At 40.7% G+C, this 121,835-nt stretch overlaps 1 protein-coding gene across 8 annotated transcripts; it reads right to left on the reverse strand.

The window, feature by feature from the left end:
* Positions 1–62,219: 62,219 nt before the first annotated feature.
* On the reverse strand, positions 62,220–116,459 carry ZNF93 (zinc finger protein 93). 8 transcript variants are annotated; one of them, XM_070373428.1, is made up of 5 exons: positions 116,256–116,451; positions 115,147–115,234; positions 111,941–112,067; positions 111,109–111,204; positions 91,233–93,341 (listed from the first exon to the last, which is right to left on the reverse strand). In XM_070373428.1, the coding sequence occupies exons 2-5, from the start codon at positions 115,177–115,179 to the stop codon at positions 91,762–91,764; spliced, it is 1,836 nt and encodes a 611-aa protein (XP_070229529.1). In that variant the 5' UTR covers positions 115,180–115,234; positions 116,256–116,451; the 3' UTR covers positions 91,233–91,761. The 8 variants fall into 8 exon arrangements, with proteins under 8 accessions (XP_070229533.1, XP_070229535.1, XP_070229529.1 ...); XM_070373430.1 differs by having other exon boundaries at positions 115,147–115,306; XM_070373427.1 differs by having other exon boundaries at positions 115,147–115,488.
* Positions 116,460–121,835: the final 5,376 nt, after the last annotated feature.

Here is a 121,835-nt window from a genome sequence, read left to right on the forward strand (position 1 = left end):
ATCTAGTGACTTGTAAAGAACACCTGTAGCTGTGGTCCTTCTAAAAGCTACTTTGAAGTTGCAAACAGTCTAGCTTCAAAGAAGGAAACAATGTATCTTCCTTTCCCTTTTGGTTTCTATGGAAGGATTTGTTCCACTATATATATATATATATATATATATATACACTATATATAAATATATATATGTATTTATGAGAGCTATATATATATTTCATGAGAGCTTCCCTGGTGGCTCAGTTATAAAGAACCCTCCTCATGATGTACTCTGCATGTAAGTTAAATAAACAGGGTGACAATATACAGCCTTGACGTACTCCTTTTCCTATTTGGAACCAGTCTGTTCCATGTCCAGTTCTAACTGTTGCTTCCTGACCTGCATATAAATTTCTCAAGAGGCAGGTCAGGTGGTCTGGTATTCCCATTTCTTGAAGAATTTTCCACAGTTTGTTGTGATCCACACAGTCAAGGCTTTGGCATAGTCAATAAAGCAGAAATAGATGTTTTTCTGGAACTCTCTTGCCTTTTCCATGATCCAGTGGATGTTGGCAATTTGATCTCTGGTTCCTCTGCCTTTTCTAAAACCAACTTGAACATCAGGAAGTTCATGGTTCACATATTGCTGAAGCCTGGCTTGAAGAATTTTGAGCATTACTTTACTAGCGTGTGAGATGAGTGCAATTGTGTGGTAGTTTGAGCATTCTTTGGCATTGCCTTTCTTTGGGATTGGAATGAAAACTGACCCTTTCCAGTCCTGTGGCCACTGTGGAGCATTTCAAATTTGCTGGCATATTGAGTGCAGCACTTTCACAGCATTATCTTTTAGGATTTGAAATAGCTTAACTGGAATTCCATCACCCGCACTAACTTTGTTCATAGTGATGCTTCCTACGGCTCACTTGACTTCACATTCCAGGATGCCTGGCTCTAGGGGATCACACCATCATGATTATCTGGGTCGTGAAGATCTTTTTTGTACAGTTCTTCTGTGTATTCTTGCCACCTCTTCTTAATATCTTCTGCTTCTGTTAGGTCCATACCATTTCTGTCCTTTATCGAGCCCATCTTTGCATGAAATGTTCCCTTGCTATCTCTAATTTTCTTGAAGAGATCTCTAGTCTTTCCCATTCTATTGTTTTCCTCTATTTCTTTGCACTGATTGCTGAGGAAGGCTTTCTTATCTCTTCTTGCTATTCTTTGGAACTTGTATTCAGATGCTTATATCTTTCCTTTTCTCCTTTGCTTTTCGCTTCTCTTCTTTTCACAGCTATTTGTAACACCTCCCCAGACAGCCATTTTGCTTTTTTGCATTTCTTTTCCATGGGGATGGTCTTGATCCCTGTCTCCTGTACAATGTCACGAACCTCATTCCATAGTTCATCCGGCACTCTATCTGTAAGATCTAGTCCTTTAAATCTATTTCTCACTTCCACTGTATAATCATAAGGGATTTGATTTAGGTCATACCTGAATGATCTAGTGGTTTTCCCTATTTTCTTCAATTTATGTCTGAATTTGGCAATAAGGAGTTCCTGATCTGAGCCACAGTCAGCTCCCGGTCTTGTTTTTGCTGACTGTATAGAGCTTCTCCATCTTTGGCTGCAAAGAGTATAATCAATCTGATTTTGGTGTTGACCATCTGGTGATGTCCATGTATAGAGACTTCTCTTGTGTTGTTGAAGAGGGTGTTTGCTATGACCAGTGTGTTCTCTTGGCAAAACTCTATTAGCCTTTGTCCTGCTTCATTCTGTATTCCAAGGCCAAATTTGCCTCTTAACCCAGGTGTTTCTTGACTTCCTACTTTTGCATTCCAGTCCCCTATAATGAAAAGGACATCTTTTTTGGGTGTTAGTTCTAAAAGGTCTTGTAGGTCTTCATAGAACCATTCAACTTCAGCTTCTTCAGCATTACTGGTTGGGGCATAGACTTGGATTACTGTGATATTGAATGGTTTGCCTTGGAAACGAATACAGATCATTCTGTCATTTTAGAGATTGCATCCAAGTACTGCATTTCGGACTCTTGTTGACCATGATGGCTACTCTATTTCTTCTAAGGGATTCCTGCCCACAGTAGTAGATATAATGGTCATCTAAGTCAAATTCACCCATTCCAGTCCATTTTAGTTCGCTGATTCCTAGAATGTCGACTTTCACTCTTGCCATCTCCTGTTTGACCACTTCCAATTTGCTTTGATTCATGGACCTGACATTCCAGGTTCCTATGCAATATTGCTCTTTACAACATTGGACCTTGCTTCTATCACCAGTCACATCCACAACTGGGTATTGTTTTTGCTTTGGCTCCATCCCTTCACTCTTTCTGGAGTTATTTCTCCATTGATCTCCAGTAGCATATTGGGCACCTACCGACCTGGGGAGTTCCTCTTTCAGTATCCTATCATTTTGCCTTTTCATACTGTTCATGGGGTTCTTAAGGCAAGAATACTGAAGTGGTTTACCATTCCCTTCTCCAGTGGACCATAATCTGTCAGACCTCTCCACCATGACCCGTCCGTCTTGGGTGGCCCCACAGGGCATGGCTTAGTTTCATTGAGTTAGACAAGGCTGTGGTCCATGTGATTAGATTAACTAGTTTTCTGATTATGGTTTCAGTGTGTCTGCCCTCCGATGCCCTCTTGCAACACCTACCGTCTTACTTGGGTTTCTCTTACCTTGGATATGGGGTATTCATCAAAAACTGATATCAGTGAATAAAGAAATAGAGAAATCCAAAATTATGATTAGGACTCCAACACCCCTCCCCAACAATACCACTAGTCTAAAAGTCAACAAGCTTATAGGGGAACAATGGCACCAATGAATGGGATCCAGGTGACACTCACAGCACTCAGTTGGTATTTGTAGGGCAATCAACCCAACAACAGAATATACATTCTTCTCAAGCACCAATGTGTTATTCACTGAGATAGGCCATATTCTGGGTCATAAAACAAGCTTCAGTACATTTAAAAGAATTGAATCATATAGAGCATGTTCTCTGACTACAGTGGAATCAATCTCCAGTCAATAAAATAAGATATAAATCTCAAAACAATTGCAAGTTAAAGAACACACATATATAATGATCCATGATTCAAACAGGAACTGTCAAGGAATTTAAATCTACATAGAAATCATTAAAAATCAAAATACAATATGTCAAAATTTATGAGATGTAGCCAAAGGAATGCCAAGAGGGAAATTTATAAAACTAAATATGTACATTGTGAAACAGGAAATGTCTCAAATCCACATTAAAATCTCCAGTTCAAGAAATTAGAAGAGCAAAATAAACTCAAAGTAAGCAGAGGGTAGGAAAAACAAAAGAAAAATCATTGACTTTAAACAAATGCATAGAGAAAATAAAAATGATAAAGCAATATGAAATAAGAACTCTGATTAAATAGGGAAATGTTAAATTTATCAGTAATTACTATATTGTAACTTTTACCCAAGCTATTTGATTCAATTCAGTAAAGTTAGAACTATATTTTTTTAAAAGATGGAAAGATTGATTGTCAAATTCACATGAAATAGACATTTTTAAGGAAGAAATAAGAACTTTTTTTTTTTAAAGAACCATGATAGGAAATATGAAAAAGGTGATATGCAGAGACATTATGCAAATTTTGTTACTGAAGGAAAGAGAATAAAAAACAACCAACCAACTGAATGACTAATGCAGAGGGTGCAGGAACACTTCCTTGTATACAAGGGAGCTTACTATGTGATGAAATTAGCATTTCAATAAGTTAGAAAATGATTTAATAAACGACTTAAGGAAAATACACTACAGATTTAATCTACATTAATTCATAATATATTCTAAAAATAAACTTGAAAATTTGAAACACTAAAGGAGTGAGAAGAAAGCATAAAGACACTGTGTATGACCTGTATATTCAACTCAGTACGGATCTTTACAACTGACTGTCAGTTGACTCAAACAAACAAAATACCCGGGGCAGATACAACAAAGAGTGCTTTGACAAGTTCTTAGTTATAAAATACGGTTACTAAGATGGAGGAGAGGCTGAAAAAACAGACGCTGTGCTTACTGCATATTTAATGATGGAAGAAATGGTTGCATTCAATAGCAAAGGCTTTGAGGCGTGCCATTAGTCTAGAACAGAAAGCCTATGAGTGAGTCTTGAGGACTGAGTGTAGTTATATACCGATACTTTTAAAAAGAGAGGGTAGGTTACCCGGTCAACAGAGGTAAAGCAATTTTGGTTATTTTTAAATATCTGAATGAACATATGATATAATAGTAAATTTGACATAATGCATTCAGATATTACAAATCATATATAGTATTTAAATGTTCTATTTTTCAAAATCCTAAAAATGAGATAGAGACTTATGAGATAAAACCTAAGAATGTCTACTTCACTGGGAACTTAAATTCTTTAAAACTTTCAAAGTGATCTTCTCAGGTCTCAGGAGGATAATGTAGCACTCTGGGGCAAAGATGCGGCCCTGGAGCCCAGCACTGGAGGCCAACATGGAGAGGATCTCCACGGCCACCATGACCTTGCCCTTGGTGCGATACAGGGAGGAAGGTGACCCAGACACTGCAGAACACCAGCATCCTGAAGGCCAGGAACTTGGTTTCACTGAAGGTGTCAGGCAGGTTCCTGGCCAGGAAAGCTAGGGAGAAGGTTCCCAGGGCTAAGGAGCCCAAGTATCCCAGGACACAGTAGAAGACAGTGACTGAGCCCTTGTTGCACATGATTATGAGCTCCTTGGGCTCAGAATGAGTGTCCATCTCAAGGAAAGGGGGCGAGGTTCCCAGCCAGACTCCACAGAGAATCACTTGGATCAGAGAGCACAAGGGGATGACATCGTTAGAAGCTCCTGTTACCAGTTACCACCTCATGGTTCTTCCTGGTTTCCTGGTCTTGAATGCCAGGATCACAGTCAGGGTTTTGGCCAAAACACTGGCAACAGCTATGGAGAGCCCAGCTCCAAATTTGATTTGTTGGAGGATGCAGGTGGCTCTGTTGGGATGACCAATGAAGAGTAAGGAGCAGAGGAAACACAGGAGGAGGGAGATGAGCAGGACTTAGCTGAGAGTCCAGTTATTTGCCTTGACTATGGGGGTGTCTTGTTACTTCACAAAGACCCACAAAACCTCAGTTGTGATGGCAGATAAACAGAGAGCCGTGCAGGCCAGAGACACCCCCAAAGGATCATCAAAGCCCAGAGAAGTCAAGTCCTTAGGGAGGCAGCGATTTCTCTCACTATTTGGATGCTCTTGAGCTGGGCACAAACTGGGGAAACCGTGGAGACAGTGTCAGACTTTATTTTTTTGGGCTCCAAAATCACTGCAGATGGTGATTGCAGCTATGAAATTAAAATACACGTACTCCTTGGAAGGAAAGTTATGACCCACCTAGATAGCATATTCAAAAGCAGAGACATTACTTTGCCAACAAAGGTCTGCCTAGTCAAGGCTATGGTTTTTCCAGTGGTCATGTATGGATGTGAGAGTTGGACTGTGAAGAAAGCTGAGCACCGAAGAATTGATGCTTTTGAATTGTGGTGTTGGAGAAGACTCTTGAGAGTCCCTTGGACTTCAAGGAGGTCCAACCAATCCATCCTAAAGGAGATCAGTCCTGGCTGTTCATTGGAAGGACTGATGCCAAAGCTGAAACTCCAATACTTTGGCCACCTCATGCGAAGAGTTGATTCATTGGAAAAGACTCTGATGCTGGGAGGGATTGGGGGCAGGAGAGCAGGGGACGACAGAGGATGAGATGGCTGGATGGCATCATCAACTCGATGGATAAGAGTTTGAGTGAACTCCAGGAGTTGGTGATGGACAGGGTGGCCTGGCGTGCTGCAATTCATGGGGTCACAAAGAGTCAGACACGACTGAGCAACTGAACTGAATTGAACTGAGCTGCGCACTGGATACAGTGCTCTGCATCTAGGGAAAACGCAAAGACTCACCATTTCATTTTCAGAAATTCTCCATATTTGGCCTTTTTTTTTTTTTTTTTAACATGGTCACCTTTCCTCTCATTGTGCATACAAACTGCCTCTGATGTCATACTCAGGAACAAGATTAAGAGTATACATTCATAACCTAGGAAGAACGCTTTCAGTTACAGGTAAGACAAAACACAATCAGTCTGGATCTTCAGCATATTGTGGGACAACGTTGGCTCAGCGATCCCAACAAGGATATGGATTTCATCCCAATTTTTTCTCTACTGTCCCAGTGTCGTCTTCATCCTAAGATTTGTCCTGCCATGAAAGTGAAAGAAAGTGAAGTCACTCAGTGGTGTCCGACTCTTTGCGACCTCATGGACTGTAGCCTATCAGGCTCCTCTGTCCATGGGATTTTCCAGGCAAGAGTGCTGGAGTGGATTGCTGTTTCCTTCTCCAGGGGATCTTCCCCACCCAGGAGTCGAACCCTTGTCTCTTGCATTGCAGGCAGACGCTTTACTGTCTGAGCCACCATGGCTTCTGCAATTTTCCTGGTGAAGTCAAAGTCAAAGCTTTCCTTATTCATACATACACTGAGAAGGAACGTTCACCTAGCCCTCCCGGGGCATCCTCTTGTGTCATTACCCTGATTCCTATGGGCTGCTTTTTGTATATAACTTGATATCTGGTAGAACAAATGTTTCCACATTCTACTCTTTCATTTTTCTATGACCAGTCTTGTACAATTTTTCTACACAAAATTTGAACATAATTTGATTGAATAGAAATAATTTGGTGTCCGAGTGGATTTCTATTGTCTTATATATTTGTGATGGTGATATCTTAATTACTGATGAATTTTAAAAAATTTCCATTCAGGTACACCTCCCTAAATCAGGCTTAATTTTTTTTTTCTTTGTAAAATAGCAGGTAGTAAATAACTTCAGTGTTACACGGCTATGTGGTCTTTGTGGCATTTATTCCCCTCTGCTGTTATGAAACAAGATCAGTCATAAATACATAAATTAATGAACTTGGCTCTGTTTCAATTATATTTATTCAAATAGGCAATAGTCTGCCTGCTTCCGCTGCTAAGTCGCTTCAGTCATGTCCAACTCTGTGCGACCCCACAGATGGCAGCCCACCAGGCTCCCCATCCCTGGGATTCTCCAGGCAAGAACACTGGAGTGGGGTGCCATTGCCTTCTCCTACTCCTCCCCAAAAGTTCCTATTATTTTTATGGCTGACTCTCATGCAGTAGTACAAAGTCCTAACAAAAGCAACATAATTCTCATTCACATTTCTTTCCCCCAGCTACCTGGTCTCGATTCATAGAGCAGACACCTCTCCTGGCCTCTCTCTCTGTCCTTTCAGAGACATGTGTGGCACCCACTAACATATGTCTGTTTAGTCTAGCTCTCTAGTCCCGTGTTCCTCTATATGTCTCTTGTTTTAAACACTTATTTGATGTTACAAATCCTTCAGTAAGTCCATGAACAAGAGAATTATTTTTTTTTGAGAATTATTTTTATAAATATTTTGTTCATACCTGAGAATATTTATTTGACAAGTGATCAAAATGCAATGACTTCTACTCTTAAGGTGACTGGAATTACCCAGTACTGATGGAAGGGCTCAATTCATTACAATAGACTTAATGTTTTAGAAAATTGAAGCGCTGTAATCCTCCTCCACTTAATATGTTATAGTAACGTGTTTTGTTTCAGTACATAAGTTTATAAATCTCTATTTCAAGCAACAGCTACATTTAGGGGCTGTAGGTTGTGATTTAAATTAGAATGATGTCTTTTTCTTTTTTATATTGTAATACTCCAAAGGGTAGAGTCCTGGTCTTAGTTACACACACTTGATAAGTTGTGCAGTATTCAGGTCTTGGTACATAAGGTAATAAAATATTTCTGTTTTAATTTACATGTACATGCTCTGTGCTTATCATCTGGTGTGAAAAGTATTAAGTCTCTAGCTTTCAAGGCACCCACAGGCTGCCTTGTTGATCATATATGTTATATTTTATGGCAGGCTTTAGCATGGTCCCTGATGAAACTTCAGAATGAGATTTTCCCCTGGAAACAGTGCTGCAGTGGAGCCTAATAGGAAGACCACAGGCAGACCTGAGATTACCCATAATTGGGAAACAATAGTGATTAAAACATGGAGCTGTTGCAAGAATGAGTGGAAGCATGAATTGAGAGCAATGGTACATATTGGCCCTGATGCCAGTCCCCTTGGTTTTCTTCTTATTGAAAGTATTCATGGGGAGAAGTTGCCATAAAGTGCAAACTTATTTTATACCTCTCTGATTGGAAATTTCTCTCCCTGTGCATGAAACACAGATGAAGCAGCAGATGGGCTTTCCTTCCTCTGGAATTTTCCTGAATCCTGGAACACAGGTCTGGCTGCACACAGACTGAGGCATCTGAAGGGAAGAGAGAATTATGGTCATAATTTTGCAGAAAATGAGCAGCTTTAAGAAGATGTCTGTGTTTCTGGCCTTGTAATGAGAATTCTGATAGAAGGTAATCACTCTGTACCCCCACCCTTCACTGTTGATTCAATGTAGACATATAATTAAGCATGTCCATGGTTAACTTGGGCTTCCCTCATAGCTCAGTCGGTAAAGAATCTGCCTGCAAGGCAGGAGACCTGGGTTTCATCTGTGGGTCGGGAAGATCCCCTGGAGAAGGAAATGGCAACCCACTCCAGTATTCTTGCCTGAAGAATCCCACGGACAGATGAGCCTGGCAGGCTACATCCACGGGGTCGCAAGAGTCGGACATGACTTAGCAACTAAAGAGAGAGAGATGGTTAACTTTCTTCTTTTTAAAATGCTCACCAAATATCACCAAGCCATCTAATCAGTTTTATTTCATAAATCAATGACAATCTGTCTACTTTATTATGCACTTTATCAAATCTTTCACATGCAGCTTTCTATGTAGTAATGACTTTGAGAACTTGTATGCCTGATGACATTCCTACCATCCTTTCATACTTGGTTAGAAGGAAGAGAATAGTTTCTAGATGGAAGACGCTGATGCTGTGATAATGAGGCACACTACTTGTTGTTCGGTCACTACTCATTGTGTCTGACTCTTTGTGACACCATGGACTGAGGCAAACCAGGATTCCCTGTCCTTCACCATCACCTGGAGCTTGCTCAAACTCATATCCATTGAGTCAGTGATGCCATCTAACCATCTCGTCCTCTGTCATCCCCTTCTCCTGCCTTCAATCTTTCCCAGCTTTGGTGTCTTTTCTAATGAGTCAGCTCTTTGCATCAGATGGCCAAAGGATTGGAGTTTCAGCTTCAGCATCAGTCCTTCCAGTCAATATTCAGAACTGATTTCCTTTAGGATTGACTGGTTTGATCTCCTTGTAGACCAAGGGACTCTCGAGAGTCTTCTCTAACATGGTTCACAAGCATCAGTTTTTCAATGCTTAGCCTTTCTTATGGTCCAACTCTCACATTCATACATGACTACTGGAAAAACCATGGTTTTCACTAGACAGACCTTTGTTGGCAAAGTAATGTCTCTGCTTTTTAATATGCTGTCTAGGTTGGTCATAGCTTTTCTTCCAAGGAACAAGCCTCTTTTAATTTCATGGAGACAGTCACCATCTGCAGTGATTTTGGAGCCCAAAAAAGTCTCTCACTGTTTGCATTGTTTCTCTATCTATTTGCCATGAAGTGATGGCACCAGATGCCATGAACTTAGTTTTTTTGAATGTTGAGTTTTAAGCCAGCTTTTTCAATCTCCTCTTTCACCTTCATCAAGAGGTTCTTTAGTTCCTTTTCCCTTTCTGCCATTAGAGTGGTGTCATCTGCATATCTGAGATTATTGGTATTTCTCCTGTCAATCTTGATACCAGCTTGTGCTTCATCCAGTCAGGCATTTTACACGATGTACTCTGCATAAAATTTAAATAAGCAGGGTGACAATATACAGCCTTGACATACTCCTTACCCAATTTTGAACTAGTCTGTTGTTTGATGTCCATTTCTAACTGTTGCTTCTTGACCTGCATACAGGTTTCACGGGAGGCAGGTAAGGTGGTCTGATATTCCCATCTCTTTAAGAATTTTCCACAGTTTATCATGATTCACACAGTCAAAGTCTTTGGTATAGTCAATAATGCAGAAATAGATGGTTTTCTGGAACTCTCTTGCTTTTTCTATGATCTAGCAGATGTTGGCGATTTGATCTCTGATTCCTCTGCCTTTTCTGAATTCAGCTTGAACATCTGGAAGTTTGTGGTTCACGTACTGTTGAAAACTAGCTTGCAGAATTTTGAGCATTACTTTGCTAGCATTGAGATGAGTGCAATTGTGCAGTAGTTTGAGCATTCTTTGGCATTGCCTTTCTTTGGGATTGGAATGAAAACTGACATTTTCCAGTCCTGTGGCCACTGCTGAGTTTTCCAGATTTGCTGGCATATTGAGTGCAGCACTTTCACAGCATCATCTTTTAGGATTCGAAATAGCTCAACTGGAATTCCATCATCTCCACTAGCTTTGTTCATAGTGATGCTTCCTAAGGCCCTCTTGACTTCACGCTCCAAGATGTCTGGCTCTAGGGGAGTGATCACATCATTGTGGTTATCTGGGTCATTAAGATCTTTTTTGTATAGTTCTGTGTATTTTTGCGACCTCTTCTTAATATCTTCTGCTTCTGTTAGGTCCATATCATTTCTGTCCTTTATTGTGCTCATCTTTGCATGACATATTCCTTTGGTATCTCTAATGTTCTTGAAGAGATCTCTAGTCTCATAGGGTAACTTCTCATAGGATATAGGATGTCTGTGCCCAGGAAATATTCTGGAAGAAAAAGCTCAAGGACCTCATACAGTGTCATTTCAGGTGGTTATTCTCTGCTTTCCTCTCATGGTAGAACATCCACAAACGGACAAAAACCCCCACATCTTTAAAAATGAGTCATTCACTGACTATTAAAAATGATAATGATAATAAAAATCTGTGTCTGCCTCTGCCAAAGTGTGGTTGTGAGACCTTTATAAGTACTTAACTTTTTGGAGCCTCATTGTTTGCTTCTAGAAAGTGAGCTTAATGTTTAGAAGGTGTTAGGATTAAATGAGATACATGTAATGTGTTTGCACATCCTTGTCAGGAGGGGAGCATTCATTTGATTTCCATTAATAATACTATTGACTTTATTTTAGATCAACAAACCCATAAATGCTCTGCTCTGGAAAAACAGCTACTGCATCTGTGTGAAATGCACCACAGAGGACAAATGGTTGATAAAAAATCTAGCCATTTCCTCCATAACTAAGTACCCAGTAAGCACATCCTTGGGGCTTCCCCAGTGGCACAGGGATAAAGAATCTGCCTGTCAAGCAGCAGATCAAACCCAAGTTCGATCCCTCGGTCAGAAAGATTCTCTACAGAAGGGAGTGGCAACCCCCTCCAGTGTTCTTGTCTGGGAAATCCCAGTAACAGAAGAGCATGGCAGACGACAGTCCATGAGGTTGTAAAGAGTTGGACATAACTTAGTGACTAAACAACCACAGCGACAAAGCACATCTCCATTAGTTCGGCCACTCCTCCAATCTGCAAAGGTCGTTTTAGAACTCAAACTTCTCACCACACTTTGCTGTATCTTGTCTGTTTGGTTTCACCAACTGACCCTTAGTGTAAAGGTTTATATTTGGGTAAAATATCGAAGTTATACATGGTTTTCCCACTTGTCTTTGTAACTCCTTAACTTTTACAATGCAACTTTAAAATAAAATGCTAATTCAAATGAGATGAAAAAGTTGTAAATTACCTCTAAACGATGATTTAGCCAATTTTTAATATTTGTTATGTATTTTCCTCATCCTCTTAAATCATGCATTTCCAACATACTGGAAATGGCAACTTTTGAATGACTAAAGTACTTCACTTAGTATAAAGAATTATCTATGTCTGAATTGAGTAACAGAGAAGAAAAATATCGCTGGATTTTGTTAAAATCAGATACAAAGCCAATCTTAATAAAATCATACTTTATATGATCAGATTTTATATTACATTAACAGAAAATTCTCATTTGACTAAGTATCATCTCTTCCTTGAGTGTAACTACAAGAAGAAACAAATGTAACTTCAAATATTAAGTAGACCTTCTGTTTCAATTAGCCTATGGATCTTAGTATAAAAATGAAGACCAATCATGGGAAATTCAAACTGAGGTTTCCCATGAGGCTTGAAGATCAGAGGACATTGCAAGGAGAGGCTGGTAAAGGTGAAATCTGTCAGATGCAAATTTCTCAAGGACCACCTCACTCTCCTTTCCTTCAGCACCAATGTAGCCCTTCCACTCTTTTCTTAAGGTCTTTCTTGGTTCCTCATTCTCTCTGCCTCCCTGACAATCCCAGCTGCCATCAAGGCCAGAGTCAGATTCTCCTCTTTCTTCACAACCTGCATTTGACTCTTGATATCTCCAAAAGTAACCTGTTTCCTGCAGAGGGGCTGTGAGAGACCCAGGCCCATTCCTGTACTCATCTATGACTGCTATGGACACTGCTTGGCTTTATGAGGGCTGGTATGCAGACCCTCACGCACCCTTAGGTTGGTCCAGGGATTCGCCTGAAGTACGTGGTGCAATTGTTGTTAAGGCATTTGTAAAATCCAAAGGACATAGAAGTTCTCCTTCACCTGGAGTCCCTGCAGTCTCTTGTTCTCCAAGGTCTCCTCCCATTGGCTGCCCCTGAACTCGCTGTCAGCCCGAGGTATATTCTAGTCACTGACCTCTGGAATAGGCAGCTGGTCAGTCTCACAGGGTGTCTAGAGCTTATGCTGGTTTTCTGCTTGGCCTGTTTCATGTTCTCACTGTTTCCTCTGTGAAGTTGGGCATCATTTTTGAGCTTTCTTTGTAAAATTAAAATGTGAAATTTGAATAAAATGGAGGCTAAAGACTACCATACGTGGGGAAGGTCTCAACTAATTTGAATATTCTATCCTGGTCTGTCCCTTGAAAAATGTCTCTCAAATTGTAGTCTACAATGACAGAAAGGTGAAGGTCATTATCCAGTGCCAAATCCAGAGCAATCTATGTAATACATTTTCCAAATACTAAACCCTTACCTCCTGAAAGAGTTAAAATCCACCCACCTACTACACTTACACAGATGTCATCTTTTGAGTGACACACAGCAATAAACTAGCAACAGCATCGTAGGAGTCTAAATCCTTTCTTGATAAAATTCATTTGTGATTCTAGTCCCATTGATCCATTTCAGACACAAACACGATCATTTCACCATAACTTTTCACACATATCTAAAAATTTATTATAGGAATTGACTCGCAGGGTTATAAGATAGAGGAGTCCCAGAGATGGCCATCTCCAAGCAGGAGAAGCAGAAAACCTGGTGGCATGAGTCCAAGTCTGAAGTCCTGAGAACCAGAAGTTCTGATGTCCCAGGGCAGGAAGAGATGGATGTCCCAGCTCAGAAAGTGAGGGTGGGTTGACCTTCCTTCACTTTGGGTTCTATTCTGGCCTTCAGGAAACTGGAAAACACGTGCTCACATTGGTGAGGGGGCATTCTTTACTTCATTTACCAGAAGCAAATGCTAGTCTCCGCAGGAAACACCCTCAAGAGTACACCCAGAAACAGTGCTTAGCCACCCACCTGGCAAGCCTTAGCCCAGGCGAGTTGACAAGTAAGAGTAACTGTCATGCATGGACAGTGATTCCTCCAGCTCTTTTCTTTTATCTCAAGACTGTTTTGATGATTCAGTCTCCTTTTTCTTTCAATTTTTCAAAATTATTAATCCTAGTTCTGTGGAAAATGCCATTGGTTTTTTCATGAATAATTTTATTTATCTTCATATGTTCTTTTTTAAAATTATTTTTTACAGAGTATTATTAATTTACAATGTACTTTTAGTTTCAGCTGTACAGCAGATCAGTTATTCACATACATATGTACACTCTTTTTTTAAGATACTTTTCCTGTATAAAGAAAAGAGTCATTAAAGAGTAAAGAGTCCCCTATGCTATAGTGTAGGTTCTTATTAGTTATCTATTTTATAGATAGTAGTTTGTGTCAATCCATCTCCCAATGTATCCCTCTCCTCTTTATCCACTTGGTAATTATGTTACTTTTCTACATCTGTGACTCTATGGAAATACAGCCATGGTATTTTGATAGGGGTTGCCTTGAATCTGTAGATTGCCTTGAGTAGGATGTTCATTTTAACGTACTTAACAATTTAATCAACTGTATTAATTCTTCCAATCCATGAACACAAAATATCTTCCCATCTCTTTGTGTCTTCTTCAATTCCTTTATCAATGTCATACTTTTTTGAGTACAGTTTTTTCCCCTCCTTTGGTAGGATTATTCCCAGGAATTTTACATTGTCTTTTCCTGCCAGTGTTGACTTCTGGACTTCTGGACCCATGGTTCTAGGTCCATGAATGGGAAAGTGAAAGTCGCTCAGTCGTGTCTGACTCCTGGCGACCCCATGGACTATACAGTCCATGGAATTCTCTAGGCCAGAATACTGGAGTGGATAGCCATTCCCTTCTCCAGGGGATCTTCCCAACCCAGGGACCTTCCCAATCCAGGTCTTCCACATTGCAGGCCTGAGGCCTATCATCTCAGACAATCACCAGTTTACACCCTCATTCATGTTACCTGCTAAGTCACTTCAGTTGTGTCCGACTCTGTGTGACCCCATAGATGGCAGCCCACCAGGCTCCTCCGTCCCTGGGATTCTCCAGGCAAGAACACTGGAGTGGGTTGCCATTTCCTTCTCCAATGCATGAAAGTGAAAAGTGAAAGTGAAGCCGCTCAGTTGTGTCCGACTCTTAGTGACCCCATGGACTGCAGCCCACCAGGCTCCTCTGTCCATGGGATTTTCCAGGCAAGAGTACTGGAGTGGGGTGCCATTGCCTTATGTTACCAATGTGTCCTAAAGGAGCAGATGGACCTGAACCCAGAGCTTGTAGTCTTTGGGATGGCTATGTTCTTACCACTGACTTGAGAAGTGTTTTTGTCACGGGGTGTGAAACTTTCAAAGCTTCCTGTTGGGAACTTTAAAAGATGAGGCACAAGATGAGCAGCGTGAAGGGTGCAGAAGGAGATGCCACCAGATTGATAGCGGGTGGACATGCATGCACACAGCCTGACCAGTTAAAATATTGGAATGAGTAGTAAACAGGCACCCCAAAATCCACCCAAGGATTGGAGCTAACGTATTTCCATCTGGCAGTTTGAACATTATTCTCTGGAAACACCTTGTAAAATCAAGTGCAAGATGGAGATCTTGACTCTTCTGAGTCAAATAAATGTTTCACTTTTTGTAATAAGGTCATCAGAATTTTGATATGATTGAATGGAACCTGTAGGTCACTTTGGTTGGTACTGTCATTTAGCAGCATCAATCTTCCAATCCATGACATGGAACATCTTTACATTAATCATGTCTCCTTTAGTTTTTTTTAGCAGTGGTTTGTAATTTTCAGAGTACAAGTTTTTTGCCTCATTGGCTATGTTTATTCCTAAGAATTTTATTCCTCTTTGTACTGTTCGCTGTTATTGTTCAGAAACACAAGTGATTTTTATGCTGCTTTGTATCTTGTAACTTTGCCAAATTCACTTATTATTGTCTCTGAAAGTGAATGTGTGTGTGTTTGTGGTTTTTGTGTGGGTATGTTAACGTGTGTGTGTAATCTTTGGGAATTTCTATGTACAAGTTCATGTCATGTTCGAACAGAGATAACTTTATTTCTTCCTTCCCTGTGTGGATGCCTCGGTATTTCTTTTTCTTGCCTAATTGCTCTGGCTAGAAATTCCTGTCCTATTTGATTAGAAACAGCAAAAGCTAATGTCTCTCTCTTGTTCACAGTCTTATGGAAAATATTTTCAGACTTTATTGAGTGAGATGCCCCCTGTGGCTTTTCCATGGCCTCTGTCATGTTAGAGTTTCCTTGCGTTCCTCCTCTTTCTACTTGGTAGTATTTTGCTGAAGATATTTTTATTAGCCTTCATGAAGACATTCATCTGAGGTTTCTTTTTTGTAATCTCTTTGTCTCCCTTTGGTAAAAGGATACGACAGCCCTCATGGAATGAGTTAGAAAGTGTTCCTTCTGCTTCATTTTTGGGAAGCATTTGTAAATGATTATCCTTAACTAACATTTTATGTTTGGTAGAATTCAACACTGAATTCATCTTTGTTGGTTGATCTTTGTTGGACTTTTTGGGTTGCTGATTCAATCTTCTTACTGGTCTACTTATATTTTCTATTTCTTCATGATTCAGTTTTGGTGGGAGCATCTCCATGAATTATTAATGCTATCTGGGCTATCTAATCTGTTTGTGTGCAGCTGGACATAGTATTTTTATATAATTATTTCTATTTCTGTCTATTCAGGAGTAATGCCCACACATTCATTTCTTATTTTATTTTTTGATCAGGTCACACAGCTTGCAGGCCAGGATTTAACTTGGGCCACCACAGTGAGAGCATTGAATCCCAGCCAGTGATCCATCAGGGATTTCCTCATTTATTATTTTAATAGTTTGAGTCTTCTCTATACTTTCTCAGTCAATGGGATTAAAGGTTTGTCAATGTTGTTGATCTTTTCCAAGAACCAACTTTTATGGCTTTGAATATTGTTTTTCTCTTCTGAATTATTTATCTCTGTTCTAATCTCTAGGGTTGCATTCTGTTTGATAGACTTCAGTTTTCCCTGTGTGTGTGTGTGTGTGTGTATGTGTGTGTGTGCACGCACTCAGTTGCTCAGCCGTGTCTGACTCTTTGGGACCCCATGGACTGTAGCCCACCAGGCTCCACTGTCCATGGCATTTTCCAAGCAAGAATACTGGAGGGGGTTGCCATTTCCTACTCCAGGGGGTCTTCCTGACCCGTGATTCTTGCGTGTCCTGCAAGGCCTAGTTTTCTCTACTTTTCCTAATTCTTTAAGACGTAAAGTTAGGTTCTTGCTAAGATAGATTTGAAATAACTTTTTGAGTTAAAAAAGTGACAAAAATCTTGATTACATATGCCATTATCAATAACTGATGTTTATTTTTTACCTAAGTGCTAAGGCATCATTTGACACTATGCTGAAGAGTCCTAAGATGGTTTGAAACCAGCCTATCCGAACCCTGCCAAGTCTGTGAGAGCAGTGGGGACACAACCACCAGGGGCTCTGGGCAGGGACGTCGATCATGGGCACAGGCTGACAGATTTCTCAATGCCACGATAGGCTTGTCTCCCCCATACCTCCCTTTCTGCCCCCAAGCCCTGAAGTTTGACTAGCTGTTGTGAAATCAAAGAGGCAAGGGGAAGAACATGTCTTTCCTCCTTGGTTTTCACCAGGATGGAGGGGAACAGGTGCAGAGCCCCGGACAAGAGCCTCCCCAGAGGTCCCCCATGGGACTGATCTGAAGCACTGAAAAGAAGGGGAAGCCAGGCTGCTCCTGTCACAGTGACACTGAGAGTGAGGTCTCAGTACAGACTTCCTCATACACACCAACCTTCTGGCTCTAACTGTGCTCTCGTCTGGCACACCAGCCTGGCACCTACCCTGCAGTGCTTCCATGGGCTGAGAGACAGAGTGGTAGTGGGCATATGCGTGCTGTACAGGAGGGGACATTTTCCTCCCTGAGAGCAGAGCAGGGGTCAGATGCTGACGTGTCTTCTCCTGAGCTCAGCCTGGACACAGGACTTGGTCCCTCTGTTGGGCAGCCCCTGCCATGTCATTCTCTCTGATTTATCTTTTCTTGATCTTGCAGCCTTTCTACACTGCATGTGAGCAGGATTTTGATCATTATGCGGATTGCCTGAATCCCAGTGTGTATAGAGATGGGGATGTGGTAGGTGGGGGTTTCCCCCCCTCCATTCCATAAAACTACAAGCAGATGTACTTCGGCTCTCCTTCCTGAGAAGGCCAAAGCAACTGATATCGTATGAGTAAGTCCTTGTTTATATTTCCACGACTGTGCCTTATTTCCCTGCAAATGATCTGAGGTGTACACAGAAGAGGCAGAAATGTAGATCAATGGATTCTTGTTCTTTTAAATCAGTTTATTTGTTTTAATTGGAGGCTAATTACTCTACGACATTGTGGTGGCTTTTGCCGTACATTGGCATGAATCAGCCACGGTGTACATGTGTCCCCCATCCTGATCCCCTCTCCCACCTCCCTCCCCATCCCACCCCTCTTGGTTGTCCCAGGGCACCCACTTTGGGTGCCCTGTTTCATGCATTGAACTGGGACTGGTCATCTGTTTCACATATGCTAATATACATGTTTCATTGTTATTCTGTCAAATCATCCCACCTTTGCCTTCTCACACAGAGTCCAAAAGTCTGTTCTTTATATCTGTGTCTCTTTTGCTGTCTCGCATATTGGGTCATCGTTACCATCTTTCTAAATTCCCTATATATGCATTAATATGCTGTATTGGGGCTTGCCTGGTGGCTCAGATTGTAAAGCGTCTGCCTGCAATGCAGGAGACCCGGGTTCAATCCCTGGGTCAGGAAGATCCCCTGGAGAAGGAAATGGCAACCCACTCCAGTACTCTTGCCTGGAAAATTCCATGGACGGAGGAGCCTGGTAGGCTACAGTCCATGGGGTCGCAAAGAATCAGACATGACTGAGCGACTTCACTTATACTGTATTGGTGTTTTTCTTTCTGACTTACTTCACTCTGTATAATAGGCTCCAGTTTCACCCACCTCATTTAGATCGATGGATTTTGAATATTCTATCCCTTCTTTGTCTCTCTAATATCTACTTTTTTCCCTCCGAGACAGAGGAGAGAATTACGCATCTTTCCTGTTGTATCCACCAGCAGGATACACAAGCTCTGCTCCAGAGGATCTTAGAGTTAATGAGCCTGTTGAACCCCAGCCCCTCCTGCTGCCAAGGTCCTTGACTGAGAAAGACAATCCCTTTGAGACACTGATCCCCTGGCCAAAGGCCACTCTTAGGACGAAGTGGCTCAGCCTGAATGTTCACTGCTGACAAAGATAGTGCTGAAATGTGCCCCCATGGAAAAACTCTAAGGGACATGTATTCTCCATCCTAAAAAAAGAAGTCCCACCGAATATTAATATTATTAATTTGCTCTCATCAAATGTGGGGAGTTCAGCCTAATATTCTGGAAGCAAAGATAGAAAAGCAGATACTATGTCAGAAGACAGTGAAACCCTTCATTTTTATCCTTATCATTAATTTCTCTGGGAAAAGTGATGAATTTTGCCCCCAAATGTGGACTTCATCTACCTGTGTGGTGTGCATGTCTTTGAGTTAGCATGGCAGTGCTTAACTAGGGCTTTGCATCAAGCAGTCTGTGTTCTGTTCATGCTTTGTTGGTTTATAGAATTTCTAAGGGTTTTGCAACATTCATCAACATGCCCATGTCCTCAGAGCAGAAGACGTGTTTAGAATGTGTGCACCTTGTTTGTTTACTAGTCGTATTTAGAATTTTTTTAAACACTAGTTCCGTTGGCAGCTGCTATGCTACTGGAGAGCTGCTAATTTGAGGGGAGAACTTTAATTTTGTTTTCAGTCTTCTGTGTGAGGACTTTTGACAATCTTTGTCCTGTTCAGCTTTCTCATTTCATGTTTTTTCCTCCCCATGGTTTGCTTCTGCATATTTTACCAAAATATGAAATGGAATTTTTTGGTGGAAATTATTTCGGGTGTGTACATTTCCTGGTGTGAAGCTGCTAATGACTGAAGCTGCTAATGATTTGACCTGTATTGGAGTTAGGATGGCAGGAAGTGACTATCGGGAATGGAGGAAACTCTCTGTCTCAGGATTGTGCAGGAAAAGTCAGAGCCTGTTTTGTCTAGGTGGCTAGCACAGGAGAGAGGTGAGTCTTCAGTGATGTCCCAAGGTTGGAGGCTAAACTTTGTACCCTCCCTCCTGTCCTTCAGGGAGAGAAATATGTGGACATCTCCATTTTAGGCAGAGGAGCAGCAGGCATCATTCAACTGAGAAGCTCAGGAATGTTTTTTTAAACTCTCTGATGTGCTATGTGGGTATCCACTATCAGCTTCTCTTGTGAACCACTTCCCATACATAGAAATGTATCATGGACATAATTTAATACGAGGAAATAAACATTCACATTGTGATTTGCTGTCTAGGAATGTTGTTTCATATAGATATGGGATATTATTTAGCCTTTGGAATTAATTTAATGTAACATTAAATAAGTGATAATTAATTTTTCTTAACAGGCTTGGAACATTTCTCTGATTTTGGTAATTGTATATTGTGGGATCAAGAAACATGTGCGTTCAGACAGCCTTTGCTCTATGTAGACAGTCGTCACAGCTGGGAAACCAGCACTTCACAGTGAAGCCAGCAGAGGGCAGGGGTTCCTTTTCCTTGTTGAACTGGAGATACTTTTTGCATCACTTCAAGGAAGGAAATAGGTGGCCCTCATTTTAATGTGCCTTTCTTGGCTAATTAGAGTCTAAATAACATTGTCTGTATTTTTATACCTTGTATGGATTTCTCAAAGAGTGTGTTTGCTCACACTCTTTACCTGTAATGATATTTCTACCGGGGTGCTGGTCTTTTGCTTATTTTCTCATAATATTATTTGCATGTTCAGAGCCCTCAGAAACTTATTCACACCATCTCCATATGACAAGACAGGAAAGCCTCTGAATATAAACCCTGAGTTTAAAGCCCTTCTCTGCCCTTGGCCGGCTTAGGATATAGCCCTGTATAGGATATACATATATACATATATAGGATTTATGATGACCATTTTGTCTGATGCTGTCCCCTCTGTTTAGGTGGTTCCTCAAGAATTATCAATATGTTCTGGCTTTTATCTTTGCCATTGGGGAGATCAACAAGAACTCTCACCTCCTCCCCAACCTGACCTTGGGTTATAATCTCTATGCCTTTGAAAGTGATCACAGCACTCTGGAAAATGCCCTGCTTTGGCTCTCTGGAGGAATCAGACTGTCCCTAACTACAACCACCAGAGACAGAGGAAATCTCTGGCCATAGTTACAGGAACTGTGTCAGCATTTTCAGCCAAGACTGAACCACTTCTGGAGCCGTACAGGTGAGAGAGTCTGATTTTTGGTGAGAGACACTCTGCTCTTCCCCTATGCCTTCCCCTCTCATCCCATCAAAAGACAAGGTGGAAGCTGTGTGTATGCATGGCACAGAGTTGTAAACACATCCTCAGATTGTGAGATTATTCCTTTGGTTGAGAAGTAGGAAGAAAGTGACAGGCATGAGCAGTCAGCACTTTGAAACCCAAGCTCATGCTCAGGGTCAAGGCATGAATCTCACAGTTAAGGGAACATTGAGTGACCATGGCTCACAGCTCTTTACATCATAGGAAATTCCTCAAGCACAGGGAACTCCCTCACCCAAGGACAGGAAGCTCACAGGTAACAGCCAGAAGCCAGTGTCTTGGAGACATGGTGATATGAAGCCTGGTTCCCTCCTCTCAGTTTTGACAATACTGAAGAATCATCCCAGCTCCAGAGGACTGACAGTCCGTTGTAACTGTTTTGTTGTTCAGCTGTTCTGAACCACAGTTCAGAAGGTCAGTTTTCTCTCCCCATTTCTGCCTTGCTACATCCCACTGGCATATAGGGAGGATGCTGCCATAAATTTTCTACATGAGTCTCTCCATCTCAGATCTCTTTCCAAGGACCAATCTGACCAGCGGCAAGCAAGAGACATTATTTATGAACACAACAGCATAATATAGGAGATTTCTATTGTGGAATGTTTTTTCAAGAAAATCTGAGACGATAGGGCATTGTAATCTCCAGAATAACAGGTAATGCTGTGGTAATACATTGAATCCATCATGAAGACATTAATGAGACAAGATTTATTTATTTTCAGCATTTACATGAAACACTGATTGCTAGGTAGAAGGAATTTCTTCTTCACAAGCCACACAGGGCAAGGTTGATGGAGACACTGCAGTCTTCTGGGTACACAATCTGAAAATCATGCTTTCTTCAAATACCATCAAACGAGATTAAAATAGCATAGAGATCCTAACATTGTCTTTTATTTTTTGTAACCTAGTGATAAGAATTGTCAGAAGAAACCACGTGTCCTTTCTAAAAGTGAGGAGTCTAGAAAACAGTCTTCTATGTGCCCAGAATGAAATGAAAACTGTGAAATGGCCACTGAGATCTCTTTCTTTTCTCTCTGTCACAGAGAGAATCAGCTCACTCTCTGCCTAAGAAAGATAGCCCCAAGCCCACGAAACTCAGAATCATGTTTTTCTTTTCTTACTCAGGTGGCATATGGTCCTTTTGATTCTTCACTGAGTGAGAAAGACCAGTTTCCATCTCTTTATCAGCTGGCCAGGGAGGACAGCTATCTTGTCCATGGTATGATTGGGCTGTTGCTTCACTTTGACTGGACATGGGTGACACTATTTTTGTCTGAAGAAGGGGAAAAGGAGCAGTAAGCAGAGATGGTAAAGAATGGTGTATGTGTTTACTAAAAAGCTTCCTAGCACTGGGGAATTGTATATATTAAGTAAGACACATTCAGTGATCATAGCCATAATGTCATCTGCAAATGTGTATATAATACATGATGATGCAGGATGCTTCATTTCTGTGGACAGAATAGTAGTGTACGGATTATGGTAGCAAGAGGAGATTTTCTTTTGAACGAGGCATACCACGTACTGCTATATATATGAGATATATGCTCATAGTAAAATTCATACAGAACATTTTACTATGCTCTCATATTTTACATAAATTAAATGCTCTCATACATATGAGAACATAGTAAAATTTTTTTGCAGATAAAACTTCTGTATCATGAACATATGGATATCTGTACTGACAAGATTTTTGGATTATGTGGTTAAACAAGAGAAACAGAAGGTTCATTGTCAGGAATATATGATATAGAAGCCATGAAATACTTTGGTAAAATTTAGTTTGTGAAGAATGTGAAATGTCATTTAGTATCTCATATTTAGGTTTCTAGAGAATATGACAAGGCTGGGATTGGGGAGGAGACCTGGTGATGTAACAGAAGATGAAATGTCTTTTCTTCTGTGAGAAATATAGATATTCTCTGATAGCAGCTAATCATATGCCAAATTTGACCAAAGATTGTCTATTTTTCCTTCCAGACACCAAAATCTGCGTGTAGCCAGAGATGTATTTCAGGGTTCAGGAAAATTCCACAAGAAGGAAGGCCTACTTGTGCTTTGTGCCCAGAGAGACACATTTCCAACCACACAGGTATAAAAATTTATAATCACCTATGGTCACCCTAGCAGGGCTTCCCTGGTGGCTCAGCTGGTAAAAAATCCACCTGCAATGCAGGAGACCCCGGTTCAATTCCTGGACTGGGAAGATCCTCTGGAGAAGGGGAAGGCTACCCACTCCGGTATTCTTGGGTCTCCCCGGTGGCTCAGAAGGTAAAGGATCTCCCTGCAATGCAGGACACCTGGCTTCATCCCTGGGTTGGGAAGATCACCTGGAGGAGGGCATGGCCACCCACTCTAGTATTCTTGCCTGGAGAACCTCATGGACAGAGGAGCCTGGCGGGCTACATACAGTCCACAGGGTTGCAAGGAGTCAGACATGACTAAGTGACGGAGCACAACATGGTCACCCTGCCCCTCACCTATTTCATGATGAGAAGGAAACTGAGGGCTATGTGAAAGAGGTTATGGCATCTTGTTTCTCAATTCATGTACTTATTTATTTTTTGACCTTTCCATTTTTATTGTGATTAAGTATGCATCATATAAAATTTACCATTTTATCCTTATGAGTACAATTCAGTGACATTAACAAATTTCTATTGCTGTGCAATCTTCTCCACTGTCCCTATACAGAACGATCACCCCTAACTTCATCTCTTTTAACATGAAACTTACTTCCTCTTAGTCTCAACTCCCCTGTGAACCTCATTCCAATTTCTGTGTCTATGAATTTGCCTGTTCTAAGCATTAATACATCTATAAATAAGGGCTTCACAGGTGATGCTAGTGGTAAAGAACCCTCCTGCCAATGTAGGAGATATAAGACATGCAAGTTTGATCCCTGAGACGGAAGATCCCCTGGAGTAGGAAACGGTAACCTACTCCTGTATTCTTACCTGGAGAATCCTATGGACTGAGGAGTTTTGGAGGACTACAGTCCATAGGGTCTCAAAGAGTTGGACATGACTGAAAACACTTAGCCCTTACGCATATCTATAAATAAAACCGTATTTGTCCTTTGGAGTGTGACTTTTTTCAAAAGGATAAGACTTCCAAGATTCATGCATATTGTAGCCTGTGTCAGATAAATTCCTTTCTTTTTAAGTCAGGGTGTTCTTGCATTGTGTATATGTACCTCATTTTGTTTAGCCAATTATCTGTCAATGGACATTTGGGTTGTTTCCATTTTTTGCCTATTGTAAGCAATGCTGGAGAGACATTATTTATTCAAATCATTGCTTCAGATTTGAAGAGAATACACCTAGATCAAAATTGCTCACTGAGGCTATGAATTCTATGTTTGATTTTTAGAAAAACTGTCAGACTTATTTCGGCAGCAGCTGCACCATTCTTCATTCTCAGCAAGAACATACAAAGGTTTCAATCTTTACATCCTCTCCAACACTTCTAAATATTATATCAGAAGGGATCAGTAGGTACAATGACAGGAAATGTCTCTGTTTACCAAATATTGAAATGTGGTACAAATGAAGAAATGCTGAGTCTGATTTCTCCCCACATGCAGAGCTGTGTGTCCAGTGTCCAGACCAAGAGTATACAAACTGGGAAAGAAATCATTGCCACCCAAAAATTGTGACCTTCCTGGCCTTTGAGGATTCCTGGAGGATGTCACTGACCTGCATGGCTCTGTGGTTCTTTGTCATGACAGCTATGGTTTTGTGGGTCTTTGTGAAGCACTGAGACATCCCTGTAGTCAAAGCCAATAGCTGGACTCTCAGCTATGTCCTGCTCATCTCCCTCCTCCTGTGCTTTCTCTGCTCCTTACTCTTCATTGGTCATCCCAACAGAGCCACCTGCATCCTCCAACAAATCACACTTGGAACTGTGTTCACTGTGGCTGCTGCCACTGGTTTGGCCAAAAGCCTGACTGTGATCCTGGCATTCATGGCCAGGAAACTGGGAAGAACCATGAGGCGGTTACTGGAAACAGGAGCTCCTAACGATGTCATCCCCTTGTGCTCAAAGATCCAAGTGATTCTCTGTGGAGTCTGGCGGGGAACCTCGCCCCCTTTCCTTGAAATAGACACTCATTCTGAGCCCAAGGAGCTCATAATCGTGTGCAAGAAAGATTTGGTCACTGATTTCTACTCTGTCCTGGGATACCTGGGTTCCTTAGCTCTAGTTAGGTAGATTAGTTAGGTAGGATTATTCCTCAGAAATTTACACTGTCTTTTACTGTCCCTGGTGACTTCTGGGCCATTGTGGCTTTGAGGTCCATGGTCTCACAATTACCAGTTTACATCCAGGTTCATGTTATTACCGACATGTCCTAAAGGAGCAGCTGGGCCTGACCCCAGGGCTTGTAGCCTCTGGGATGGCTGTGTTCTTTACCACCGCCTCGAGATGTGTTTTGTGATGGTGATGTGTGTGAAAGTTCCCTGTTAGGAGCTTTGATAGATGAAGCTTGTGAAGGGCAGTTTGAGGGGAACAAGAGGAGATGCTTCAAGACTGATGGTAGGTGGACATGCATGGACATAGCGTCACCAATTAAAGTACTGAAATGCCTCCAATCTGAGTGGTAAACAGTCACACCAAGCATCCACCCTATTACTAGCAGATAAGGGGTTTCCATGTTACATCCCTTTTACCCCAGCAAGCACCTCAGCTGGTCCTGGTATCCCTGACTGCCTGGGAGAGTCAAACCATTCTTCCTGAAGAGTCATTAGTAGGTCATTAGTAGTCTTGCCTGTAGGGGTTCTTTGTAGTTCTGCACTGATTTTAATCATGGGATATCTTGATACTAAGAAAGCCCTTAGGAACCTCTTCATTTCCAGACTAAGCCTTCCTCACCTTCACTGCAGAGTCAAGAGTTCAAGATCAAACACTTGACCCAGTATAAAAATTTCTTTCTTCGCTCACTGATTTATAGGCATGATTGGACCAAAGGTTTAGTCTTAGTCTTAAAATCAGTTTATTAAAATCAAAGTTGGGTCTTGTCAAAACCCAACTCCCATAGGGACTAAGACCTCCAGACCAGCAGAGCACAAAGTCCCATTGACATGCAGTCAAAGTTCTGTTAGCAGATCCTTGGTGGTAGCAGGGATCACAGTGGGGTCACTCCTATTTCAACCTTTATTCCATGGACCTTGTGGTCCTAGATATGAGAACATCAATTCCCTATAATTGATGATGATTTAGAACTTATATAACCTCCGAAAGAGCATCTCCCTTGCTTTGCAATATATTGTCCCCTGGGGACATTGGCTCTCAGTCCTCAAAAGCCCATTGCACTGTAGTATCGGGTAAGATGCTTCAGAGTGACTGGGAAAAGGGAAGGATCAGAGAATTCCAGGAGCAGTTGCTCACTGCCACACTTCATTTCCTGTGCAATGCAGTCCTTCTTCAGAAGCAGTGTGTATGGGACACCATGATGATGGATAAGATATTTGTGGGTCCAGGCATGCTAGTTTTGATAGAAGCATTGCTTGAAAGTAAGGGAAATCAGTTTCCAAGATTAATGTCTATCGCAGAAAGAACTAAATGCTGTCTTCTGCTGCTCAGTTCAGTTCAGTTCAGTTGCTCAGTTGTGTACAACTCTTTACGACCCCATGAATCGCAGCATGCCAGGCCTCCCTGTTCATCACCAATATATATTATATATATGTATATATCTGTTGTTCCATGTCCACTTTTAACTGTTGCTTCCTGACCTGCATATAGGTTTCTCAAGAGGCAGGTCAGATGGTCTGGTATTCCCATCTCTTGAAGAATTTTCCACAGTTTATTGTGATCCACACAGTCAAAGGTTTTGGCATATATATATATATAAAATATTATATTACATATATTATATTATATATAATATAATATATAATTATATATATAATGAAAATTATATAATTTATATATGATATGTATAATATATATCATATATATACAACATGTATTTATATATATATAATTATATATTATAGTATATATAATATATTATATATATAAATATATATAGAAAAAATATATAATAAAATATATATAATATAAAATATATAATACTATATATATAAATATATACTATATATATTTTTTCTATATATATTTATATATAATATTTATATTATTTATATTATATAAATATATATAGAAAAATATATATAGTATATATTTATATATAGTATATATACTATATATTATATACTATATATATACTATATACTATATATATAATTTATATATCATATATATACAACATATAATATATATAATATATATATCATTATATATAATAATATATTATACAAATATGAATATATACAGAAAATATATATATACTATATATGATATATATATACTATATACTATATATATAATATATATTACATATATACACAAATATATACTATATATAATATACTATCAGATCAGATCACATCAGATCAGTCGCTCAGTCATGTCCGACTCTTTGCGACCCCAGGAAGTGCAGTACACCAGGCCTCCCTGTCCATCACCAACTCCCGGAGTTCACTGAGACTCACGTCATTCGAGTCAGTGATGCCATCCAGCCATCTCATCCTCTGTCGTCCACTTCTCCTCTTGCCCCCAATCCCTCCCAGCATCAGAGTCTTTTCCAATGAGTCAACTCTTCGCATGAGATGGCCAAAGTACTGGAGTTTCAGCTTTAGCATCATTCCTTCCAAAGAAATCCCAGGGCTGATCTTCAGAATGGACTGGTTGGATGTCTTTGCAGTCCAAGGGACTCTCAAGAGTCTTCTCCAACACCACAGTTCAAAAGCATCAATTCTTCGGCGCTCAGCCTTCTTCACAGTCCAACTCTCACATCCATACATGACCACAGGAAAAACCATAGCCTTGACTAGACGAACCTTTGTTGGCAAAGTAATGTCTCTGTTTTTGAATACGCTATCTAGGTTGGTCATAACTTTCCTTCCAAGGAACAAACGTCTTTTAATTTCATGGCTGCAGTCACCATCTGTAGTGATTTTGGAGCCCAGAAAAATAAAGTCTGACACTGTTTCCACTGTTTCCCCACCTATTTCCCATGAAGTGATGGGACTGGATGCCATGATCTTCATTTTCTGAATGGTGAGCTTTAAGTCAACTTTCTCACTCTCCTCTTTCACTTTCATCAAGAGGCTTTTGAGTTCCTCTTCACTTTCTGCCATAAGGGTGGTGTCATCTGCATATCTGAGGTTACTGATATTTCTCCCAGCAATCTTGATTCCAGCTTGTGCTTCTTCCAGCCCAGCATTTCTCATGATGTACTCTGCATAGAAGTTAAATAAACAGGGTGACAATATACAGCCTTGACATACTCCTTTTCCTATTTGGAACCAGTCTATTGTTCCATGTCCAGTTCTAACTGTTGCTTCCTGACCTGCATACAGATTTCTCAAGAGGCAGGTCAGGTGGTCTGGTATTCCCATCTGTTTCAGAATTTCCCACAGTTTATTGTGATCCACACAGTCAAAGGCTTTGGCATAGTCAGTAAAGCAGAAATAGATGGTTTTCTGGAACTCTCTTGCTTTTTCCATGATCCAGCGGATGTTGGCAACTTGATCTCTGGTTCCTCTGCCTTTTCTAAAACCGGCTTGAACATCAGGAAGTTCACGGTTCACATATTGCTGAAGCCTGGCTTGGAGAATTTTGAGCATTACTTTACTAGCATGTGAGATGAATGCAACTGTGCGGTAGTTTGAGCATTCTTTGGCATTGCCTTTCTTTGGGATTGGAATGAAAACTGACCTTTTCCAGTCCTGTGGCCACTGCTGAGTTTTCCAAATTTGCTGGCATATTGAGTGCAGCACTTTCACAGCATCATCTTTCAGGATTTGGAATAGCTCAACTGGAATTCCATCACCTCCACTAGCTTTGTTCATACTGATGCTTCCTAAGGCCCACTTGACTTCACATTCCAGGATGTCTGTCTCTAGGTCGGTGACCACACCATCGTGATTATCAGGGTCATGAAGATCTTTTTTGTACAGTTCTTCTGTGTATTCTTGCCATCTCTTTTTAATGTCTTCTGCTTCTGTTAGGTCCGTACCATTTCTGTCCTTTATCAAGCCCATCTTTGCATGAAATGTTCCTTTGGTATCTCTGATTTTCTTGAAGAGATCCCTAGTTGCCGGGGTCCAGCCCCGGCTGATCCAGGGTATTCAAAGGAGAGACGGCATAGGCGAGGATCAGGAAACAATTGCTTAATTAAATGTTAATTAAGGATATAAAGAGTAATAGAATGAGGATAGCTCAGGGAGGAAATTCAGTGGAGAAAAGAGGCTAAATAATTCAGCCAGAAGGTAAGAGAAAGAACGACATGGTGAGACCAAGTTTCGGTGAACAAGGCCTGCACTTTATTTTCCAAAGTAGTTTTTATACCTTAAGTTATGCATAGAGGATAATGGGGGAAGGAGTAGAGTCATGCAGCAAGCCAGGCTTTCTTCCTGCAAACTTATCATATGCAAAAGCTTAGGTGATTTGCATCATCTTCTGGCCCGGAGGCCTGTTAACATTTTAAGACCCTTTCTTCAGAAAACTTATTTTTCTCTAAAGGTGATAAGTCAAGCGCCACCCTCCAAAAGCGTTAGATAAAGTTGCATTCCTACAGAGCAAAGGTGTGGTGGGCTATAACAAGAAAAAGAATTAACTCAAGGGTCCCAGGTTACAAACATTAAAGCTACTACTTACACCAATTATATTAATCAATACACTGCCAGGGACACAGCATAAGGGATATGGAAACTTAGCAGCAAACATTGGCCCAACAAGTGAAAATCCTTTCACCAATGCAATTTCTAATCAATCTTTAACTACTCAAAGAATCTGTGTTTAGACAGTTTAGAACATCTCCTGCCTCTCACAGTTGGGAGGCTCTGAACAATCACATGTGGCCGGAAAAACCTATTCAGGCAGGCTAGAGGATTTCCAAAGGAGTTTGTAGGTTAAACACTGTCACACCCAGGAATTATTAACTGGAACTGTAAGCTAACTCTTTTTTCAGAGAGAGGTAGTGGGGGAGAGCCCCCCGTAAAGTCAGAGGTTTAGGTGAAAGCACAAGCAGAAAGTAGGCAGACTCTGGTTTTGGGGGTATATGCTCGAGAATTTCCAGGGGGACTCCTGAAGCTCGATCCCGCCTTTGCGTATGCCGAGCCTCCTTCCTCATGACCTTTGTCATGGGCGGAGTTCCTCACTGGCTCCCAGCAGTGATAGAATTCCAGTTGAGCTATTCCAGATCCTGAAAGATGATGCTGTGGAAAGTGCTGCACTCAATATGCAATATGCAATATGCACTCAATGCGGGAGTGCATGGTCTGAGCCACAGTCAGCTCCTGGTCATGTTTTTGCTGACTGTATAGAGCTTCTCCATCTTTGGCTGAAAAGAATATAATCAATCTGATTTCAGTGTTGACCATCTGATGATGTCTAGATATAGTGTATATATATATATTTCATATATAATATTTACATATTATATACATTTTATACATATTAATACATATATACATGTATATATATGTGTATATATACATATATATATACATATGTATATATATACACACATTTATATACTACCCAGCTGTGGATGTGACTGGCAATAGAAGCAAGGTCTGATGCTGTAAAGAGCAATATTGCATAGGAACCTGGAATGTCAGGTCCATGAATCAAGGCAAATTGGAAGTGGTCAAACAAGAGATGGCAAGAGTGAATGTCGACATTCTAGGAATCAGCGAACTGAAATGGACTGGAATGGGTGAATTTAACTCAGATGACCATTATATCTACTACTGCGGGCAGGAATTCCTCAGAAGAAATGGAGTGGCCATTATGGTCAACAAAAGAGTCCGAAATGCAGTACTTGGATGCAATCTCAAAAACGACAGAATGATCTCTATTCGTTTCCAAGGCAAACCATTCAATATCACAGTAATCCAAGTCTATGCCCCAACCAGTAACGCTGAAGAAGCTGAAGTTGAATGGTTCTATGAAGACCTACAAGACCTTTTAGAACTAACACCCAAAAAAGATGTCCTTTTCATTATAGGGGACTGGAATGCAAAAGTAGGAAGTCAAGAAACACCTGGAATAACAGGCAAATTTGGCCTTGGAATACGGAATGAAGCAGGACAAAGACTAATAGAGTAATGCACTGGTCATAACAAACACCCTCTTCCAACAACACAAGAGAAGACTCTATACATGGACATCACCAGATGGTGTAATAATATTATGTATTATTATAAAGCTTAGTATATATTTTATATATATTAATTATATTATATTAATATAATTATATATCATATTTATTATTATATGTATTAATATAAAATATATTATGTATATGATATATTTATATATATTATACATATAGTATATATAATATATAAAAATTATATATTATATGTATGCAAATTATATTATATATTATATAATATATGTTATATACACTATATATTTATATATATAAAATATTATATAATGTATATAATATATTATTATATATCATTATATATATTATATAATATATTATATACATACTATGTTACTATTATATATTGTATATAATATTAATTATATATAATATACAATTTATATCATACATATTATATATATGATATATATATTATATAGGATATATATTTGATATATATCATATATTTATACATATTATATATTATATACCATATATAATATATGATATATAATATATATTATTTCATATGTTATATATATCATATATGTGATATATATTTATATATAAATATATTATAAATATATATTATATATAATATATAGATAAAATATATATTAAATATAAATATATGTAAATATATATATTTATGCATATAATATATTTAATATATATCATATATATTATATATGTTATTATTATATATATTATATATGTCATATATATTATAATATATAATATAATATTATATAATATTAATATTAAAATATTAAATATATAATATATATAATAATAATGTCATAATATATATTATATATATCTATTATATATAAAAATATATGTATTATATATAATATATTTAATATATATGTATTATATATATCTATTATATATAATAGATATATATAATATATATCATATATAATATATATTATATAATACATATATATGTATTATATATGTATAATATATATAATACATATATATTTAATACATATTTTTATATATGTATTATATTATATATATTATATAAATTTTATATAATATATAAAATTATAGATAAGTTTATATATATACTATAAATATATAAATTATATAGAAAATTATATAAAAATAGATATTTTCAATTTTTAACTCCTTTCACACTCTGTTCAAATGATGTTTTGCAGGAAGACAGATAGGTGCCCAGGATTGCTCCAAGGGTGGCTGGTGCTTACAGGCCATAGCACCAATGCTGGGTCGCCCTGGAGGTGCTCCTAGAGGTGTTGTCTGGAGCAGCACAGGCTCTCACCAAAGAGCCAGACAGGTCCAGTCTGCATCCATCCCTGAAATCTCTTGCATCTCCCTCAGCTACGGGGAATTGGGCTGAAGTAACTAAATTAATGATGGAGAAAACTTGAGAACTAGAACAAATTATTGGTGACCTGAACTTTGAAATCACAGAAGAAAATCTTAGTAAGCACTACCAGCGGTGGGGAGAACTTATCAGACTTATGCAGAGTTAAATCCAGAGCCTGTTGACAGAAGGCATAGCTGCCCACCTCTACTCACTCTCTGTCCTTCTATTTATCAGTCACTCTTTAGTGAAAGTGAAGTTGCTCAGTCGTGTCCAACTCTTTGCAACCCCATGGACTGTAGCCTAATAGGCTCCTTCATCCACGGGATTTTCAGACAATACCAGAGTGGGTTGCCATTTCCTTCTCCAGGAGATCTTCCTAACCCAGGGATTGAACCTGGGTCTCCCGCATTGTAGGCATACGCTTTACCATCTGAGCCACCAGGGAAGTCCTCTTTGGCCCTCTGGAATCAGCCTTCCCTCTTCACTACTGATAAAGCAACTTTATCAAAATTGTTCAAAGATTTCCGAAAATGTCATTATTTTCCTTCCTGATACTGTCCCCCTGGGACTTCTGTAGCATGACACCTTTATTCCACCTTCTATGTGTTCAATGGAAACAATTATGATGTTTATTGAATGAAGTATTTATAAGTAAAATGAATTATTTACTGAAGAAGCAATGATGTGTTTCTTGAAAAATTACAAATTATGATGGGCCCAACACTGTGAAGTGAACAAATTTCAGTGACTTGGACTTACTTTTGGTCAGGGCAGCAAGATTGCTGGCAAGTCATTTTCAGCAGAAAATGTTTCCAAAAAACATGTTCCTTCTTAAGAATCAAAATTCAAATCTAATTTTTAAGGATACCCACGTAGGACTTCCCCGGTGGTCCAGTGGTTAAAAATCTGCCTGCCAACGGAGGGCACGAGGGTTTGATCCCTGATTCCACATGCCCTGGAGCAACGAAGTCCATGTGCTAGAAACAGTGAAACCAAGCACCTAGAGCCCGTGCTCTGCAGCAAGAGGAGGCACCACAGTGAGACGCCTGGGCACGACAACTAGAGACTAGCCCGGCTCTCCACAGCTAGAGAAAGCCGACGGGCAGCAACGGAAGACTCGGCAGCCAAAACCAAAATAAACAAATAAATAACATTTTACAAAATGACATTCTTCAAAAACAATACACACAGGTTTTAGGTAACAGATAAGGATGTAACACATAGCATAAGTGCTAATTGATTTACAGTAAAACGTCTTCTGTCTGATTTAGCATTTGGCACAGGAATGATAAAAAGAAAGGAAGGAACTCATGTTAAAAAGGAGAAGTAAAAGCAAGCTTAAATCAATCTCTTTAGAATAGATGGTTTCTTGCTTAAGTATAAGGAATATAAGAAAATATAATAACTAAAAACACTAAATATTTCCCTAAGCTAGATTGCCTTTGTAGAATTCAATAAAGAAATTCTGGCAAGCAGAAATTGAGGTGTACAAAGATATGCAAAAATCCTTACTCTTGTCACATGAAACCCAATCTCTTATTCACAGAAACATTTATGCCCCTTGTTTTTGTCTACTAAGCACTTAATAGAGTACAAAGTTAATATAACAAAACATCTTAGTTCAGAAACAGGGTTGGGAGTGAAAGAGGCAAATGGAATAGAGGACTGTCCCCACGCCCACTCCCTGTGAACCACTTTCCAGGAACCACTTGGTTTCCACAAGACAATCTTCTTCTATTTTCCCTTTAGTTCTCAAGAACATTCTTTCTGACTCCTGACCCTCTCTCTGTCTCCTTGGCAAGTCTGTCTGGCCTCAAGGCCATAACCCATCTCTCCCTTGCTGTCTTCACTATCTGAGACTGTCGGCAAATATCTATATGTTACTGGCCGTCTGCAGAGGACCTGTGGGAGGAAAAGTCCCAATCCTGGGTCCATCTCTGCCTTGTCTGAAGACTCAGCAGTGATGGGCTCAGGGCTGGTGTGCAGAGCCGGCTGCTGCTGCTGCTAAGTCACTTTAGTCGTGTCCGACTTTGTGCAACCCCATAGATGGAAGCCCACCAGGCTTCCCCGTCCCCGGGATTCTCCAGGCAAGAACACTGGAGTGGGTTGCCATTTCCTTCTCCAATGCATGAAAGGGAAAAGTGAAAGTGAAGTCGCTCAGTCGTGTCTGACTCTAGCGACCCCATGGACTGCAGCCCACCAGGCTCCTCCGTCCATGGGATTCCCCAGGCAGAGCCGGCAATTACCCACAAAACATTTGTGCTGTCCAAGGTCCTGAAAGGCTCTCCTTCAGGCCTGTAAGCCTGGAGCTCCTGCAGCCTCCTGAATGCACAGACTTGCTTCAGCTTCTCCCAGGGTGCCCTCTCATCGACAGTGCCTGACCACATCACCAGGATGGGAGGTTGTCCTTGTGACTGGCTTTTGGAAAGTGCATCTGGTCAGCCTCAGAGAAAGTACAGATCTGTCATGATGTCTCTGCTTGGCCTTGGCTAAAAGCTCTTGTCTTTTCTTCTCCAATTTTTTTTTGGCATCATATTTCTTTTGAGCTTCCCCTTTGAAAACAAAATGAAATGAAAATGTGAACAAAATGGGGGATGAAACCACTGTCAGTCATGGAATGTTCTCAGCACATCTGGATAACCACACTGCACTCTCCCCAGTGAAATGAATCTCAAATTGCTCTGTGCATCAGATTTATTCAATGGATTGACAGAACTCAGACTTCTGGCTCTCAATGCCAATAGTCTGGGGTGGAGACAAGAGATTGCATTTCCAAGCATTCCCATTGGGTGGTGATGTTGCTAGTATAGGCACCACACATTGAGAACTGAATCCTGGGGCATCAAGCAGATATTCAAAAAACAGAAAGTTCCAGGTCATCAGCCAGTACCATTCCAGACTTTCCCCTACTCATCCTCCTTTGAGGATGTTTTCCTTTTCCCATCCCTGTCACTGTCAACCACAAACATGCTGGTCCCCTGAATCCAACATCACCAGGACAAAGAGATCACAGGGTTCTTTGAATATCAAGACATTAAACTTTTTGATATCTCTTCTTTTACTTTCCTTTAAGACACACAATTATCTAATTTTCATCATCCTTTAGTACCTCATCTCCAGTGTGATCATGTACCTCTCAACTCTCAGATACTTTGCTTTCAAACCCAAGTCCCATCTTCCCTCAAATATTCTCCTGCTTATGACATAACTTAGAAAAGTCATATTCTCTTCATTAAGTTCCTTTTCCCCACTGTAAACAGCTATTTCTCTCCCTTCTTCCCCTCCTCGTCCTCCTCTCTTTTATCTCACTTAATGATTCTTGCTTCTTATAAGTCGATCCTGCTTTCACATCTGTTCTACATCTACTCCTTCTTCCAGGCAATCCCATCCATTTCCCTGGCTTCAAATATTCTTAATGAACAAGAAATGCTCAGTTTCCTTGATCTGAGTTCAACTCTAAAAGGCAAATACCCATCTGTCCACCCACCACATCCGTGATAATATTCATGACTCAACTCACAGTGAGCAGGTCACAAGCTGAACCAACCAGTTCCCCGAAATAATTCATCTTTATCTCAATGTCCCCATAAACTCACTTGTTGGAACGAATATCCCATCTAACCCTGAATGGCACTCTGGTCATCCTACCACTCCACACTCTTATGCCAATTAACCAACCATTTGACCTGAATCCACCTGAAGCGTCCCAATTTTTCAATAATTCTTGGACACCTTTCATTTGATCTACAGTAGCATTTCCACAGAATGACCTTTCTTGATGCCATATCAAAATAAATCTTACATTGTCTCTTTGTTAATTTTTTAATTTTATGTGTAATATTATCTACTTATCTTTGATTGCCTTTCTCAATAAGTTCACTACTGAATGAAGACAGAGAAATTTAATATTTTCTTGGATATAATCACATTTCTTTGGCTTTCCAAGGTGCACAAATATCTTTTTTTAGAGAAACTATGCACACTCCAAAAAGCACTTTCCAAGTTTTTCTAACAAATTCACACAACTACAATTATAAAATGAGTTTATCTCCTTTGTGCTAAATTGCAATCAGTTGCCACTAAGATTTCAATCCTTTTTCTCTGAGATCCATTATGAGACCATCACACTAATCTATTTAAATTGTAAACCTCCTGATGAGGCTCCTTTCCTTGAAATCTCACATTTCTGTCTCCTGAAGATATTTTTTAAGGGAAACCATTGACCTCATTTTATTCCTGTTTTCCTGACATTATTATTAGACTAACTCTTGCATTAGTCAAGATATAATGGTATGGGGAGGGAGGTGGGAGGGGGGGTTCAGGATGGGGAACACGTGTACACCCATGGTGGATTCATGTTGATGTGTGGCAAAACCAATACAATATTGTAAAGTAATTAGCCTCCAATTAAAATAAATAAATTTATATTTAAAAAAGATATAATGGAATGTTTGATTGAAAAATGACTTGATCTGCCTATATACCCATCAACCCTTATATGCTGAGTTGTTTACTAAAACCCAAGACTCGAATTTAACTTAACAAATTCAGTGCTCAGATTATTTTCATTTTGGGGAGAGAAAAGGGCCATAAACTAAGAAATGTCTAATAATAGTGTTAAATATAATTAAGTGTTATGATAAACACTAAGATCAACATAGAAACAGAGGGAATAGGAGGGAGATATAGAGAGAAGTAAGGAGGGGGAGTAGGAAAATAAATTATCTACAATGACGGATGACAAGAAATTGGAGAAGGCCTATTTGAAGCACAGAACAGAATTTAAAAAAAAAGAAGAAGAAGAGGGGAAAAAAAAGACCAAACACTCTGTGGGCAAAGAATTGTCCATAGAAGAGAACAATTTAACTACTCTAGGGCCAAAAACTGCTTCCACTACCTAAGGATTTTGGTTAAAAAACAAACACACACATTCCATCAATTATCCCAAGAAAGCTTCATATACAAAATTATGTACAATCTCAAATATTTATTAAGAAATCTTAAAACCTGGGAAATAACTTTCAATAAGAAAGATTGTTGTTTAGTTGCTAAGTGGTGTCCAACACTCTGCAACCCCATGGGATATAGCCTGACAGGCTGCTCCATCCATGGGATTTTCCAGGCAAGAATATTGGATTGGGTTGCCATTTCCTTCTCCAGGGGTCTTCCTGACCCAGGGATAAAACCAGAGTCTCTGTCATCTCCTGTTGGCAGGCAAATTCTTTACCACTGAGCTACCAGATATCTTCTTATTTCAAGAGCTAAATTCTGCTTACTGAGATTTTATGCAAGAAAAAAGCATCCTAATGAATACTCTTGCCAACAATATGGATTCCACACACACCAGAAGAGGTTGGCTTAGAAACCTGGTCAATGCAGGTTCCCCCATCTTCTAAGAGCTTCCAGAGCTTCTCCTGACTCACTGCTGAGAGGCAGCTAGCCTGTGTCTTGCCAGAAAGCACAGTGACTTCTGTCTCTGATTCTGCTTTTACATGGGAAGAGAGTGAACAGCCCAATCAGAGGATAACCCAATCCAGAGGACACACCCTATATCTCAGATCAAAGGGATCAGAGACAGTCTTAAATTTTTATCTACAAATACAGGAATTTGGGGCTATTGGCAATATTAGATACTATTGAATAATATGAAATACTATATGAAAAATTTAATAATTTTTGAGTGGAGATGTTATTTCAAAATTTTGAAATTTCCATTTTTATGGACACTTTCTACAAAAATAGTTATGGACATTTCTATAAGCTAAAATTTCCATACAATTTATGTTTATCAAGAAACAAACTACAGCTTGTTTCAATGTTTAAATAAAAGACTGTTGAACATATTTACTAACAAGTCTATGAAATCTATAATACAGAGTCATTAACAAGAACTGAATATTTTGTACGTCGACATTTCACCTAACTACAGGTAAATCTGAGATGACTTTTTAGCTTCATTTTCTGCCATTAGAGTGGTATCCACCTGCATATCTGAGGTTGTTGATATTTTCCCAATAACCTTGATTCCAATTTGTGATTCATCCAACTCAGTATTTTGCGTGATGTACTCTGCATATAAGATAAATAAACAGATAACAATATACAGCTTGTTTTACTCCTTTCCTGATTTAGAACCAGTCAGCTGTTCCATATAAGGTTCTAACTGTTGTTTCTTGGTCTGCATACAGGTTTGTCAGGAGACAGGTAAGGTAGTCAGGTATTCCCATCACTTCGAGACTTTTCCACAGTTTGTTGCAATCGACACAGTCAAAGGCTTTATTGTAGTCAATAAAGCAGATGTTTTTCCAGAATTCCCTTGCTTTCTCTGATCCAATGAGTGTTGGCAATTTGACATCTGGTTCCTCTGCCTTTTCTAAACCCAGCTTGTACATCTGGAAGTTCCCCATTCATGTACTGCTAAAGTCTAGCTTGAAGTATTTTGAGAATAACCTTACTAGCATGTGAAATGAGCACAATTGTACAATAGTTTGAACATTCTTTGGCATTGTCCAATTCTTTGGGGTTGGAATGAAAACAAACCTTTTTTAGTCCTGTGGCCACTGCTGAGTTTTCCAAATTTAATAGCGTATTGAGTGCAGCACTTTAATAGCATCACCTTTTAGGATTTGAAATAGCTCATCTGGAATTCCCTTACCTCCACTATCTTTATTCATAGTGATGTTTCCTAAGGCTCACTTGACTTCACATACCAAGATGCCTGGCTCTAGGTGAGTGACCACACCATTGAGGTTATCCCAGTCATTAAGACTTTTTTGTGTAGATTTTCTGTGTATTCTTGCCTCCTCTTCTTAATCTCTTCTCCTTCTGTTAGGTCCTTACCATTTCTGTCCTTTATCATGCCATTCCTTGCATGAAATGTTCCCTTGATATCTCAAATTTTCTTTAAGAAATCTCTAATTTTATCCATTCTCTTGTTTGCTTCTATGTCTTAGCATTGTTCTTCTTTGGGTATATCTAATCCATTCTTGTTTGCTTTTTGCTTCTCTTCTTTCCTCAGGTATTTGTAAAGCCTCCTCAGACAACAACATTACCTTCTTGCATTTCTCTTTCTTGGGTTTGGTTTTGGTCACTGATTCCTCTGCAGTGTTATGAACCTCTGTCTATAGTTCTTCAGGCACTCTGCCTATTAGACCTAATCCCTTGAATTTATTCATCACCTCCACTGTGAAATGGATTTGATAGATCCTATCTGAATGGTCCAATGGTTTTCCATACTTTCCTCAATGTAAGCCTGAATTTTGCAATTAGGAGCTCGTGATCTGAGCCACAGTCAGCTCCAGGTCTTGTTTTTGCTGACTGTATAGCACTTCTCTATTATTGGCTGCAAAAAATATAATCAACCTGATTTTGGTATTGACTGCTTGGGGATGTCCATGTGTAAAGTTGTCTCTTGTGTTATTGGAAAAGGTTATTTGCTATGACCAGTGTATTCCCTTGACAAAACTCTGTTAGCCTTTGCCCTGCTTCATTTTGTACTCCAAGGCCAAACTTGCCTATTACTTCAGGTATCTCTTGACTGACTTCCTCCTTTTGCATTCCAGTCCCCTGTAATGAAAAGGATATCTTTTTTTGCTCTTAGTTTAGAAGGTCTTGTGGTCTTCATAGAACCAGTTAGCTTCAGCTTCTTCAGCTTTAGCACTTGGAGCATAGATTTAGATTCCCATGATGTTGAATGGTCTGCCTTGGAAATGAAACTAGATCATTCTGTCATTTTTGAGATTATACCCAAGTACTGCATTTCATACTCTTGTTGACTATGAGGGCTATTCCATTTCTTCTAAGGGATTCTTGCCCTCAGTAGTAGATATAATGGTCATCTGAATTAAATTCAACCATTCCCATCCATTTTAGTTCACTGATTGAAATGTTGATGTTCACTCTTGCCATCTCCTGCTTGACAACATCTTGATTCAAGGACCTAACATTCCAAATTACTGTGTAATGTTGTTCTTTACAGCATCAGGCTTTGCTTTCACCACCAGACACATTCACAACAGAACATCAGCTCTGTTTTGGCCCATCTGCTCTATTCTTTCTGGAGCTATAGATAATTCTCCTCTGCTCTTCCCCAGTAGTATATTGGACATCTTCTGACCAAGGTTGGTGGTGGTGGGGGGGTGCTCATCTTGTGGCCTCATATCTTTTTGCCTTTTCATACTGTTCATGGGGTTCTCTCCACAAGAATACTGTAGTAGCTTGCCATTCCCTCCTCCAGTGGAGTTATGCTTTCTCATAACTCTTCAGTATGATTCATCTGTCTTGGGTGGCCCTGCATGGCATTGTTCATAGCTTCACTGAGGGTTAAAGAGGAAAGTGAAAAAGTTGGCATAAAACTCAATATATAAAATCTAAGATCAAGCCCTCGGATCCCATCATTTTATGACAAATTGAAGGGGGAAAATTGGAAGTAAGTGACAGATTTTCTTTTCTTGGGTTCCAAAATGACTGGAGACAGAGACTGTAGCCATAAAATGAAAATACACTTGCTCCTTGAAAAGAAAGCTATGACAAACCTAAACAGCATATGAAAAAGCAGAGACATCACTTGACCAACAAAGTCTGTATTGTCAAAGCTATTGTTTTTCTGGTAGTCATGTACAGATGTGACAGTTGGTCCATAAGGAAGGCTGAGTGGTGAAGAATTGATACTTTCAAATTGTTGTGCTGGAGAAGACTCTTGAGAGTCCCTTGGACAGCAAGGAGATCACACTAGTCAATCCTAAAGGAAACCAACCCTGAATATTCACTGGAAAGACTGAGGCTGAAGCTGAAGTTCCAGTATTTTGGATATTGATACAAGAGCAGACTAATTGGAATAGGCCTTGATGCTGGAAAAGATTGAAGGTAAAAAAAGAGGTGGTCAGCAGAGGATGAGATGGTTGGATGGTATCACTGATTCAATGGACAGGAATTTGAGCAACTCTGGGAGATAGTGAAGGATAGGGGAGCCTGACGTGGTCCAGTCCACGGAGTGGCAAAGAGTGGGACATGACTGAGTGAGTGAGCAGCAACAATTGGTATTATTTCAATCATCTTACTCCTTCCTGACCCTTTGACCCTTCTCTTTATTTAATTGACAATGATTTAATTCTTTTTTTTTATTCCATTTTTCCTCTATAAACTTGTTAGTTCCAATCATATGCAAAACTTCTGCAGTTACTTTGGTGGTCAAATTCTGAAACCTTTACTTGATATAGAATAATACAATTAATTGCTTTTATCACCTCTCCCAAATGCTAATACCATTTCAATGTTCCTGATTTTTCTATTACTGTGGTCATGCATCTTAATTCTGCATGTATTTTGTTCTCCATGAGATAGTTCTAGAATTTCTTTATAAAGCAAAATATATTTACATTCATTTTATTTTTGAAATTTACACTATTGTATTGGTTTTGCCAAATATCGAAATGAATCCGCCACAGATACACATGTGTTCCCTATCCTGAACCCTCCTCCCTCCTCCCTCCCCATACCATCCCTCTGGGTCGTCCCAGTGCAACAGCCCCAAGCATCCAGTATCGTGCATCGAACCTGGACTGGCGACTCATTCCATATATGATATTATACGTATTTCAATGCCATTCTCCCAAATCATCCCACCCTCTCCCTCTCCCACAGAGTCCAAAAGACTGTTCTATACATCAGTGTCTCTTTTGCTATCTCGTACACAGGGTTATTGTTACCATCTTTCTAAATTCCATATATATGTGTTAGTATACTGTATTGGTGTTTTTCTTTCTGGCTTACTTCACTCTGTATAATAGGCTCCAGTTTCATCCACCTCATTAGAACTGATTCAAATGTATTCTTTTTAATGGCTGAGTAATACTCCATTGTGTATATGTACCACAGCTTTCTTATCCATTCATCTGCTGATGGACATTTATTTTTAAACTATTCTTCCTTTTATCTTCATTTCCTTCTGCATTTCTGGTTTTCAATCTGATATTATTTTCCTTTGTACTTCATAACTCACTCTAGTAGTCTATCTATTCAAGGCTGCTATCAAGGAAATGTTTCACTTCACATTTTTTAAAAACTTCTTTATTGGGGGCAATACTGATGGTGAGTATAGAATTCTGATTTGATATGATTTTGATCACTTTAATAATGGTGCTTTCTTGATCTGTACGTTATTTATGTAATGTTACCAATTAGCATTTTCTTGCTTATTTGACCTTTGTATTCTCTAAAGTCACTTATATTCACTCTGATTATTAGACCATAGTGTACCTCATTATTGTTTCCCATGTATTTTCTTTGACTAAAGACCATTGAGTTAATTCCCTCTGTGTGTTGATGTCTCCCATCCATTTGTAACATGCTTGTATATATTTTCACTGTGATATCAATTCCTCATCAAATTCCCTTCCCTGGTGGCTCAGACAGTAAAGAATCCACCTGCAATGCAGGAGACCTGGGTTCGAACCCTGGGCTGGGAAGATCCATGGAGGAGGGCATAGCAACTCACTCCAGTATTCTTGCCTTGGAGAATCCCATGGACAGAGGATCGTGGCAGGCTGCAGTCCATGGGGTTGCAAAGAGTAGGAAACTACTGAGCAGCTGAGAGGGTAACAGGCAGGAAGGCTAGGGGTCTCCAAATGGAGGAGAGGCTGCAAGTGTCAGACATTTTTAAATCTCTCTCTTAAGCAGCAGGAGGAAACAAACTACAAATGTCAGATTTTTTTTTTCCTTCTGTATATAAATTTAAAAGGAGGTTTCTTTTAAAATTTTGTGTTGCCACGATGACACCTGGTTCCACCTGAACTTTTCTCAAACCTTGAGTTAATCAATGTGTTTTTCTTATGGAAATGTTTTTCCTAAGCTGTGTTAATGAACTGTGTATTTACCCTGGACTCTGTCTTTCTTCTAGTTGGTTCTTAAGACTCAGAACCAATAAGGGCTCAAGAAACCAGTATGTTTTACTCATACATTGTTCTCCTGCTGCTGCTAAGTCGCTTCAGTCTTGTCCAACTCTGTGCGACCCCATAGACGGCAGCCCACCAGGCTCCGCTGTCCCTGGGATTCTCCAGGCAAGAACACTGGAGTGGGTTGCCATTTCCTTCTCCAATGCATGAAAGTGAAAAGTGAAAGTGAAGTCGCTCAGTTGTGCCCGACTCTTAGCGACCCCATGGACTGCAGCCTACCAGGCCCCTCCATCCATGGGATTCTCCAGGCAAGAGTACTGGAGTGGGGTGCCATTGCCTTCTCTGACATTGTTCTCCTACTCTATGTTAATAAAGCTATATATTTACTTGGAAACCTGCCTTTCTTCAAGATTCATGTCAATCGTTTTATGGCCTGGGATAACTCACCTTGTGCCAATGTTATCTCAAAATGCATGTTGTGGGTGGGGGCCTGGTGCCACCCCGAGTTTTGAGACATCTCCTTTCTCTAATTAGCAGCCTGCTGATAGGTATATAACATACTGCTAAAGGCTAGCAGGGGGCACTCTTTCTGCCCTCTTCTGATGTCTGTGTCAGAAGCTTTGTCTATTTCTTTTATACTTTAATAAAACTTTATCACACAAAACTTCTGAGTGATCAAGCCTCGTCACTGAATTCCTCTTCTCTGGGGCCAAGAATCCTGGCGCTGGAATGGCTCAGCAACAACCTTTCACAATTAAACACAACACCTTCATAATCAACGAAATGCTTAATTTCACTTTGGACAAAAGCAAAACACATAGCTTTATTTTATTTATCTTTTATATTTATTTATTTGGCTGCATTGAGTCTTAGTTGCAGCTCTTAGGATCTTCATTTGTTATAGCCAATCACCCCGGGAAACAAACTCACTCAGAAGGACAGCGCAGATAGTGGAGTGCACTTTATTACACCGGCGGTCTGAGGAAGAGTCTCCTCTTTATCCAGGGACCCTGAACAACTTTTGTGAAAACCTTATATACCTTAAGTGTACGTGCTCAAGCCCACACCCCCAAATTCCTTAAACCTAGCCTGGAAAATGTTAAAGAGAGATACAATCAGGTTTCAGTCATGATTCATAATCTAAGAGGTCAGCTGGTTATACATTTTAGTCTATACCAATGGGTGCCATTAAGATTACAAAAGTGATTGACTACATAGGGGATCATTACTTCTTTCTGGCAGCGGGAAATCTAGGCACGGGGTCTGGTGTTTATCAGTTTGGAAGGCCTGTTTAGCCATAAGTATGTTGTCTCCATGGCTGCCAGGTATATAGTTTAAAGTTCGCTGAGAAAACAAGAGAGAGTTTCCTTCTTCTCAAAATGGAGTCAGCTTAGCCTGTTCTTTTCTTCCTTCATTCCCACCTCTTGATGCTCTCAACTCCCAGTGTGAGCATTATTCATTGGGATGAACTGCGCCTTAGGTATTTTGATATATATTTGAGTGAATGAAGATAGTCTCAGTGAAACAAAATTAACAACACATTGGAGAATACAAGGCCCACACAACAAGATTAATAATGTGATTATAACAATGGTTAGGACAGTTTTCCGCCAATCGCCCTTTACCCATGACAGAACAGAAGTCCAAAAGGGAAGATTACCAACAGGCATAGCTTTCACTTGACCTTAATATTATCTAGAGTGGCTGATACATTGCCAGATAAATCAGGAATACATACGCAACATTCAACTTTAATTATAGCACAGATCCCTCCTTGTGTGGCTGTAAGTATATCTAAATGTTGAATTACTGCCATCCAATGTTGAATTCCTGCCTTTCTCACCTGTATTTGTTCCGTATTTAATGCTTGAATTGCCCTCATGCTGTCATTTAGGGCTCTTTGGGTGAAAAGACCCTGTTGTTGGGAAAGATTGAGGGCAGGAGGTGAAGGGGACGACAGAGGATGAGATGGCTGGATGGCACCACCGACTCAATGCACATGAGTTTGGGTGAACTCCAGGAGTTGGTGATGGACAGGGAGGCCTGGTGTACTGCGATTCAAGGGGTCACAAAGAGTCAGACACGACTGAGCGACTGAACTGAACTGAACTGAACTGGGTGAAATTAGCTAGAACTTCAACTCCAATCATTCTATTAGCAACTCCTTGTAGCAGTAGTTGATTGTAGAGCTTCATCTCTTCTTCTTCTTTAAGATGATCTTGGTTTCATGGGGAGCAGCGGGGTCCTTTTGCGTGGTCCACTCAGTGTCCTCTGAGTCTGTGTGGTATGCTCTCTTCACCTTTGTGTGGTGGATCCAGGGAGTGACAGCTATAACTGCCGTAGGTGTGGTTAGAACAACAGTTTATGGGACCCTTCCAATGTGGGGCCAAGGAGTCGTGTTTCCAGTCCTTGACCCACACCTGATCACCAGGCACAAATTTATGAATCTGTTCCCCAAGGGGGAGCAGCACCCTTTCTTGTACAAACTTAGTTATCTGATTTATTACCTTACCCAGTTGTTCCATCTGCTGTGAAATCCCACTCCCCCTTACCTGTGGCAAATTTGCTGACACCTGTCTCACTATGGAAGGGGGCCTCCCATAGATAATTTCATGAGGAGAAAAACCATGGGAACGTGGGGTCACCCTTAATTTGAGTAAGGCTGCCGGAAGCAAGTCCATCCATGAACAGTCAGTCTCTACGATCCATTTTGAGAGTATCTCTGTAAGAGTCCGGTTGGTTCTTTCTACCATTCTGGAACTCTGGGGCCTATATGCCATATGTAGTTTCCACTTGATATTTAGAGCTTTCTGTCCTTTATTGAGCCCATCTTTGCATGAAAATTTCCCTTGGTATCTCTAATTTTCTTGAAGAGATCTCTAGTCTTTCCCATTTTATTGTTTTCCTCTATTTCTTTGCTCTGATCACTGAGGAAGGCATTCTTATCTCTCCTTGCTATTCTTTGGAAATCTGCATTCAAATGGGTGTACGTTTCCTTTTCTCCTTTGCCTTTCACTTCTCTTCTTTTCATAGCTATTTGTAAGGCCTCCTCAGGAAGTCATTTTGCCTTTTTGCATTTCTGTTTCTTGGGGATGGTCTTGATCACTGCCACCTGTACAATGTCACAAACCTCCATCCATAGTTCTTCAGGCACTCTATCAGATCCAATCCCCTGAACCCATTTGTCTCTTCCACTTTACAAACGTAAGGGATTTGATTTAGGTCATACCTGAATGACCAAAAAAAGGAAAAGGGAAGCCCTTTTCATGCAACGATGGGCACAATAAAGGACAGAAATGGTATGGACCTAATAGAAGCAGAAGATATTAAGAAGAGGTGGCAAGAATACACAGAAGAACTATAAAAAAAAAAAAAATCTTCACGATCCAGATAATCACGATGGTGTGATCACTCACCTAGAACCAGACATCCTGGAATGCAAAGTCAAGTGGCCCTTAGAAAGCATCACTATGAACAAAGCTAGTGGAGGTGATGGAATTCCAGTTAAGTTATTTCAAATCCTAAAAGATGATGCTGTGAAAGTGCTGCACTCAATATGCCAGCAAATTTGGAATGCTCCACAGTGGCCACAGGACTTGAAAAGGTTAATTTTCATTCCAATCCCAAAGAAAGGCAATGCCAAAGAATGCTTAAACTACCACACAATTGCACTCATCTCACACACTAGCAACGTAATGCTCAAAATTCTCCAAGCCAGGCTTCAACAGTACATGAACTGTGAACTTCCAGATATCCAAGCTGGATTTAGAAAAGGCAGAAGAACCAGGGATCAAATTGCCAACATCAGTTTGATCGTCAGAAAAGCAAGAGAGTTCCAGAAAAACATCTATTTCTGCTTTATTGACTATGCCAAAGCCTTTGACTGTGTGGATCACAACAAACTGTGGAAAATTCTTCAAGAAATGGGAATACCAGACCATCTGACCTGCCTCCTAAGAAATCTGTATGCAGGTCAAGAAGCAACAGTTAGAACTGGACATGGAACAATAGACTGGCTCCAAATTGGGAAAGGAGTATGTCAAGGCTGTATATTGTCACCCTGCTTATTTAGCTTATATGCAGAGTACATCATATGAAATGCTGGACTGGAAGAAGCACAGGCTGGAATCAAGATTGCTGGGAGAAATATCAATAACCTCAGATATGCAGATGATATCACCCTTATGGCAGAAAGTGAAGAAGAACTAAAGAGCCTCTTGATGAAAGCAAAAGAGGAGAGGGGAAAAGCTGGCTTAAAACTCAACATTCAGAAAACTAAGACCATGGCATCTGGTCCCATCACTTCATGCGTGACAGACTTTATCTGAGCTCCAAAATCACTGCAGATGGCGACTGCAGCCATGAAATTAAAAGACACTTACTCCTTGGAAGAAAAGTTATGACCAAACTAGACGGCATATTAAAAGCAGAGACATTACTTTGCCAACAAAGTTCCATCTCGTCAAGGCTATGGTTTTTCCAGTAGTCATGTATGAATTTGAGAGTTGGACTATAAAAAATCTGGGAGCTGAAGAATTGATGCTTTTGAATTGCGGTGTTGAAGACTCTTGACAGTCCCTTGGACAGCAAGACCCAACCAGTCCATCCTAAAGGAAATCAGTCTTGAATATTCATTGGAAGGACTGATGTTGAAACTGAAACTCCAATACTTGGCCACCTGATGTGAAGAACTGACTCATTTGAAAAACACCGTGATGCTGGGAAAGATTGAAGGCAGGAGGAGAAGGGGATGACAGAGGAGGAGATGGTTAGATGGCATCACTGACTCAATGGACGTGAGTTTGAGTAAACTCCGGTAGTTGGTGATGGACAGGGAGGCCTGGCGTGCTTCAGTCCAAGGAGTCACAAAGAGTCGGACAAGACAGAGACTGAACTGAACTGATTTAGAGCTTTACATATCTGTTGAATTAAGTCAGCTATAAAGTCAGGGCTGTTGTCTCATCCTGTGCTGGTTGGGAGGAGAAGGCAATGGCACCCCACTTCAGTACTCTTGCTTGGAAAATCCCATGGATGCAGGAGCCTGGTAGGCTGCAATCCATGGGGTCGATAAGAGTCGGACACGACTGAGCGACTTCACTTTCACTTTTCACTTTCATGCACTGGAGAAGGAAATGGCAGCCCACTCCAGTGTTCTTGCCTGGAGAATCCCAGGGACAGCAGAGCCTGGTGGGCTTCCGTCTATGGGGTCGCACAGAGTCAGACATGACTGAAGTGACTTAGGATAGCATAGCATAGCATGCTGGTTGGGATCCTGAATCTGGGGATTATTTCTCAAAGAAGACAGCCAGCCATTTCACTAGCTTTTTCAGTTCTGGTAGGGAAGGCCTCCTCCCATCCTGAGAAGGTACATAGACTGGTAAATAATGATAATGTTGGCAGGCTTTCATCTCAGTAAAGTCCACCTCTAAATGTTCAAAGGGCAGAGTGCCTTTTAACTGTATTCCTGGAGGTTTTTATGTCCAGGGGCAGCATTGACCTGTGAGCAGGCAGAACAGTTCTGGGATTCCATTGTACACAAGGAGGAAAATCGTGGAATTAGGAAATATTTTAGAATAAATTCTTCCATTTTGTCATGTCCCAAGTGGGTTGCCTGGTGGACCTGAGACACCAGTGTGGGGGCCAATGACTTGGGTACCAGTAACTTGCCATCTGGCAGTTCCTACCAACCTTTTTCATTTTTGGTGGCCTTTTCTATTTCTGCCAGCTGGTCTTGGGCTAGGGTATACTGCAAGAGAGTTAAAGTTAGTTCAAGCATTGTTGAGAGCACAAATGTTCTGACAAGTCCCCCCCGCCCCACCCAGTGGCTCCAAATTCCTTAGCTGCATGTTTTGCAGCTTTATCTGCTAGTTGGTTTCCCCATGCTTGGGGGGGTGTCTTCTCTTTGGTGACCCTGACAATGCATCACCACTACCTCTTCAGGTTCCCATACAGCATCTAACAGAGTCAAGATTTCTTCCTTGTTTTTACTGTCCTTTCCACTGGCCATTAGAAGACCTCTCCCTTTATATAAAGCCCCAAGTACATGTACAGTACCTAGAGTCAGCGTAAATATTCATCTTCCTGCCTTTTGACAGCTGGAGGGCCCAGATCAGAGCATGTAGGTCAGCCCACTGAGCAGCCCAGTGTGATGGCAGGGAGCCAGCCTCAATAATGGTTTCTCCTGTGACTACTGCATGTCCTGACAATCATTGTCCTTGTTTTACCAGGCTGGTGCCTTTGGTGTACAGGACCCAATCTGGGTCCAGGATTGGCTGGTCTCTCAAGTTGGGTCTCCTGGCATAAACTTCTTCTAGGATTTCCTTGCAATCATGTAAGGGCCCACCTTCTCCCACAGGAAGGAGAGTGGCTGGGTTCAGGGCCTGACAAGGCTCAATAATAACATGGGGGTCCTCACATAACAGTCCCTGGTATTGAGTAATCCAGGATGTTGACAGCCATTTATGGGGTTCTCTCATAGGAGAGTGTTGACCTCAAAAATGTTGACTGTTACGATCAAGTCTTGGCCCAAAGCCAGCTTGGTTACCTCCCGGACCAGTAAGGCAACCACAGCAACTGCCTGTAAGCATCCTGGCCACCCGGTGGCAACGTCGTGCAGCCTTTTCAAGAGATAAGCCGCGGGTCTGCCCCACGTCCCGTAGTCTGGGTCAACAGCCCCATAGCCACCTTGTCCTTTTCAGTCATGTAAAGAGTAAACGGTTTAGCAAGGTCTGGCAGGCCCAAGGCAGATGCTGACATAATTGCCAGCTTTAGTTCCTCGAAGGCCTGTTGCTGTCTCTTAGTCCAATTTAGTGAATTTCCTTTCGGTCCAGTTAGGAGTTCACCTGGACCTTTTGGGAATAGCCTCCAATCCAAATCCTACAAAACCCAGTGGCTCCCAAGAACTCTCGGACCTGTCGTCTAGTTGGTTGTGGGGTTCTCAAAATGACCTCTTTTCTGGACTGGTCTAGCAGCCTCGTGCCTCCTCTCAGAACAAACCCCAAATATCTTGCCTCCTCTTTGCAGATCTCTGCCTTCTTTTTCCAGACTCGGTAGCTGGACTCCATCAACAGCTCTAGTAAAGCCTTGGTTCCTTCCCAGGAGTCTTCTCTGGTCTCAGCAGCCAAAAGCAAGTTGTCCACATATTGTAGCAACCAGCATCTGAACCTCTCTGGCTGGAATGAATCCAGGTCAGAAGCCAAGGCTTCCCCAAAGACAGTTGGGGAATTCTTAAATCCTTGTGGGAAGTGAGTCCCAGCAGGTGAGCTGCTGTTTGGTGGCCCCTTCTGGGTCTTCCCATTCAAAAGCAAAAATAGGTTGAGACACCGGGGTGAGGCATATACAGAAGAAGTTATCCTTGATATCTAAACAAGTATAGATTTTAGCACTCAGTGGGAGGAGGCTAAGTAAAGCATAGGGGTTAGAAACGGTGGGATGTAGAGCCATGGTGGCTTGGTTGACCAGTCTGAGGTCCTGCATAGGTCTATAGTCCTGTCCTCCTTCTTTCTTGACTGGCAGGGTTGGTGTATTCCAGGCCGACTGGCATTCAATCAGGATGCCTGCCTGTTTTAGTCTGTTTATGTATGGCAAAATGCCAATTCGAGCCTCTAGTGGCAGCTGGTACTAATGTTTTCTGACTGGGGCGGCACTGGGTTTGAATTCTATTACCGGGGCTTGATGTATGGCAAGCCCGGGGGCGGGGGCGGGGGGTTATCTTCCACCCAAACCTCAGGGAATTGTTGAGTTAACTCTCTTTCTCTGCCCTTTAGCCCATCTAGTTTTCTTTCTGGGAGGTCATGTAACCGCCATTCATCTTGAGGGGCTACTGAGAGGGAGAGTAAATAGGTGGTTGAGCGCACTGAAAGAGTGGGTCTTTCTCAAGGGGAGAAAGTCACTCGTGCCCCAACTTGGATAACAAGTCTCTTCCCAACAGAGGTACTAGGCATTCAGGAATGTAAAGAATTCATGAGTCACTGGAGGTCCCCAAATCCGGCATTTCCAGGGCAGGCAGAAAGGGTCTAATCAGTTGTTCCCCGGTCACTCCGTCTGTAGCAGTGGCCTTTCTTGAGAGGGGTGCCACGGTCTCGGTTACTACAGATATCTCTGCTCCAGTGTCTATCGTAAAGTCAATAATTTGGTCCCCTACTTTTAGTTCCACCATGGGCTTGTGGGGACCTTGTGTCTTTGAGCCCCAGCAGCCCCATTCAGTCTCCAGTCCAGCCAGCCCTATAACAGCCGATGCCAAATCCTTTTCCTCATTATTCTGGGGGCATTCATTTTCCCAATGGCTGAAGCCCCGGCATCAGGCCCACTGGTTTGGTTGCAGGGTGGCTCTGGGCCTTCTCGTAGGGGGCTTGCCGAGAGATCAGCTCCAACCCAGAGGGAACTTTGGGGAGGACCCAGGAAAGGGCCTTCCTAAAGCCGCGGCCGGAAACGGGATCCTCTGATCTTAGTATCTTCTGTCTTAGTATCTTCTCTCCGCTTTTTCTGTTTCCCATTGTATCTCTCTGTCTCTATTTCTGAATACCTTATCAGTGATCTCAATCATCTGTGAGTTAGTCATGGCCAATACCTCGTCTACCTTTTGAAGTTTGTGTCTGATATTGGGGTAGGCTTGAGACACAAAGCCTGCATAAATCACCATCTGAGATCCAGCGGCCTCTGGATCTATTGGCATGTAGTCTATAGGCCTCACACAGTCTTTCATAGAACTCAGAGGGTGATTCGGTTTCCCTTTGAATCACTTCAGAGGGTTTTGCCATATTCATAGGTTTTCAGGTCCATTCTTGAGGCCTTGTAAAATAACCACCAGATATCTCTCCAGGTGGCCCCTTCCTTCCTCTGAGTTATAATCCCAACTGGGCCTCTTATCAGGGGCATCTAGCTCTGCCCACCGCTGTGGGTTTACGGTACCCTCAGGTGCCATCTCTTTTAGCCATTTTCTAGCCTCAGTTGGGATCCTGTGTGTTTCCTCAGTGCTGAAAAGGGAGACTGGTAGTTGGATTATTTCATCCCCTGTAGGGCTGTGGGTTCGAAAAATAGTCTCCATTAGTCTCATCATAGCTTGTGGCTCCCCTGAGTACGGAGGAGTGTGTCTCTGCCAGTTTAATATATCTGTGGAGGAAAATGGCTGGTAATAATAGGCTGCAGAGGGCCGATGGTAGTGCCCGTCTGTGTCCTGAACTGCGGGCAGTTGTATCTCTCTGAGAGGCATCTGCAGTGGGGTTCTTTCCCCCGGTTCCTTGGCGGAGCACAGTCTCTGTCTAATTTCTGTGTTTCCTTCCCCCTTTTCGTTCCTACTCACCGGGAGGGGTGGGTACAGCCTGGGAGGTCGGGCTGAGGTGGAATGCTGGGGGCGATGTCCGAAGGCTCCTTCCGCTGGGATCGGAGCCTGCCCGAATGGCGGCTCACTGATCTCCGGGGGGGAGCTGGCAGGGGAGCAGAGGCTGTTGCTGGAATTTCAGCCGGCCCTGGATCGGGCATTAAGATAGTCTCTGGTCCCGGTGGAGCACTAGGTGGCAGGCGCATCATCATCCACTATGGTGGAGGGGCTAGGTCATCCCCTCCAAATCCTGTAGAATTTCTTTTTTATCATCAGTCAATTTTTGTGCCATGAATAATTTTCCCTTCCCTTTCTGGGTACAGAACCTCGTCCAAGGAGGAGGGTGTTGGGCTAACCCTAGCCATGAGTCAATTTAGGGAAATTAATCTGAATGTCCAGGATTCCCTGTGACCACGGCATAAACAGCTTTTACTATGTTTAAGTCCATAGTGCCCTCTGGTGGTCATCCAACTCCCATGAAGAGCCATTCATCCTCACAGAGGGCACAGAGTCGGCTAGGTGACATCTTTATCCCATAATCTCCTCTAAATACTTTTTTTTTTTTTTTTAAGTTTTTAATCATATTTTCCAATACAGTTGCCTTGGATTCATTTCCTCCCATTTTTCTTACCTTTCCAGGTCTTCTCTTTTCTTCCCTCTTTGTTTTGTCTACGGAGTTTTTGGTATCCTAAGTACTTCTGATATTTCCACTCAATGAAGCATTTAAATTGCCATTCTGCCTCGTTCCTGATTGAAGTGAGAAGAGCCTTACCTTCCAGATCCCAAAGGGAGAAAGGGGATCAGCGTGTCCTCACTTGCCGATCAACACGGTTGAACCAGAACACTATGTTGTCCAAGATTGTTCCTCCTCTGGCTTTAAGAGTTCATTCTGTCCTGGTGAGCTTGATCGGGTGTGGGTGGAAACACAGATGAGATAGGTATCCCACGTCCCAGGCTGTCTCTGGAAAGGCCAATTCGTATTCACTCGTATATTTCCCTCCTTCTATCCTGACAAGCCTGAGGGGATTAAGAATTTCACAGCAGATAGGACACCTCCTTGGGGAGGGCAAAAATACAGGCACACAAAGACCAGGTTTCTTCCCCCCAAAGCCCTCTCACAATGGCTTGGTAATAATTTGCCCCAAGACAGTGCGGACACCACCTCCTCCGCGACATTCAAGTTTCTCTCCAAAAGCCTTCTTGAAACCACCTGACAAATTTATCCCAAGACCTTGCAGACACTACCTCTTCTGTGATATCATGGTCAGTGTGTCCCCCATTCCCTCCCGGGGGCGGGGTGTGATCAGCCCCCTCTTCCACCCTGCTGGATGGGAACCTCCTTACCTGAGGGCTCAGTTTCCCTGCTGCCATCCACTATCCACTAATGTGAAAGATCCGGGCGTCAAGAAACAGAGTCTTTCCAGAGGGGCGAGGTGCCTCTCCCCCTCTAGAAGATCTGAGCTGTGAGGCAGCCCCAAACGAGACTTGTCTCCTCAAAGTGAGGAGTTCCCCCAGCCCATGCACCAAAGTTATAGCCAATCACCCAGGGAAACAAACTCACTCAGAAGTACAGCGCAGATAGTGGAGTGCACTTTATTACACCGGTGGCTGAGGCAGAGTCTCCTCTTTATCCAGGGACCCTGACCAACTTTTGTGAAAACCTTATATACCTTAAGTGTACGTGCTCAAGCCCACACCCCCAAATTCCTTAAACCTAGCCTGGAAAATGTTAAAGAGAGATACAGTCAGGTTACAGTCATGATTCAAAATCTAAGAGGTCAGCTGGTTATACATTGTAGTCTATATCAATGGGTGCCCTAAAGATTACAAAAATGGTTGACTACATAGGGGATCATTACTTCTTTCTGGCAGCGGGAAATCTAGGCACAGGGTCTGCTGTTTATCAGTTTGGGAGGCCTGTTCGGCCATAGGTATGTTGTCTCCATGGCTGCCAGGTATATAGTCCCAACTTCACTGAGAAAATAAGAGAGAGTTTCCTTCTTCTCAGAATGGAGTCAGCTTAGCCTGTTCCTTTCCTCCTTCACACTGAGGGATGGGGGATCTTTCCTTGTGACACATGGGCTCTCTTATTGTGGCTCCAGGGCTTAGTTGCCCTGAGGCATGTATGATCTTAGTTCCCTGCCAGGGATTGAACCCTCATTCCCTGTACTGGAGGACAGATTCTTAACTGCTGGAGCACTGGGAAGTCCCGATAGCTTCATTTTAAAATAAAAGATAGAGCAGTTTCACAATTCCTTTTGATACAAGTTTAATTATATCAAATAAATAATAAAAATAAATAAAAACTAAATAAAAATAAAATATTAAATAAAAATAAAAAATAAATAAATAAAATAAAACTCAAATAAATAATAAAAAAAGAGTCACTAAGAGTCAGACACGACTGAGTGACTGAGTGACTGAGCTGACTGAAATAATAAAAAATTGCAACTCCCATCATATGAAGCTATATTAGAATTCCTCAAAATTCCTCAGAATTTACCAAAATTCACTAGTAAGATGGAAAGGTTGACAAATATGAGTGGGATAAGATTTTGAGTTATATATATCAGATAGAGTGTATTAAGACATTATGTAAATATAGTAATTCTGTCATGAAGCAAAATCTAAAACTGCACTAGAAAATGATCAAACTCTAGAATAAAAAACCATTAAAAGAAGATTAAAAATACTTGTGCATTTCTTACAACTGGAAATCCTATAAAATCTCGATGCAGATCAAATTTAACTTTTGAACTAGGTGGGCTATAATTTGAAAATGATGTTTCAAGGCTCAGAAAGAAGAAAAGGATATAATGTATTTTGTGCTTCATTCTGAAGGGGACTTCATTTTGGAATGATAACTTTAATTTCTTTGGTTAAAAAACAGAATTAAAAAAACTTTCTCTATTTGTATTTGCTTTCCTCAAAGTGTGTTCTACAAAATTTAAAACTATGTAGGTCATGTTCTATTTCTATTGGTGTTGGCTGGAGAAAACCCTGTGGACCATCATGGACGTTATTTCTATATAACATGTTGTAAATTCTGTGTGCTCATGTAACTTTTTCCTCTCAGTAGTATTAACATCAACAGGGGTAGTAAGTTTACACATATAAAATGTGTGCTCTATAATTAAAAAAAAAGACCAAATAACTTTCCCTCTCAATGGGGACATATTGGGAAATGAAAAGGGAAGTATAGTATTAGTAACTATGATAGTACAACAGGATAAATATCTGCTGAAGACAGAAATGAAGGATTAAAGTAAGGTTACTGGGACTTCCCTGGTGGTCCAGTGGTCCAGTGGGTAAGACCCATGTTTCCAATGCAGGGAGTGAGGGTTTGATGCCTAATCAGAGAGCTAAGATCCCCTATGCTTCACAGCCAAAAAACCAAAACTTAAAACAGAAGAATGTTGTAGAAGTCTTTAAAGAATAAAGACTTTAAAAATGGTCCATATAAAAAAAACAACATTCAAAAAATTAAAATATAAATTAAAGTGCTGATCAGATTTGCATTTTAAACCCTTCATTGTGATTAGCATCTTGTGATTGGATTATGGAGAGAAAGTTTGGGATCTTATGCTGCAATTGCTCATTTATTGCAGTATATCACTTAAAAGACAATACATTTGCATAAGTATAGTTAGTGAATCTTTTTTAAATTTTTCAGGAAGTACAGCTTTAGTGTTTGAGTAATTTGTTACATAAATAGCTCTGGATTCAGCACAGGATAATGACCTTCAGCTTTCTCATTCTCAATGTGGTGCCTGTACCAGCAGCATGCACATCACTAAGGGGCCTCTTAGAGATTAAAATTCTTCATTCCACTCCAGACCTCTGGGTTGAGGTCCAGCCATCTGAGTTGTAGAAACCCTCCAGAGGTTGTGGTGCAACTTTACAATTTGAAACATTTCTCCAAGGAAAAAAGGAGCAAAGACTATTCAAATGAGCTCATTCTCCATGGCTAACAGTCTTGGTCCAACATTTTATCCAAATGTCACATTTTATTTTGTGTAAGAGAAAGCTCAGAAAATATGTCCAACTTAACAGAAGAAACAATGAAACAGTGAAACTTAAGCCACGTAGAAAATAAAAAATGTTTTGTGCTCTAGACACCAAGGAAGGCTGACCAGCTGCATGTTCCAGAGGTCATTTACAAAAAATAGTTTTCCATCTTGACAATGAGTTCAGATGCAGTAAAAGGGAGGAGATCTTGGAGGAGGCCAGGAATTCTGTGGGAATAAGAGACTAAAAGGACTCCAGGGCTGCAGCCCTGAAGAACTTTTAATCATTTGTACTTTAGTTTACTTATTTTTTAAAGATTTTTTTTATGTGGGCCATTTTAAAGGTCTTTATTAAATTTGTTACAACATTGCTTCTGTTTTATGTTTTTAGGCTGGAAGTCTAAGATTAATTTGTCTGCAGGGTTATTTCCTTCTGAAGGCAGTTTGCTGGAGATCTTTAGCATTCCCTGGCTTGTAGACCCATTTTCCCAATTCCTGCTTCCATCTTCACATAGGACTCTCCCTGTTCTCATGTCTGTGTCCAATTTTCTGCCTTTTATAAGGACCCCAGTTATATCAGATTAGGGACTTAGTCTACTCCAGGACAACCTCACCTTAAACCTGAACAAATTACATCTACAATGTAATTTTCAAAGAGGCTTACATTCTGAGGTGCTGGGAATTAGGTCTTGGATATCTTGGATATATCTTTTAGGTCTTGGATATATCTTTTGGGGAACACAACTGAACCCACAACAAGCATTTAGGCACTGGAGTCAGGCAGGCGTTTGTACCCCTGGCCAGTTGTCGAATGTGGCTTCCCCTAGGAAGGGGACATAACCTTGGACCAAGCAGCTCCCTTAAGCCTAGGAAAGTTCTGGCAAAAAGGATTCAGTTGCAAGCTCCCAGAAGACAACATCCCCGGTAGTTTCTGAAGAGGTGGTCTGGGTGGTGCAGCCTGATATCAACCATGGCAACCCCCTGTGCATCTCTGATTATAGCAAGGGCTTCTAGAGGTTCCTGAGACTGAAGATTCTAAGTGAGTCACCTTGAGGACCCAATCCCAGACAAAACAGTCATCTTCATGGTGGGGGAGGGGGTGAATCCATACCCCAGGGGATGGGTCGACACCATCTAGGAGGTTGGAGATCCACAGCTAGAAAATCTGTGTCCATCACACAGTCTAGACCACGGCCAATGGTGTCATCTGTGTCACGAATACCACATCCTCATCTGGGAGAACTTTGGAGATACCAATTCCTCCACATGCTTCCTCTTGCTTGCCACTAAGCTGGTGACAACTGTTTCTCTGTCACGTGGCTCACCTTTGAGTCAGAGCCAGGGTCCTAGGGACCCGAAGCTGCATTGTCATCTCTTGGCCATGAGTCCAAGGAGTCTGAGTGGCCCCTCTGAGTAAGGAGACCACCCACCCAGCTTATCATATGAGACTGAAGCATCCTTGAGATACTTTTCTGGGGAGAAATGCATTTTCTCTTTTCCAAGAAGGTTCTATTGAATTTCATAAACCTAGGAAGACATAATTCAGGCTATTACCTATCAGTGGAGTCAATTTATTGGTGGCTGAATTAGGTGAAGCAATAAGGATATGCTTACTATATACTTAATAATGGAGGAACTGGCTAGATTCAGTAGAAAAACTATGAATATTGCCATTAAACAGACCATCTATCTTTAACTTTTAATGACCAAGTGTAGTTGTACACAGAGATTTTTAAAAAGAGAAGGGAGAATCCCTTGCTAAAGACAAGTAAAGCAGGTGCAATGGCTTCTAACATCTGAATGAATAAACATATTATATATCAGAGTGATATACTGTCGGGAGCCGTGTTAGGCATTACTGACAAAATGGAGGCACGGCCCCAACCCCCTCTCCTCCTCTCGCAGGCACAGCCCTGGGATGAAGGAGTTAGGCTTTGTGGTTCTGACTTGTTCTTTCCTTTCTTCGGTTAAGATGACTGGAAAGAATGTTAAGGTGCTTATTGTTTTTGAGAGAAACATGAGAAAGCACAAAGCCTTTTGCAGTTGTGCCCAGAAAATAACCTGTTCAAGGATCTTTACAAAGAATGCTCCAGGATGAGCACGTAGGCCGCAGCTTGAGGCCATGGGAAGGATTATTATCTGAGACCTGTTTGTGGGGGGAATGTTTATGGCAAAAGAAGTTTGCTGAGTTTAGGGTTTAGGATTAATTAAGAATAGCTAGAAACCTTTTTAGGAGATAATGATCTTAAGATGCTAGGGGCAAACAGGATTTAGAAAGATAAGAAATAAAGTGATGTAGCATGAGTTACAATGTAATCACAAGTTAAATACAGTAAATCTGGGTGGGGGAAACTAAAAACCTCTGACCTAATGCTTTTGTCAAAGTATAAAAGAGAACCTGAAGCTTGAAATAAACATGTAGTCCCGTACTTTGAGCAAGATGTAGCTCGTACTAAGAGCCAGAGGCTACATCATCATCGCCAACACCGTCCATCTCTTCAGGTTGAATCCCTGGCTGCTGGAGCTGGACTCCAGCAATATACTGTTCAAAAGCCAAGTGTAATAGAAACTTATTATGAGATAAAACCTGAATGCCTGTTCGTTTTAGACTTGACTTGATTACTTAAATCTTTCAGAGAGTTCTAAGGAACTCCGCCCGTGGCAAAGGTCATGAGGAAGGAGGCTTGGCATAGGCAAAGGCGGGATCAAGCCTCAGGAGTCCCCCTGGAAATTCTCCAGCATCTACCCCCAAAACCAGAGTCTGCCTACTTTACTGCGTTGTGCTCTCACCTACACCTCTGACTTTACGGGGGGCTGTCCCCCACCACCTCTCTCTGAAAAAGAGTTAACTTACAGCTCCAGTTAATAAAGTTCCTGGGCATGACAGAAGTGTTTCAACCTACAAACTCCTTTGGAAGTCCTCTAGCCTGCCTGAATAGGTTCTTCCAGCCACATGTGATTGTTCAGAGCCTCCCAACTGTGAGAGGCATGAGATGTTCTAAACTGTCTAAATACAGATTCCTTTGAGCAGGTAAAAGATTGATTATAAATTGTATTGGTGAAGGTTTTTTCACTTATTGGGCCAATGTTTGCTGCTAAGTTTCCATATCCCTTACCTACTGTGTCCCTGGGAGTGTATTGATTAATATAATTGGTGTATAGGAATGTAAGTAGTAGCTTTAATGTTTGTAACCTTGGACCCTTGAGTTAATTCTTTTCTTGTTATAGCCCACCACACCTTTGCCCTATAGGAATGCAACTTTATCTAATGCTTTTGGAGGTTGGCGCCTGACTTTAGAATAATCACCTTTAGAGAAAAATAAGTTTTCTGAAGAAAGGATCATAAAATGTTAACAGGCTTCTTGGCCAGAAGATGATGTAATTCACCGAAACTTTTGCATACGATAAGTTTGCAGGAAGAAAGCCTGGCTTACTGCTGACTCTACCCCTTCCCCCATTATCCCCTATGCACAACTTAAGGTATAAAAACTACTTTGGAAAATAAAGTGCAGGCCTTGTTCACCAAAACTTGGTCTCCCCATGTCGTTCTTTCTCTCACCTTCTGGCTGAATTCCCATCTGGAGCATGGAGGCTCGTCAAGCCTACTAATTTTGCCTGGGCTTCTAAGATTTGACCTGGGAGGGCTTAGTGTCTCCTCTCCTTCAGGAGAACGGAAGGACGCCTGCGGCCTACGTAGGTGATGTAAATTCCTTGCCTTGGAATTTTATTAGCTTTCCACATAAACCAAGTTATTCAGCCTCTTTTCTCCACTGAATTTTCTCACTGAGCTATCCTTATTTGATCACTCTTTATATCTTTAATTCTATCGTATCCTGATCGCTGAAGCCGTCTCCCCTTCGAATTCCCTGGATCCACCGGGGCTGGACCCTGGTAGTTCTTGTCGGGTCTTATAAGAATAATGTAGCACTTTGGTACAAAGATGCAGCCAAGGAGCCCAGCAATGGGGGCCAACATGGAGAAGATCTCCACAGCCACCATGACCTTGCCCTTGGTGCTGTGAAGGTCTCAGGCAGGTTCTTGGCCAGAAAAGCCAAGGAGAAGCTCCACAGGCTAAGGAGCCCAGGTATCCCAGGATATAGTACAAAGCAGTGACCAAGCCCTTGCACACAACGATGAGATCCTTGGGCTCAGAATGAATGTCCATCTCAAAGAAAGGGGGAAAGATTCCCAGACAGACTCCACAGATCAGGAAATACACAAGAATGACATAGTTAGAAGCTCCTGCTACCAGAACCATCTCATGGTTCTTCTTGGTTTCCTGACCTTGAATGCCAAAATCACAGTCGGGTATTGACCAAAACAGTGGCAACAGCCACGGTGAACACAACTCCAAGTGTGATCTGTTGGAGGGCACAGGTAGCTGTGTTGGGATGACCAATGAAGAGCAAGGAGCAGAGAGAGCAGAGCAAGCAGAGGAGGAGGAAGAGGAGCAGGACATAGCTGAGAGCCCAATTATTGGCCTTGACTATGGGGGTGCCTTGGTGCTTTAAAAAGACCCACAAAACCACAGCTGCGATGACAAAAACCTCAGAGCCATGCAGGTCAGTGACATTCCCAGGGAATCCTCAGAGGCCAGAAGGTGACAAGTTCGGGGAGGCAGCAGTTTCTCTCCCTGTTTGGGCCCTTGGTCTGGGCACTGATCACACTCTCTGCATCTGAGGAGAAAGTGGATTCAGCATTTCTTCATTTGTACAACATTTCAATATGTGGTAAACAGAAACATTTCCTGTCACTGTTCATATGCATATTGTGCATATTGGTCCCTTCTGATATAATATTCAGACACACCTGATTAGAAAGTGTTTGTGAGCATGTAAAATTTGGAACCTTTCTATGTTCTTGCTGGGAATGAAAAATGGTGCAGCTACTGTGGAAATAAGTCTGACAGTTTCTCTAAGAATTAGTATAGTATAATTTATTATATAAAAACTATACTATAGCATAGTTTATTCTCTAACAATAAACATAGTATTAGCATCAGTGAGCAATTCCCATCTAGGAGTACTCTCCCCAATTTCAAGGCAGAGGCTTGAAAAGATAATCTCTTACCTGCATTACTTACAGTAACCAAAAAATGAAACGAGCCCAAATGTCCACTGATAGATAAATGGATAATAAAAATGATGTACATATTCAACACAATGGTATTCTGCCTTAAAATGAAATGAATTGATCTGACACATGCTATAATGTACAAAAATCTTGAAAGCCTTATCCTTTTGAAAGAAAGCACACTCCAAAGGACAAAGATGGTTTTATTTATAAATGTACTTAGAATAGTCAAATTCGTAGACACAGAAAGTGGAATGATCTTTACAAGGGAGTAGAAAGTAAGAGTAGAAGGCAATGGCACCCCACTCCAGTACTTTTGCCTGGAAAATCCCATGGACGGAGGAGCCTGGTGGGCTGCAGTCCATGGGGTCGCTAAGAGTCGGACACGACTGAGCGACTTCACTTTCACTTTTCACTTTCATGCATTGGAGAAGGAAATGGCAACCCACTCCAGTGTTCTTGCCTGGGAATCCCAGGGATGGGGGAACCTGGTGGGCTGCCCTCTATGGGGTCGCACAGAGTCGGACATGACTGAAGTGACTTAGCAGCAGCAGCAGCAGAAAGTAAGAGGGGACTACCCTGGTAGTTCAGCTGGTAAAGAATCCTGGAATTCAGGAGACCCTGGTTTAATTCTTGGGTCAGGAAGATCCCTTGGAGAAGGGATAGGCTACCCACTCTAGTATTCTTGAACTTCTCCGGTGGCTTAAATGGTAAAGAATCCACCTGCGATGCAGAAGACCTGGGTTCTATCCCTGGGTTGGAAAGATCCCCTGGAGGAGGGCATGGCAACCCATTCCAGTATTCTTGCCTGGAGAATCCCCATGGACAGAGGAGCCTGGCGGTCTACAGTCCATGAGGTTGCAAAGAGTCGGACACAACTGAACAACTAAGCACAGCACAGCCCAGAAAGTAATAGGAAGTAACTGTTTCATGGCAAGATAGATGAAGTTAAGGTGACACATTCTCTGCAGGGACAGTGGAGAAAGTTGTATGGCAATGGGAATTTATTACTGCCCTTGAATTGCACTCAAGAATAATTAAAATGTCAAATTTTATATGAGGTATATTTTACCATAAAAAAATGGATAGGTCAAAAACATGAATAAGTACATGTTTTGAGAAAATGATGCCCAAAGACATCATTCTTCTTTCCCAAAACCTTCAGTTTCCTTTTCATTGTGAAATATATAACAGGTGGTGTTACCATAAATGATTATAAATCTGTATTCCTGTGTTGTTCGAAATGTGCTTCTCTGGGCAAAAAGTACACGTAAAACAGCAAATAGGCCTTCCTTCCTGTGGAATTTTTCTGAACCCTGAACTATAACTCTGGCCACACATAGATTTCAGACTGAAAAATAGACATAGGCATTGGTCAAATTTGGCAGATGATTAGCTGCTGTCAGAGGACATCTCTATGTCTGCCAGAAGAAAGGACATTCACCTTCTGTTACATCACTGGGTCTCATTCCTACTCCTAGCCTTGTCATATTCCCTAGGAATCTAAGTATGAGGAACTAAGTTATGCTTCCAAATTCCTTTTCTGAAATATTTACAGAGACAACCAAAAATTTAGCAAAGTATTCCCTGGCTTTTATTTCATATATTCCTGGTGACATAACTTGTCCTTTTGTTTAACAACCTAACCCAAAAATCCTGTCAGTGCAAGCATGCATGTGGTCATGATACTGAAGTTTGATGTGTAGAAAAATATTTTACTATGCTCTCATTTTGGCTGCATAGAGGATGGAGTTTTTGGTAAAGAACCTAACAGTGTGAAAAACAGACACACTGCTAAAAGTAATTTCACAAAAAAATTAATGCAGGCCATGGAGAGACAGACTATGGGAGTGTGTTCTGAAATACAGATTGTGATTAACACATTACATCCTGATCCAAGTATGGTACAGTTTTGTACAAAAATGAGAAACATTTTTATGTGTTACATGCAAAAGCAGTAAACAAATAATCACCTTACAATTACACTGGACTTTTCACATGTGGGAAATCTGTTAAAATTCATGGTCAATGCTTTGAAGTATTAGAGTGAAGTTTTATGACCGAATAATATGCAAAGAATGAAGGGAATGTATAAATGGAAAGTACAAAGAGATAGTTGATATCCATAGTCTACTTGTGTTTATCTAAACAGAAGGACTTTACCAAATATAAATAAGGTCAGGGTATTTCATTCTACACAACCTACTCATCCTAGAAATTGACTCAGAAAGTATGTAAGAGTACTTACTGTGAATCACAACATTACATTCAAAGAGTGACTTTAATGCTCAGAGGCATGCACACTTCATTTCATACGAAGATTTGCTCTAATATTTTGACAAGGGATACATGTAATCTTAAAAAATGTGATACCTCTTTGATCCTATAGACCATTCTATCATCTCTTTACTGATCACCAAACCTTGGTCATATAGGCTCTTGGAGCCAAATTCTCCCACTTTAACCAGGAGTTCTAGATCACATAGAAAACTCACAGCATTCAGGATAACATGCTGCATCACATGACTTCTTCTGTCATCTAAGAATATGTGCTCCCAAGCATTGTTTCTAAATTAGATTTTATCCAGGAATGGGTGAAGCTAGAAAAGAAGCAAGACTGAAAAATGAAAAGTGCATTCAAATTAGAACTGGAAGGCCCGTTGTTACATAACAGGCTTTCTTTCCCACCTCCCCAGCCTCAATCAGTTTCTTGTTGGTAGTTTTGTGCGGGTGTTTACCATTTCTAGGACTCTAGAGACGTGGACATTTCATCTCGTTCTAAAAACAAAGACAGAAGGAATTGAATACAATCATGACACAATCAAAGGATGTCTCCATCATGGGTGTTGGTGAGTCCCAGACCAATAAATATTGAAAGCAACAAGGGGGGAAAAATAACATACAAGGGAAATCCCATAAGATTATCAGCTGAATCCTCAATAGAACTCTACAAGCCAGAAGAGAATGGCATGATATATTCTAGTGGTGGAAAGGAAGTATCTACAAATAAGAATAATCTACCCAGAAGTCTCTCAATCAGATTTAATGTTGAAATCAAAAGTTTTGTTGTTGTTCTAATGAGTCAGCTCTTTGCATCAAGTGGCCAAAGTATTGGCATTTCAGCTTCAACATCAGTCCTTCCAATGAAAATTAAGAGTTGATTTTCCTTTAGGACTGATTGGTTTGATCTCTCTGCAGTTCAAGGGACTCAAGAACCTCCCACTACACCATAGTTCAAAAGCATCAATTCTTTGGCACTCAGACTTCCTTATGGTCCAACTTTCACATTCATATATGACTACTGGAAAAACCTTTGACTAGATGGACTTTTGTTAGCAAAGTAATGTCTCTGCTTTTTAATATGCTGTCTAGGTTTGTCATAGCTTTTCTTCCAAGGAGCAAGAGTCATTTAATTTCATGGCTGCAGTCACCATCTGCAGTGATTTTGGAGCCCAAGAAGATAAAGTCTGTCACTGTTTCCACTGTTTTCCCATCTGTTTGCCATGAAGTGATGGATCGGATGCCATGATCTTAGATTTTTGAATGTTGAGTTTTAAGCCAGCTTATTCGCACTCCTATTTCATGTTCATCAAGAGGCTCTTCAGTTCTTTCCTTTCCACCATAAGGGCGGTATTCACTTATGTGAGGTTCTTGGTATTTTGCCTGGCAATCTTGATTCCAGCTTGTGCTTCATCGAGCCCAGCATTTCATATGATGTACCCTGCAGATAACTTAAATAAGTAGGGTGACAATATACAGCCTTGAAGTACTCTTTTCCCAATATGGAACAAGTCTCTTGTTCCATGTCTGGTTCTAACTGTTGCTTCTTGACCTGGATACACGTTTCTCAGAAGGCAGATAGGATGGTCTGGTATTCCCATTTCTTGAAGAATTTTCTAGTTTGTTGTGATCCACACAGTCAAAGGCATTAGCATAGTCAGTGAAGCAGAAGTGTATGTTTTTCTGGAATTCTTTTGTTTTTTTTCTATGATCAAACAGATGTAGGCAATTTGATCTCTGGTTTCTCTGCCTTTTCTAAATCCAGCTTGAACATCTGGAAATTCTCATTTCATGTACTATTGAAGCCTGGCTTGGAGAATTTTGAGCATTACTTTGCTAGTATGTGAAATGAATGCAATTGTGCAGTAGTTTGAACATTCTTTGGCATTGCCTTTCTTTGGGATTGGAATGAAAATTGACCTTTTCCAGTCCTGTGGCCACTGCTAGGTTTTCCAAATTTGTTGGCATATTGAGTGTTGCACTTTCACAGGATCATCTTTTAGGTTTTAAAGTAGCTCAACTGGAATTCTATCACTGCCACTAACTTTGTTCATAGTGATGCTTCTTAAGGCCCACTTGCCTTCAGATTCCAGGATGTCTGGCTCTCAGTGAGTGATCACACCATCATGTTTATCCGGGTCATCGAGACCTTTTATTGTACAGTTCTTCTGTGTATTCTTACCACCCCTTCTTAATATCTCCTACTTTGGTAGGTCCCTACCATTTGTGTCTTATATTGTGCTCATCTTTACAAGAAATGATCCTTTGGTATCTCTAATTTTCTTGAAGTTATCTCTAGTCTTTCCCATTCTATCATTTTCCTCTATTTCTTTGCATTCATCACTTAGGAAGATTTCTCTCTCCTTGCAATTCTTCAAAACTCTGCATTCAGATGGGTATATCTTTCCTTTTCTCATTTGCCTTTTGTTTCTCTTCTTTTCTCAGCTATTTGTAAGGCCTCGTCAGACAACCATTTTGCCTTTTTGCATTTCTTTTTCTTTGGGATGGTTTTGACCACCGCCTCCTGTACAATGTCACAAACCTCCATCCATAGTTCTTCAGGCACTCTGTCTATCAGATCTAGGCCCTTGAATCTATTTGTTACTTCCATTATATAATCATAAGGAATTTGATTTAGGTCATATCTGAATGGCCTAGTGGTTTTCCTTTCTTTCTTCAATTTAAGTCTGAATTTGGCAATAAGGAGTTCATGATCTGTGCCACAGTCAGCTCCCAGTCTTGTTTTTGCTGACTGTATAGTGTTTCTCCATCTTCAGCTGCAAAGAATATAATCAGTCTGATTTCAGTTGACCATCTGGTGATGACCATGTGTAGAGTAGTCTCTTGCTTTGTTGAAAGAGGGTGTTTGCTATGACCAGTGAGTTTTCTTGGCAAAACTCTGTCAGCCTTTGCCCTGCTTCATTTTATACTCCAAGGCCAAACTTGCCTGTTACTCCAGGTATTTCTTGACTTCCTACTTTTGCATTCTAGTTCCTTATGATGAAAATAACATTTTTGGTTCTTTTCAACTTCAGCTTCTTCAACCATTCAACTTCAGCTTCTTGGCATTAGTGCTTGGGGCACAGAATTGGACTACTGCAATATTGAGTGGTTTGCCTAGGAAATGAACAGATACCATTTTGTCATTTTAGAGATTGCACCCAATTACTGCATTTTGGACTCTTTTGCTGACTATGAGGGCTACTCCATTTCTTGTAAGGGATTCTTACCCCCAGTAGTAGATATAATGGTCATCTGAATTAAACTCACCCATTCAGTTCCATTTTAGTTCACTGATTCTGAAAATGTCAATGTGCACTCTTGCCATTCCTGTTGGACCACTTCCACTTTACCTTGATTCACGGACCAAATATTCCAAATTCCTATGCAATATTGTTCTTACAGCATCAGACTTTACTTCCACCACTAGATACATCCAAGCCTGAGCACTGTTTCCACTTTGGCTCAGCCTCTATTCTTTCTGGAGCTATTTCCTCACTCTTCTCCAGTAGCATATTGGGCACCTGGGGAGTTCATATTTCAGTGTCATGTCTTTTCATCTTTTCATGCTATTCATGAGGTTCTCAAGGCAAGAATGCTGAATTGGTTTGACATTCCATTTTCCAGTGGACCACCTTTTGTCAGAATTCTCCACCATGACCCTTCTATCTTGGGTGGTCTTATACAGCATGGCTCAGTTTCATTGAGTTAGACAAGGCTGTGATCTATGTAATAAATTTGGTTAGTTTTCTATGATTGTGGTTTTCATTCCTTCTGCCCTCTGATGGACAAGGAAAAGAGGCTTGTGGAAGCTTCCTGATGGAAAGTACTGATCAAAAGCTTTAGACACAAGTAAGACTTATGAAAATTCAGCACCACTAAACTAATTTTGCAACAAATACTACAGGAACTTTCCTAGGCAGGAAGCACAAGAGAAAGAAGTTCAGTTCAATCACTCAGTCATGTCCGACTCTTTGCGACTCCATGGTTTGCAGCACACCAGGCCTCCCTGTCCATCATTAACTCCCAGAGTTTACGCAAACTCATGTCTACTGAGTTGGTGATGCCATCCAATATCTCATCCTCTGTCATCCCCTTCTCCTCCCACCTTCAATCTTTCCCAGCAGCAGGGTCTTTTCAAATGACTCAGTTCTTTGCATCAGGCGGCCAAAGTATTGGAGTTTCAGCTTCAGCATCAGTCCTTCCAATGAATATTCAGGACTGATTACCTTTAGGATGGACTGGTTGGATCTCCTTGCTATCCAAGGGACTCTCAAGAGTCTTCTCCAACACCATGGTTCAAAAGCATCAATTCTTCAGCTCTCAGCTTTCTTTATAGTCCAACTCTCACATCCATACATGACTACTGGAAAAACCATAGCTGTGATTAGATGGAGCTTTGTTGGCAAAGTAATGTCTTTGCTTTTTAACATGTTGTTTAGGTTGGTTATAACTTTTCTTCCAAGGAGCAAGCGTCTTCTAATTTCATGGCTGCAGTCATCATTTGCAGTGATTTGGGAGCCCCCAAAATAGTCTGCCACTGTTTCCATTGTTTCCCCATCTATTTGCCACGAAGTGATGGGACCAGATGCCATGATCTAAGTTTTCTGAATGTTGAGTTTTAAGCCAACTTTTTCACTCTCCTCTTTCACTTTCATCAAGAGGCTCTTTAGTTCTTCTTTCCTTTCCACCATAAGGGTAGTGTCATCTGAGTATCTGAGGTTATTGATATTTTTCCCAGCAATCTATAACAGCTTGTGCTTCATCCATCCCAGCATTTCTCATGACGTACTCTGCATATAAGTTAAATAAGCAGGGTGACAATATACAGGCTGGACGTACTCCTTTCCCAATTTTGAACTACTCTGTTGTTCCATGTCTTGTTCTAACTGTTGCTTCTTGACCTGCAAACAGATTTCTCAGGAGGCAGGTCAGGAGGTCTGGTATTCCCATCTCTTGAAGAATTTTTAGCAATTTGTTGTGATCCACACAGTCAAAGGCATTACCATAGTCAATAAAGCAAAAGTAGATGTTTTTCTGGAACTCTCTTGCTTTTTCGATCATCCAACAGATGTGGCAATTTGATCTCTGGTTCCTCTGCCTTTTCTGAATCCAGCTTGAACATCTGGAAGTTCATGGTTCACATACTGTTGAAGCCTGGCTTGGAGAATTTTGAACATTACTTTGCTATCATGTGAGATGAGTGCAATTGTGCAGTAGTCTGAACATTCTTTGGCATTGCCTTTCTTTGGGATTGGAATAAAAACTGACCTTTTCCAGTCCTGTGGCCACTGCTGAGTTTTCCAAATTTGCTGGCATATTGAGTGCAGCACTTTCACAGTATCATCTTTTAGGATTTGAAAGAGCTCAACTGGAATTTCATCACCTCCACTAGCTTTGTTCATAGTGATGGTTCTTAAGGCCCCCTTGACTTCACATTTCAGGATGTCTGGTTCTAGGTGAGTGATCACACCATCATGGTTATCTGGGTCGTGAAGATCTTTTTTGTACAGTTCTTCTGTGTATTCTTGCCACCTCTTCTTAATATCTTCTGCTTCTGTTAGGTCCATACCATTTCTGTCCTTTATTGTTCCCATCTTTGCATTAAATGTCCCCTTGGTATTCTAATTTTCTTGAAGAGATCTCTAGTCTTTCCCATTTTATTGTTTTCCTCTATTTCTTTGCATTGATCATCGAGGAAGGCTTTCTTATCTCTCCTTGCTACTCTTTGGAACTCTGCATTCAAATGGGTATATCTTTCCTTACCTCATGTTAAAATATCTTCAGTTTTAAAACTTAAATGACTCTCAATTGAAATATTAAAAATTTTAAGCCTGTAAAGAAAGAAAAAGAATGTTAGGGACAAGAGAAGCTTCTGGGCACAATGTCCTATTAGCCACTTTTCTTTTTCTCTAAACTTTCTGCCCCAGTCTCAGAACCTTCACCAGCCTTAAATCCCCACCCCTCCCCCCTGCCCCAGGCTCACAGGGGCATCTCTGAGACTGACAGGGCCTATGACCTCCTGTACCTGGGACAGGGATGTTGTTCACAGAATCTGGGTGAGCAGCAGATGTTCAAGGCCCTTTCTAAGGACAGATTACATTCCTGAAATGAAGGATGAGACCATCCAGGCCTTAAAATTCTTAGTCAAAGTCCTTGTGTTCTGTGAGTTTTCAGATTTCATTATTCATTACTGAACTTGAACAATACCCAGGCACACAGAAGCTTCCCAACAAGACCATGAGTACAGGGACTGGACATTACTTCTCCCAGTGATGCTGGGTCCCAACTTTCTCATTAATATTTTATCCTCTCCCACCGACAGACACAAAGGCAGGTGTGGGTCTTGCCGGTGTAGAGGGAGGGTCTCTGAAAACCAGTGAAATATACAGTGAGTCATGCCAAAGTGCACCCACATTTCTCTGTCCCTTCCTGGCCAGTACTTGCTACAAAATGGGGAATCCTTTTTCATCTTGAGTCAAGGAAGAATCATGCACAGCAAAGACAACCCCAAGACTATCAAGCCCAGGGCCATAAAGAAGAACTGGAAACAATGTCCTCAGGTTAGTTTGTAAGATTTGAATACTCGTGAGGCCAACAAGTGAACACTGGCGCATCATTATGAAGAAAACCTAAAGAAGAACTTGGGCCAGACTGGAAAGAACATGTCCCCTCTGGTATGTCTCTTCTCCATTCCATTTTCATGATATTTAAGTAACTAACATGGGCTGACCCAGACAATCACACTCTGCCCTAAGCCAAGTAGAGAATTATGAGACCAGGCTTTGCCCATGGTCCTGTTTTCACAAGACTGGAAAGGATTTCACACTCTGAACCTGCCATACATCTCTCTCCTAGTTGCTCCTTTACAACTATGGCTCAAAGCAATGATGCTGAGGGAATGAGAGAATCATCTGTGGATATTGCTCACAGTGTTCACAGCTCCTGAGGAAGACAGGTTCAGAGGAAGAGAGACAGGAAGTAGATCTGGGTCACCTAATCCAGCCCTGAAGGTATTTGCTCCAGTCAGCTCTTCCCTGTGGACATGGCCACCTCCCACTTCTCAGGACCAGCTCCAGGCTTGGTTCCTGAGGGTCAGAGCTCTGGATACCCACCTCAAAAGTGAACTATACTGAGACACTTGACTACTGTAATAGGTTCTGTGAAACTTGGGTCTTGTCTGGCTATCTCAACACCCATTTCCTTGTCTTCTGTTGAAGACCTCAAGCCTAGTAACAGTGGTGGACTTTATCAGCTTCTCGTCTTGAAGACGGGACTTAAAGTCACTCAAACCTGTGTTATGTAGCAACTTCCCACTAGCTATCTATTTTACATATGGTAATGCATATATTATACATGACCAACCTAGACAGCATATTAAAGAGCAGAGACATTACTTTGCCAACAGAGGTCCGTCTAGTCAAGGCTATGGTTTTTCCTGTGGTCATGTATGGATGTGAGAGTTGGACTGTGAAGAAGGCTGAGCGCCGAAGAATTGATGCTTTTGAACTGTGGTATTGGAGAAGACCCTTGAGAGTCCCTTGGACTGCAAGGAGATCCAACCAGTCCATTCTAAAGGAGATCAGCCCTGGGATTTCTTTGGAAGGAATGATGCTAAAGCTGAAACTCCAATACTTTGGCCACCTGATGTGAAGAACTGAGTCATTTGAAAAGACCCTGCTGCTGGGAAAGATTGAAGGCGGGAGGAGAAGGGGACAACAGAGGATGAGATGGTTGGAATGGCATCACTGACTCAATGGACATGAGTTTGAATAAACTCCAGGAGTTGGTGATGGACAGGGAGGCCTGGCACGCTGCAGTCCATGGGGTCACAGAGTCAGACATGACTGAGTGACTGAACTGAACTGAATGTATATATTTTAATGCTACTCTCTCAATCTGTCCCATCTTCTCCTTCCCCCACTGTGTCCACAAATCTGTACTCTACATGTGCCTCTCTATTCATGTTCTACAAATAGGTTCATCTACAAATAGGTCCATTTTTATAGATTCCATATATAAGCATTAATATCACCCTGGTGCTCTGTGATGACCTAGAGTGGTGAGATGAGGGGGTGGGTGGGAGGATGGCTCAGGAGGGAGGGGACGTGTGTATACTTATAGCTGATTGACACTGTTACATGTGGCAGAAACCAACACAACATTATTCTCCAAATAAAAATTGTTTAGAAAGTCGTTTAAACTGGATACCAATTCTGTTTGAAAGACAAGGGTTGCATCCACTGAACTGTGTAACATCAGAAGGTTAATACTGTGTGTGTGTGTGTGTGTGTGTAGAGTTCAGTAAAATAATCCAGCCAGTCATTAACAATATAAACATGTTAATAGAAGCAATGATCTACAGGGGTTTGACATACTCCAACAAAAGATATGAAACATACAAAGAAAGAGGGAAGGAAGGCCTGTATGCTGGAAAATAAGCAGGGACCAGAAATTGCTTGTGAATAGGTGACAATTGAAACAGAAAAAGACTTCAAAATAGCTAAAAAGTACAGTTAAAATGAAAAATTTACTAGAGTGTCTCAATAAATTTGAACTAGTAGAAACAATAATTAGCAAACTTAAATGTGGATTGATAATAAAAATTATGTAACCTGAGAGAAGAGAGGATGAAATAAACTGAAAGGAGACTCAGAAAACATGGGACATGGTTAAATAAATACACAATGGGAGTATCAGAAGGATAGGAGAGAAGGGAACATAAAATTATTTTGAGGAAATAATAACTGAAAATAAGCCAAATTTATCTTTAAAAATACAATAATCTACATATTCAGGAAACTCAACAAATTTCAACTAAAACAAATGCAAAGAGAGCCACAATTAGATCCATCACATTAAAAAACTGAAAGCCAAAACAAAACAAAACATACTCTTGAAAAACCACTTGTGGTTGTAAGGGAAACTTAATAAGAATAGCAGCTAACTTCTCTTTTTTTAATTACTTTTTTCTTTAATTTTTTAATGTTAAAATTTTTTTTATTTTTAAAAAATGAATTAAGAAAAATGTTTTTTGACTGTACTGCTTGGCATGTGGGAACTTAGTTCCAAAACCAGGGATTGAACCCACAGCCCCTGCAGTGGAAGTGCAGTCTTAACCACAGGACTGCCAAGGAAGCCCTAATGGTTATCTTCTTATCAGGAACAATGGAGTCTAGAAAACAGTGGGATATTCAGGGAACTAAAGAAACAATTGCACTCATCTCACATGACAGCAAAGTAATGCTCAAAATTCTCCAAGCCAGGCTTCAACAGTATGTGAACCGTGAACTTCTAGATGTTCAAGCTGGATTCAGAAAAGGCAGAGGAACCAGAGATCAAATTGCCAACATCTGTTGGATCATTGAAAAAGCAAGAGAGTTCCAGAAAAACATCTACTTTTGCTTTATTGACTACACCAAAGCCTTTGTCTGTGTGGATCACAACAAATCACTAAAAATTCTTCAAGAGATGGGAATACCAGATCACCTGACCTGCCTTCTGAGGAATCTGTATGCAGTTAGAACAAGACATGGAACAACAGACTGGTTCAAAATTGGGAAAGGAGTACGTCCAGCCTGTATATTGTCACCCTGCTTATTTAACTTATATGCAGAATACATCATGTGAATTGCTGGGATGGATGAAGCACAAGCTGGAATCAAGATTGCTGGGAGAAATATTAAGAACCTCAGATACTCAAATGACACCAACCTATGGAAGAAAGCAAAGACAAACTAAAGAGCCTCTTGAGGAAAGTGAAAGAAAAGAGTGAAAAAGTTGGCTTAAAACTCAACTTTCTGGGAAAAAGACCTAAACAGACATTTCTCCAAAGAAGGCATATAGGTGGATAACAAACATGAAAAGATGCTCAACACTGCTCATTATTAGAGAAAGGCAAATCAAAACTACAATGAGATATCACCTCACACCAGTCAGAATGACCATCATCAAAAAGTTTACAAACAATAAATGTTGGAGAGGGTGTGGAGAAAAGGGAATGCTCCTGCACTGTTGGTGGGAATGTAAATTGATACAGCCACTATGGAAGACGGTATGGAGAGTCCTTAAAAACTAGGAATAAAACCACCATATGACCCAGCAATGCCACTCCTAGGCATATACCCTGAGGAAACCAAAATCGAAAAACACACATATATCCCATTGCTCATTGCAGCACTGTTTACAATAGCTAGAACATGGGAGCAACCTAGATGTCCATCAACAAATGAATGGATAAAGACCTCGTGGTACATATACACAATGGAGTATTACTCAGCCATAAGAAGGAATGCATTTGAGTCAGCTCGAATGAGGTGGATGAACCTAGAACCTATTATACAGAGTGAAGTAAATCAGAAAGAGAAAGATAAATATCGTATTCTAACACATAAATATGGAATCTAGAAAAATGGTACTGAAGAACTTATTTACAGGGAAGCAATGGAGAAACAGACATAGAGAACAGACTTATGGACATGGGAGAGGGGAGGAGAGGGTGAGATGTATGGAAAGAGTAACATGGAAACTTACATTGCCGTATGTAAAATAGATAGCCAATGGGAATCTGCTGTATGGCTCAGGAAACTCAAACAGGGGCTCTGTATCAACCTAGAGGGGTGGGATGGGGAGGGAGATGGGAGGGAAGTTCAAAAGGGAGGGGATAGATGTATACCTGTGACTGATTCATGTTGAGGTTTTACAGAAAACAATAAAATTATGTGAGGCAATTATCCTTCAATTAGGAAATAAATAAACTTTTAAAAAGAGAAAGTGAGAAAGCTAAGATCATGGCATCCGGTCCCATCACTTAATGGCAAAGAGACAGGGGAACAAGGGAAACAGTGAGAGACTTTATTTTGGGGGACTCTAAAATCACTGCAGATGGTGACTGTAGCCATGAAATTAAAAGATGCTGACTCCTCCTTGGAAGAAAAGTTATGACCAACCTAGATAGCATATTCAAAAGCAGAGACATTACTTTGCTGACAAAGGTCCGTCTAGTCAAAGCTATGGTTTTTCCAGTAGTCATGTGTGGATGTGAGAGTTGGACCACAAAGAAGGCTGAGTGCTAAAGACTGATGCTTTCGAACTGGGTGTTGGAGAAGACTCTTTAGAGTCTCTTGGATTGCAAGGAGATTCAACCAGCCAATCCTAAAGGAAATCAGTCCTGAATATTCATTGGAAGGACTGATGCTGAAGCTGAAACTCCAATACTTTGGCTACCTGATGAGAAGAACTGACTCATTGGAAAAGACCCACCCTATTCTGGGAAAGGTTGAAGGCAGGAGAAGGGAATGACAGAGGATGAGATGGTTGGATGGCATCACCAACTCAATGGACATGAGTTTCAGGAAGCTTCGGGTGTTGGTGATGGACCAGGAAGCCTGGCATGCTGCAGTCCATGGGGTTGCAAAGAGTTGGACATGACTGAGCAACTGAACTGACTGATGGATGTTCAAAACCATCAGTTCTTTGGTGCTCAGCCTTTGTTATGGCCAACTCTCATATCCATATGTAACTACTGGAAAACCATAGCTTTGCCTATACAGACCTTTGTCAGAAAAGTAATGTCTCTGCTTTTTGGTATGCTATCTACGTTGGTCATAGCTTTTGTTCCAAGGAGCAAGCGTCTTTTAATTTCATGACGGCAGTCACCATCTGCAGTGATTTTGGAGCCCAAGAAAATAAAATTTGTCATTGTTTCCATTGTTTCCCCATCTCTTTGTCATGAAGTAATAATCTTCGTTTGAAGCCATAATCTTCGTTTTTTGAATGTTGAGTTTTCAGCCATCTTTTTCACTCTTTTCTTTCACTTTCCTCAAGAGGTCCTTTAGTTTGTCTTCACTTTCTGCCATAAGGGTGGTGTCATCTGTGTATCTGAGGTTATCGATATTTTCCCCAGCAATCTTGATTCCAGTTTGTGCTTCAGCCAGCCCAGCATTTCGCATGATATACTCTGCATTTAAGTTAAATAAACAAGGTGACAATATACAGCCTTGGTGTACTCCTTTCCCAATTTGGAACCAGTCTGTTGTTCCATGTCTTGTTCTAACTGTTGCTTCTTGACCTGCATGCATGTTTCTCAGGAGGCAGGTCAGATGGTCTGGCATTCCCGTCTCTATAAGAATTTCCCACAATTTGTTGTGAGCCACGCAGTCAAAGGCTTTAGTGTAGTCAATGAAGCAGAAGTTTTTCTGGATTATCTTGCTTTTTCTATCATCCAACGGATGTTGGCAATCTGATCTCTAGTTCCTCTACCACTCTATTTGTATTTATCATTTTATGTTTATATTCTCATGTATCTGTTTCATGTATCATTTTCTTAATATTCTTTTTATTTTGGCCATGTCAAATGGCATGTGGAATCCCAGTTCCCCAACCAGGTTCAAAACTCAAGCCCCATGCATTGGAAGTACAGGATCTTAACCATTGGACTGCCAGGGAGTCCTCATTTTCCTAATATTCATTACTTGTTTATCTGTGTTCTCTTTTACCTCACTGAGCATCTTTAAGAAGGTCATTTTGAATTATTGTTCATATAATTCACAAATCTGTTTCTTAGGGATTGTTAATGGAGATTTAGTTTATTCCTTTGACTGTGCCATGTTTCCCTGTTCCTTTCTAGATTGTGACTTTTGTGAGATTGGTTATGGGAAAAAACAGTCCCCTCCTCAGTCTTTATGGGCTGAGAGCATATCTTCCAGTCTTTTTGGACTGGACAGGGGAACACTGTTATCAGTCAGTTTGGCCAGATATTCTGAGGGTGCCTCAGATCTTTTTTAGGGACTCTTCTCTGAGCTAGTGTGTATAATTTCCAAGTTAAAGGAGCTTGCTGCTTCTTCTCTGGAGACTGTAATGTCTTGCTTCACCTGGTGTCTGTCTGTGGTATTACAGTCTCTTTGGTGCTCCCCTTGGTTTTCAGCAATCCCAACTTGGTGTCCAAACTGCCATTCCAGTCAATGCTCTGAGCCAAGTGAGGCAGAAATCAGTCCCCTAGGCAAGACCCTGAAAAGTCAGACCGCTGGATGTATAGTCTATTCTGTTTTCCTCTTTTTCACTCCTGGGGGAGAAGCTAAGAGTTGGGAATTTTTTTCCTGAATGTGTCTTGCTGTGCCTGGGGCAAAGGACGTAGCTAAAGTGAGTGAAATAGCACCAATTTTATTCTCCAATACAATGTATTTCTTACTGGCTTTGTACTCACCTGGAGTGCTGCAACCTCTTAAATGCATTCTGCAGTTCTCAGAAAAGCAATTTGATCCATATCTTATTTACTCAAAGTCTTTGTAAGAGAATGAAGGCCTGGAGCTTCCTAGTTCATCATCTTACTGATGTGATTACCCTCGGTTCACAGATATTTTATTTCAGTCCTTGTACCTGTGTGGTTTCTGATAAAATATCTGCTTTCATTTTTTTCCCCTTTATAAGGGGTCATTCTTCTCTATAATCTTTTTTAGAATTTTGCCTTTCACTTCAGTTTCCAGAAGTTTAACTGTGAAGTATTGTGGTATGGATTTTTTTGGTTTAATGCTTTTAGGGGTTTATTCACCTTCCTGAGTTTGAAAGTTTACATCTCTTGGTAAGCTTGGGAATTTTCAGCTCTTACTGCTTCAGACTTTGCTGGCCTGTACTCTTTATTTTCCCACTTTTAAACTGTGATAATATGAATGCTAGATCTTTTGCTACAGGTACAGGTACCTGAGCAGCTCTGTTCTTTCTTTTGGTCTTTTTTCTCTCTGCTATTAAGTTCTGCTGTTCTGTCTTCAAGTTTATAGATATTCTGTCTACTCTGTTCTGCTTTTGAGCACATGCAGTGTAGTTTTAAAATTTAGGTTACTGCATGTTTTCAGTTCTAAAATTTCCATTTGTTTCTTATCTTTGCTGAGACTTAAATTTCTTTGCTAAGACTCTGTTTTTTGTTTCAAACATTTAAAAAATTGCTTATTGAAGAATTTTTAGGATGGCTGTTATACAAATATTTGTTAAATTATTTTAAAATCCTTGCCATCTAATTGCTGCCTTTTTCATTTAAGTGATCTTCCTGGTTCTTGGTATGATGAAAGTTTCTTTTGTTGAATCCTTGAAATTTGGGGTATTGTTACAAAACTCTTAATCTTATTTTAGTCTTTAGCTTCAGCTGACTTGCTTTGATACTGCCATGGCAAAGGTAGGAGAGCCACCTCAAAATGGCCATGTGACATAGATCAGCTTTCCCATTTGATCTCCCTAGAAACCTAAGGAGTTAAGGTTCTCCTTTTTATTGCTTGGTAGGGGTGGGACTTCTGGCTCCTCACTAAGCCTTCACTGGTACCACCTTGGCTGAGACGGATGAGTGCCTGGTTTGCTCCCTATTTGTCCTCCAATGGCACTATGGGGTGGGACTGTGGCCTCACCACTGTTGGGTGGTGGTAAAAGTTCTAACCCGGCACTGGTGTGTGTTGGGGGGGTGTCCCAGTTCCCCATGTAGTGTCCAATAATAGATTGCTGTGAAGATGGGTCATTTACTACCACCCAGGATAGATGCGTGTCTTAGCTCCTGGCCTTCTGTGACACCACCAGCAGAGCTTTATGGCCCCTCTTGACAGTCGTTTAAGGGTAGAAGTCTAGACTCTTCACTCAGCCATTGCTGGTGTGTGTAGTGATGCTTTTTTTTTTTTTTTTTGTGCTTTGTGCTGGAGTAGAATGGTTATTATCTGAGTCATCTGTAAGGCAATGGCACCCCACTCCAGTACTCTTGCTTGGAAAATCCCATGGACGGAGGAGCCTGGTAGGCTGCAGTCCATGGGGTCGCTAAAAGTCGGACACGACTGAGTGACTTCACTTTCACCTTTCACTTTCATGCACTGGAGAAGGAAATGGCAACCCACTCTGGTGTTCTTGCCTGGAGAATCCTAGGGATGGTGGAGCCTGGCGGGCTGCCATCTATGGGGTCGTACAGAGTCAGACATGACTGAAGCGACTTAGCAGCAGCAGCAGCAGCAAGAGTCATCTGTCTTGCTAGGGTACCCCTTTCCTGGTCCTTTGGCTAATGAAACTGAACCCTTTGTTGGGGTTTGTAAACTTTTTTTGTGTGTCTATGTCTCTTGCTGTCTCTGGGTTCTTCAGCTCTGCATTTGGGATATAAGAGGCGAAACAATTGCCATATCATTCTTCTGGTCCTCCTGAGATTCCTAGCAGGCCTATCCTCTTTTCTCCATTTTAAAGAATCTTCTTGTATATATAATACATATATAATGTACAGGGGGGTTAGGTGTACTTAGTGGGAAAATAACACAAAGCATATACCTGCCTACTCCATCTTCCTGGAACAATTTTATCTTTAGATTGAAAAGTTGAGTTCATAATATATAAATTGATTATTTTATCCAACAATATATGCTAATACTGTTACTAATTAATGATGTTTCTGCCACCAAAATACATAGATGAATACTTAAAACTATGAGTTAATCTACACCATTCATCGTTGTTGTTCAGTCACTGAGTTGTGTTTGACTCACTGCCACCCCATGGACGGCAGGCTTCCCTATCCTTCACTATCTCCTGAAGTTTGCTCAAATTCATATTCATTGAGTTGGTGATGCTATCAAATCATCTCATTCTTTGTCACTCCTTTCTCCTACTGCCCTCATTCTTTTCCAGCATCAGGATCTTTTCCAATGAGTCGGCTCTTCACACCAGGTGGCCATAGTATTGGAGCTTCAACTTCAGCATTAGTCCTTCTAATGAATATTCAGGGTTGATTTCCTTTAGGATTGACTGGTTTGATTTCCTTGCTGTCCAATGGACTCTCGAGTCTTCTCCAGCATCACAACTCGAAGCAAGTGTCTTTTAATTTCATACCTGCAGTCACAGTCTGCAGTGAATTTGGAGCCCAAGAATATAAAATCTGTTACTGCTTCCACTTTTCTCCCTCCTATTTGCAGTGATGGGACCAGATACCATGATCTTAGTTTTTTAAATATTGAATCTTAAGCCAGCTTTTGTACTCTCCTCTTTTACCTTCATTAAGAGGCTCTTTAGCTCTTCTTTGCTTTCTGCCATTAGAGTGGTATCATCTGTACATCTAAGGTTGTTGACATTTTTCTCAGCAATCTCGATTCCAGCTTGTGATTCATCCAGCCTGGCATTTTCTATGATGTACTTTGTCTATAAGTTATATAAGTAGGGTGACAATATACACCCTTGATGTAGTCAGTGAAACAGATGCTCTTCTGGAATTCCCTTGCTTTCTCTATGATCCAACAGATGTTGGCAATTTGATCGTTAGTTCTTCTACCTTTTCTAAATACTGTTTGTACATCTGAAAGTTCTTGGTTCAGGTACTGCTGAAGCCTAGCTTGAAGGATTTTGAGTATTACTTTACTAATATGTAAAATAAGTGCAATTGTGTGGTAATTTGAACATTCTTTGGCATTGCCTTTCTTTGGGATTGGAATGAAAACTGACTTTTCCAATCTTGTGGCACTGTGAAGTTTTCCAAATTTGATGACCTATTGAGTACAGCATTTTAACAGCATCATCTTTTAGGATTTGAAATAGCTCAGCTGGAATTCTATCACCTCCACTAGCTTTGTTTGTAGTGATGCTTCCTAAGGTTCACTTGACTTCACATTCCAGGATATCTGGCTCTAGGAGAGTGGTCACACCATCATGGTTATCCAGGTCATCAAACCTTTTTGTATAGTTCTGTGAATTCTTGCCATTTCTTCTTAATCTCTTCTGTTTCTGTTAGGTCCTTCTCATTTCTGTCCTTTATCGAGCCCATCTTTGCATGAAATGTTCTCTTGGTATCTCTAATTTTCTTGAAGGGATCTCTAGTTTTTCACATTCTATTGTTTCCCTCTATTTTTGCATTGCTCACTTAAGAAGACTTTTTTTTTTTTTTTAATCTCTGCTGGCTATTCTCTGGAATTCTACATTCAGTCGGGTATATCTTTACCTTTTGTTTCTCTTCTTTTCTCAGTTATTTGTAAGGCCTTCTCAGACAACCACTTTGTCTTCTTGCATTTCTTTTTCTTTGGGATGGTTTTGGTCACCACCTCCTATACAATGTTACGAATCTCCACCTGTAGATCTTAAAGTGCTTGGTCTACCAGATCTAATCCCTTGAATCTATTCATCAGTTCCACAGTACAATCATAAGGGATTTTATTTGGGTCATACCTGAATGGCCTAGTGTTTTTCTCTACTTTCTTCAATTTAAGCCTGAATTTTGCCATAGGGAGTTCATGATGTGAGACACAGTCTACTCCAGGTCTTGTTTTTGCTAATTGTATAGAGCTTCTCCATCTTCAGGTGCAAAGAATACAATCAAGTCAATTTCGGTATTGACCATCTGGTTTTGTCTATGTGTAGGGTTGTCTCTTGTGGTGTTGGAGAGGGTATTTGCTATGATCAGTATGCTCTCTTGGCAATACTCTGTTAGCCTTTTTCCTGCTTCATTTTGTACTCCAAAGCCAAACTTGCCTGTTACTCCATGTATCTCTTAACTTCCTATGTTTGCATTCCAATCTCCTATGATGAAAAGGACATCTATTTTGGTGTTCATTCTAAGAGATCTTGTAAGTCTTCACAGAAGACTTCACAGAACCACTCAACTTCATCTTCCCCAGCATTTGTCATTGGAGCATAGACTTGAATTACTGTGATGTCAAATGGTTTGCCTTAGAAACAAACAGATTATTCTGTCATTGTTGAGTCTGCACCCAAATACTGCATTTTGGGCTCTTTTACTGACTATGAGAGCTCCTCCATTTCTTCTAAGGGATTCTTGCCTACAGTAGTGGATATAATTGTCATCTGAATTAAATCTGCCCATTCCCATCCATTTTAGTTCACTGATTTCTAAAATGTCGATGTTCACTCTTACCATCTCCTGCTTGACCATGTTCAATTTACCTTGATTCATGGACCTAACATTCCAGGTGTCTATGCAATATTGTTCTTTACAGCATCGGACTTTACTTTCACCACCAGACTCATCCAGAACTGGGTGTGGATTCTGCTTCAACCCAACCTCTCCATTCCTCCTGGAGCTATTTCTCCATTCTTCCCTAGTAGTATATTGAACAGCTATCAACCTGGGGGGCTCTCTTCTGGTGTCATATCTTTTTGCCTTTTCACACTTAATCTACAGCATTAGGAACTATAAAGCAGTATATGAAAAAGGTGGCATTTCTAGGGTTTAAAAAGCCCGAGACTGTGTAACGTGAACCAGAATAGGGGTAGGAAAACATATAGGTCTCTTCACTCTTCATCCAATGCTCTCATGGAATGTTCTCTCTCTCAAAAATAAATTATAATAAAACCTTACAAGCAGCTGTTGGAAGCTGTTTTTATAATCTGAAGCATACTGACCTACAATACAGAAATTACATGTTATTTTGAAAGCATAGTGAAAGTTGCTCAGTCATGTCTGACTCTTTGAGCTTCCATGGACTGTTCTCCAGGCCAGAATACTGGAGTGGGTAGCCTTTCCCTTCTCCAGGGGATCTTCCCAACCCAAGGATCAAACCCAAGTCTTCCACATTGCAGGTGGATTCTTTACCAGCTGAGCCACAAGGGAAGCCTAACTGCACCTTAATTTTAAAAAGTAAATAAGTAAATTGTCAGTTTTAACAATTTTATCATCTGTGGTATTTAGCAGAATACCAGGACAATTGTCAGGCACCAAGAGTAGAGCTAGCCTCTGTTCTTTTTTCTTTTAACTTCTCATTAAACATTTTTTACAGACTCTCCTAAACTCATATTTCCAAAAGTTCATCTTTCAGCCAGTTTCTCAAGTCAGAAACTATCAAGTCATCTTTGAACCTTCTGCCACATCAGATATTCTTCCTAAAACAGGCTTCAAACTGGCCATTTGCTACACAGAAATATACACTGATTTAATATCTAAGGATCATATCCAAACTCCTATACTCTCAGGTAGTATTTAACTTTTATGATAACCTAACTCTAGCTTTCATCTCCAATATTACTTTTTCTTTTATTGTATCAGAAATACTCTACATCAGCAAAGCTTGTTTCTCTACTGGTCTCATCAGATGCTGCATTCACTCTCCTTCTGAGACTCTTGCTCTTGTCCATGCCATCCCCTTCTTCTCTCTAGATGTTATAATTTCATCCATGCTTCAGATCTGGATGACAAAAAAAAATTTCTGCTTTGAGTTCTTAGAACACAATCTTGGCTTCTACTTCATTTGGCTTCTACTTATTAAAGAAGAAACCTGATCTTATAAACACATCAGTTCAGTTCAGTTGCTCAGTCATGTCCGACTCTTTGCGGCCCCATGAATTGCAGCACGCCAGGCCTCCCTGTCCATCACCAACTCCCGGAGTTCACCCAGACTCACGTCCATCAAGTCAGTGATGCCATCCAGCGATCTCATCCTCTGTTGTCCCCTTCTCCTCCTGCCCCTAATCCCTCCCAGCATCAGAGTCTTTTCCAATGAATCAACTCTTCGCATGAGGTGGCCAAAGTACTGGAGTTTCAGCTTTAGTATCAGTCCTTCCAAAGAAATCCCAGGGCTGATCTCCTTCAGAATGGACTGGTTGGATCTCCTTGCAGTCCAAGGGACTCTCAAGAGTCTTCTCGAACACCAAAGTTCAAAAGCATCAATTCTTTGGTGGTCAGCCTTCTTCAAAGTCCAACTCTCACATCCATACATGACCACAGGAAAAACCATAGCCTTGACTAGATGGACTTTTTTTGGCAAAGTATTGTCTCTGCTTTTGAATATGCTATTTAGGTTGGTCATAACTTTCCTTCCAAGGAGTAAGCATCTTTTAATTTCATGGCTGCAGTCACCATCTGCAGTGATTTTGGAGCCCCCAAAAATAAAGTCTGACACTGTTTCCACTGTTTCTGCATCTATTTGCCATGAAGTGATGGGACCGGATGCCATGATCTTCGTTTTCTGAATGTTGAGCTTTAAGCCAACTTTTTCACTCTCCTCTTTTACTTTCATCAAGAGGTTTTTTAGTTCCTCTTCACTTTCTGCCATAAGGGTGGTGTCATCTGCATATCTGAGATTATTGATATTTCTCCCAGCAATCTTGATTCCAGCTTGTGCTTCTTCCAGCCCAGTGTTTCTCATGATGTAGTCTGCATATAAGTTAAAAACCAGGGTGACAATATACAGCCTTGATGTAATACTTTTCCTATTTGGAACCAGTCTGTTGTTCCATGTCCAGTTCTAACTGTTGCTTCCTGACCTGCATACAGATTTCTCAAGAGGCAGGTCGGGTGGTCTGGTATTCCCATCTCTCCCAGAATTTTCCACAGTTTATTGTAAATAATGATATGCCACGACCAAGTAGAATTTATTTTAGTAAAGCCAACATTCAAGGGATTAGATCTAGTAAACAGAGTGCCTGAAGAACTATGGGTGGAGGGCCATAACATTGTACAGGAGGCAGTGAACAAAACCATTCCAAAGAAACAAAAAGCAAGAAGGTAAAGTGGTTATCTCAGGAGGCTTTACAAATAGCTGAAGAAAGAAAAGCAGCAAAAAGCAAGGGAGGAAGGGAAAGATAGAGCCAACTAAATGCAGAGTTCCAAAGAATAGCAAGGAGAGCCAAGAAGCCCTGCTTCAATGAACAGTGCATAAAAATAGAGGAAAACAACAGAGGGGAAAAGACTAGAGATCTCTTCAAGAAAACTGGAACTATCAAGGGAATATTTCACCCAAAGATGGGCACAATAAAGGACAGAAATGGTAGAGACCTAATAGAACTTTTTGATCTAATAGATCGAGATGAAAAGAATACATGGAAGAACTGTACAAAAAAGATCTTAATGAACTGGATAACTATGAGAGCCAGAGCCAGTATGTCACCCAAAGCCAGACATTCTGGGGTGTGAGGTCAGGAGTGCCTTAGGAACTGTGGTGCTGGAGAAGATTCCTGAGACTCCCTTGACCAGCAAGGAAACCAAACCAGTCAGCCTTAAGGGAAATCAACCCTGAATACTCATTTGAAAAACTGACGCTGAAGTTTCAGTATTTTGGTCACCTGATGTGAATAGCCAACTCATTGGAAAAATCCCTGATGCTGGGAAAGATTGAGGGCAGAAGAAGAGGGTGTCAGAGGATGAGATGACTGGATGGCATCACTGATGTGATAGACATGAACTTGGGCAAATTTCAGGAAACGGTGAGGGACAGGGAGGCCTGGTGTGCTGCAGTCCATGGGGTCACAGAGTCGGACACAACTGGGCAACTAAATAACAGTAACAGGGCAACACTGGTCAGCATAAAAATTCAGTCAATATAACTATCTATTAAAGTGTGAAGAGAAAAAAATATTATTTCACTCAATACAGAAAATGAAAAACTACTACTCCTATTTATGATTAAAAGAAACAGCACGTTGGGAATACAGGGGTATGTTTCTATTCTGATAACAAATATATACAAGAAATTAAAAGTAACATCATTAAATGGGCTTTCTTGGTGGCTCAAACGGTAAAGAGTCCACCACCAAGAGTAATGCAGGAGACTCAGGCTCAAGTCACTGGGTTGGGAAGATTCCCTAGGTTGGGGAGACTCCCTGGAGAACAGAATGGCTACTCACTCCAGTATTCTTGCCTGGTGGATTCCAAGGTTAGAGGAGTCTGGCAGGCTAAAGTCCACAGGGTTGCAAAGAGTTGGACACGACTGAGCGACTAACACTTTCACTACTTTTCAACATTGCACTGGTCTGTGCTATACAGTACTACCATATAAGAAGAAATTTTGATTTTAAATTAAATGTACTACAACTCAAAGAGAAAAATAAAATGGTCATTATTTACAAAAATTCAGACATAAATTGAAGAAAGTAGGGAAAACCAGTAGACCATTCAGGTATGACCTAAATCAAATCCCTTATGATTATACAGTGGAAGTGACAAACAGATTTAAGTGATCAGATCTGATAGAGTGCCTGAAGAACTATGGACAGAGGTTCATAACATTGTACAGGAGGCAGTGATGAAAACAATCCCAAAGAAAAAGAAATTCAAAAGGCAAAATGATTGTCCGAGAAGGCCTTACAAATAGCCGAGAAGAGAGAAGTGAAAGGCAAGGGAGAAAAGGAAAGATATACCCATCTGAATACCGAGTTTCAAAGAATAGAAAGGAAAGATATGAAAGCCTTCTTAAGTGAACAATGCAAAGAAATAGACGAAAACAATAGAATGGAAAAAAACTAGAGATCTTGTCAAGAAAATTAGAGATACCAAGGGAATATTTCATGCAAAGATGGGTACAACAAAGGACAGAAATGGTATGGACCTAACAGAAGCAGAAGATATTAAGAAGAGGTGGCAAGAATACACAGAAGAACTGTACAAAAAGAGTCTTAATGACCCAGAAAACCACAGTGGTGTGATTACTCACCTAGAGCCAGACATCCTCGAGTGTGAAGTCAAGTGAACCTTAGGAAGCATCACTACAAACAAAGCTAGTGGAGGTGATGGAATTCCAGCTGAGCTATTTCAAATCCTAAAATATGATGCCATTAAAAGTGCTGCACTCAGTATGTCATAAAATTTGAAAAACTCAGCCATGGCCACAGGACTGGAAAAGGTCAGTTTTTATTCCAATTGCAAAGAAAGGCAATGATAAAGAATGTTCAAACTACACAATCATGCACCATGTTCAAAGCAAAACTGCACTCATTTCACATGCTAGCAAGGTAATTCTCAAAATCCATCAAGCTAGGCTTCAGCAGTACATGAACCAAGAACTTTCAGATGTACAAGCTGGATTTAGAAAAGGCAGAGGAAGCAGAGATCAAATTGCCAACATCTGTTGGATCATAGAGAAAGCAAGGGAATCCCCCAAAATCTACTTCTGCTTCATTGATGAGACTAAAGCCTTTGACTGTGTGGATCACAAGAAACTATGGAAAATTCTTAAAGAGAATCTGGAATACCAGATCACCTTACCTGCCTCCTGAGAAACCTGTATACAGGTCAAAAGCAGTAGTTAGAACAGGACATGGAACAATGAACTGGTTCAAACTTGGGAAAGGAGTATGTCAAGGCTGTATATTGTCACCTTGCTTATTCAATCTACATGAAGAGTACATCATACTATATGCTGAGCTGGATGAAGCACAAGCTGGAATCAAGATTGCCAGAAGAAATATAAATAATCTCAGATACACAGGTGACACCCCCATAATGGCAGAAAGTGAAGAGAAACGAAAGAGCTTCCTGATGAAGGTGAAAGAGGAGAGTGAAAAAACTGGCTTAAAACTCAACATTCAGAAAATGAAGATCCTGGTATCTGGTACCATCACTTCATGGCAAATAGATGGGGAAAAAATGGAAACAGTGACAGATTTTATTGTCTTGGGCTCCAAAATCACTACAGATGGTGAGTGCGGCTATGAAATTAAAAGATGCTTGCTTCTTAGATGAAAAGCAGTGACTAACCTGGACAGCATATTAAAAAGCAGAGACATCCCTTTGCTGACAAAGGTCATCTAGTCAAAGCTATGGTTTTCCAGTAGCCATGTAGAGATGCGAGTGGTGAACCATAATGAAGGCTGAGCGCTGAAGAAATGATGCTTTTGAACTGTGGTGTTGGAGAAGACTCTTGAGAGTCCCTTGGACATCAAGGATATCAAACCAGTCAATCCTAAAGGAAATCAACATTGAATATTCATTGGAAAGACTGATGGTGAAGCTACAGCTCCGATCCTTTGCAACTTGATGCCAAGAGCTGACTCATTGCAAAAGACCCTGATGCTATGAAAAGATTCAGGGCAGCAGGAAAAGGGGGTGACAGAAGATGAGATGGCTGGATAGAATCATCAACTCAATGGACATGAGTTTAAGCAAACTCCAGGAAATAGTGCAGGACAGGGAAGCCTGGCATGCTGCAGTCCACATGGTCGTAAAGAGTCAGATACGACTGAGCGACTGAACAATTATGTTTGCAGAAAATTCCAAAGAACCTATAAACAAGCTACTAGAGAAAGTTTAGCAAGATTACTGGATATAAGGTCAATATATAAAAATCAATTGCATATTCATGTTCTAGTAATAAACAATTGGGAAATGAAGATTAAAAAATACTACTTACAGTAGTACAGTGAAGGCATCATGTCTCCTATGTTCTTTGCCATTACATGAACTTTTCCTCTGTGTTAATGTCATTCCATCTACTTCCACACACTCGTTGAACTCCTACAGTTCTTTCCAGTTTCTGCTCAGGGTTAATCAGTCTTTCAAAGCATTTTTTCTTACCCTTTTAAGTACTTTTTCAACTTTATAAGCAAATTCTCTTCTTAAAAAAAATAAAATAAAAATTAACACAGATATCAAACATATAGAAGAAATAAAAGTGGAGCTTTCTCACTGTAACGTGTACAGAGTAAACTCAGAGTCATAACTTTCTAAAAAAAGCTCCTAAGCATAGACTGAAACTCAAGATTTTTAAGTACCCAAAGATCTGAAAATTGCTACTATAGCCAACATCTTAAAAAGTGGAATCTTTCTCTGGCTGTATAGAAAACAAGATCAGCATATACAAATTCTTTCACTTCCAAGTCAAACAGAAACTTATTTGCATTCCTTTCTGCAGGCTTTTCTCTCCAGCCTAAGTTGAATTCTTCCACCTAAGCTCTTATTCTCTCATAATATCTCAGGAAATCTGTTCCAGTGACCTCTTTAATTCACTAACATGTGCATACATTGTTGCCTCAGTTATTAACACAGAAATATTGTCATTTTCCCCCACTGAAATACAAACTTTTTTTCCCTTTTTTTTTAACTTCCTGAAGTTCACATCTTCCATCTAACCTAGAATAATGTGGCTTCTGTTCACTCTAACAGAAATTGTTCTTGCCAAGGTCCTCAACATGCTAGCTACTAATTCAAATTTACTCTTTTGTGTGATTTGTGGCGCCCAGCACTACTGAGATCCAGTTCTCCTTTGGGCTCACTGACTTCACTCCTCCAGCTTTGCTACCTCTGGGGCTATTCCTTTTCATGTTATATTACTTTTCCTTCACCAGCTCCTTATTTGGTATTTTTTGTGGGTTTTATCTATGACCCCTGCTCCCCATTCTAATCTATACACTATGCTGGACAAATTCACACATGATGGTTTTGAGTACGAATTCTGTGTTTTACTCTGAATTCTAGTCTTCTGGGTCTAGACTTCTAGGCTTGTCTGTTCAGCTGTCTTCAACCTTTTAAACTCAGTCTCTACACCTCATTGCTAGACCCCCTTCCCTTATATAAAATCTTTCATTGGTATAAATTTCCGAATCAATTTCAAATGCTCTAGGATGGCAAGTAAGACTTTTGGTTCTGCCGTCTTCTCAAGCTTCAACCTGTCATTCTCACCACTTAACAGATACTCTATAAATGTGTCATGCTGTCCCCCACCTTTATGTTTGCTTATGTGGCTCCCTCTCCTTGAAGTACTCATCTCACTCTCTGGAGAATTCTTATTATTCTTCCAAAACTAGGCTCAGACCTCACTGTCCCTAGTCCTTTCAGACTCCCTTGCTTAGGTCCATTCCTTCTTTATGCATCCAGAACAAAACCGTCTTTGTGTTCTATAACATAGTATCATTGTAACTTCTATTTCTCTGTGCAAACTACATTGTAATCTGCTTACTCATTTGTTATTCTCTTCAACTCCATCTTTTTGCCTGTCAAATCATGACTTCCCGAAGGCCTGTTCTTTTTCTTTTGTATGATTTCCAGTGCCTAGAATAATAGCTGACTCACACTTGGGGTTAAGCATTTACTGAGTAAACTGTTTTTTAAAGGTTTAGAAAAATTTCCCGACTTTTATTTTCCTTTGGAGTCTGAGATTTTTAAAAACTAGAAAATCTTAAGTGGGGAAAACATGCTTTTATTTCATGAAATTGATTCATTTGTAAGACTGCCACAAGTTCTTAGGACTTCTGCAGCAAACTAAAAAAAAAATTAATAGCTTTAAAGTGATTAATCAAACTATATTTTTTTCCTACTTAAATTAGCATGCTGTACAGAACAGAGCAAATACAGTTATATGATAAATATGACTTCAATGCAACAAAGAAAAATAATGCTGAAACAAAATTAGAAATTGTGTAAAAATTTTGAGACACTCTTAGGTGTAATTTTGAGGTAACAAGAAAAATAAAGGAGGAACAGAAAGTTATGACCAACCTAGACAACATATTGAAAAGCAGAGACATGACTTTGTCAACAAAGGTCCGTCTAGTCAAGGCTATGGTTTTTCCAGTAGTCATGTATGGATGTTAGAGTTGGACTATAAAGAAAGCTGAGCACCGAAGAACTGATGCTTTTGAACTGTGGTGTTGGAGAAGACTCTTGAGAGTCCCTTGGACTGCAAGGAGATCCAACCAGTCCATCCTAAAGGAAATCAGTCCTGAATATTTATTGCAAGGACTGATGCTGAAGCTAAAACTCCAATACTTTGGCCACCTGATTTGAAGAGCTGACTCATTTGAAAAGACCCTGGTGCTGGGAAAGATTGAGGGCAGGAGGAGAAGAAGGGGATGAGAGAGGATGAGATGGTTGGATGGCATCACTGACTCAATGGACATGGGTTTGGGTGAACTCTGGGAGTTGTTGATGGACAGGGAGGCCTGGCGTGCCTCCCTGTTCATGGGGTCGCAAAGAGTCGGACACGACTGAGCGACTGAACTGAACTGAACAGAGGGTGGGTTTTTTGGCCTCCTTTTTGATGAAAACCATGCACCAAGTTTGACAGAAATTTAGGAAAAGTTGCAGAGGCTGAGGTAGGTTGCAGTTTATTTTTATCTATTATTTGGTCCTTTGCTCTAAAAATGCATATATTTTAAGGTTTTTTTTGCTATTAAACTGTTGTAACAGACATGGTATTAAGCTTATGCAATTGGTGTCTTTCTAATGATAAATCCAGCACCTTTACACCCAGATTTTTTCTGTTTACATGTTGCATATAGTGTATAACACTGTATAAAGAGACAGAAAAACCTCACATTTATCTTACAAATGGCCAAAATCAGTATTTTCAATTGTGATTTATTTGTCTCAGGGTATTTTAAAAATTGACTAACAGGTATTAAAGTATTTCACATATTTATTACACAGTCAAAGCTTTTCCTTAAAATTAAATAACTGAGGACTAAATTAAAATTGAAGTTTTATCGTATTCATTACATAAGTCATTCTCAAGTGTGTATACAGTTGTCCCATACTATATGTAGTGGACTGATTCCAGGACCCCCCACAGATACCAAAATCTGAGGATGATCAAGTCCCTTATGTAAAATGGCACAGAATTTGCATGTAACCTATGCACATCCTCTTATAAACTTTAAATCATCTCTAAATTACTTGAAATACCTAATACAGTGCAAGTGCTTATGAAAATAGTTGCCAGTGTGTGGCAAATTCAAATTTTGTTTTTTGGATATTTCTGAAAAGTTTTTTTTTTAGTATTTTAAATTTGCAGTTATTTGAACCAGTGGATGTGGAAACCACAGATATGTGGGACCAATTTTATTCTAATGACCTTTGGTTTAAGGATTTCACACATGCAAATCTACTTTGAAGGGGTCCTCTTCAATGTGAATTTTATAATGGTTCGTAAGGGACGACCTCTGGCTGAAGAGTTTCCCACATGCATTACATTCATAGGGTTTTTCTCCAGTATGAATTCTTTGATGTGCAATAAGTGATGAGCTCTGCCTAAAAGTTTTCCCACATGTAATACACACAAAGGGTTTTTCTCCTGTATGAATCCTTTGATGTTGAAGAAGAGCTGCACTTTGCCCAAAAGATATCCCACATTCCAGACATCGATATGGTTTCTCTCCTGTGTGAATTCTGTGATGATTACTAAGGGATGAGTTACACCTGAATGTTTTCCCACACTCATTACATTTATAGGGTCTTTCTCCAGTGTGCATTCTCTGATGTTGAATGAGAGCCGAACTTTGTCTGAAGGCTTTCCCACACACTTTGCATTTACATGGTTTCTCTCCAGTATGAATTCGCTGATGAATAATGAGTGTCGAGTGGGAACTTAAGGCTTTGCCACACTCATTACAATTATACAGTTTCTCTCCAGTATGAATTATTCGATGTCTATTAAGTCGTGAAATAGAAGTGAAACCTTTTTCACATTCATTACATCTGTAAGGCTTTTCTCCAGTGTGAATTCTTTCATGTTGGATAAGAGACGCACTCTGACTGAAGGCTCTCCCACATTCACCACATTTAAAAGGCTTCTCTCCTGTGTGAATTCTCTGGTGGTAACGAAGGGATGAGCTAGACTTAAAGGTGTTGCCACACTCGTTACACAAATAGGACTTCTTTCTTGGATGAATTCTCTGACATCCAGGAAGGTTGCACGTGGATGCCTTCCTTCCTGGGTTATACTTGTGGGGATTGTCTTGAGCATGAATTTTTTGATGTATAAAAAGGGCAGACCTTCTGCCAAAGGATTTACCACATTCTTTACATTTGTAGGATTTTTCCACAGTATGTATTTTTACATGTTTATAAAGGGATGCACTATGGCTGAAGGCTTTCCCACACTCTTTACATATATAGGGTTTCTCTCCAGTATGAGTTCTTTGATGTTGAATAAGAGCTGAACTTTGGTTGAAGGCTTTCAAACATTCATCACATTGAAATAATCTCTCTCCAGTATGGTTTTTCTGATGTTTACGAAGGGATGACTTGTGAATGAAGGCTTTTTCACATATGTTACATTTATGGCGTTTTTCTGCTGTCTTTATTTTCGATTGGTTAAGTACATTTGAATCCTGCCTTAAGCTATTTCTTTGTATTTCATATTTTGAAGGTGTTTTTTCTCTAGCAATCCTCTGTTGTTTAACAAACACTGATTTCAGGCTGAAATTTTGGCCGAAGTCATTATTTTTATGGCTTCTTTCTACAGTGAGGATTTTTGTATGGGTAACTGAAATTATTTGTAAACTTTCACTTTTGTCCTTCTGTTTCTTTATTCTGTCTTCATATATGCAGGGGTTTTCTGATATGAAATTCCACGGTTCATCCTTTTTGAGTGTTTTCCTTATTAGCCCCGAAAATGATGAGTCTTGAGTTTGAGTTGCCTTTGTGGTTTTAGGACTGCTCTTACATTCTGAAAAAAAAAAAAAAAAGGAAGTGCCAATGATTCACATGATTAGCTGAGACCAAATGTATAGAAGGAATAAATATTAATGATATCTAAATAAGGCCTCGCTTTCTGGATAAAATAAAGCACTAGGAAGAGGAAAAATAGAAGTAACACTGTATATATAAAACAATAATGAATGAGAGATGATGTACTAGGGTGAATAAAATAAGGGATCTTCATTTAAAGAAGGTGAGCATATATACATGACCAGGAGAATGGAGAGAAGGGATCAGAAGAGAAATATGAACTGGGAAATGCAGTCTAGCACCCAAAGCATACGACAGGCTCATAGATTATCTCCATGACATCATTCTCATTTCTGTAATTATTTCTAATCTTGAATATCTTCCCTACTTTTCCTACATGTCAAACTTCTCTGTAGCCTTCAGATTCAGTTCCAATGTTAGCTCGTCTGTTACCCTTTCCTGACTCTGAGCCCAAACAATCTATTCCCCTTATTATACCACTTACCATAGTATCCCATAATATGTATTTAAGGGGGAAAAAAAAGAGTATATCTAGAGAAAATGAGAAAGCCTCAAAAAAATTCAGCACCATTAATAATAAACACATGCAAGAAAACAGGAATTGAGAGATACTTCCTCAACAAGGTAAAGTACATATACTTTAGTCCTAAAATCAGTATCTTATTTAATAAAGAAACTCTAGAGACATTTCCACCATGATCAAGAACAAGGCAAGGATACCAACGACCTTCACTTCTATTCAACATTGTACTAGATGTATTAACCAATACAAGTACACCAGCAAAGCCTTTTGGCTTTGTGTATAAAGGGGCATAAGGATGACTAAAGAGAAAATTAAACTACTTCTATTTGCTGATGCTATTAATGCTACATCTAAAATTAAACTTCAGAGAATCAACGATAAAACTTGATCAGTGACATAGCAGGATATAAAATTAACATACTAAAATCAATAATCTTCATTTATACAAAAATTTAGGGAAATAAATTCACAAGAAATATGAAAAACTTATATCAGGAAAAATGTAAAAGTCTTGAATGACATTAAAGTATACCTGAACCAATAGCAAAACCTCTACTATTCATGGATAAAAAGATTAAATATTATAAAAATATAAAGATATTAAATTGCATATGTGTGTGTGTGTGTATAGATACATAGATATTTTAAATCCTGCAGGATTTCTCAACTTTAGCTGATATTTTATGCTGGATAATTCTTTGTTTTTCAGTGATGGCCTGTGCAATAGTACCTACTCTTTTCACCACTCCTACCCTCTCTCAAGTTGTGACAATCAAAAATATTTCAAGACACTGAAGCACTGAAATGATAAAATCACCCCTGGTAGAGAACCAATGGTATGGATGAAATAAAAATGACAGTAAGTTAATAAATGTTGAAACTGGGTGATAGGTACACAGGAATTCCTTACACTATTTTCTCTACTTACATATATGTTTAAACTTTTCTATAATAAAAGTAAAAATTACATTTTCTTTTACTTTCTGTTAATTTCTTGCAAGAGGAGAGAGTAGGTTAATCTTTCCCCTCTTTATACCATGTATAATCAGGGAGAAATTAGAAAATACTTATATTTGAATGAAAATGAAAGCACAACTTACTAAAATTTATGGGGTGTAGTGAAAATAGGAAGAAAATTTAAAGAAGTACTTAAAAACATAATTTACTACTTAAGGAACCAGAAAAAACAAACTCAACCCAAAGCTAGCAGAAGGAAGGAAATAACAAAGGCAAAAGCCTAGTCACATAAAATAGAAAAACAATAGAGAAAAATCAACAAATCCAAAATCAGTTATCTGAAAAGACCTAGAAAATTGATAAACCTTTAGTGAGACTAAAGAATAAAAGGGAAAAGACACACATTAGTAAAATCAGAAATGTGAGTGGTGACATTACCACAGATTAAAATAAAAAGGATTATAAGGAAAAACTATGGATAATTGTATGACAAAAAACTGGATAGCTTAGAAAATATGGACAAATTCATAGAAACACAAAATCTACCCAAACTGAATTATGAAGTAGAAAATCTGAACAGATATATATATCTAGAAAAGCAACTGAGTCAGTAATCAAAACCTCCCAATAATAATTATAAAAAACAGCTCTGTACCAGATGGCTTTACTGCCTACCAAACATTAAAGATCTAACACCACTCCTTCTGAAATGCTTCCAAAAAACCAAAGGAGGCAGCGATACTTTCTAACTTATTCTATGAAGCCATCATTGCCCTGATAATAAAACCAGACAAAAACCCTACAAGAAAAGAAAGCTAAAGACCAATATTCGTTACATATATTGATTTTAAAATCCTCAATAAAGTACTTGCAAAGAGAATTCAGCACATTAAAATGACTATACATCATGACCAAATGAAATTTATCCCTGGCATACAAGCATGATTTAACATATGAAAACCAACTGAAGCAACACATTCAGAATGAAGACACAAAACCACACAGTCATCTCAAGTGATGTAGAAAAATGTACCTAACAAAATTCAAAAGTCAACACTTTTTCATGATTAAAAAAAAGAAGAAGAAGAACAAAACTGGGACTAGAGGGAAACTACCCAACACAATAAATACTATCCTTAAAGAACCCACAATTAACACCATATTCAATGGCAAAAGACCATAATCTTTTCCTCTGAGATCAGGAACAAGATAAGGATGTCCACTTTTACCACTTCAACCCAGTATTGGAATTTCTAGCCAGAACAATCAGGCAAGAAAAATAAAGAGTATCTAAACTGGAAAGGAAGAGGTAAAATCATCTTAGTCACAGATGACATGCTCTTTTTAAAAATTTATTTTATTGAAGTACAGTTGACATATAATGGTGTGTTAATTTCTGCTGTACCACAGTAATTCAGTTATCAGATGGTAAAGAATCTGCCTGTAATGCAGGAGACCTAGGTTCAATCCCTGGGTTGGGAAAATCCCATGGAGGAGGGCATGGCAACCCACTCCAGTATTCTTGCCTGGAGAATTCCCATGGACAGAGGAGCCTGGCGGTTTACAGTCCATGGGGTCGCAAAGAGTCAGATACAACTGAGCAATTAAGCACACAGCACATACATATATTGGGTTGACCAAAAAGTTCGTTCAAATGTTTCTGTAACACCTTATGGAAAAATCCAAATGACATTTTTGGCCAACCCAATATATACATTCTTTTTCATATTCTTTTCCATTACTTATGGTTTACCACAGGATATTGCATATAGTTCCTTGCGTTATACAGTAGGACTTTGTTGTTTGTCCACTCTATATAATAGTTTGCAATAGATGACACGATCTTATATACAGAAAATCTAAAGACTCAACAAAAAAACTGATAGAATACACAAACTCAGCAAAGTGGCAGGATAAAAAAATCTACACAAAATCAGTTTTGTTTTTATATTCTAACAATGAACAAGTCAAAACAGAAATAGAGAAAAGGATTTCATTTACTATAGCATCAAAAAGAATAAAATACTTAGGAATTAACTCTAAGGAAGTAAAAGATTTATACACTGTATACACTACACTGTATAAAGATGACAAAGGTACATGGAAAAACATCAAGTATTTATAGATTATAAGATTTAATATTGATAAGATGTTAATACTACCCAAAGTGATCTAGAGATTAAATGCAAGTCCTATCAAAATTCCAATGCCATTTTTGGGCAGAAATAGAAAAACCCATATTAAAATTTATATGAAATCTCAAGGGACCCTGAGAAGTCAAATAATTCTGAAAAAGAAGAACAAAGTTGGAATACTTCCCGATTTCAAAACTTACACATACAGTATGGAAGCATCATGGTACTGGCATAAAGGTACATATAGATCAATGGAATAGAACAGGAAGTCTGAAAACAAACCTTCGCGTATAAGGGCAAAGGATTTTTGACAAGGGTGCCAAGACCATTCAATGGGGAAAAGACAGTCTTTTCAACAAATGGTGCTGGGAAAACTGGATATGCGTGTGCAAAAAAAAAAAAATGAAGTTGGACCCTTCATGTGTGTAACACCATACACAAAATTTAACTCAAAATGAATATAAGACTTAAATGTAAGACCTAAAACTATAAAATTCTTAGAAGAAAACATAGGGCAAGAGCCTCATGACTTAGGATTTACCATTGATTTCTAGAATAGAATACCAAAAACATAGGAAACAAAGGAAAAAATAGACAAATAATTGTACTTGATCAAGATTAAAAGCTTCTGGGTGAATTCCTGGCAGTCCAGTAGTTAGGACTTAGCACTCTCACTCCTGGGGTCTGGGTTCAATCCCTCGTTGGGGAACTAAGACTCCACAAGCTGAGCAGTGTGGCCAAAATAAACAAATAAAAGCTTCTGTACATCAAAGAAGACATCAGTAGAATACAAAGACTAAGAAAAATATTTTCTAATTATATATCTGATAAAGGGTTAATATTCAAAATATATTAAGTATTCCTATAATTCAACAATAAGAAAAAAAAAAGTTTAATTCAAAAATGGGCAAAGGACTTGAACAGACATTTCTCTACAGAAGGTATACCAGTGGACTCTAATAAGCACATGAAAAGATGCTCAACATGTTAGGAAATAAAAATCCAAACTTTCACATTTGTTATTATGGCTAACAAACATATATGCGTGTGTGTGTGTGTTTTAATTATATATACAGAGAGATGGAAAGTAACAAATGTTGGCAAGATGTGGAGAAATTGGAACCCTTCTGAATTGCATTGATGATCATGCACCGGCTAGGAGAAAGAAAGCTTTGACTCAGTCTCTTTAAAAATCTCTGATAATGCTTGAAACGTCAAAAATTCCAGTATTCACTTGCCACCCCCATCATTCCAGTTTGGCTTTGAATGTAGCCACTTTACATGCCAACCTAAACACACTGTCATTCCCCCCTAAACTGACATATGGAGTCTGTTGAGCAGGTTGAATATGTCACACAATTAAGGAAATTTTGTGACCCATTCTGTGCCATTGAAATATGCTGCTAGTGGTGACCATTTTTCTAAAAGCAATCTCTGGAATGTCTCTCATAACTCAAAAACTCTGGCCAGTGATCTACCTTTAGAAAGCATCTGACTTCTGTGTATGAGAAGACGTGTGTCCCGTATCCATCTCACAGAGCTGTGCAAATGGTCATGAGTTAAGGGCATGTACTTTAATGTGGTTGATAATTTTAATCACATTCTGCAAAACGCTGTTAAGGTGACATTTTCCAGCTAGCCAGAATTTCTCTATGGAAAACACAGTGTGTAGACTCACATTCAGAAGTGACCTCTTTGACCCAAGTACATTACTTTGCCAACAAATGTCCATCTAGTCAAAGCTATGGATTTTCCAGTAGTCATGTATGGATGTGAGAATTGAACTATAAAGGAAACTGAGTGCTGAATAATTGATGCTTTTGAACAATGGTGTTGGAGAAGACTCTTGAGAGTCCCTTGGACTGCAAGGAGATCAAACCAGTCAATCCTAAAGGAGATCAGTCTTGAATATTCATTGGAAGGACTGATGCTGAACCTGAAACTCCAATGCTTTGGCCACCTGATGTGAAGAACTGACTCATTGGAAAAGACCCTGATGCTGGGAAAAATTGAAGGAAGGAGGAGAAGGGGACGACAAAGGATGAGATGGTTGGATGGCATCACTGATTCAATGAACATGAGTTTAAGCAAGCTCCGGGAGTTGGTGATGGACAGGGAGGCCTGGCGTGCCGCAGTCCATGTGGTCGCAAAGAGGCAGACATGACTGACCGACTGAACTGAACTGAATGAAACCAGAAAGCCATCTAGTGGTTTTCTGACCATCTAATAATGGTCTAAAGACATTACTATGGCCTCTGTGCAGTCAAACCTTTCTGCTAAGGATAATCTGTATTTGCACCCCACCCTCCCCGCCCCCAACCAGCCCCAGCAATAGCATCAACACCTCAGTTCCACACCAGATCAAGCATTAGATTCTCATAAAGAGTGAGCAACCCAGATCCCTCGCATGTACAGTTCACAGTAGCATTCACACTATTATAAGAATCTAATGCCACTGCTGATCTGACAAGAGTTAAGAGCTCAGTCATGGCAGCCACTCTGTCCATGCATATACAGACACAAAACGACCAATTCTGTTTTCCTGATATGAAATCATTCTTGAATAGTTCTGCAGCTGTGATGCTGGTTGCCAACAGAAGTGCACATATCCCCTGCATATCCTCCTGAAAAACAGATTGCACAAAAACAGGCACTCAGTTGTCCTATTTTCAACATCAGTAGACTCATCAACCTGGACTGCGCACCACAGTGACTCATTAATCCTTTCTAACAATTGTGCCTCAATATCCTCTACTGTTTCATCCGTTTGTCTAGTTACAGTGCTAGCTGAAAGAGGAACACATGCCACCTTTTGAACTGCAGCCTCTCCTAAAGTTCATGACAAATGAACTTTAGCAGCAGACAGGATCAACTCTTCACCAATAGTAAAGGACTTCTTACCTTTAGCAATGCAGTTAGCCCTAAGAATGATGCTCAGTGCAGACACATTTGAAGTGGTGGCCTTCAGTAATTGCTTCTGTTCTTCGTATTCACTTTCTTTTTTTCCCCCTTTGAAAAACTCCAGAGACTTGCATTTTATTGCAGGGTGCTTGGTCTTCCTGTGGTAAAGCAGTTTCGAAGGTTTCGAAACTTTGTTGGATAGCCAGTCATCACATATTATACAAAGTGGGCTTAGAGAATGTGAATCACCTGTTTCAAAAAACCTGTAATTTAAGTTGGACTCCTGGTATTCTATTTAACTTCTATTACTTATTTTTATTTTTGGCTGCTGGGTCTTCATTGCTGTGTGCAGGCTTTCTCTGGTTGTGGAGACTGCAGGCTTCTCATTGCAGTGGCTTCTCTTGGTGCAGAGCATTGGCTCTATAATGCAAGGGCTTCAGCAGTTGCAGCTCTTGGGTTCTGGAGCACAGGCTCAGCAGTTGTGGTGCAAATGTTTAGTTGCCCTGCAGCATGTGGGATCATCCTGGACCAGGGATCAAACCAGTGTCCCCTGCGTCGTAAGGTGAATTCTTAACCGCTGGACCACCAAGGAAGCCCCATTTTCTTTTAAATACAGCTTTATTTTTGTTGGCAGTCTTAAAGCCTTCTGCTGTCTCATTATTGTGTCCTTCCCCCTTTTCAAAGAAGCTCTCCAGTGATGTTTGTTTTTTACTTATTTTGGCAAGGGTTACTTTGTAGGTTTATCAAAACTGTGACTGAGACAAGTGTGCAATGAGGGAAAGAGATGTGGATAGAAGTGATAAATAAAATAATGGACAGGCCATGCGTGGACTAAAATAAGTGTAAGATCCTGATTTAAAGCCCACCACTAGATGCAGCTGTACAATTCATCAACTCACTTGCCACTATAAAGCCTGCCACCAGATACATCTTAGTTGTCACTTGCCACTCACTGATAGGGTTTTGATATCAGTCTTCAAGCAATTGATTTATTATGGTCTCTGTGCAGTCAAACCTCTCTGCTAAGGATAATCTGTATTTGCACCCGCACCCCCAGCAAAAGCATCAACACCTCAGTTCCACATCAGATCAAGCATTAGATTCTCATAAAGAGTGAGCAGTCTAGATCCCTTGCACGTACAGTTCACCGTAGCATTCACACTATTATGAGAATCTAATGCCACAGCTGATCTGACGGGAGTTAAGAGCTCAGGTGGTAAATGCTATCGATGGGGAGGTGCTATAAATACAGATGAAACTTCCCTTGCTCTCCTGCTGCTCACTCCTGTCATGCAGCTTACCACTCACCTCCTGCTACCCGGACTCCTGCTCTGTAAGACACTAGGGATCCAGTAATGAAAGGAAGGGGTGGCAATGGGCCCCCTCCACTATTAGGAGTGACCGGATCCTCCTCCTCAGACTCTTGCTGTAGACTCACCACCTCATATATTGCATCCCTAGCGTTGGTATGGCCTTTTCCCTCAGACTGAGAAAGATATAAAAATGTGTTTAAACATTAGAAATTTGAAGGAACACTGAAAGATGGTGTATTTCAATGGTCATTAAAAAGAGCTAAAATGAAGAAGAGCAGCAGGTTATGTTTGGTCTACAGCATGTCTGAAGTTCAGAAAAATCTTTCAAGTGCAATGTTCACATTACATGCTAAATGTATGGTTCTTTTAGTATTATTTTAACCAATACAATAAAACCTATTAACCATCAGAAAAAAAAAAAATGTTTTGTTTCCTCCAGGAGCCTAGTTTAACATGAGAAACAAATTAATTCAATGTGCAATCAATGCAAAATATGATCACTTCTACAATGAAAATAAAAGAAACAGAAGCAAATGTGTGCTTTAAAGAGTATCTAAACTATCCTTAGACAGTGGAGGATATAGGCAGGAAAGATGTTCAGGCAATAGTTACAGTTTCCTAGGATTTTAGGGGATTAGTAGTTTGCTAGTGGAAATTTAAAAACTGAATCTTCCCTTTTGTCAAAATGGAAAGATATGTGCTTTCCCACCCTTTTTCTTAGCATATTCTTTGAGAAAACTTTTATTTGTAAATCATTCCTCTATAGCTTTGATACGTATTTAAACTTGTAAAGCCTCTGCTAGCATTAGAAACCAGCACTAAAAATTCTTAAAAGCTTGGGAGCCATCTCTTTGAAATATAAACATCAAGAAATATCGTGATACTATCTTCCTGTTCTTGTGAAAGTTTAGCCTAGTGCCTAGTTCCAAACTGGCACCATCTGCTCATCATAGGATACCAGAAGTTTTCTTATCACTAGGACATATAGCTCAACTGCCTGGTGCATTTAGGATAAATACAAAAAAATGTATAGCTGTGCTGTCATCAGTGCCCTTGAAAGTGAAAGTGTTAGTCGCTCAGTCATGTGGACTCTTTGTGACCCATGGACTGTAGTCTGCCAGGCTCCTTTGTCCATGGAATTTTCCAGGCAAAATTACTGGAGTGAGTTGCCATTCCCTTCTCCAGGGATGTTCCTAACCCAGGGATCAAACCCGGGTCTCCCACACTACCGGCAGATTCTTTACCATCTGTGCCACCAGGATGAAGACAAATGACAATTAACCTCAAGAACACGTATTCTCAAGAACGTGTAATTCTCAACTACGTTAAAAAAGGGTGGGTTTTTTTCTGTTTTGTGATCTCATCAGCAGGTTACCTATGCAGTCTAGTTTAATTCTTATTCAACAGTGACAATGTTTTCTGTCTTTTGGAGAGGTTTTTCTGGGTTGGCAGGAGATTTAACAAAACTTTCCCCAATATTATATGAAGGGATAAGCATGAGGGTTGAAGGCAGAATCAGTATCTTTTTTTTTTTTTTTTTTTTAAACCCAAAATAGGCTTTTGGCCTTATTTTCTAAAGCATTCCCCTGATTTATCCAATAATCAGTCAGATTCAAAGTTATATCTTAACGAAAATGTGACTTTAATTGGCACTTTCACAAGACTTCTTGTGAACCAGATACTGAGAGAATTAAAATTGGTATGCTGGGAAGTACTGCACATTTGTGAACACCCTCTGTCTTAGTGAAAAAAGAAATGCTGGTATATACAATGTTTTTGGCAATGTTAATTTAAATAACTTTTTATTATGGAAAAATTTCAATATATATGAAAGTAGAGAGAATTGTACAATGCTTCAAAAACCACCAACACTTCATATATAAGCTTCACTCCTCCTCCATCAGATGGGCTAAAGCAAATCCCAAACTCATCATCTCATCTGAAAATATTTCCAAACACATTTCTCAAAGGGCATTAAAAAAAAGCAAAACATCTCACAGCCAATGAAATTAACACTATTTACTAGTAGCATCTTATATACAGGCAGCATTTGAATTTCCCTATGTGAAAGCCTTTGACTGTGTGGATCATAACAAACTGTGGAAAATTCTGAAAGAGATGGGAATACCAGACCACCTGACCTGCCTCTTGAGAAATTTGTATGCAGGTCAGGAAGCAACAGTTAGGACTGGACATGGAACAACAGACTGGTTTCAAATAGGAGAAGGAGTACGTCAAGGCTGTATATTATCACCCTGCTTATTTAACTTCTATGCAGAGTACATCTTGAGAAACGCTGGGCTGGATGAAGCACAAGCTGGAATCAAGATTGCCGGGAGAAATATCAATAACCTCAGATATGTAGATGACACCACCCTTATGGCAGAAAGCGAAGAACTAAAGAGCCTCTTGATGAAAGTGAAAAAGGAGAGTGAAAAAGTTGCCTTAAAGCTCAACATTCAGAAAACTAAGATCATGGCATCCAGTCCCATCACTTCATGGCAAACAGATGGGGAAATAGTGGAAACAATGGCTGACTTTATTTTTTTGCCTCCAAAATCACCACAGACGGTGACTGCAGCCATGAAATTAAAATATGCTTACTCCTTGGAAGGAAAGTTATGACCAACCTAGACAGCGTACAAAAAGCAAAGACATTACTTTGCCAACAAAGGTCCATCTAGTCAAGGCTATGGTTTTCCAGTAGTCATGTATGGATGTGAGAGTTAGACTATAAGGAAAGCTGAGCACAGAACTGATGCTTTTGAACTGTGGTGCTGGAGAACTCTTGAGAATCCCTTGGACCAACCAGTCTATCCTAAAGGAGGTCAGTCCTGAGTGTTCACTGGAAGGACTGATGTTGAAGCTGAAACTCCAATACTTTGGCCACCTGATGCAAAGAGCTGACTCATTTGAAAAGCCCTTAATGCTGGGAAAGATTGAGGGCAGGAGGAGAAGGGGATGACAGAGGATGAGATGGTTGGATGGCATCACCAACTCAATGGATATGAGTTTGGGTAAACTCCGGGAATTGGTGATGGACAGGGAGGCCTGGCGTGCTGCAGTCCATGGGGTTGCAAAGAGTCGGACATGACTGAGCAACTGAAATGAACTGTGTCATAAATTTTTTCAATTAGGAAACAAGGTTCACCTACCTTGGTTGGTGAACTCTTAAATCTTTTCTAATTATTAGGTTATAAATGTAATTTGTAATCTGGTTAAGTGAAGGTTATTTGCCATCCCAGAAAAATATCTTAACCTGATAAAGAGTATCCACAACAACCTAGAGCTAACGTTACACTTGGGCTTCCCCAGTAGCTCAGTGGTAAAGAATCTGCCTGTCAATGCAGGAGATGGAAGAGATGTGGGTTCGATCTCTGGGTCAGGAAGATCTCCTGGAGAAGGAAATGGCAACCTACTCCAGTATTCTTGCCTAGACAATTCCATGGACAGATGAACTGGATGGGCTACAGTTTATAGGTTCACAAAGAGTCAGATATGACTGAGTGACTAAGCACACACATCATTATACTTAATTGTGAAAGGCTGAATGCTTTATACCTAAGATCTGGAACAAGGCAACCATGTCTGTTCTCACCACTCATAATCAGGATAGTACTGAAAGTCTACTTAGTATAACATGGCAAAAAAATGAAATAAAAGGTATACAAATTGAAAAGGAAGAAATAAAACTGTCTCTATTTGTAGATAACAGTACAAAGAAAATTCCTCAGAATCTACAAAACATTTTCTAAAACTATAAGACATTTAGGAAGGTCACAGGATAAAGACAGACATACAAAAATCAGTATCATATCTACATAATATGGACATATGGGCGCTGAACTTGTATTTATAGTACCATTTATAATTACTCAAAAACACTTAAGTATAAATGTAACAAAATATGTACAAGACTTGTCTTATGAAAACTATGAAACATTGATGAAAGAAATTAAATAAGAGCTAAATGGGGAATTCCATGGTGGGTCCGTGGTTAGGACTCAGCACTTTCACTGCTGAGGGCCCAAGGGCCAGGGTCAATCTCTGGTCGGGAACTAAGATCTCACAAATCATGTGGCACGGCCAAAAACAAAAACAAAACAGAACTAAATATATGGTTGCTGCTGCTAAGTCACTTCAGTCGTGTCCGACTCTGTGTGACCCCATAGACAGCAGCCCACCAGGCTCCCCATCCCTGGGATTCCCAGGCAAGAACACTGGAGTGGGTTGCCATTTCCTTCTCCAATGCATGAAAGTGAAAAGTGAAAGTGAAGTCACTCAGTCATGTCCAACTCTCAGCGATCCCATCTCAGCGATCCCATGGACTGCAGCCTTCCAGGCTCCTCCGTCCATGGGATTTTCCAGGCAAGAGTACTGGAGTGGGGTACCATTGCCTTCTCCGATCAGAGTCTACAACCCACGGACAGAGGAGCCTGGTAGGCTGCAGTCCATGGGGTCGCTAGAGTCGGACACGACTGAGCGACTTCACTTTCACTTTTCACTTTCATGCATTGGAGAAGGAAATGGCAACCCACTCCAGTGTTCTTGCCTGGAGAATCCCGGGGACGGCGGAGCCTGGTGGGCTGCCATCTATTGGGTTGGCCAAAAGTTTCAATACTTCTTATGTGAATCTACAATTATCTTAAAATGAAAGCTTTAAAAAAAAAAAAAGCAAAATTCCCTCTAAAGTAAAAACTCTAATCAGTATCAGTCCCCGAAGAGTACCACTATCTCAGTGAATGGTATCAATGTCCATCCCTAAACAAGTCACAAGCCAAGCAGGCAACCCTGACAACTCAATATCCCTTATCTTCCGTATTGAATCCACCTTTAATTCCTGCTGCCTTTATCTCCTAAATCTCTCTGAAACTGGTTTCCTTCTTTCTGTCTCCATCACCACTAGGCTAAGCAAGTCACTCATGCATTCATTAACTGGAAACTGAGGTGGACCAGGCACTGTTTTAGGTATTGGGGAAATAGGTACAAATGGAACAGACAACCAGCACAAGGGAGTTTATAATTCAGAGACAGAGCAGATTATAAATAAGTACTGACTGTTTTGCAGTGATAAGGACTCTGAGAGAAAATAACACATGATGAGGGGATTAAAATAGATGGAAGAATGCTGCAAAGGGTGTGGAGGTAAGGGATCCTCCTATACTGTTGGTGGAAATATAAATTGGTGCTGCCACTATGGAAAACAGCATGGAAGTTCCTCAGAACAACTAAAAACAGAGTTGCCATATGATCCAGCAATCCCACTCCTGGGCATATGTCTGGAAAAAACTGTAATTCAAAAAGATACACACACCCGAAAGTTCACAGCAGCACCACTTACAATAGCCAAGACATAGAAACAACCTAAATGTCCATCAAAAGATGGAAGGATAAGGAAGATGTGGTATATATACACAATGGAATACTACTCAGCCATTAAAAAGAATGAAATAATGCCATTTGCAGCAACAGGAATGGACCTAGAGATTATCATACTAAGTCAAGTAAGTCAGAAAGATAAAGTCAAATGCCACATTATATCACTTACATATGGAATCTAAAATATGATGCAAATAAACTTGTCTGAGGCAAAGGAACCAGAGATCAAATTGCCAACATCTGTTGGATCATAGAAAAAGCAAGAGAATTCCAGAGAAACATCTGTTTCATTGACTATCCTAAAGCCTTTGACTGTGTGGATCCCAACAAACTGTGGAAAATTCTTCAAGAGATGGGAATACCAGACCACCTGACCTGCCTCCTGAGAAACCTGTTTGCAGGTCAAGAAACAACAGTTAGAACCAGACAAGGAACAACGGACTGGTTTCAAATTGAGAAAGGAGTATATCAAGGCTGTATATTGTCACCATGCTTATTTAACTTATATGCAGAGCACATAATGCATAATGCCGGGCTGGATGAAGCACAAGCTGGAATCAAGGTTGCCAGGAGAAATATCAATAACCTCAGATATGCATATGACACCATCCTTATGGCAGAAAGTGAAGAGGAACTAAAGAGCCTCTTGATGAAGGTTATAGAGGAGAGTGAAAAAGTTGGTTTAAAAGTCAACATCAAAAAACTTGAGATCATGGCATCTGGTCCCATCACTTCATGGCAAATAGATGGGGAAACAATAGAAATAGTGACAGACTTTATTTTCTGGCTCCAAAATCTCTCTGGACAGCTCTGGACAGTTGTACTTTCATTCAATTTAATCCAACTAAAGCTTAACTCAGAAAGGCAGACTCCTCATGGATCAGAGGCTGTCAAGGCAAAAGGAAGGGCAACAATTCCTCCTTGCCTGGCAGTGGGGCTGATGCCTCTCCTAACTCTCTACTGCTTCCTTACTGCCTGAGTCCTCTGCTTATTTTGTGGTCATCTTCAGCTGTTCCCGCAAGACTAGTATATTTCTCCCAAATGACAGTTACAAAGAGAGCCAAGTCTGGTTCCGATCTCAAAAGATCTCACCTTGGATGGGGAAGCAAGCACTCTCCTAAAGGTGTGGGCACCTTAGGAATTGAGACAGCCTGTCTCATAGCTCGTCTCACTCACTCACTCACTTCAGTCGCTCGGTCGTGTCCAACTATTTGCAACTCCACGAACTGCAGCAGCACACCAGGCCTCCCTGTCCATCACCAACTCCTGGAGTCCACCCAAACCCATGTCTATTGAGTTGGTGATGCCATTCAACCATTTCATCCTCTGTCGTCCCCTTCTTCTCCTCCTGCCCTCAATCTTTCCCAGCATCAGGGTCTTTTCAAAGAGTCAGCTCTTTGCATTAGGTGGCCAAAGTATTGGAGTTTCAGCTTTGGCATCAGTCCTTCCGATGAACACCCAGGACTGATCTCCTTTAGGATGGACTGGTTGGATCTCCTTGCAGTCCAAGGGACTCTCAAGAGTCTTCTCCAACACCACAGTTCAAAAGCACCAATTCTTCGGCACTCAGCTTTCTTTATAGTCCAACTCTCACATCTATACATGACCCTGGAAAAACCATAGCCTTGACTAGACAGACCTTTGTTGACAAAGTAATGCCTCTGCTTTTTAATATGCTGTCTAGGATGGTCATAACTTTGTTTCCAAGGAGTAAGCGTCTTTTAATTTCATGGCTGCAATCACCATCTGCAGTGATTTTGGAGCCCAGAAAAATAATAAAGTCAGCCACTGTTTCCCCATCTATTTGCCATGAAGTGTCTGGTGGGCCCCAATTCCACATCTTGATGGGTCCACTGATTCATCGGGACCTGACAACAACCTAAGACAAGTCCTACCACGTCTATGCCAGCTGGCTCCAGACTGGTTGCAGGCTGATCCTTGCAGAATATAAGCCTGAGCCTGTGGCCACGCTACTTCAACTCCTCAGAGGCTGTGACCAGCTCTCAGGCACAGACCAGGTCCCATGATAGGGCTCCCACCTCAGCAGGATCTGGACCCTTCCCCTTTATCCCTGTTCCCACTTTACACACCAGCTTCCTTTCTCTGGACTTACACAGACTTACATTCACCCTGTGAATGCTTCTCATATCCAGGTATCCTTCCTTGGGAAGCACTGCCCACACTGCCCCTCCTGATCCACATTCTCACAGAGAATGTGATTCTCACAGAGTTCCTGTGGCTCTTCCCCCAAGATCCCCACCAGAATCTGTCATTCCACACTCCTGTGTGCACTTAGTCTTCCCCTCAACTGAGCTCTGCCAGGGTAAGACCTGTGTCCTTCTGTCCAAGGTTGCACCACTGTTTATCACGGGACAGGAAAGCAGCGGATGAGGGTTTGAACTTGGTTCTCCCAGAGCCCCAGCCTCCCCAATTCAACAGCTGCCAGTCCCCAATTTTCATGACAGCCACCTCTGCCATTTCTCTCCTCTGGTGACTACTTCTCTGGTTCAGTCACAGAATCTTCCTTCTTAACCCACCTCATGAACGTTGAGGTTTCCTGGAATGCTGACCTCTCCTCCATTCCCTCATCTACTCAGCTCAAGGCTTTAGATGCTTCTCTCACACTGATGGCTCCCTGACTTCCCTGCTGAGTTCCAACTCCCTAATCCTTCTATAATTGTCCACTGCTGACCTCTACCCATATTTCATTCACACCTCAAATGAAATCCATCCCACACTGAAGTCATCATATACCCTTAATAAAGGGGGCCCTCTTCTTTCCTCCTGAACCCACTGCACACGCCTTCTTCCAGGTAATGTCTTGCCTACATTATTCAGTAATCTCTAGAAGGTTCCCACCTCTGTTTTTTTCTCACTTCAACTCTAAGCCCAACAATGTTTCCAAAGTGACTATTCTTATTAAATTCAAATTACATAATTAAGGACTTCATGGATATATTTTGTGAAAATTCTAATAAAATTAAATGTAAATAAAGTCCCCTTTCATCATGCCCATTCTTGATCCCAATCCACATATAACTAGTGTCCCCTGACCGTTTTTTAAGCACTTAAACACATATTATGCATGTAGACAAACGTGCATAACACCAGGGCCTTCCCTGGTGGGTCTGCTGGTATAAAGAATCCTCCTGCAAAGTGGGAGACCTGGGTTCAATCCCTGGGTTGGGAAGATCCCTTGGAGAAGGGAACGGCTACTCACTGCAGTATTCTGGCCTAGAGAATTCCATGGATTGTATATCCATGGGGTCACAAAGAGTTGGACATGACTGAGCTACTTTCTGGAGAAGGCAATGGCACCCCACTCCAGTACTTCTGCCTGGAAAATCCCACGGACGGAGGAGCCTGGTAGGCTGCAGTCCATGGGGTCGCTCAGAGTCAGACAGGACTGAGCGGCTTCACTTTCACTTTTCACTTTCATGCACTGGAGAAGGAAATGGCAACCCACTCCAGTGTTCTTGCCTGGAGAATCCCGGGGACGGCGGAGCCTGGTGGGCTGCCGTCTATGGGGTCGCACAGAGTCGGACACGACTGAAGCGACTCAGCAGCAGCAGCAGCAGAGCTACTTTCACATGCATGCGTGTAAACAAACACCATGTGATTTTCTTTACCCGTAAATGGTGACATGTTATGATCATGCTCTGTAACTTGCTTTAGCTTCTCACGTGCCTTGGAGCTCAGCCCACACCAGTGCTCCTTCTTTCTAACTGTGGTGCTGTGTTCGAACACAGGAACCCACCTCAGGATGTTTAAAGTGTCTCAGACTCAAGACCAGTCTTTCCAAAATATCAAGGACCATATAATTCTTCAACTTAAAATTCTTGAATTGGGGCTTCTTTGGTGGCTCAGTGGTAAAGAATAAGCCTGCCAACACCGGAGACACAGGTTCAATCCCTGATCCAGGACGATCCCACAGGCCAAGGAGCAACTTGGCCCATGAGCCTCAATTGCTGAGCCTGTGGTCCAGAGCCTGGGAGCCACAACAAGAGAAGCCAGCGCGGTGAGCAGCCTGCGCACGGCAACCGGACAGCAGCCCACACAGCAACAAAGACCCAGCCCAGGCAAACACAGCCAACAGATAAATAAAACCATCAGAAAAGTCTTAAATGATTTCCAGTCAGCCATAGACAGTTCTCATCTTTAAGAACTGTACCAAAGCACCCATAGTGTGGCCCCCACCCGGCTTTCCAATCTGTTTTCTCATCTCTTTCTTTTCCTATAACGCTGGCCTTCAGTCAGAATGAATCAGCTACAGTTCCTTAAATACACTAAGTCTGCTGAATGAAAATGTAGTCCTTCTCTCACACAGGAAAGAATAAGAAAAAAGATCCTGAGAGATTCACCTGTGAAGTAACTGTAAGAGCAAAAGAGGACGCTTGTGACTGGGGGCCTTAGCATTCCTTCTCCATCATTTCTTGAGGACTGAGAACCTGGAGAAAGTTCACTGACCAACATCTCCAAGTCACACATCCACTCATTTACCAGACTGCTGCTTGCAGAGATTCCCCACCCACTCACCTAGAGAGGAATCTCCAGGGCTTTCTTTCTCTACCTTCCAGGGATCTTCTCCTTGCTGCAACAGGGAGATCACTTCAGGTTTGGAAAATGGGAGTCCTGCTCACAGCAAAAAAAAAAAAAGGACAAAAAAATAAAAACAACAACAAACTCACTCTTGACACAAAGAGGTAACTGGTTCTGAGTGGAAACTGAGAGGATGAGGCAAAGAGCTTCTGTGGGGTGCTCAAGCTATGCCCCTGTGATGTAAAGGAGCAGGTTAGGGAAAAAAGCAAGGGACTTGTAGAACCTAATGATGGAATAATTAGTTACATGTTAGGGAAACACAATGAGCATGCAGCCCTGAAATAGGGTACCATTAGCTTTCTGTAGAAAAAGAAGTATGTGAGATGTCCAGACTGATATCTATAAACAGGTACCTATGGAAAGGATTCTGTAACAGGTAGCTTGTTTAAAATGAGAAGACACTATCTAGCTCCCTTTAAAATATGGATTATATGGTGTTTATCTGGCTGGAAAAGAAAACGGGGGAAGGCAAGTGGTGGGTCAAAGAAGGGGGCTGAAGGATGCTCTCTGCTTAGAAATGAGCAAACACGTCATAGTGGGAACGGCTTGAACTATGAGGGAATTTCTAATGTGCAGCTCTGTAGACTGTCCCATCCATGAGGCACGAGGCATCCATGCGTATGAGGCAAAATTTTTCAGATTTATTTTTGGAGATCCAATTTGTACACTGCTAAGGCAAAATTCAGCTGAAATTTTGATGATCCATGGCTTTTATCCAGGATTTGGGTGCTGAGTTATTCCAATTTCCCATCAGAGGAAATTTCCTTACCCAATGAGACAAGGTTACTATAGTTCTCCAGCATCACATCTTGGTACAGGTTTCTCTGAGAAGGAGCCAGTTTTCTCCACTCATCCCGTGTAAAGAGCACAGCCACATCTTCGAACGTCACTGACACCTGTAGAGACAAGCCATCCTAGCTCACCCAGGACCACCCATCACACAGGGTGAAGGCAGCAGCAATGGGAAGTAGTCAGGTTACCATGAAATGCTTCTATATTATTCTAGGTTCTGAAAGGTTCAAGTCACTAGTTTAATGAACACTTAATTTGTGACAAATATATACTGAGTAGCATGAAGTCTGAACCATGCCCTGTGTTAACCACAGAGATGTGTGGAGGTATTAAGGCCATTAGTAGGAATGTTTGTTAGAATAATCTTTCTTAAGGCAATTCAATAAAACATATTAAGAGCGTTAAAATGTTTATGCTCTTTAAGTCTCCAAATTACTGTATTTGTTTGACAATGAACCATGCAAAAAAATGCACACACAAGGACATTTATTATGGTGTTAATAAGAGCAAAGAAATGGAAACAACCTAAATAATCATTGACAGAGGCTGGGTTACATGATTTAAGGCATTATCTGTGTGCTCTCTGAAGCCTGAGGACAATAGTGGCAATTAAAGTAGCTATCATTTACTGAATGCTTTCTTCAGGCCAAGTACTTTTCTTAGAGCTTTATATTAACCTTTAGTGTAAATCTTTTATCTTCATGACAACCCTGAGAAGAAGGTACTATTATTATCCTCATTTTACACAGGAGAACTCACAGAGAGGGGAAGACATCTGTCTAAAGTCATAAAGCTGGTCAGTGGTAGTGCTGGGATTCCAATTTCAGGTACATGTCTAAGGCTCCATTCTTAACCACTCTGTAAAAGGCCTCTCAAAATCTACCAAATAATTAGTAAATAATTGAAATACTGCACACGATGTACTTAAAACCATACCAAGCCTATATTAAAGGTTCAGATGTTACCTATTATCACATCAATATAAAGTACTAGGCAATCATTAAAACTGATGATATAAGTCAATAATGTTGACTTAAAAAGACATTCATGATAACGTTAATTACAAAAAGCAGAATATGTATCAGTATGTGTAGCTTGTTCCCATTTTTGAAAAAAATTAAATATGTACATAGAAAATAATGCTGAGAGATACATAACAAATGGCTCACAGCAATTATCTCCAGATGGTGGGTTTTTTCCTGAATATACGGAAAAAATATATACACAAACACACACACATACACATATATGCACATATGTACATATACAAGCATATATACATATACACATATATATGTGCATATTTTATTCTCTGTAAAGTTTTTTGCCACAATTATGCAATATTTGTATGGTAAGATGAGGCATTAAATTAATATTGGTGAGGAATACAGCAATTCTTTGCTGTCAAAGAATTTACAATCTAACTGACAAGAAAAGTGCATACATTTGAACAACAAAAGAAAATGTGTAGCTGAATATGACCACACATCATTTCCATTTACCCTTATTTTAGAGACAAGGAACACAAGATCCAGGGCAGTTAGGATTCCAAGTCACATACTTTATTAATGGCAGAGACAGGATGATAACTAGTCTCCTTTTAACACAGCACTTGGTATATTCTCTCTCTGACCCTAAAACATCCCGTCACTGAGTTTTACATACAAGTCCACGCAGCATGTGAGGTTAGGGAGAAATGTCATATAGGGACGGAGAAGATTCTGGGCAAGAGAGCAGCTTGACTTTGCTGGAATGGAATGTGAAAGCCAAGCAGCTCTAATATACAAAGGCAGGTCCTAGCCATTGCCTCAGAAGATCAATCACCACATTTCGTGGCTTCAGATGACATACAACATCACACATCACAGAGCTCTGGTAACACAGGGTCTGGGCCTACTCTGCATTCTGAGAAATGCACCAGAGGAACGGCTGGACAATAACCAGCATGAACTGAGAGGCCAGACATACCTGGGTTTGATTTCAGGTCACTGGACTTCTTTGAGCATCAGTTCCCTCATATGTAAAATGGGGTAATAACTGCTGCGCTGTTATGAGAGTGAGAACAAAGGTAAAGCCCTCGGGATATTCCCTAGCAACATTAAGTATCAATATTATTGTTAGATGAAAATGAGTAAAAACTGACAGTATTTTCTGGGTCTGAAAAACACTGTATAGTCATTTCTATCTGCCAATAGTTATAGTATCGTGGACTAGAATGATACTGTTCAGCTACCACAACCACCACCTACTGAATGTCTCTGATGTGCCCAGCCCTGATTAAAACACTTTCCATGCTGTAATTTCACGTGGTCCTCTCATCTACCCTATGAGGCAGGCAGGCATGGTTGTTATTCTCATTCTACAGCTGAGGAAACTGAGGCACAGAGAGATGCAGATGCCTAAGGCCTATAAATGACAGCAGAGGATATGGGTTCAAACCTGGCTGTCTGGCTTGAGAGCCCCACTTTAACTGTACACCCTGTATACCTTGACTCTCCACTACTGATATCCCACAAGATCCTCCCTGCCACTTCCTGAGGAGTCTTCTCTCTGCTCTTGAAGTCAAGAGGCCTCTCCATTTATGTTCCCTCTGACATGGTTAACCTGGATGGGGGCCCCACCTTCATTTCCACAGAATAAAGATGAAAATAGTAGGTCAAGATCAGCTTTCAAGAGAGTGATAGAAGCAAGATACATGATCCAGAAAGTTAAAACTAAAAACTATGGACTGGGGAAAAAACCTGGGAAAGATAGCATGAGGATTCTCAGGGGTGGAAAGAAAAAGAAAAGCCTTCTGGCCAAGAGTAGGGAGAGGGACAGGAATGAGCAAAGGGGCCAGGCCAGAAAGGAACGCTGCCAAGTGTTCATGTTTGTTCTGACCTCAAGTGATATGAGATGTGTGGCATCTTACCTGTCTAATTAGTAATCACATGGTGAGCTGAGATTAATGAATAAAAGAGTGCATACCAGGAAAACAAAAGAGAAACACTAGATATGGATTGCAAGGTTGGAAGTGAACATTCCCTATGGAATCCACCATCCACCTCTGTGGGCCAGCTCTTCAAAGAGAAAAGGATATGGGCTCCAAATCCTGGTGAAGATTGTATTAGGGGGAGAACTCCAGTTTGAAGATAAAAAAAAAAATCTATTTGTCTATAAGACTTGAGAGGGCAATGAACTCACCTGAGACCTTGCTTCCCTCTGTTCGGCAGCCATATCCTCTTTCTGAGCAGTTTCCCTTGGGGATGGGTGAAGTCTCCAGAAGTCAGATCTGAGAGAAGAAAAAGGGAGCCAGCAGGAAGCCCCTTCTCTTTCCACCCCTCAGAATCAGCAACTCTGAAACCTTTACAGAGAATGAGAATGATACCATGTGCCCTCAGAGAAGGACCCAGGAATAGACAGCACCAGAGAGAAGGGCTGGGTCATCCTGTTCCAGGCCCAGCTCTCTCCCTGACTCAGAGGAAAAGGTCCTAGGACTCTATCAGCAGTAGGAGCAGCTCCTTGAGCCTCACCAAGTGTCAGGCACTGAATGCATCATTGAGCACAGTTGGCACTGTCAATCCCCCATTTTATAGATCAGGACACTGAGGGCAGAGTGGGAGCAACTTACCCCAGTCCACACAGCCAAGGGAGGGTGGTACCAGGATTCCAACCACAGCTGGCCACAGAGCACATGCTTTAACCTCCCTGCATGCACGTGACAACTTTTCTCCACGCAAGTCTTCCCACCCAACTCCTCCCCCTCCTGCCAAAGAAACAATTTCCAGATTTTTCTAGAAAACCTGCTTCCGGAAGGGAACACATCAGCTCTCCTAAAGCGGGGAGCAGGCTTTAGGGAGGAGGAACAGACAACCGAAGATCGGGATTCCAGTCCTGATTCTGCCACTGGGGAAAACCAGTGACTCACGTCTCACGCAAAACGAGCCTTTCACTAAGGAGGGCAGTGGCGATGCTAGAGGGAGGAAATTATCTTCACATTCACTGCCGGCCCGGAGCAAATTAAAACGCCCGCAGGAGCCAGGCAGGTAGCTCGCTGGGAACAGGTCGGGAGAAAGCAGCAGGGTGGCAGGACCCGGCGAATGGGGAGGAAGTGCCCGACTTGCGGCGTTCAGGGCACATCTGTGGGAGGCGGTGGTGCCAAGAAGACAGAGCCGGTGGCGCTCCGCCCACGGCCTGCCGGCACCCACGAAGAACCCGCTCTCGCCTCTTGGGCCTCTGTCCCGCGCCCCGACGCAGCATCCTCCCGAGGCCCGGTCCTCCCTCCTGCATCCCGCCGACACTCCACCGCTCACCTCGCCCGGGCCTCCGGGGGTTCCACGGGCAGCAAGTGTTACGCTCCGGAACTGACACGGCCAGACAACTGCTTCAGGTAGGGACTTGTCCGAGGTGCTGCCTGGGTCGGCCTCACGCCGGGAGGCCTTTCACGCCAGCGGCAAAACCCACGCAGGTCCGGGACCCTCAGGGGCTAGCGCTATCCCCTCTGGGAAATGTAGTCCACACCAGGACCCAAGGATTCTGGGAAGTGTAGTTCTTCGTAACTGTCTGCCGGGAGAGGCCGGGCTGAGTCTGTCCCATTACCAGACGCATTCTGAGCTAATGCTGGTGCTTCCTGGGCCGCTGGGTCGTGGGTTCCTGATTCTTCCGGGAGGAAACAGTTTTGCCAGGATAGTATGTGTAGCTCTGCATCTTTGTAAATGATAGTAAGGCAAGTAGACAACTGACAAGAGCAAACCTATTTTCTCTTCAGTCTTTCAACAAGTATATTGAGCACCTGTTGGAGATAAGCCCTACCTCAGTGAGCAAAACAGAGATCATTGCTTTGGAGAACTTTTTTCTGGGTCAGGGGACGGGGAAGGAGGTGTTGCAGGAAGGGAAACCCCTTCCAGGGCCCAAAAGAGGGCTCTTGTCTAACTCTCGGAAACGATATGTCCAAGGAGACACACATGCTCACAAAGCAAGAGACTTCATTGGAAAAAGTATCCTGACCCCACACCCCAGCCCCCCAGAGAGCAGTAGGGTAAGGGAACCCAGGAGGACTGCTCTGCCACGTGGCTCACAGTCTCAAGCATTATGGTAATGGGGGATTACTTTCCAGGTTGTCTTTGGCCAATTATTCTGACTCAGAGTCCTTCCTGGTGCTGTACACGTTCCTCAGCCAAGATGGATACCAGGGAGAAGGATTCTGGAAGATGATCGGACATGTGGTGTTTCCTTTTGACCTTTCCCGAATTCTTCTGGTTGGTGGTGGCTGATTAGTTGCTATTCTTTACTAGGACCTCCTCCTGTTGTGAAATAGCTCATGCAAATGGTTACTATAGTGCCTGGCCAAGGTGGGCAATTTCAGTCAGTATGCTTTCCCTAACAGAGAGATTGAGCAGACAAGAAGTCATGAACAAAATTATATAGCATTTTAGAAAATAAGCATTATGGGGAAAAGCAAAAGAAAAGAAAGGAAGAATCTGCAACAGGTATGGAGGCAGGTTGCAGCAAGGAATAGGGTCACAAATACCACCCTTTGTTAATATAGCAGGAAACAATCTTGGTAAGGTAGAATAAGTATCCTTCTGTAAGTTCTTTATTTTTTATTGAAGGATAATTGCTTTACAAAACTTTGTTGTTTTCTGTCATACCTCAACATGAATCAGCCATCGGTATACATATATCCCCTCCCTTTTGAACCTTCCTCCCATCTCCCTCCCTATCCCACCCATTTAGGTTGATACAGAGCCCCTATTTGAGTTTCCTGAGCCACACAGCAAATTCTCGTTGGCAATCTATTTTACATATGGTAATGTAAGTTTCCATGTACTCCTTTCATACATCTCACCCTCTCCTCCCCTCTCACCATGTCCATAAATATATTCTCTGTGTTTGTTTCTCCATTGCTGCCCTGTAAGTAAATTCTTCAGAACCATTTTCCTAGATTCCATATATGTGTGTTAAAATGTGATATTTATCTTTCTCTTTATGACTCACTTTACTGTGTATAATAGGTTCTAGGGTCATCAACCTCATCAGAACTGACTCAAATGCGTTCCTTTTTATGGCTGAGTAATATTCCATTGGGGCTTCCTAGATAGCTCTGTTGGTAAAGAATCTGCCTGCAATGCAGGAGACCCTGGTTCAATTCCTAGGTCAGGAAGATCCTCCAGTATTCTGGCCTCGAGAATTCCATGGACAGTCCATGGGGTCGCAAAGAGTCGGACACGACTGAGCGAGTGAACTGAACTGAACTGAACTGAATTTATATATATAATATCCCTTCCCTCTTGAGCCTCCACCACCTGTCCCCGATACCACCCTCTAGACCATCACAGACTGACAGCCTGGGCTCCCTGTGCTACACAGCAGCTTCCTACTAGCTATCTGTAGCTGTCTATTTCACACATTGTAGTGTAGACCTGGCATCACTGACTCAATGGCCATGAGCTGGAGCAAGCTGCAGGTGATGGTGAAGGACAGGAAAACCTGGTGTGCTGTGATCCATGGGGTCGCAAAGAGTCAGACAGGACTGAGTGACTGAACAGCAACAATGACAACAAGTGTCCACACGTTAGTGCTACTCTCTCAGTTCTTCTTATCCTCCTTCTCCCACTGTGTCCACCACACCTCGGTTTTTTTTTGTGTGTGTGTGTGAAAAAAGACAAAAAAGTATTAAAGAGCAGTTTTAGGTTCACAGCAAGATTGAGAGGAAGATAGAACAATTTTTCATTTATTTTCTACACCAGTGTATCATAGCTTCCCTCATTATCAACATCATTCGCCCCAGTGGTATATTTGTTACAGCTGATAAACCTACAGTCACATCCCACTTATTCAAATTCTGTAGTTAACTTTAGGGTTAACTCTTGGTTTTGTATATTCTATAGGTTTGAACAAATATATAGTGAATGACATATCTACGGTTACACAGTAGTTTCACAGCTTTAAATCCTCTGTGCTCTGCCTGTTCATCCCTCCCTATCCCCTAACTGGCAACCACTGATATTTTTACTGTTTCCATAGTTTTGCCTTTTCCAGAATGTCATATAGTTGATATCACACAGTAGGAAGCCATTTCAAACTGGCTCCTTTCCTTTTGTAATATGCATTTATGTTTCCTCTGCATCTTTTTGTGACTTGATTTCATTGTGACTTGATTTTGTTCACTGAGTTTTAAAGCTGAATGATATTCCATTGTCTGAATGTACCATATTTTTTATCTTTTCACCTACTGAAGAGCATCTATATTGCTTATGAGTTTTGGCAATTATGAATACAGCTGCTTTAAATGGCCATGTGTGAGTTTTTGTGTGGACATAGCTTTCAAATTCTCTTTCGAGTATGACTCTTTGGTCATATGAATAAGGAAATGGCAACCCACTCCAGTATTCTTGCCTGGGAAACACCATGGACAGAGGAGCCTGGTGGGCTACAGTCCATGGGGTCACAAAGAGTCAAACATGACTGAATGACTAATACTTTCACATCTAGATCATATGGTAAGAGTATGTTTCGTTTTGTAAGAACTACTAAACTGTCTTCTAAAGTGACTTCCCATTTTGCATTCCCTTCAGCAAAGTATGAGACTTCCTCTTGCTTCACATCCTTGACAGCATTTGGTATTGTCAGTGTTCTGGATTTTGGCCATTCTAATAGGCATGTGAAGGAATCTCGTTGTTATTTTAATATGCATTTCCTTAATGACATGTGATGTAGAGCATATGATGATCTTTTAACATGCTTATTTGCCATAAAAGTCTTTGGCCCATTTAAAAAAATCTTATTATTTTCCTACTACTGAGCTTTAATGGTCTTTGTATATTTTGGATAATATCTGATAAATCCTTTATCAGATATAGCTTTTTGCAGATTTTCTCTCAGTCTATGGCTTTTATTTTCATTAGATTGATGGTGCCTTTCACAGAATAGACATTTTAAAAAAATTTATATAATTTTTGGCTACACTAGGTCTTCATTCAGAGAAGACAATGGCACCCCACTCCAGTACTCTTGCCTGGAAAATCCCATGGCTGGAGGAGCCTGGTAGGCTGCAGTCCATGGGGTCGCTAAGAGTTGGACACGACTGAGCAACTTCACTTTCACTTTTTACTTGCATGCATTGGAGAAGGAAATGGCAACTCACTCCAGTGTTCTTGCCAGGAGAATCCCAGGGACGGGGAGCCTGGTGGGCTGCCGTCTATGAGGTCGCACAGAGTCGGATACGACTGAAGCGACTTAGCAGCAGCAGCAGCAGCAGCAGGTCTTCATTGCTGCATGCAGGCTTTCCCTAGGCGCAGCAAGTGAGGGCTACCCTTCATCGCAGTGTGTGGGCTTCTCACTGTGGTGGCTCCTCTTGTTGCAGAGCACAGGCTCTAGGTATGCTTCAGTAGTTGCAATACTCAGGCTCAGTAATTGTGGCCTGTGAGCTATAGTTGCTCTGTGGAATGTGGAATCTTCCTGGGCCAGGGATTGAACCCGTGTCTCCTGCACTGGCAGGTGAATTCCTATCCACTGTACCACCAGAGCAGACATTTTTAATTGTGATGAAGTCCAACTTTACAATTATTTCTGTCACTGATCATGTTTATGGTGCTGTATCTCAAGTCACTACTTTACCCAAGGTCGTCTAGGTTTTCTCCTATGTTATCTTTTAAAATTTTACATTTTGCGCTTTCACATAGGTTGGTTTTGAGTTGGTTTTTGTGAAGGATGTAAGATCTGTGTCTAGATTCATTTTATTTGTGCGTGTGTGGGTGTTCAGTTCTTCTAGCGCCGTTTGTTGAAGAGACTGTCATTGCTCCATTGTATTTCCCTTGCTCTTTGTCAAACATCAATTGGCTGTATTTATGTGGGATTTAAAGAGTGAACATCAACATTTTAGAAATCAGTGAACTAAAATGGACCGGAATGGGTGAATTTAACACAGATGACCATTCTATCTACTACTTCTAAGGGAAGAATCCCTTAGAAGAAATGGAGTAGCCATCATAGTCAACAAAAGAGTCCAAAAGGCAGTACTTGGATGCAATCTCAAAAACGATAGAATGACCTCTGTTTGTTTCCAAGGCAAACCATTCAATATCACAGTAATCCAAGTCTATGCCCCAACCAGGAATGCTGAAGAAGCTGAAGTTGAACAGTTCTATGAAGACCTACAAGACCGTCTGCTTCTTTTTGACCTGCCGAATTTCTGCTGAGAAATCAGCTGACAGCTTTATTGGAGTTCCCTTGTATGTGACTTGTTCCTTTTTCCCTTGTTGCTTTTAATATTCTCTTTTCATTTAATATTTTGCCATTTTAATTACAGTGTGTCTTGGTGTGATCCTTTTTGAGATGATCCTGTTTTGGATTTTCTGTGTCTCCTGGACCAGATATCTGTTTCCTTTCCCAAGTTACAGAAGTTTTCAGCTATTATGTCTTGAAATATGCTCTTTGCCACTTTTGCTCTCTCTCTTCTCCTTCTAGGACCCTTATCACGTGAACGTTAGTATGCTTGATGTTGTCTTGAAGTGAAGTTGCTCGGTCGTGTCTGACTCTTTGCGACCCCGTGGACTGTAGCCCACCATGCTCCTCCATCCATGGGATTCTCCACGCAAGAATACTGGAGTGGGTTGCCATTTCCTTCTCCAGAGGATCTTCCCGACTCAGGGATCGAACCCAGGTCTCCTGCATTGCAGGCAGACGCTTTAATCTCTGAGCCACCAGTTCCTGGCTCAGGAACTGTCCTCATTTCTTTTTTATTTTCTCTGTTTGGTTTCAGTGGTTTCTATTACCCTGTCTCCAAGCTTACTCATCTGTTCCTCTGTATTGCCTGTTCTCCTGTCGATAACGTCAGTTATTGTGTTTTTTCAGCTCTACTTGATTCTTTTTATATCTTCCATGTCTTTTTA

Source organism: Bos mutus, chromosome 7 (assembly GCF_027580195.1).
Source record: "Bos mutus isolate GX-2022 chromosome 7, NWIPB_WYAK_1.1, whole genome shotgun sequence".
Classification (NCBI taxonomy): domain Eukaryota; kingdom Metazoa; phylum Chordata; class Mammalia; order Artiodactyla; family Bovidae; genus Bos; species Bos mutus.

Excerpts from the sequence above, each read along its gene's own strand:
- ZNF93 (XM_070373428.1), bottom strand. The coding sequence starts at position 115,179 with ATGGCTGCCGAACAGAGGGAAGCAAGGTCTCAG. Across the intron at positions 111,205-111,940 it reads TAGTAACCTTGTCTCATTGG|GACTCCCATTTTCCAAACCT; the intron begins GTAAGGAAATTT and ends TGCTGTGAGCAG. Across the intron at positions 93,342-111,108 it reads CCCTGGAGATTCCTCTCTAG|AATGTAAGAGCAGTCCTAAA; the intron begins GTGAGTGGGTGG and ends TTTTTTTTTCAG.